The 118081-nt window shown below is 46.1% G+C and overlaps 2 protein-coding genes across 4 annotated transcripts; one reads left to right on the plus strand and one right to left on the minus strand.

Annotated features, from left to right (window-relative positions):
* Window positions 1-38060: 38060 nt before the first annotated feature.
* Window positions 38061-48638, plus strand: SMNDC1 (survival motor neuron domain containing 1). Of its 2 annotated transcripts, none has more exons than XM_086466500.1 (6): window positions 38061-38095; window positions 38810-38929; window positions 42724-42866; window positions 44720-44881; window positions 45956-46109; window positions 46874-48638. In XM_086466500.1, exons 2-6 carry the CDS (start codon window positions 38810-38812, stop codon window positions 47009-47011), a joined length of 717 nt encoding a protein of 238 aa, XP_086322626.1. In that variant the 5' UTR covers window positions 38061-38095; the 3' UTR covers window positions 47012-48638. The 2 variants fall into 2 exon arrangements, with proteins under 2 accessions (XP_086322626.1, XP_086322627.1); XM_086466501.1 differs by lacking the exon at window positions 38061-38095 and adding an exon at window positions 38472-38481.
* Window positions 48639-55620: 6982 nt separating this feature from the next.
* Window positions 55621-114644, minus strand: MXI1 (MAX interactor 1, dimerization protein). 2 transcript variants are annotated; one of them, XM_086466345.1, is made up of 6 exons: window positions 114461-114644; window positions 103495-103627; window positions 85797-85826; window positions 60644-60758; window positions 59258-59429; window positions 55621-57823 (listed from the first exon to the last, which is right to left on the minus strand). In XM_086466345.1, exons 1-6 carry the CDS (start codon window positions 114642-114644, stop codon window positions 57660-57662), a joined length of 798 nt encoding a protein of 265 aa, XP_086322471.1. In that variant the 3' UTR covers window positions 55621-57659. The 2 variants fall into 2 exon arrangements, with proteins under 2 accessions (XP_086322471.1, XP_009949280.2); XM_009950978.2 differs by lacking the exon at window positions 114461-114644 and adding an exon at window positions 104336-104491.
* Between the last annotated feature and the right edge of the window lie 3437 nt (window positions 114645-118081).

Below are 118081 nucleotides of genomic sequence, written 5' to 3' on the forward strand. Positions count from 1 at the left end.
CTATTAAAAAATAACTGCAGGTGACATTAAGATATGTTGCCATCATCCTTGCTTAAATAAGTAAGTTTCAAAGAAATAAGAAACTCTTCATGTTTATTTCTTTTGTTTTCTTTAGCTAGCTATAAAGAAAGTAGTCTGTGCACAGATAATAATCTCCCTATACACCAGGAAACTCTGTACTGGCTGGGTTACTCTGCTAAGACTCAGTTTACTGCTGATAATTAAAGCAGTATAATGTTTTGCATTGACTTGTGGTTAGTCTTGGCCCACGTAAATCTCTCTGGATTGCCTCAGGTGCTGGCTAAGCAAGGTAGTGACCATGTGTTAGCCAGGCATAAACTCAACTGTTTCTTCCCACCAAGACCCAGACCTATCACTCTTCCCAACACTTTCCAATTTGACATTATCTTTCTGCTTTGCTTACCACTGTCAGCTTAATATCCCTGTCCCTTCTGGCTCTCTTTAGCAATTACCGTTTCCTAGATTTCTCTTTTTCACAACATGAGTTTTGGATTATTTTCTTCCCAGATTTAGAAGTCTGCCCAAGACAAACCTCAATGTTGATTTCTGCCCAAGTTTTTAAACCTCCTAAATCAATTTGTATTGCCTTTTGTCAACATTGGTTGTCACAAAACCTCTCCTATCTTGCCAAGATCAGCTTTTAAGTATTTTGTTAATATTTTTTTTTGCTTGGGGCACAGGAGGAACATTTTAAATTTCCAGCTCAGCACCAGAAGAGCCCAGCACACAACTCAGGGTACAATGCATTGCACAGGAAATATGTTCCTTATAGACATTCCTAGATGACAGAGTGGAAGTTGCATGTGACAGACCAAACTCTGTTTTCTTAGTGATTCATAAAGGATTTGCATCTACAACAGACACCCAACATAACAATAATTACATGCCTAAACCCTTAGCAAACCACACCACTGAGAAAGACTTCCCAGGTGCATTTATCAGAAAAAGACTCATGTGATAGCTTCTTCTGCTGTTGTGCTTATATCTGACCTAGAGACACTGCTTTCAGACTAAAAGCAGAGTTTCAGTTTTCATGGTTCGTTTCACCATGGACTTATCACAGTCTTTTATGAGGGGAACATAGCAAGTGCTAACAAAGAGGGTATTTTCTGTAGATGTCCATGGGAACGAGAAAAAGACCCAGAGCATCCTAGGAAAAAACAACCCAAAACCACATGAATAAAGACTTGTTACTCCAGACACAATGGGGCAATAAAAAACCAACACTGTAGACTGTAAGCAGAGAAATTCATTGAGTACTTTGCCTTATTTAGGTTTCCCTATCTTCCTGCAGAGATAGCCCTGTTCTCTGAACAGCCAGTATACACAAGATTGCTTTAAACTGCGGCTATAACACAGCCACCTTAGATAAAATCTAAGGCTTTCTGGATGGACAGCAGTCAGTCAGGGGAACCCTTCTTAATGATTACAAGAATTTGAAAACATTAATTTCTTAAAATCATGAAGGTGACAAGTGGATTCAATTAATCCAGCCTGTGATCTTCTATTAGCTGTCCTTGGCCTACACCTGCCATCAAAATTTTCTGGGCAAGAATAGCCTCCGTGGAGCTGAGGCTGGGGCTTCTACATGCTCCCTTGGGATGCTGGTGTTGGAGTCCAACTGTCCCTGAACCTACTCTTGTCCAGCACCCTTTGTGCCCCAAGAAAATAATTTGAGGCTCAGCCCTAAACAATAGGCACATAAAACTCTATAGACGGGATGTGTTTTCAGTCTTTGCCACAATGCTAGTCAGTAGTGAGTATGCAGCAACAGATTCACATGTCCATCATGTCAGCTCCACTTAGCATCCTTTCACCATTTCTTTTTTGTCACACCACTGACTAACCTGGCAGAGACTAACACAGCATGAAGCAAGGTAACACGACTGGAGAGCCTGAGAAATATTACACCAATACACTGAAATTTGTACTACTAACTGCTTTCCCTCTCTTCTCTTTTGAGAAGAGCACAGGTGGGGATAAATGTGGTATTCAAAACCAGAAAGGGCCTTAAAAGCAAATCAGGCAAATCCCTCAGAAAACTGACCTTTATTTTGGAAAGTTTCCAGCAGTGCCATTAAGCTGAGAGGGAGGGGAAGAGAGGACTTCGGTCCTAACCAGGGCCTTTCCCACACTGACGGTGTAGGCATTGCCACTGTTCAGTGGAGAATCCCCTCAGATGACTCAATGAGACAGAAAACATGTATTAGTTACAACCTTCATTTTCTTCCCTTTATGCTAAACCTGAATCTGCTCTCTCCCCAGAAAAAGGTCAGAGCTGGGCCCTTCTCTTCCTTTTGTTTCTTCCCCTGATCCCTATTTCAAATATTGCTGTTAAAGTATGGTGGCCTAAAAAGTTCTCTTCATTTGTACCCATAAAGTCAACCACATTTCAGGGCACCAGAAGGAAAACGGTGCTGCTAGCCACAGCTTTCAACCCTTTCCCCTGACTCAGGTTATCCAGTACCATGACTCTCCATGTCTTTCTTGGCTCCTTGGCATCCTTGGGTGCTTTATACCCTGCAATGCAACCAAAGAACACTCATTATGATATATTTCTGGTTTAAGTTACTCCAGTTTTCTTAGTAGGCCTTTTGCTGAGGAACTGCTAATTCCTTCAACCTTACTGTTGTAACAATATCATCTTCCTGAAAGAAAGAAACAAAGGAAAGAAAGATGGAAAGGACAGAAAGAAAGAAAAAGAATACAAAACTTGCTTAGCATTACCACTAAGATGTGCTTCAAAACTACAGAAACGTTCTCAAACTCCTGCACCAAAACCTAGCTATGATTAACCAAAACAAAGCCATAGCATTATTAATGCAAATAAGGAGTAAAATTACAATCAAGTTTCCACCAATTCCACACTACTGCAGCTCTATTACATTGATATCTTAGTAAAGAAATCTTAGACTTCTACTAAAAATTATTTAATTTTTTCACTCTTATGAAATGTCCATACACTTAGAAATAATTAACACAAGTGTGATACTGCTACTTTTTTGCTTTCAGAGGAATGGGGTCTACAATGTCTGTTGGGACACAAAAAAATATCAGATTTTGCAACAAACTTTCTCATTTTTCTCTCTTTATGAAGTGATTTTCTAACGCAAGCTAACTTAACAATATCTTTATACCTCTTGATTTTCTGTTTAATTAAAGTTCTTGCATGTGCTTTTAACTCCCTGGCTTGCCCTGGATTTTACGCGTCTTTTTTGAGGTTTCATTTCAATCATACTTCAGACTCTTTCCACAATGTAAAAATACATCTTTTTTGGCGCTAGGATTTCAGAACATCTTCTGGTATTCATATTGTTCATCTACCTCTTTCAGCATTGACTCATCTCTGTGACGTCCACTATTATCTGTCCTGTCATTTCTAATTCATGCCTTACAGCATTATGATGCATTTTCCCTTCCACACTGATGGACAGATATGGTTTGAGAGAGAAGTGATAGAAAATAAAGGGCTTTCCTACTGATCTCATTGCAGCTGGGTTACTCCACAATGACACATTTTTCATCAGAACTCCCACCAAAACCAGAGGAAACCTCTGTTCCCCCAAAGTATCAGCCTTGATCATCATTTGTTACTTCGTTACATTCCCACTCAGTGCTGTTCTATGCGCATTTTTGTACTTGTGTAACTTTAGTGGTTAAAGGTGAGCCATTTCTCTATGAAACGTCTATAAAACACAAGCTGTAAAAAAGTGCTTATATGTCAGGAACACATCCTGCTGATGTAAGGACTTCTATCCCCATTTAACTGCACCCGTTACCAGCAGGCTGATACCATGCAGACATGCCCACACGTACATAGGTATGGCCATGCGGGCAGAGATGCTGCACATAGACCAGTCACAAACATATGACACGCACCACTTCTGGCCCTTGAGCCCTACTGCAGCAGGGTCGCTGGGGGTGGCTTTCACCCCTCAGAGCTGGAGGCTTTAGAGTGAATTGACCTAAGCAAAGAACACAACAAATAGCTACACTAAGATGTTTGACTGAACCTATGCTGGTCATTGTCCTTGGTAGTTTCATGGGTTTTGGCAGAAATACCCATGCTTGTGTGGCTGTTACCAGAAACCAGACTAACCCAATAGGTTCTGCCTTAAGGAACAGCAATGCAGTAACATATTTTTTTACATGAGATAGATAACAGGTGGTACTTAACAGACCTGAAATGAGTAGTGAGAGAGTAGGATGTGATAAAAAGGCATTATTTAGGGACACAGAAAAGAGACGAATCAAATCATTGACAACAGCAATCTGAGGGCAGATATCCTGCCCAGGAAACAACAAGAGGAAAGCAACATTTTACGTTGTCACCTACTGGTTGTCCTGCAATCGCCTTCTGGCCTCGTCTCACTGCCATCAGCAGTCAGCCATGCAGCTATTAGCACTGTTGCTAGCTCAGCACTCTGCCCCCTGATTTCCCGCTTCAGTGCAACAAGCGCCTCATGCTTTGATCATAACTCAGCAAGGAGGCATGTTGCTCCCACGCTTCTGACAGAGAGGTCTTTCACAGTTCCCCTGGATATCAATTCTGTGAATGATATCCTGGATATTACACCCACAGATATAATATTGGAAGAATTCCTGATAAAAATCAAGTAAAATCGTGGTGACCTACAAAGTAAGCCTGAAGGCATCACTCCCACTTCTCATTGGCCTACAACACTGGGAAGGTAAATTATTGCACACTAACGTCACGTTTGGGTCTTCCTGTGAACTACAGCCGTGGCAGCCTCCCAAAGCTAGGAACAACAGCAGAGAGGAAGACCGGCAACATACAGTCCACTTTCAGTGGGTGGCAGACCTCCACGAGAGCAGGTCTGTGACAGAGGGAATTTCTGACCTCCCATCTCGCACAACCCATGGTCGGCGAGCACCATCACACAGCCCGCTCTCTCCTCAGCTCAAGCTAAATTGAGGTTTCAGCCACACATTTGTGTTCTGCTCCGGGTCTGGGGAGCTGCTTGCTGTTTAGGAAATTTGAGGGCAAGGGAACCAGCAGCCTTTGGACACTGGTCAGCAATACTGATTCATACAACCAGACGACTGTCCTGGTCCAAGATGGACCATGTTTGGGAAAGGGAAAGCTGCAGGGAATCATCTCTGCTCAGCAGCAGGTGATGTAACGACTCTGGAATTGCAAGATGGGTAGAGAGCTCTGATATATTCTCTCTCTGTCACAAGAACAAGAACTGGGGATGGAGGATATTCATACAAACGTGGGAAAAAGCAGAACAGAGGGAGGAAGGAACAAGCAGACGGGGAGGAGGAGGTGCTGAAAACCGGCAGGGGAACAGCTCTTTCTGGGAGAGAGCAGAAAAGATTTTGCGTTGAGGAAAGCTGTCGCCAGTTATTTTTGTACAGATTTTAAAGTTCACCGAACCCAGCTCTGGAAACTGCATGTTGTGTTTTTGGCTGGCAATATCAACATACCATATGGAGAAGCCTCAGTTTGAGCTTTACAATATTGTTTGGATTTGATATTGACGTATTTTCATTATTGAACCTGCCTTGAATTGTATGTTCTTTTCTTTCGATGTATGATGGGTGAAACAAACCCATGAAACAAAGAAGCAAAACCTAAAAACAACAAAAGAAATGAACAGGGAAATTCCTGGATTTTGAATTAGACCTGAAATTAATTGACTTTACCATCCTATCTTTAACAGCATCTACCAGACACAGCAGAATCCAGACAAGAGGAAGAGGCAAGAAATACTATAGTACTGTAGATACCATGGATGCTGTTTCTCCATCTGTTTGTCCCATTATTATTGGACTGCTTCCCTGTTTTAGGGATTTGCTGAACTAGTGGGGTAAAAGGGGGAACAGTCTAAACATAGTCCTTACATTTACTGGTATAATAAGAAATGAAAAGCAACAGTTCCCACCTTTCACACTCTGAGAAGATCCCTAGCAGAAAATAATCTGGTACAAAATATTGGAATGGATGGAAGTATAGAGGTTGAAGGGAGGGAACTGTACAGGGAACAGAAGAACCAGAGGTCCCAGAGACACGGGTGCTGACACCACTTTCTAGTTTTTCTGCTTGTAAAGCTTTTCTCTTGTAATGTTTTATTCTTCTGCTGAAAAGCTGCTCTATGTACTTTGAAAAGCTCAGGACTTTTGTCACTCCAGACCACTGATCACAGCTGCCAAAGGCAAGACTGTCAGGTAATTAAATGCCATGCAGCCAACCTGCTAACCTGATCACAGCACTTGGTGTTGGAGCCTGGGGACCTGATCTAAGCTGAGGAGAACCACCACGGCCCTTCAGGTCAGCCCAGCTAATGCCTAAATGGAGCTGCTGAGGAAGCGCAGGAAAAGTCAGAGGCTAGGTGCAAGACTCCAGCCATGAGAATTACTGCTGAGAGAGGAAGGCAGCTTAATTTGCAGACCTGCCATGCTGTATGGACATCAGTTAATTACATGGACAGCTGTCCATGGGGAACATAAAAATCCTAAGAAGCATCCTCTGAGTTGCATGGAAGATACAGCAAGAATACAGGGGAAGTCTCAGAGAGGTCAGCTTCATGAGGACAACACCAGCATTTGGGGATCTGAACATGGTTTAGGCATTTTTTGTTTGTTTGTTTTTAATAATGTATTCAGATTGCAAACTGTTTAGAACTTGAATACTGTTGACCACATTCTTGTTGTGCTTACCAACTTGTGGTCTTGTCCTGGATAGGGTCTCTCATTGCTACTGTAATACAAAATCCAGCATCCAACAGTGCAAACATCCTGGTTTAGATTTGAACCTGAGAGCTATGCAGTGAAAGATGTATTTTGGAAACCTTTCGTCATCCAGCCACTGTCCTTAGCTGATACTTTTTGCTACAACCTGCATTTTAATAAACTATACTTTCCTCTGCTGATTACCATCAGCATCAAGAACTCAAGCAGTAGTAAAAATGTCCTCCTACACATCTCTTCCTCCTCCTTGCAAGCCCATGCCGCACCAAACTGCACATTTGCATTTTCAGAGATTGCTTGCCTGAAATGTAATTGAAGACATACAGATCATCTGTTTACAGTAACAAATTACAGTAATTTCAGTGAGGCTTTCATGACAATTTCACTCCTAACGTGGCTATTTTTATATGCAGTTAAAACACAAGAAAGATGCTTGTGACACGATCAGAAAGCTTGCAAAGACGTTAGATGAAGAAGAAATACTGTAGTAATCTTTGCTAGAGATCTAAGAAATGCTGTACTGAAAAGAGAGCCTCTTTTTCCTTCCTGGAACTCCAGATGAGGAAATTACAACTATGTGAGTGCAGCACTGCACTGTGTGATTTTACACCTCTGTAGCTGGTGTGGGTTGAGCTGTGCAAGGGAGAATCTTTCCTGCTCCAAAAGTTCTCTTGAGCACCTCTCTAGCAGCAACTCCTGCACTGCCTTCCTGTGGTATCTCTGTCTATTCCCTAGCTGTTCTACAGGCTACAGAGTATATCCACCTTCCAGGTGGCAGCAGGAGCCGTGCAACACAAGTTCACATGTCTGCTTGATCCACCTTGTGAGATTTTTCTACTACTGGTTATGGCCTCTGGTCTGCATTTATTACAGCCTGGTGACATGGGGTGCCCAGCACTCTGCCACAGAGCCAGAAACATGAGAACCTTTGTCACCGGTCTCCTGTCACCAAGACTGGCAGAAAACATGGTGTTAGTAAAGATTTAGAAAGAAGTGTGGGCAGCAAAAGCAGTTATTCCAGTGTGGTTGCAATCAGAGGCTCCCTGGGGAAACAGCTTGCTCATTACACTGGGCACTGGCAGAGAAACTTAGAAACCAGTGACCTATGGAGAACCAGGTCTCTAATCTCCCTGTACATAATCACTGGAGGGAAAAGCTCCATTGGATTCAATATTTTCAGGCTTTTCCTGTCCAAATGGGAAAAAGGAAAGGGAAAAGGTGTAGACTTATTTTTAATTTACACTAGAGGTCACAATTAAAAACTGAAACTACTCCTTGGGGAGGAGCAGGGTGGGGCAGAGCAGGGAGGGAAGAGAAACACTGCCCTTGATATCACTTAGACTTTGGTTGACATCACTGGAATTCCACTAGCCTGCCTACTTACTTGCTGCTCAGTTCCTAACACTCTACTGGTGCTCGTGAAAATTTTTTCCACGTCTGCTTGTGCTAGAGTTGGAGCAGTGGGAAAGAAAAAACCCGCCACTGAAAACTCCACAGTATCACTGTGCCCTCATTTCTACTTGTAAGAGCATTTGTGCAACACCAACCCAGCTCTGTCACCTCTTAATCTTTAAAGGTATTCACTACCACAAGCCCTGTTGAGGTAGGAAGCAGTCATATCATCCCCATCGCAGAGCAGACTGAACCCCCGAGGGATTAGACAATATGCCCAAAGACACCTGAGACAACTCAGGTCTGCCAAGCTGAGGTGCAGTGTTACACTATCTTCCAACTGGTTCAGCTGAATCTGTTCCTTTATATTTTCTCCCATGCTTTCAGAATATCCACCAATTTATTCTCAGTTTTAAAGGAAACTAAAAATTATTTGCTCAAAGAACAGTTTTTTAAATCAGAAGTCACAGCTGCATTAAATTTAAAAAATATTAAAAGTCATTCTGGAACCTAAATTCTCCTTGAATTTCATTAAATGCTCCCATAAATTCTCTACCATTTTATGGCTAGATATAACCTGGGTATGAGATGTGTTTAGGTCTACTAAGCAACTGTTGTCTGCAATGGCAACCTTACTTTTGGAGGAACACCAGGAATGCTAGTTAAGTTCAATCAATATGGTTATCCTCTCTGAAATCTATCTCTTTGCAAAACCCTCACCTGCTGGAGCCAATAGAAGTCAGCTTCAAAGGGGCCAAGACAATTTCATATGTGCATGAATGATCAGTGTCACATTCACTGCAATGACACTTTCCTCTCTGCACAGATATGAGAACGTAAGACTCTCTGCTGTCTTCAGTGAGCAAGTATAAAAGGGAAGAAACTGGCTGAAAGAGCTTCAAGATGTTAAAAATAGGCCACAGTTCAAGTCCAATTAACAGATTACTGCTGTTAGCAAAATTCTGTCTTTTCATCACGAGGAAGAATATGAAACAGTGTTGAAATCAGGTAGGTCAATAGGCTATCACAAGTATTACTCAACCACTCTAACCCCATCAAAGTAGCCCAGTTACTCTTACAAAGCTGCTGATCAAGCAGAGACAATGGGAAAACACAGTTGATCTTGAACACATGTGCTTAACTACCAATTAACTTAAGATGCTAAATGTACATATGAAGTAGTATTTTTGTAGCATGCAGCTATAATAAACTGCAAAAAATCTCAGTATAAAAAGTAGCCTGACAGGAGAGAAAAGCAGCATCTTGTAGGGAGAAGACAGTCCTGGAGGAAAGTTACTGAATTCTGACACCCATATCCAAAAAAATAGGACTTCACTCCTTTGACTCTTCAAGCAACAACAGTTTATGTGCCGATGAGAGCTAAACAGAAAATTTCTATCAAAAGCCTGGAATTGTCCCATTTATAAGGCAGATTAATTGACCCAGGAGAAATTCACACCAGCAAGAGCAAAAAGCAGCCTTGCAAAACTGACTTCATAATTTTCAGATTGATAGGTTTCAGTTATATTTTTTTAACTACTCTTCCCTATCTCTGACCTTCTGGCCAGAAACGAAATACGGATCTTCATGAGGAACAGCCAGGTCAACTCCCCCTGCATCTATCTGAACCCACGCAGCATGTGGGAGGAAGGATGGTTCCATGGTTAAGTCAACTGAGAGTCAGATTCTGTTCCTGGCTTCCCTTGTGACTGTGGGTGCCTAAAAATTATAAATCATTCCTCTGATAAAAGAGAGGCTGTAGAGGAATTTCATTCATCAGCATGTGCAAACACGCTCAGATACCAGAGCATTAGCATATGAAAAAGTCTCTATGTGCAAAACGTCTGTGTGTTTTGGAGGTTCAACTACTACTGCATTTGAGTTTAAGCCACAAAATTTATGCAATATCTCAGACATGCCTCATGCTCAGATATGCTGTTGCAAAGACAGGGTCAATGTGCACAACAGGATATGATGTGGATTGTGCAGTTCTGCCACAGTGAGTCCTAAAGTTTTCATTTGACCCTCATACAGAACTTTACTGTTAAAAATATATTCCTCAAGTGAAAAGAGAAACAAATGAAGGTACCAGCCTGGCAGACAAAGCATCACTGTCTACAGCCAACAATGTCCATTAAAAACACAGGAAGCAAGAGACTGTGAAGCATATATTGCTTCAGCTGTATTTTTACCCGTATTGCCTACAGGCATTTCAGTTTCCTATCTCTCACCTATTTATATTGTGTCTACAAGAGCTGGTGGCAACCTCTGCTACCTGTCACGCTGAAGTTGAAAGGAAATCAGAGATTCTTCTACAACAAATAAATAGAGATAGATAAGTCCTTAAAATGAGCCAGTACCTGACAGACAGAGCCAGAAAACTCTCCTTTCTCTACCTCTATTTCTGTAGTGCACCTCTAAAGACACAGCTCTGCTCCAGTCCACTGCAGAGTTCATTAGGAAGACGCTGCATGATGCATCAGATGTAGGTGTGTGTGGGAAGCAAAGTTCAGTTTCATAAAGCGTTTTGCAAATGCTTTTCTAAGCATGTGTATTATCATTTGCCTCAGCTGTTTAAACCCTTGCATTGAGCTCTGCTCACCAGAGTACTTCAAGCTACACAAGAAAAAATTAATTAAAGCTTCATAAATATTTCTGTAAAGAAAGCTAAGTGAATTCTATGCAAAAGGAACTGAAGTGACCAACATCTCTATGTGCTGAATTCCCTGGTTTACTTACAAAGCAGTCCGAGGGCAAACACAAAGCCAATTTTCCTCCTACACAATATACGTCACCTGATGAACCTTCTAGGAAAGGCAGGAAAGAATGCACCCATTCATTCATTATTTTCTGTCCTAAGACTACCAGCTAAAGTGATATAGCTGGGAAGGCAGAAGGAAAATAAAAATTCTGTGTGAGGCAGACCCCTGCCTATTACAGGCTCGATGAAGGCCACTAAGTTATTTTAAGTAACCTTTATAAGAACCAAAACAAACAAAAAACAAGACCTGGAGCCATTCAAAAGCAAGCTTCCTAATAGGAAAGGATACGCACCTACCTATCCTGCCCTTAGATGCTTCCTTCAAGAAGAGAGACAGAGAGCAGCACAAAGAAAACTTACATGGCTGCTAGAGCCATATGAACCCCTCCAGTAGCAGGAGTACTTCAACCTCCAGATACATTAGAAGGGAAGTGACATTTATAGCCCTATTGAAAACAGAAATAAAGAAAAGCAATGAAGAGATCAGTTGTTTCCCCTGCCTTCCTTCCTCTCTAACTCATATACCCTCCAGGAAGAAAGATTTGACTCTCCTTTGACTTTTCAGAGCAGCTGGTCTATCTCTAACAAATGAGATACCCAGAAGAGGAAGTTTAGGAGTGATTGAGCTGCTGAAGAGAGCCAGCTGACCTCAGGGCATCGCCTCCCCTCTATGGAGAAACCCAACCCTTCCTAAATGCCAAAGGTGAGGTATTTCCCCACAGCAATTCAGGGAAATCTCTGTTTTGAGGGACATATCTTGCTAATACTTCTTATCATTGCTCAAATCTCACTCTCTCTTTCATTTGAGGAATTCAGGAACAACAGCCCCTGCAGTCTTGACCACCACACCACTGACAACTGCTGTGAGCCTTACACACAATGGGCTATGATTTTAGGTGGAAATTTTAGAGTTGTTTCTAACAAGCAGTATTTTCGTACTGCTTTAGAGATTTGTAATTTGCTCAGTTATTTATGTTAGGTTTTTTCCAACCAGATTCATAAAAAACACTTTCACGTCAAGTGTTGCAATGAGTCAGGAGAACCCCACCATTCTGCGCAGCCAAGACTTTCAGAGTTAATAGAGAGAGTAATACTGATGACAGGCTATCTGCATCAGTGTTCCACATTAGCAGTAGTGCAAATTAAGAGCTACAAAAAATGCCAGGGCAAGCAGAGGGACATTGTGTTCATTAAGGGTTGCAGATGGTAGTTAAAACGCGTCAGCAAAATGCTGCGTACATCCCTTAAGCAGCTCAGTTCAAATAGCAAACACAAAACACTACAGGAATCACACATTCCTCAAGTCATTTCCAAAGCACTGGCCTCAGCCAAGACCAAAAGCTACTAATGAATGAGCAGATGGGTCTTTGAATGATGCTCCACACTCAGTGTCAAAGGTAACACAGGGTCTGCAGCAACACTTGTCCAGCAGACTGAATGACAAAGGGGGATGCTTTAATAATTATTGACAGCAGCTACTTTTTGAAGGAGCTTCTAAGTTTCTTGAAATTGTACCCAAAGCTTGTCCAGAGAAGTTGCTCTTTGAAATGCCTCATTGTGACGCTCCCAACCATACATCTTCCATCACTGTCCCTGCATCCAATTGGACAACTTGGACCTCATTGCATCAAGCCACTGAACTCTATACCCAGGTCCTATTAGGGATGAGCTTCATGCTGCTACAAACTGGCAGATACTCAGAAGCAAGATCTGAGCCCTGCTTCCTATTTCCAGTAGACCTCTGAAAAAGATAGCTTGAGGGAGTTAAGCAGTGGCAGTCTTTAGTTCAAGCATGTGCTGCCATAATATACCATGAAATTATCATCTAGCAATGACTTAATCTGTGGCCTGAAAAGTATCCCCTTCCCCAGGAGGGTGAAGCAATACTGTCCAATCAAAGGCTGTCACTCACAAACCAAGTGCAATTAGCCAGCGGCATGTTGCTGCTGATAATAACTATAATGAATCCCAAGCAGAGACACCTTCCCTGGGAGGCTGCTGTTTGGGCCTGAAGAACAGCTTCAGAATAAATAAACCAAAACCAGAAGCCATCACATTAGCTACTGATTTTTCACCTCCTACTCAAGCACTCCATAGAGATCCACCCTGTGCTCCGTCAAAAGCAAGCAATTACTCTCAATCAGAGATATCTGGCATGGAGGGAGTGACTTAGTGCATTCCTTGGGGTGGGTGGGTATTTTTATACTAATTCAGATAATGGAGCTACCTTGTCAAGTGGGAGAGGACTACTCATTTCCAAGACTACCTCCCAGCCCCCCTTCCACTCCATTCCTTGATTTTTAACATACTCCCACTGGTTTATGACTGGTGCATTACACATGAGCAGCTCCTGAGGTGACTGCTCCTGGGTAATAGGAGAGAATTGCTCACATTCCAAAGTTGGGTGAGTTGATTGTATTTATTTTCTTTTTTTTTTGTATTGCATATTACAACATGTATATTACACTGCACTGCAGCAAACCCATATTTTTTTCCTCCACCTCCCCTCAAATCACACAAAAAGATAACTGGGAATGCCAGGAAAAAATAAATCAGATGATGCCCTGTTGCAGAAAGATCTGGCTACAGCTTGTGCTCAGCTTTTCACAGCTGGTCTCAAAAGGTACTAGACTGGTGACCAGTTATCTCGGCCAAAACCAGGAAAAGAACTGATGTCTGACTTAAGACTGACATTTCCGACATCTCTGGCCAGGGCCTCCAAGCCGTATCCTCGGCTGACAGCTCATCTGGGCACATACTAGCTTCTCATTTTGCTAAGCCAGCATTTGTATTTCTGGTCCCTTTCACTTGTAGTCAGAGGATAAAGTGAGTCAAGAGAAAGCCTGTCCTGGCAAGCCGAGACCATTCCAGCCACATTCCAGACGTACCGTTGCTACAGGCAGCTTGTTCCGAAAGACAGCCAAGACCTAGAACTCCTCTATCCACTTCCAGCGACCTCAAACCTGTTACTCCCTGCTTAGGTCCATCAGACTGTGTGTAAAGTGATGTTGTACCTCTACTGTCCTGCAAGAATTTGATGCTGTTTGTAAAAAACTTTTTTGTTATAAAGAGTAGTGTCATACAAAGTAACTTACTTGCTGATAAGTTCTTTTTGTAACCTTGTTAGTACAATACAGGAAAAGAAATACAAGGAAAATACTTAACATTATTCCTAACACGGTACTCCCCTATTAAGCACATTAGGTCAATTATGCCCTGTTACCAGTTATGCCCTGTTATCACTGTCAGCCTCATAGCCCAGATGGCACACAAGTGCTTTCCCGGAAGATAATTTACTAGACCTATTTTTGCGTAGCCCAAAGGTTTCCCTTCCTTCCACTTTCGAGTGCACATCCTCCAGAACAGACTTAAAGAACTGTTTACCCCAGATCGTTGAATGACAGTATTGGTGAAATCTCTTTCTAGCTTTATCTGTGCTAGACAGCTGGCAGCCATGGATGTCTGTGGCATCTGGGTAGAGACATTTTGAGGGGCTGCTACTGGCAGTACACTGCAGCGTGAGAGCCTGCTGAGATGTAACAGGGTTGGGGCTTTCAGTACAGAATCTCTCTCTTGCAAAAAAGCACATCCCTTGCCAGCATAATGTTGCCTGCTGTACAGCAACTGCAAAACAGCAAATAAATTACAGCGGCACATCCAAATCTCTGTGTTAGCTACAGGAAAACCTTGTCAGCAAATTTCCCCTATGGGATACATAATATAGTCTTCAAATACATTATCACTAGTAGACAACAGCTGGAAGTCAAAAAAGAGCTATAAAGCCCTTTGAGATACGACAGTGGCACCTTACAAATGGGTATTGTTCAACACCTGTTATCATTTCTACCACTTTATTTTCTCCTCCATTATGAATCACGCTGGTTTCCCTGATATAATGCACACACGAAGCAGGTAAAGCAGCTAGCCAAAGAAAGCAAATTTTAGCTCTGTATAATTCCACAGTGAAGGTAATTCGTCACGTCCTCTTATCATTTAAAACAACGCAGAAGAAAGGAAGGACCTACCTACCACTGAAAGTTTATTTAGATTAAGATAGATGAGACTTAAAGACCACAGTGATCTTTGAACACTTTGGTTTTCAAACTTCATCCAGAAAAAAGGCAGGACTGCTGTGATTTACCTTCTTCAAAGAATTGCCTTCCAAGTTAAAGAAGCTAAACCAAAGGAGATACCATTTCTCTAAAATATTAAATTATTATTGAATATTAAAACATAAAATTATCATGAAATCCTCAGATTGTCAGAAAAAACACAACTCTACTATGAAATAGAGAGGAACAGTTATTTCTGAGTTAGCATGTCAGAACAAATATGCAAGAGCAGGAGAAGAGGGAAATACAATGGAGAAGGAGAAAAGCTTTTGAATTTGGTTATGCATAAGAAAACAAAAATTACTCACTTCTCTCAACCTAAACTATGTTGAGTTTTTCTTTGTTATATAAATTCAAGCTTCCAATCCAGAGTCAGATCTACGTTAGCATCACAACACTGAGTCACTCGGCTGACTGACGCAGACATACGAGTTCTCCAGCTGAAGAATTTAAGCCTTTCCCTATTAAAAACAGAAACAGAGCCCCCCTTTCTTTTTTCCTTTTTATTTATTTTTTTAAACATATTGCTCCTCTTAGGAATATCAATAGCTTTAAAATGGTGTAGTCTAAGTGTTGTAACACAGAAATTACATCCTTTTCTTGGACAATAACTAACCTGCAACCTGAAAACAAATGTTACCTTCTGTAATAGCCTGGTTCATTTAAAGTTTAAAACCTTTTTTACTGCTTTGTGTAACTTCCCATGAGTAAAGTAGAAGCCTATCCCATGAACCGTGGTCATGGGAAAAGCCACTGCTAAAGTACTATGATGCCCCACCACGGCACGTCAGTTTTAGCGTGAAAGATCAAGATATAATCCCTATTGCGCAAGTATTCCTGGAACTCTTGAAGCCTGAAAGCTAGTTAGCTGTGAAAGGCTAATGAATATTGAAGGTACGAACAAAAACAGTATTTTGTAACTCACTTCAAGAAGTTCTGACCACAGTAGTTGCCATAATGATGTCTCATGTTATTGCGTATTTCAAATGAAGAGGATTTAAATTAAAAAATGCAACCCAATTGCGTATCTCACCACTGATTAACCAGCAGCTTGTCTCTTAAGCCACTATTAATAAGCAAAGAGTAGCTCTTTGTCATCCTAGCAGATGAGAGCACTTGTCCATTAGAAAGTCACTTGCCCCAGACATCAGAGCTTATCAAAAGCAACATTTGACGTGCGCAAGCAGAGGAGTAAGAGAGGAACTCGGTGAGCGAGCAGCAGGCTGAACTAGTGCACAGAAGCGTGCTATACGCTGGACCAAATGTGCGTATCATACAGCGATTCGGCACAGCTAATGACATCTTTTCTTGCCAGGCATTAAGATCCCATTAACTGGTGAATCATTCTACCATCTGCAAAAAGCATGTCCTTCCTCCCCGCTCCCTCACTCAGGACAAGTAAAGGGGAAGCTTGAAAACAACTGTCAGCTCTTTTAGTTTGTCCTTACAGGCAGCGTCATTGTCTCCCTTGCAGATATCACTGGTGGTACCTCCAGTTCTCTCAACAACATTTTACTGCAGTGTAATACAATGCACAGAGACCAACAGGTTTCCAAGCTGCATATACACCAGCATTCAAAAGGACAACCAAAACTGACACCTTTGAAAACAGCTGCATAGAAAAATAGACGGTTTCATGTTCATTGCCATTAAGCAAAACAGCATTCATTTTAGAGACAGGATTGATAAAATGTAAAATATTACAGCAGAGCATTAAGCTGGGAGACTAACAAATAAAACTGAATCTAGCTACCTGCTAAGCCCCCAGTCATCTTGTGATTTCCAGAGATCACAGGAATCTTCTGGCACGCCAGATACAAAGGAGGGCAATTTTGTTTGCAGCTCAGTGCCTGCCACAAGTTTTACTCAGTGGTTTGGTGCTCTGATGCCATACAAAAACCTAGACAAGGAACTCATGTCACCTGTCTATCTCAAGCTGCCGGTTGATAACCACATGCCAAGAAATGCTTCTCCTCCTTGTTCCAAATCACTCATCAGCATGGCCAGATCCAGGACTGTTACAGTAGTAACTGGTTCAAAAGTCGCTGTGAATGTAGCTCCTCAAGAATTTCCTTAGTAGCAGTCCACATCCCACACCATTCCTACCAGAGCTGGCGCAGCTGTTTGGACACTCATGCTGGCAACCAGACTGGGTAACTGATCCAGATGCAAAAAAAAAAAAAAAGTACTTTTTGCTGTGCTAGCCTCATGGGGAACCTGCCATGAAAGCTGGTTAACATGACTTCAGCAACCTTGCTGTAAAAAGCAAAACCACAGCCAAACGACCTGTTTTAGTAAGGAAGCTGTTTGGGTTTTTTAAAAGCTAATTTTCAAAACAGTTAAAGCTGCAATGCAAACTCTGTGTTAAGCAGTATCTCCTCCCTCACCATGTCTGTTTTTTGGTTTTTTGGGGGTTTTTTTAAACACTCATCTGGCTCCCAGATTCCAGATTAAAATGAAAGTGTCACTAATGGTCTTGAAATCAGCTTAGGGGAACAAAAAAACCCCACACCAACAAACCAATTCAGACAGTCTGATTTCACAGGCATTTAAAAAGACTTTTTCAGACTTACAAACAACACACCACTGCCCCTCAGGTTACGTCTAAATCTCTAAAACCTAGGGCTGCTCCCTCCCCATGCCTGGTCAGGAGCAAGGCGGGATGGAGCCAGTCCAAACACCCTCCCACCCTAGTCTGTATTCACATTCAGGCTCCAATTTCTATCAAGATAAAGAAGACATGGAGGTTGGACTAGATGATCTTTAAAGGGCTCTTCCAACCCAAACTATTCTATGATTCTAAGAGAAGAGCACGACAGTGCTCAACACCCAGTTTTTCTAGTCATTTCCCTTAAGTCCCATATTTAAATAAACAAGAATTGAACACAAGAAGGGGAAGGCTGGGGCTGCAGTTGCACTAATTTCAAGGGCTTCACACTGAATTGAACATGGCGCTTGTAAAACTGTTGTTAGCTGCCTGGTGCACCTGAAGGATCATTTCTATCTCAAGAATGACTTTTGCTGACCTTGTGGTTTTAGGACTTACTTTGTTTTTCTGTATAGAGGCAGCAACTAACTTAGCAAATTGTAGATATTGTTTAGCTAACATGCAGGCTTACTCGTGCTTCGTTATGACACGCAGCATCTAATCTCTTTTTCACTTTACATTATAAATAATGCATCCGTAGGTTTTTTTGTTTTGGCTTTAAAGAGAGGATCATTAAGTGCTGTGCCAAGAAACCCGATTAAGACACTATTTTACCTTGTAATTTCTTCTAAATCAAACATTCAATTGTCAGCTTTAAGTAGATGAAAAATGAACTCTTTTTTAAATAACTTCTTAAAATCAGAGGTAAACGAATTCACCCCACAAGAAGAAAGTAATTAATACTAATTTGATATACATTCACTCACAAATAAATGCAGATTGTCACAGCCGTCTTAAGCAACGATTACAAATCAGTTATTCAGAAGTACTATCCCTTCCTTGATAAGAATTGTTTCATTTATTTTACCACCACCGAGTACAACAGCAGTGCACTGACAGTGTCCTGATGGTTCCGCAATGTCCCCAGCAGCTGGAAGTGGCAACTTTGCCTCTTCTGACAGAAAGCTCCTGAGAATGGGCAGTACTGGGCTATTGTGAGCTATGCTCTGAGAAAAATGACATACTAAAACTTTACCGAACCCTCCAGGAACCTGGGATTTCCTTTTTTCTTCCTATTTCCTTATTCTAAGATTCCACAAATCATCCATGAATAACTTATTCAGTGATTTAAGTTCCCTTTCTTGATCATCACTTCCGTATTTCAAGAAGAGTGCTGCTAGCAGCAGCTGCTCAGGCAACCTGGATGATGCCATTTATGCTCTCCGATGGGATGAGTACCTCAGCACCGCACTGTATGGCAGTCACCACTGAAAGAAGCCTCTGTGTCATTGGTGTGCCACGGACATCACCTCTTCGCAGGATTTCTCTTTCCTTCCCTGCTGTGTCCTCAATTACCTTCAGCTTGTATGCTCGCTCTTCTAGTTTCCAAACGCTGTCCTCACTGTGGCCATAACAGCAGCTGGAGGAACTGGGGGGGGAGTGGCCATCTCGTACTCTCTCTGCATGTCGGTGCTTCCCTCAGATCACTATTCTGTTAACGGCACAGAAGCTAAGCTAATGCCTCAGTAAGATTCATGGGACGTTAGAATTACAGAGGGGGAAAAGAATATGAGTAGCAAGAGGAAGTGTTAATATGACACATTTAAAGCAAGTCTTTCTGTCCTCTTGCATCAGGCAGGTGTTTTCACTTAAAAAGAAAAAAAACCTGAAAACCCCACATTTTTTTGTTAAAAAAACCCCTGTAAAAACCACCTCAAGGAGCAAACAAACAACTTTCTGTGCAAGTGTGGCAGCTCTCCCTCTGGGAAGATTCCTCTTTGTGATTTAGCCACCACTCAAACCTCCACATCCTCCCCACCCTTCAGCAGCTGTCAGTTCACACAGAGTTTTGTGATGTGATTGTCACCGATGTATCTCACGAGGCTTTATAATGCCACCTTAATTTTCGACTCTGACCAACTCTTTCCCCCTTATACTTCCCACAGGGCAAGAATTTGAAAGAAACAAAAGAGGAGTCAGTCACCTAATTCCACATTTGCAATGAGAGGCTGCAGCCCGAGCTGAATCAGAGCCTTCTGAAATTGAGTCATTTTGTCTAGTTTGCTCTAGTGTGATAAGCTAGATGGGATAGAAATTCTATATATTATTACACAGACTTATTTCAAAACATGGAGCTAAAATAAAAGCAGAGTCCAGGGAGGGCTAATCTGTGCCTGGCAGCCCACACTTTAATCACATGCCGATTACTTTGTTAGTCATCTCTTCATCAGTGCTCTCAACCCACTCCTGCTCCTCCTGCAGTAAACTTTAATTAACCAAAGAAATACTGGAGTTACTCACTGAGAACAGAGAAACAGAAAAATGGAGGAGCTAAATGCCTCTCATCATCGCTGACAGTGAATCAGTTTGGAGGTAAAGGAAAAGTCAACTCTTTAAATCAAAGCAGCAGGAATAACTGTCTGTGAGTGAACATTCTGAAACAACCAAAAAGGAAGATTTTTGTACCGTTGCACTTTCATGTTTCTTTCCCTGGCATATGTTTCGGGATAGCAGCTGGCCTTTTACAATAAATTAAACTGAGAAAAAAGCAAATAGAACAACACATGAGTCACCTGCGTGGAGAGTTCACTAAAATCACTACTCTTCATCTGCTGTGCATTATCCTTACTCTGATGGGACAATTGTTAGCTAAAAGCCAAAACCAAGCAAGTCACATAATAGCAATGTTTGTACTTTAGGCTGAGCCTTCAGTTCTTTCTAATTTTAGTGAGCCAACACCACCCCTACATGTCATGCTGATTACCACAACAGCAACATCATCTGTCATGCCACCAGCAAGTAAAATCTGAGGTGTTATGGTTTTGTTATGCTCTCGGGGACAATAATTAACCATTGATGGAAAGGAAACCACTACAGTAAAGGGTGATCCCTCTGTACAACTAGTTGAACAAGTTGTCATGTCTTGCCAAAGAGAATTCGCAGCAGGGCTAAGGTGTTACCCTCCCGGATCACCATCCTTGCACCAACACTAGCACTCTTCTCTGCCACATCAAGCCAGGCAGCATGAGATCTGGAAGGTGATTAAAGGAAAATAGGGCCTTCAACTGGGCACGTTTCCATATCGGTTCTGGAACACGAAGAACCTACTAGATCACTTCAGCTATTAGGTAAGTATCAGAGAAACAAACCAGTCTGGCAGGTCCCAGACTACTGGGTTTTACAACAGCAGCCAGTACTCTGAGTCACACAGAAGAGCTGCGGTTCGGACGAAAGCTGCCTATTAGCCTTGCACGCTCATAAGAGATTCTGCATAGCATCCTGCACCCAGAATGCACCTGGCACATTTGCATAATTTGCAGTATTAGAGTAGAAAGAGAATTATGAAAAGAATGACTGAGGCAATATTCAGCTCCAAATGGATGTGCTGCTACTACCCGGCCACAACAGGCTGCTGACAGAACGAGCTTCAGATAGATTTGTCACTTCCTTGGCCTCATTGCCCCTTCATTCTTCTCCTAACTTCTGTATTACTCCATTAATGCCCCTCCCACCTTCTCTTTCTTCCCACTTCTCACCACAATCTACATTTTGGCTATCCGCAGCACTCCGCCACTTCACCACTCTCTCCCTTTCCCCCACTCATGATATGACGCCTCTCTTTGTGCCAGCATCTCTGCTTTGGCCACAACAGACCAAGATCAACTACACCAGGATCCTGCTTTTGACAGCAACTACTGGCAAATACCTGAGAAAGACAGTAAGAATCAGCCTCTTTTTCCTCCACTTACGAGTGCTGCCTGATTCTTCTGCACCTCACCTTGCTCTCGGTCAGCACTTGTTCTCACGCCTGATCATGTGAGGATACAAAAGATCCTAATAACGAGGTTTGAGGGGAACAGGAGCAAAGATTTACAGGAGCTCTCCATCTGGACAGTGCTCGGTATAGAGCTGTCACTCAGTGCCACGTTCACATGCCAAGTCAGATCTATCATTAGAGAGATGCCTGCACGCATGGGCTATATTCACAGCTGAAGCAGGGCAAATCTCAAAGAATTCATCTCCATTTTTACACACTTTCTTTCATCTCAGGCAATGCTGTAGAAGCAGTGTCCCTGATCTGGCACTTCAAGATGCTATTGTTGCATCGCAAACTGCAAAACAAGCACCAAAGGTAATGCGGGATTGCTCCTCCCAAGCACACGGCAAGAGGCAGGAGATTCTTTCTTACCATTAAGGCTCCTGTTCCCCTTAAACGATTACAATTTTGCTGCAGCAAACTGCTATCTCCCTCCCCTGATCATAACCTCACAGCGGTAAGTACACTTAGCCGCCTCTGTGTTTCACAGTCTAGAAAAAGAGAGAAGGACTGTTGCGTTGGCACAGGAAGGACAGGCAGGAGCCGCGCACAAACCTGCTGACCTGGCACAGCATCCAGCTGTAATGCACAACTATTTCCCCATGCAACTCCGTGTTAGCATTTAATTGCAAACGCTGTCGAAAAGGCTAAGGGATTTGGAGGGAGGTTATGGGAAGCAGAGCATGATCTGGAATGCTGTTCTGCAGTCCAGAGAGCAGCCGGGGAAAGACAGCAGGGGCTGCCTGGATAAACGGGGAAGGCTGAGAGAAACGAGCACTGTGCAACAGCCTGTAAGCACAAATAAGACTGGATCACCACAGAAATTAAGTTTCATAGCTGCTCTCACGCTCACTGTAAAAGGTATATAAATCACATCAGCAATGAAAGAGTAATAAATCACGTATTATTGCATGAGTGGATTCAGGGGGAGCAAAGGGAAAATTCAGCATGGTTTTTGCAGAAGGGTGAAGTCCCTGACTACAAAGGGGTGGCTTTGGAGCTGAAGGATCCCATGTTTTCATGAGTGCTCACTTTGATTCTAACATGCATTTGTGCAAGTCACGTGATTCGATATGAGCATGTAAATCAAATGTGAATTGAATTCAAAACTGAACTTCAGGAAATCCACATAACAATGTAAAACAAGCAGAGTGTAAAGAACTTCTAATTTGTTGTCAACTGTGTCAAGTTCAGGCCCTCTTTTTGATGTAAGGTTTTCAACTCAGACATAGATATGTCTTATAGCTTGATTTATACCAAAAGGTCTCATCTCCTCTAGATTGCACGGAGGAGTTTCGAATAATTACTCAGATATTGAAAGAACAGACTTCTTTATGCCTTCTGTCATAGTGTCTCACAACTCCTAAGTCCAAAACACTGATAAATGTTGTATCCAGTATGCATGTAACGGCAGAAATTTATGCCTTATCTGTTCCCCTTCATATGCTCGTATGCTTCGATAAATGTTCTAAAATAATAATACAATCAGAGAGGTAGATCAGAGACAGAAGTTTCAAAAGCTCCAGCTCCTCCCTGTGCAAGAAGCTCTGCTAAGCACTAAGTTCTTTTGTTGGCTCCCCTTCATACTTGTCTGAAGCCCCACTAATTTCTGAAACTCCAATCTTTTGTTTAGCTAGCATGAGACTTCTTAATAAGGACTGTGGTTTTCTTCCTAAATCGAAGATAGCTTAAATCACTCTATGATCTCTACGTGGCAGAAAACTGCATCCAGATACTTGTACCTGCCAGCTGGTAGAGAAGCTCCTCTAACACTATGTGTAGTTTTAAAAAAATTGTCTTAACTAAGCTTCACAGTCCCTTTATTGCAAGTAAACTTCATGCTTCACTATGCCATCTTGCCCATCACAGTCCCCTTCCTTTTGGCTCAGTGGGACACTTGAGTCCCTTCTGACATACAGTTCCTACCAGGAGTCGTAACGTACCATGTCATCTAGCTGGAACCCTGCTTAGGTTATTAAAACCCAAAAATATATGCTTCTCAATAGCATTCTCTTGATTACCAAATTGATTTTTAGAAATTAACAATAATAATGCTAAAACACCCAGCAGCCTAATTATCAGCCGCTTTTCATTTATCCTCCCATTAAATTCACAGCTGCTTTGCAAAGTGACAGGCTGCTGTATGAAGATTGCCTTGTACGCTCTCACTCGAGCCCCTTCCATTTATTCCATAGAGAATGACGACACAAATAACTCAAATGCCTGCTTGGTATTTGGCAGATGCCATTCGCATATGACACACTATCCAAAAAGCAAACAGCAAGAATGACATGATGTTCTAAAGGAAGAAACAGCATTTTCTTCCTCTCTTACTAATAAAACAGTTAATTTTTAACAGCTGATTAGTATCTGCTAATCTCTTCACTATCCAGAGGAATTATACTTTGAGACAAATCTGCCAGCTTACCTGCCTTGTAACAAACCACAGCTGGAAAGTGGATAGCTGTGAATGTTGTTGAGGGGTGGGGGAAGAAGAACCGACAAGCAAGGTGTCTGCATGACTGGCAGACTCTAGATAGGACTCTGAGGTGTCAAAGCACTGTGTTTCAAAACACACCCAGCGGGGCTCCTTGGCAGGAACACCTCAAAAAGAAGAAAGACCCTGCAATTACATTTTGTTGGCTTCGAAACATGCTTAATTGACTGAACATGTGTCAACTTTATGCAATGAGATGTTTCAGCATCTTTAAAACGTATTTGCAGGTGTATTTCTAATTTGCCAGGGCATTCTCATGCCAAGCATGCAGGCACTTAACTGACAACACAAATCTACACCAACAACAAGTCTGCATCATCTCAGCTGAGAACTTTAGCAGTTTTGCTAGACAAAACTAGGCTGACTTCAGGCTGGACATTATAAACACAGAGACGTGTCACACCCATGCATTACATAGGAACAGCCTTGGTGTAACTCAATCTGCCAACACTTTAGCCCCTGAACTACCGCTGCCTGTAATGTGGTCCATCAAAACTGATGCAGTTTTTACACACACATTCCTGTCCACTAAGACACAAGCTGGCATTTACCTGCCTGTTTTAGGTTTAGCAAAAGGCTCCCACTGTAAAATTTCACCTACTACGCATTCCAGCTGGAATCATCCAGATGACCTAAGGATAAATATTCTAAATAATGAACAGATGCCCTGAGGCGTTTTGCTTTCCAGGATCAACTAATTACACTCTGCTCGATAGCTTAATTCACTGTCTTCAACAAAAGTGTGAAGCAAAACTGAGACATCTTCAAGTAATTACATTTTCAGAGCAACCAATTTTATCACTGTATAAAATGAAGTTATTTCTATCCATTCACACTACTCATAACTAAAGAACCAGGAAAAATACAGAACACGTGAAATACTGTTTTTAGGGTGGCCATCAAAGGCCAAACACAACCTTCAGACTCAGACGATGTTTATCTATTCCTGATTTAAAACAGCGAGAAAATTGGATATTTGGGCTATATTTGGTTTAAAAGTTCTTTTAGACTCCTCAAATCCAGGCACAGGATAGAGAACTAAACAGATGGGCTAAAATGTTGGACAGGCTCTATTTCTGAAGACATTGACTGTATTTAAAGAAGAATAGTTTGTAATGAAAGAACAAATATGAAGAAAATGTGCCGGACTCAATCAGGATATAAAGTAATACAGACAAAGAGTTTGGCAGTACCACTTGACTTGAGAGGTCACAATCCCACATTTTAGTGGTTTAAGAGTCATAAAAAAGCATCCTCATTTAGATCAGTGCCCCTGCACCAACAGCAACGCTCCCTGTACGTTCATCTGGAGCAGAGGTCGCTACATTTTGTGCACAAAGATCTTGGGACAGGCACAGTTTGTAAACCACAAAACAAACCCAAAGTACAAGACGCAGCCTTAAATACTAATTTGCAGTAAATGCCACAACTCGAGCTGAAGAGAGGGAGAAAAAATTTGCACTTGTTATTTTAGGGGTTGACTCAGCCAAAAAGCCAACAAAAACACCTGGAAAACGTGATTTTTCTTAAAATATTTTACTAACTCATTTTTTTCTTGTAAATGTTATTTTCAAAGTTTAAAAAAAAGGAAAGAATAAAATATGGAAAAGCATAATAAATCTAACAGCCTTGCAGAAATTTCCAATAGGATCTGCATGCCTTAGTTCATGTTTTAGAATAAATCAGATGTCAAGTTTGGATTCAGCCTAGAATTTTGTGGGCTTTTTTATTATGGGGAAACCAAACTATGAGTAATGTACTTATTTTAAGTTCTCTTACCAAGTCCATCAAAAAACCCTGTGTGTCTTACAGTCTCTTCTAACTACCCTCAGCCAACATATATAGCGTGCCGATGATATAAACCTGACGAATTACATCTGGTCATCACCATTTCGTCACCATGCAGCTCATAAACCACAAAGCAGACCAAAACCACATTTTTACAAAATAATTTGGAGTCAATCAGGTTTCAGAGTTTTAAGATTTTGAACTTTGAAACAGAGAAACAACCAGGAGGCAAACACATGAATTTAAGGCAAAGGGCTTGTTTACTACAAATGATGTTCCCTCTCTCTGTAAACATTTGGGTGGTTTATTTTTGAAGGGGTAAGGAACAGACGGTGAAATTAGATTCAATGATTCTGTTTGTTACAGAAAACAAGATGGTTTTATTTATTAGTTTATAACTGAGTGCTCTGGGACCTCTCCTGATAAATGCTTCACTAGCTGAGTCACAGTGTGCGCAGGATTAGTCACGGCTGTACAAGTGTCCCAAGGTTTCGTTTACAGCCGCAGATTTACCTGATATATTATTTCTGTAAGTTCAAACTCTCTGAAGTTGTGTGCTTCAGAAGCTTCTGGCTCCGTCATCTCCTCCGTGTCACTCCACCTGCACGGTTCGAACACGAGGGTCAGGCTGCGGTAGCACACGGGAAGGAAGGTGACGTCTGCCGTCCGTGTTAGGGAAGAGGAACGGAGGGCTCACAGCTTGTACCTCAGCATATGTTATGTGGGCCACAACACAGCAGAGCATGCGTCATGCTGACTTGATGCTATTTTAAGCAGGAACGGGTAACTAAATGACTTAGATGAGTGACCAAGCACCCTCCTTCCATTATAGGCTGCAGCAGAGAAGTCTGAGCGTCCGGCAGTTCTTCTGTGTGTGTTAGCTTCTGCCCTGTGGTATTCCCAGGGGGAGCAAGGACAAGAGGTAAGTAACTTTGCCCAGGGTTAAACTGCAAAGTCCTGGCAGAACAAAACCCCTACCAATACGTCAGGCATCCAGGTTTTAAGTCACCCTCTCCACGTAATCCCTAAAAATCCTCTGCCTGGAAGATTTGATCTAGCAAAGCCTGGCTCTTCCGTGAGAGGTGTCAATAACTGCCTACATTGGATCACCAAACACCAGGCACCTTATCTCAGTTACCTTTCCTCACAACCTTGAGCAAAGTCTGAAGACGGGTGCGTGCACGAGTTACCTGCACGTCCTCTGTTTTGAGAGGCTTGCACGAAGCAAAAGGAAGATCAAACCTGACCACACCAGCAACAGTCTGAAACCAGAATTGTGGGATTCCTAAATGGCTTCAACGCGTAGCCAGCCTTTGAAACCATAAAGCACCCAGATTTTCTGCACCTTACATACAGCTTTTACACCTACCTTAAACATGGCACTACTTACGCATGGACAGCCTTTCCACTGGTGCCCATATCCTTACGCTACCTGTGTGAATGAGCTGCTTTCTCAATGGGCCATTCCCTGCCCAAGGGACATCTCGGAGACTTGTCCCCAGCCAAGTGAACTACAGACAAACTTGAAGTTACCTCAAATGGAAGTCTATCTTAATAGTAAAACGTTAGAAAAGAGAAAATTGTAAAAATTATTTAAACTGCACTTGAAGGGTATGCCATCACAGGAACAGCCCCTAAACAAACTTAGAATCTCAGATAAATAATTTTTTACACAAAAGCAAATCACAGTGAAGCAGACAGTGAAGTCTAAATGATGGCGCTTAGCTGCTCTATGCTGGCTTACATGGTTTACAGCTTTGAAGACAAACACAGAGGCCAATTTGCCTAATGAAAACAAACAGCTTCCCAAGACTCTCCTGTTTCTTGTGAGATGAATATACATTTTATTCACTTCAGCATGTCTGTGTGGTATGCGCTATACATTGACTCAATTTTGCATTTCTTCCTGCAGCAGAACCCAAATTGTTAACTCTCATCTGTAGGTTAAACCACACCTAATTTCCTTCCTTCTATTATTCTATATTCTCCTTCCTCTCTTCCTGTTTCTGTGCCAAGGATACTGACATCTACTTATGACAAAGTTTTCCTTCTCACTTTCAACAATTTCTCCAATCAACAAATTGTAGAAGGTTCTTAACTGGTCTAATTAGACACATGGAGTCATTTAATATCATGTAAATGCGAATATACTATCTGAAAGCTTGACTAGCTCCAAAAAAGAAGTGAATCGATATCTACTGAACACTCTGGACTAAAATCATTTACATTATTAGTACAACTGATGATAGGACTTGTCCACAGAGACTCATTCAGTGATTTAGAGTTTCAAGAACAACAGCATTTCCCTGCTTAGATCTATACAGATGCTCCAAAGAAATCTAGAAAGATTATTTCCCAAGAGGTTTCAGTAAAAAAAAAAAAAAGGATTAACACAGCTGATCTAATACTTCAACCACTCTGTACCACAGTTCCTGACAACAGCTCCCTCAAGGTTAGCCTTAAAATTATATCACAGCCTAATTTGGCCTTGTTTTACATCAGTCTGAAATCACGTCCGTATTTTATTGAACTCTGATTCTGTTACTGGTTTTACATATTATCCAGATTAAATTTTTAAGATGGTTTCATGGTTTGAAAAGCATCATCATCTACTGGTAGGGAGTTTTTAGTGCAGCAGGAAATGGAATTAGGAAATATCTATTGACTTAATTGGAGATGCCACTAAAAGCTTTGTCAACTGCAAATAACCTGCCCTTCTGATTTCAGCAGTGATCCCGGGAGGAGAGTGTGGAGCAAACTATTCTGCGTGCACACAGCAACTCTGACGTGGAGAAGTCTGTGATATGGAATGGGCCTGCCTATATACCTCAGAGCTAGGGGTGCATTTACTGCCTTCAGACCCGCTAACATTATCAATTTGATCATAATTTGATATGATAATTGTGCTATGTTGTGCTTGCTCTCTAGCTCCAAAGGAAACAGCATCTCTGAAGGAAAAACATAATTCAACACCACAAACCCCTCTAGCTTCTCCACTGCTGCAAGGTATATTCAAATCCCCTAAGTGACTAAAAAAGGAGGAATGTACTATGAAAACTCATCTAGACATATGCAAATGGTATTTCCCATGCTCACTATTCTGATTTACCAGGCAGTGACCATCTTCATTCTATTACAATCAAAGGCAGGCAGAGAGCCCAAATGAATGCCCTAAACCTAGAAACACTAACACCGCGAGTGTTAGTGAAACAAGCCTGCTTAGAAATATCTCCAAAAAAAAGGGCAGAAGAAAGAAACCCAATGTTTGAGTTTTGCTACCATGTTTTCTCCCTGTGGCTTAAGATATCAGTATCATGACTCACTCTGGGGATTGAATTGCTCCCTGGGCGACACGACCTCCTCATACCAGCTTTGTTCCTCATACTAGTACAAATTGGTCATCCACGAACACTGAATGAAGAAACTTCCTTATTAGTCATACCTGGATCTACAAAACTAATACCAGAAAATGATGTTTAAACAAGCCCACTGCCACTTCAGGTATGCGGCCTTCCAACATTTCAAAGCTAAATAGTTTCATCAGGTGTGGGAGGGAGGATAGAAAAAGGAAAAAAAAAAGTTTGACACGTAAGACATCTGCTTTGTGGCTCCAGATAAAATCTATGGATCAGCACTGCTTGCAGCAGTTTGGATCCATATTTAGCTTTTCACGTTTATTTGCGTGACTGGCAAATTCCAAGGAGACTCTGAGACTGATGCTTAAAAAAAGCAAACATAAAACCCCACCAAGTCTTCAAACTCAGAAGGCTCAGCTCTCAGCTGCACTTCAGCTGATTAGCTGTCCACCATTATTTCTCTGTAAAACACTGTGACTTCCCATGTTCAATTAAAACTACACATCAAATCCTCCTGCCAAACACAGGAAGAACAAGTGTTCGTCTACACACGCTCTTGCCTGCACCTCCCCTGGAAAAGGTCAGTACATTAATGACCTGGTGTGAAACGGAAAACTCAGAGAAAAGCAGGCTGCGTCTCATTAATTAGTGTGATTATAGGCTCAGTTGCTTAATTCAAAAGATACTGCAACAGTAGCAAATAATACCCATTATAACAGTCACTGACGATAATCAGCATCTTGTTCCCACTGACATTGCTTTTTGTTTTAAGCTCTCTCCGCTGGTAACAGCACAGGGTCAAATCCTATCGAACAGCATATTTTACCCTCTTGCCAAATTACGTCAATAGGCTTGACCAAGATGGGGACAAACATCCCCATAATTTCAGGGGACCTAATCGGAATCCACCACCTATCCCTGAATTAATAAAGTACCGAGCCGAGTTGTAAATCCTTCTGCAGCACTAAAGCTCTGGAAAGACTTTGGATCTATAACCACACTGAGGAACTGAAACCTTCTCATAAAGCAAGCATAGCATGGGGAAGCAAAAGCCTCGTGGGAAAAAATCCAGTGTATGAAACAGCCCAACATATCAACTATACTTTTTTTCCCTTGTAAGTAAAGGATGTAGACAGCACTGCACTTAAGAAGAGTAAGATGAAATTGCTAAAAAGCTTGAAAGAAAAATTAAAAAAACCTAATCAAATAAAAACCTCCCATAGATTTCTAGCCATTACACAGCGAGTAAAAATTATCCCAGACCCCAAACATGGTGTTGACACCTCTGTGTGAACAAGAATCATGTAGTCAGGCTTCCAAATCTCCTGTATCTTCGTACGCTCTTGGTAACCCGTCATCTTGGTTTCCCTGTCACATTAAGATGGATACCACAATATTTTTTATATGAAATTTAGCATTTAAAGAAATATCAGCCACAATTTTTTCCTTCAAGTGACATATAAATAGAAACCTTGGTAAAGAGAGTTCTAAGTGCCTATCTGATATAATCTGCTTTTATTAGTAGCCTCTGCAAAACGCAACTTGCTGACCAAGGATCCAAACTGACTTCATCTGCAGAAGGTGCAAGGACGTCCAAGACAACTACCATAAGAGACATTTCAGTTTCATTTTCAGAGGAAACATCTGTAGAAGGACTTTCAGTTTCTCTAAGCATGCATCAGCTGTAGGACACGAGACAACACTCTGATTACCAGGAACAGGATGCTAAACCACACGAAAACAGTCTCGCTGCTTAAGTAGTGACTAACATGATGTAGAAGGGAACATCTAACAAGTTCGTTCACGCAACAGGATGGGTGGTTGCCGCCTCTCACCGCTACGTGCATACTCCAGAAATTCTCTCACTTCAGGAAAATGTGTCTGAAAGTCTGTCAGTAAAATGAAGGATGGAAAAGTTTGGAACAGAGATGTGCATATTTTGCATTTTATGCAAATTGTACATGGTGTTTACGTTGGTAAAGAAAGCACACTGGTGCATGTGAATTCTGCAGCTACTATAGCACAGTTAACGTTTTCGAAGGCTCCTGTACAGTGTTGTTTGCAAAAGCAACCTTATCACAGTTCAGCATTAAAAACGTTAACTGTGGGCAACTTCTGGGTTCACAGGATGGAGGCAGAACATGGCATGACACAGTCAGACTTCAATAGCTCTTGATACTGCTCTGATGCCAGACATTGACAACCTTGTTCTACATCAGCGGAACTCACAATTTGCCATGGACTCCTCAAATTCTATTTTAGAGAGAGAATTCTTCATTCTTCATTTTCTTGCTGGCTTTCATATGATATTCATCAGTACTGTGTCGCAGCATTTTTAAAGTATTCATTTCTACAACATAAGGTAGTTTTATTATCCCTTGTTCTATGGGACGGCAAAGAAATAGAGACACTGAGGTCCAAAGGTGTCCAAGTGACTAATTAAAGTTCTGATGTCATTAACTTCAGAATAGACAGCAAATAATCAGAACCCTCTTTATAAATAAGTAACACTGTCTCAAATTGCTGCTTCCTATTTTTGACTGCCACCAAAAAACTACTCACACAGCCTAAGTAACCCTCACTGGGAGTGGTAGCTGTCCCAAGCCAAGATGCTATGATTTTTCAAAACCTAGGAACGTATGACAGTTCCTAAAAGCAATCTAACCATGTCCCAGCGGCAGCAAAATTGCCTCCAGCTGAATCAGAGCTTCTTTGGTCAGCTTTCAGTGACAAGTCCCATGGGGCAATCAGCTCTACGTTTACACTTTGAGCTTCCTTTATTTCCATACACAGGTTGACCTCACTCACACTACGTAGATACTTCTACACAGGAGAGTAAATCCAGATCTTTATAGGGGTATTCAGCAGATCTCTTGCAAAGCTCTCTTCCACTTCTTTCAGCTCATTTTCCTTTAAAATTCAGCAAACAGAGATACAGGACCTATCAACAGCCTATTTTTAACTACACATCCTTGATTACTGTAAATCCTGTGTTCTGAACAGAGCACTTGGACCAGGAGCCCAGCTCCCGTGTGGGTGGCCCACCAAAGACAGACTGCCAGCACTGAGCTGCAGCTGCGGGACAGGGCAGAGCAGCTCACCAGCACAGAGCAGCCACCCAGCTGCTAACTGGCGGCCACAAACCCCAGCCAGTGCGCAGCATTCAGCTGGCAGGAACCCTGTACTGGGGAAAAGACATAGAGTCACCACGGCTGCACCCAACATCCCCTTCCCTCTCCTTTCACACCTCATTACAAGCGTCCCTCTCCCTGCGCACGCAATACCCTTCCTTCTGTCTACCCTCCCCACCACAGGACTCGGGTCTCCTCTCCCCCATACCAATCCCACAATCCAACACAGCAGTCCTCCTTGTTCCTCTCTTCCCAGGTCCCTCCCCATACACAAACACAAAATACCCCCACGCTCTTCCCATATTAACCTCGAGTTCCTGCTTCCCAAACCTCCCACACTGCTGGCTCGCTGCTTCAAGCGCCTATCCTAACCCTTCCAGGCTCCTCTGCCCACTGCAATGGCCCCTGCTCCCTACTTTCCAAACTCCCCTCATCTTCTCAACTTTCTCTCCGGACGTAAGGAGTCTCAGCAACAGGCTTCCCAGCACCCCGAGAAGAAGCAGCAGCAGCATCTCAAGCTGCCGCCTTCTGATGTCCCCAGACCTCCAGCACTGACATGCTCCCTGACGCAGATGGCAGAATGCCTCAGGAGAAAGAAGTCACACCTTGGCTTGGCATATTGCTCCCAGCTGAAGACTCACATTAAGCTGAAAATACCATCTGACAAGTGTGTGTTTTGTAGGCCTGATTAAGACCGATCAAATGGACCTGCTGCTTGTGCCAGTAAAATGAATGATCACACTGGCAGGTTGTCATTTCCCACGTAAGCCGGCGTTTTGTCAGCTCTCACAAGCCGTCAGTTGCAGCAGAATGGAAATCCAAGAACCTCAGACCCTTCTGAAGCGGATGACGTCCTAATGGACGCAAGCTTTTGGTCCATTCTTCCTAATTCTGACATTTTTGCCTTATGTCCATGCTGCCCCACCCTGCCTCTCATTCCTCATCCAGTTCTGATTCACTTTTCCTCCTCAGTTTTAGTCACCGTGCCTTTTTCACTGATGGGCACAATTACTGCAGTCATTCAGAGCACAGAACACGGTTGAGCTCCCAGTAGCACCACAATCTGCGTTGACCATCAGGGCTGTAGAGAGCTAATTAAGTTTGGAATTGTGCACATGCTCACCTGACTTCACTTCCACACAAACTTCTGTGTAAATTGGGTATTTCAAAACTTTACAATTAGGCCAAATTTCAGGAGAGTAGAACAGCAAAAAGTGGAGCCTTAAAAGAAGCAGAACTTCCCTAAGAAGTGTCAGGCCTGTGCTTTAAACAGAGGCATGTGAACCTCTCAACTGAATAGCTGTGTATTTTAATTACGTACCTGGCCAATCAGCATTTCTTTCTGTAACTTTGTAAGTGCAAAACTGCCAAAGCTTTCCAAAGTTCACCCAGAGCCAAACTGCCAGTGCAGGAAAAAAAAAAAAAATCAGCCTATAGCAACCAATTTTTGCAGAAGCAACAATAAAAAACCTGCCTCATAATGGGAAATATCACATAATTGCCTGTATAGATGAAGTTGAGAGCTCTGCCCATGATGATAAATGGTAAAAAAATAATTTAAAAACAAAGCCAAATTTGCTTAGGGGCACAAGTCAACTGAAAGAAAAAAAACCCCACATCTTCAGGAAAAAAATGCTCAAAACTGAACTATGATATTTTCTTAATGGTTTGATCCAAATGAATGTCCCAATGACTTTCAAGCCTGACACACTGCCCTACTAACAGGGCAACGCCTGCCAGGCAGGCAGCCTACCAGAAAAGCCTAAAAAAAATCCCATGTCTCCATTTTGGCCTAGACTTGGCTTGCAATTTCTGTCATAAGGACAGACTGTTTTGTTTGCAGAAGCCAATTGTTTGCTAGTGTCTAGGTCCCTGTGCTGTGCACAACCACCTATCTGCACAAAGTTGAAAATCAGGGACATTAAACCATTTGGACAGAATTGTCTTTATGGCATTAGTTGGTTGCTGAGCACTCCAATCTCTGACCCTCAGCTGATCCAGGATTTAACATTAAGGAATGCAGAATATTGCTGATTTAAGTGTCTTACTTAAATTGCACACATTTCAAAAGACTGGATAGTCCCAGCTATCTTCAAAAAACAACTTCAGATATACATTCTCATTAGCTCTAACTACAAAAATAATGCAGACGTAACTGTGGACTTACAAGAGTGTTTCCTGCGTTGCTGGTTAAACACGGCTGGCGATACACGCGTGCTGTGCAGCACCACTACCACCTCCTGGACGTGCCAAGCACAGCTGCAGGATGCGCCAGAGTCTCTTCCAATTGTAAATTAATTTGCCGTGAAGACAGGCAGCCCCTTCATGAGTGCGTCCTGGTTTGGCTGGGACAGAATCCCAGCCCAGCCATGCTGGCAGGCCATTAGCAGTTTCAGGTCAGCCAGGGCAGCTGACCTGGGTTAGCTGCAGGTGCAGCCCACACCATAATGTCATGGTCATTATAAAGGGGGAAGGTTTGCTGAGGAGAGGGAGCTCCTGTGGGGTTTCTGCTGGGGTTCCTTCTGCTTCTTCTCTGGCTTCTCCCAAGGACTGGTCTCCAGTTGATTGTGATGACTGGATATTCATGTCACTGAGTATAGCTCTGTGTGTATCTCTGTTGGTGGTGTTTCACTAAATCTGTTTCACTTCCATGTATGGGTGTGCTCTACTTCTTCCTGATTCCCCTCCCTGGCTGGAGAGGGGTTGTCAGGTGATGGAGAAACTGTTATAGCTTAGCCCTGGCTACAGGCTAAATGTAGACAGAGCCCCCAGCTATGCTGGTCACTAGAAGCCTCCCTTTCCCAACAAGCTGTGCCACTTGCTGCAGGCTATCACCACTACAGCTATGCTAACTGCTGCCCCACAGCACCAGCATGGTGACAAAGTCTCCAGATACAGCAGTTTTCCCTGGTTGTTCCCCAAGTACGGTCGTGTCCATCAGCTTCCCACTAGGAATCGCAGCTGAAAGCCTCGGTGCTAATGGCAACAGTTTGGCTTAGGTAAAAGCTGATGGAGTTGCCTTTTCTTTTGGTTTCCCTACCTTAGTAACAGAGTCTACAGCATTTGTGATGAAGTATCGTCTTAAATGTCCCACCTTCATTTGGCAGTAACCTACACTAGAACTCTGTGTATCCTGTATGACAAAATTGTCAACGGTTGGACTTGATCTTGGACGTCTATTCCAACCTAATGATTCTAGGATATACATTCCAGTAACGTAGTGTCAGTTGCTTCGCAATGATGATACTACTGCAGTAGAACTTTATAGCCTGTAAATCTATGTCTCAATTCTATGAATATATGGTAATACCGCACGACAATGTATAAGCATCTCATAGAAAGTAAGGATTTATGAAGAGATACAGTTCAGGCAGCTACTCTGCCACCTGTGGACGAGGTGAAAGTACTGAATGCGGTCAGAAGCATTTAGACATGGCACAAATACGCCTGAACTTGCTTTGGTCTCCTAACAAATACAGAAAGAACAAAACCTTGACAACAACTGGATACACTTTCTTAAACAGTGCTAATGAGCTACGACGCAGATGACCCTTCAAGCACGAACCATTTAATAAACTGTAAAACATATTGGGCAAAAGTTGTAATCTGTAAGACAGCAGGAAGACATCCTGCTTACGCTGTGTTTTTCCTCAATATAAAAGAGCTGCTTTATTCAAATAGAAAAAAAAATTAATCTCTTTTTGGGTGAAGACAATTCTGGTGTTAAGGATGCAGTTCATAATTTCCAATGTGTAAGAGTTAAAGATCAGTGGTTTCAAGATCTGGCTTGTCTTCCTATATGTAGCAGCATGTGTTTGAATGATGGTGTATGTTGAAATAGCCTCTACAAAGGCACTATCCTGAGCTGAAGAAACCAAGAGAAAAAAACTCCCACTCTTAAAAGTAATTGAACCTTTAGCTTTTAGCCAACTGGGTGTTGCAATGTTTTTATGTTTTGAGTGCTTTGTACTACTTCCCTTCCAAATTAGTTACACGTTGTAATCAAGTCACCTCCTGATCTTCCTTTACCAGCTAAACAGATCGGGCATCTTGGTCTTTCACCAAGCAAAGGGTGTTTTCTCCAGCCATTGAACAATGTCAGCTGCTCTTTTTAGAAGTCTGCAGACCCCATAAAACTCCAGACTCTAGAAACATATATACTGTTTCAGTATTAAGTCTCACCAAAACTTTTATAGAACACCTTCTTACGCTTGGTCCAGCTGATGCAACCACAGAAATGTTCTCGGTTTTGCTGCTGTTGCCTTTGGAGATACCTGGACCCTGCATGCCTCCTCAGTCCCTGTTGCTTCAGTCCTGCAGACTGGCCTTAGATTTCTTGTTCTGAGACATGAAGTCGAAATTGATCGTACTGATGTGCATTTTAACTCATAGATATGCTTACGAAGTCGTAAGAATTGCTCTGCATCAATACATTTTTATGTCTTTTCCACAGTTTTTGGCCTGTCCAGTCTTACCAGAAATTGTTTCCTGTATCTACTTCTAGATTATTAATAAAAATACTAAGAAGATGCTACTGTTACCTTCACTGTTACACTTGGCCTCATCAGTCAGTCTGTGAACAGCACCCAGTAATTTCTGCATTTTGATTCTCAAATCATACACCAAGATAGAGAGACGTGTTTTATCCTCGGTCAGGATATCCTCTGAGGACATCAAGTGTCACAGAACATGGCAGACATAAATCCCCTTAGTATGTAAACAAACTCAAGAGTCCAAGTGAAGTCATCTTCCTGCGAAGCCCTGCGTGCTGATGACCACAAGGGACACGATGTTTGCAGGAGACACTGATTCTCCTGGCAATACTAACAAACTTTTTCGGTGCCTGCTTCATTCGCCTGGCTCACAGGCTCGAGGCCAAATTAACTACTGGATTTCCACCAGGAAGTAATTTTTTTCTTCCTGTGACAGGCTTGAAGACGTCACTGAGCTTTTCCTCCCCCTCTCCTTTCCCGGTGTAGGAGCAAATACCGAAGCTTCCTCTCTCCTAACTTGTGTGGCACTAGGTTTTGCGCGGCTCTAACCACCACGTAAGCACCCAGCGAGCACCGTGTTTGACACTGCCGAGGACCAAGCCGCGGCGGAGAGCACCCCCCAGCTGCCAGCAGCCTCGGCTGCCCTGCGGTCCCCTACACCGGTCAGACGTCAGAAACCTGACGTCACTCCTCTGCGAACCAAGAGCGGCGCCTCGCCCCAAGGAGGACGAATCCGACGCCGCTCGCAGCTCCCGCGGGTGCCAGCGCTGCCAGGGCAGCCGCAGCAGCCAGGGGGCCGTTCCCGCACCGCCGAGCCGCAGCGGGGCGGGGGGGGGAGGGGAGGGCGCCGCAGCCGCCTGCCCGAGGCGGTGCTGCTGCCCCCTTCTCACCGGGACCGGTGAGGGGACACGGCAGCCGTCAGCGAAACCCCCAGGAGACCACCCGCAGCCTCCCGCCCGCCCGCCCGCCCCCGCCCCCGCCCCAGCGGACGACACGGGGCGCGGCCCCCACAGCGACCCAGGCCCCGGCCCCGCGGCTCCGACCCCAGCCCGGCTCCCGCGCGCCTGCGCGCTGCCGCCCCGCGCCGCTCTCGCGAGGCGGTAGGGGCGCCCTCCCCCTCCACGTGACCCGTGAGGCCGCGCGAGGTGGCCGGAGCGCTCGGCCGACCAGCGCCGCGCACCGGCGGCACGTGACCGGCGAGGAGCTCTCGCGAGGCGCCGGCGCGCGCTGGGCCTTTGCCCCGCCCCTCCCCCCCCTTCCCCGGCCTGCGGCGAAGGAGACGGAAGCGACCGCGGCCCGACGGGACCCGGAGCGGCGCCACCCCGCTCGCCCCCCGGCCCGGCCCGGGCCCCGCACGCCCGCCGAGGTGAGCAGCGGTGGCTGCTCGCCGCCCCCGCGCCTCTCCCTCCGGCGGCCTCGTCCTTCGCGCTTTGAGGGAGCCTGGGCCTAGGCCTAGGCCTCGGCTCAGGCCTGGGCCTGTCCGCCGGCGCGGGGCCTTCCCCGCGGGCCCTGCCTCCCTTGCTCGCCCTTCCGCCGCGCCCCGAGTCGCCCGCCTCGGTGCGACAAGGAGCGGGTGGCCCTGGGCTGGGCTCGCCGGCGGCGGCCTTGGTGCTGGGCGGTTGGCTGCCGGGAGCAGGCCGGGAGCGGGGCCGGTTCCCGGGTGCCGCGGAGGATTTCGCTGCTGTCAACGTGAAGACTGTGGCTTGTGGCAACCGGAGGGGAAATACTGTAGTGCGCGGTGGTCTTCTCACGGTGGGGGTAGTTTCGAGGTGGGCTAAAGGCCCCGCTGCTTGCCCGCTCTTAAGTTACGCGTTTTCCTTGTGCCCGCGCACAGACACGTGTTGGAGCTTGCTTGTTCAGAAACTGCTCGGGAGCAGTGGAGCAGTACTGGAATTAGAGTGGGCGGCTGTTTATAGTCAAATAGAGCGTTATTGAAACGCAGCGAGTTGTATTTTTACTGTTTCAGGAATAGCTTTTTGTGTTGTTTATCAGTTTCACTTCACTTGCACCACAAGGTGCGATTAAAAGGCAGCAGGCCTGTCATTTTGATGTGTTGTGTGTGTTTGTACGGTTTTTGCAGATGTCGGAAGACCTTGCTAAGCAGTTAGCTAGCTACAAAGCTCAGCTTCAGCAAGTTGAGGCTGCCTTGTCTGGGAATGCAGAAAATGAAGACTTACTAAAACTGAAGAAAGACTTACAGGTGAGAGCTTAAGGGTATGAGTAGCTGAAACTTTAGGGTCTTAAACAAATGTTTAATTTTTCCTAAATATTTACATTGCAGAGAAAATACGTCCTTGGCAGGTTTATTACTCTTTTTTTCACACAATTTGATACAATTATGTTAGGGATGGTTTGAAAAAAAAAAAAAACGAGTGTGGCCTATTTTAAACCTGTCTTGTAGATTAGTAAAAAAAGTGTACTAATTTATATAGCGTAAACTCTTCTGCTAAAAACTTCATAGTGATGAAAGATATGCCAGTGCTGTCTTTACTATAGCTTTTTTCTTTCTTTTTTTTAAAGCATTTTTTAGAAAGTCATTGTGTTTTGTTGCTTATATTATGCCAAAGCCTGAGGGTTGGGCTTAACAGTGTGCTCCTCTTCGTATTTTCCTGTTGTCAGACCATATGATCCAGAATCTGTTTATTCATTGCGCGCATTTGCAGCGACAGAAGCTTCAGCATGTAGTGCAGTATCCCTTGTTCAGCTGAACCTTGGCTGTGTTAAGGGTTTTGTGTAAGAAAGGAAGAGTTTTGTGCTCTTCATTTGCCACCTGCAGTTTTTAAACCCTTGACAGCATACCGCGTTCTTAGGAGCTAAAGACCATTTCCGGCCCTTAGGGTGGTGTTCGGTGGCGGGAAGACCACCAGCCTCATTTTAAGCTGATAAGCGGTCTTAGAGTCTTGTGCATCTAAAGACACGTTGGCATTAACCCCCCCAGCGGTACTGTTAAACCTTGTTGTGATATTCCAAGGTGCTGCTTCATTGCTATTGTGGATCGCTTCAGCCCTCAGACCTAAAAACAGGTGAAAGTACCCAGGCCGGGATTCGGTAACGGCTGTTCTGTGTGGGAACAGCAGCAACACAGGTGCTGCCTCAGCCAGGGTACGAGCAGCGCCTCCACTCAGCGATCTGTAGAATACCTTTTAAATCACAACGGCTTTGTGCCCACGGGGCACTTTGTAGATCATCGGGACGTCCTTCGTTGTACACTGTTAAAAGCATGTGTATATTCTTATATTTTTAAAATGCACAGCAAAACCCGTATGGGATGATACTTCCGATACCAACACGACCTTGGCTTTGATATGCAGAGATCATTGATGTGAAAGGACAACTTGCAAACTTTTTTATAAAAGCTTTCTGCACAGAATGGGGAAGATCTTTACACTCTCGTCCCCAAAAGGTTTGCTATCCACATGTTCCACCTTGAAAATGACGTAATGTTTTGCAGATGTAACGTCTGCCAGCCGGACAAGTGCGAAAATGGGTTTGGTGCTTCAGCGGCGCCACTAAACAGCTTTTGGGCTGTTCAGAGAGGTGGTTCCTGTGCAATTGTAACGGTGTTTTTCTGTTGTAAATAGTGATGCATTAGTGCGTTTCATGCACTTAGCTTATTCCTGAGTAACAAGATTAAAGTAAATATCAGAAGAAATTTGTATAAATACTTAGCTTGTCACTTGTCATGTCACTGAAGTGCTTCTAGGACAGTGTCCATCACCCAGGAACCAAACTTACCTTTTGTGTCGAGGAGAATTGGTGGCAGCTGTCACCTTCTGTAACTGGAGATGGCATCTGTGGGCATTGTGATCTCGAGTGTAGAGCTCTGCCTGGCTTTCTAAAGACCAGTTGCTCAGGACAAATCTTGGCAAACTCTAACTAGCACTCTGCGGGTCACACCTTTGTGACATGGGGATGTGGCAGCAAGCCATGTTGTTCAGCCCGTTTGGCTGTACCGAGCTGCTGTGGTAGTTAACTTGTGCTCAGAAATTTTCTTTGAATGAGCTATTCTGGTAAAGACTTAGAACTGTCTCATGGGTTGCAATAAAATTAATGTTTCCATCTTGTGTGCTTAGCACTGATACACGGACATCAGATGAAGATTTTCACCAAAAGTTTGCCGTTTATAGCCTGGTGTGTAAGTGACTTTATCAAATTGAAAGAACCCTTGGTAGACTTGTCTGAAACTCTTGACATCTGAGTTCTACAACAAGCCATCTATGAATGTGGCACAAATAACTCAACAGTTTCATGTTGCTTGTAGCCCGCGTAGCTGAAACACTCCCTCTCAGGTAGCTTGTGCCTGATGTATTTGACCTGCTGAGATAAGATGCCTACTGCGGACCACGGTGCCTCCTGGACTTGCAGGATACAGCTGTCCGTGTGTTGAGGAATAGTTTGGGATTTTGTGGCTGGGAGGGAAAACTAGGCCAATGCTTTATGTTCTGCGCGGCACCCTCAAATTGGGTAACTTGGTAATCAGGATCTGTTCTGGTTCAGCAGTAGTGTTAGGGAAAATGGAGACCAAAGTGGAAGTAGCTGTAAACACGTTTCCGTGCTTACTGTTGCGCTTAGGAACTAGCAGCTCCTCTAAAACAGAGAGCAGAACTTTTGTTAGGAAGGTGTTGGAAATTCAGACGTTAACAGCTGCCACAGAATCAAACTGTTAGGCCGTTCATGCCAGTTGTGTAGTTTGTCAGATAAAAACACCTGTGAGTTTATACTGCAGTCACTTCTCATTTGGGAACTGCTTATGATCCTTTAGGTTCTTTTACTGCTTTTTCCAAAGCTACTCTTCGTATGCCTGTAGCTGAACTAGGATGTGAAACTGGGGGGGAAGTTCAGGCTCCACTGAGCCTCAGTTGAACATTGTCACTCTCCTAACTAACAGTAAATGTTTAAATTAGGGGAGGGTTACAGATAAACAATGGTTCATGCTGAGATACTCAAAAAACTGAAGAATTTTTCTTCTTTAAGGACTGCAGAGTTGCTTTGCCTTATACAGAAAGTTTAAATGGCCTTTTAGGTGCTGGCTCCTCTGACTTAACACTGGTGGAAACCAGCGGGTCTTGATTGTGCAGAATAAGAATATAATATTGCCAGGAAGTTGGGGAGGGGCTTTCGCATGCTCCTGCCTGGGAATGAATAATGTTTAAAGGAACTGGAAAAATTTCTTACTTTATTTGTCTTGTTGGATTAGCAAGGGAAGGCCTGACTTGGAATTTTAAGGCCAGGGAATTTGGAGAAAAACAAACACTTGTATCGAAGAGACTTAAGGAAACAAATTTCTTCAGTATGCACCTGAACGGTTTCTGTAAGCGAGAGGGCTTTACAGAGTGGCAGTGGTGGAAGGTCCTCCTGCTCCCTGGCTCTGGGTGCTTCAGTTCAGCCAGTCCACATATGTTTCAGCAAACTGAAAAACGTTTCATCACTGAGATATGCTGCAATTATAGTCACAGTTGTGTGGTTTAGAAATTACTAAGTATAATATAGGGAGACAGTCCCAAAGGGGAAGGGATGGAAGAAACTGCCAGCCACAGAGAGCACAGAAGCTTTATGTCCTTTCAGGTTTTGTGTTCAGAGCACTGTCCTGCGGAGTACTTGCTCTGCCACATACTGTCAATAACCACCTTCACGTGCAGCCGTGTGTGCTGAGTCACAATGTTGATTTTTTTTTTAATTGAGATTGTCTAGCTGCGTCTTTGTGCCTACGCATGAACAATTAATCTAGAAAGACCTGCTATAAAAATAACAGGCTGCTCTTTGAAATTCTGAGGAGGGCACGGGCAGCTTCACTGCACTGCCCTGAGGGCCATACGTCTTTCTGTCTGTGTTGGCAATGAGTTCGTTTAGTTAAAGGGTTAAAAAACCAAACCGAGCTTAGGCCGCTTTGCATCAGCTGGGAGTTTAATACAGTAACTTCAAAAAAAACCAAACCAGTGTGCATGGTAACAGAGCTTAAAAAATTATTCTTTTTGGGGTTTTTGTCTTTTATAGGAAGTCATAGAATTAACCAAAGATCTCCTTTCAACACAACCTTCGGAAACTCTTGCAAGTTCTGACAGTTCTGCTTCTGCTCTGCCCAGTCACTCCTGGAAGGTTGGAGATAGGTGTATGGCGATATGGAGTGAGGATGGACAGTAAGTGTAGAAAACTTCTCTAACAGTTACATGAAATAGTTCAATGGTAAGAGACTTTTATTCAGTTTGAACTGCCCCTAGGGCGACTAAAAGCAACAAGAAATTAGGAAATAAATAAGATATTAGCTATTATTGTACTCTATTAAAGGTCAGTATTTTAGATAAAAAAACCAAAGCGATGTGGGGTCATTTTCTAGAAATGCCGTGTTTGTCGCTAACCTCGCAGAAGTGGGGTGGCTTTGGTAAATGGCCATTTGCTAGTGCAGTAAATGGCAGCCTGTCAGAGACTGACCTGTCAGCTGCCTTGCGGTAAAGGTGTCAGGATGTACAATTCCTAATTTGTCATTGCACTCATCTATATGTTATTGGTTGCTATCAAGAAAAATGCTTGCTGTATCTCAGTTTGTGCCTCCAATTGGAAATCAGTTTTTAACTGGAAATGCTGGTTTACTGTGTAACGTAACTATAGAATTAATCAGCTTTTTGGATTTACTCTCCATTACATTGGCCTGTGAAGTTCTGGGAACCCATACAGTCCATTCTGCCTTCATAATCTTTGAAATAAACATTCTAAAATTACTTTCCATACTGCAAAAATGTATAACTGCTGCAGTTCTTTTAAAGTCCTGTTTATGCAGGTCTCATATCCCAGTCATTACCACTTGGAGAGAAGCTCTGTTGTTCAACGGATGTGGTTCTGTTAACACTGTAGTAACCATGTCCAGATTTTGGTGTAGCGATTGATGTCTTGGGCAGAAAACAAACCTCAAAGTGAACTGTTTTTCTGTCACAGATTATTAATGAGTAAATTGATTTTGGCTGAGAACTTAAAAATGGAATCGTGCTGTCTTGGGTCACCATTGAGTCATTCTTCTTGCTCTGATCGCTGGGTTAGAGCTTGGGGAAGAATGTGCCAGAGTGTCCACTGACATGGATCTGTTGGACTTAAATGTATTGCTTTTATTGTTAACCCCCTGCTTTTGTCGCAACATTTAAGTGGCCAGTGTTTCACGAAGAGCTGGCCAGAGGGTAATACTTTTTACCTCATGCAGTTTGGGTTTCTATGTATTTTCATCTAGCTTAACTCAAGATGTTGTTGGTCCACTAAAATTGCACAAGAAATTTAGTAAATGTTAACTGGAATATTGTCTGTGAAACCTCTCGTTCCTCTGTTTGCTTTAGATTCATCCTTTTGCTCTGAATTGAAACTCGATTATTTTAAATATTTTTGAAACTGTCATCTATCTCTTTTTCCTCTTTCCCATTATGGGGTCTGTTTGGCCAAAATGTTTCATACACATAAATATGGACTGATTTCCGCTAAAATTTCAAAATTGTTATTTTAAATCAATAACAAAACTTTTAAATTTTGTGTCGAAGAGGCAATATTTTGAAAGCTTCAGCTTTTAATTCTTTTTCATATAGAGAAAACCGGAACCAAAGCTTTGCTTTTGTGAGCTGACATTTTCCAAAACTGCTCGGTGAATTCCCCGAGAGCTCTGTTCTGTGAATGCAGGGTTTTGTTGGGTCTTTTTTTTCCCCAATCACATGACCTGCCAGAACTAGAACCAGATCAGGATATCTGATTAGATTAGCCCCAGCATTAATCATTAGTCTTGATAACTGTGAGGCCATGGCTTCTTGATGCTAAAGGTCAAGTACAGCAGACTCCAGTCTTTGTGCTTGTGTCCCTTTGACCTTAAGAAAATGATCTCTTGCTTTGATTAGTGCATTGTCCCCAGAATTGAAGGCCAATATTTGCAAATTTTTTACTTAATGACTGACAGTGTAGGTGTTGAAGGGCTGAGTATTAAAGCTTTACTCACATGCTTACAGCCATGATATCTTTACAGGTGTTATGAAGCTGAGATTGAAGAAATAGATGAGGAGAATGGAACAGCTGCGGTCACGTTTGCGGGATATGGCAACGCTGAAGTGACGCCTCTGTTCAACCTCAAGCCTGTGGAAGAGGGAAGAAAAGCAAAGGAGGACAGTGGCAACAAACCCATGTCCAAGTAAGTAACACGCAGGCTGAAGGCTGCCTTTTTGTTTTTTCTTTTCCCACAGCTATAAAAAGTGGTTGATGAAGTAGAATCTCCCTTTTTCTGAAATGTTACATCTCTTTAATATCTTCCCGTGTTTGCTGAAAAAAGGATCTTAAATCAATTTGGCATATGACGTTTGGTAGATCACTGTGGCTGCATCGTGTGTGTTCTGTGTCCTGGCGAGATAACATGATACACTTTTTACTCAGATGATGCTGTCTCAAGATACCGAGTATGTAAGGGGTAGATTAAAAAAAGTTAGTACTTTTCACCAAGAGCAGAGGGCCGCCGGGTTCCAGCCCGGACCTCGCGCGGGCAGCTCTCAGAGCCGAGCTGGCTCACCGCACGTGTGCTCACCAGCACGCAGGACTTCTGCGTCCGCCCTGTCCCTGTGTCGGGAGACCTGTGCTGACCCCATCGCTGGGGACGTGCGCTTTATTCAGTGTCCTGCTGTGTCTAACATAGGGAGGTATTTTTAAGGGCTATAAATGGGGTCTTTTTGGGAGGGCAGGGGGAAAGGTGGTACAATTTCGGAGTTTATTATAGACAATGATCCCTTCCCCAAGAGATCATTCTGGGGGGTGCCGTGTTGTGGTGTGGATCAACTTGAATTTCCTCAGCTTTACTGAAGTAACTTGTCTTTGTTCTTTTCCTTCCATCCCTGGCCAGTACTTGGTAGCATGAGAGTCCTGCAGACCTCTAGAAACGTTTGGGCTTTTCACTTGAGTGGGCTATTTTAGTTTTCCAAACCCAAGATGTTTCTGAAGGGTGGAAGTGCTGACAGGTACACTTCCTGTTTCAGAAATGGTTGACAGGTCACTGCGTTACGGGGTGGTTGTGGTGGGGTTGTTCTTATGCCCAAATATATAAATAAGCAATATAATGCTGATGCATGGGAAGGCTTTTTTTTTTTTTTTCCTAGAAATGGAGAATATTTACTGTCATTTACTTATGGAAAACTCTTGTGCATGTCTGTCTGACAGGCGTTTTAGTTTCTTACAGGAAAAGGCACAAACATAAAATGTCTTTTTTCTTTCTCTCCAGAAAAGAGATGATAGCCCAGCAACGAGAGTATAAAAAGAAGAAAGCTTTGAAAAAAGCTCAGAGAATTAAAGAACTTGAACAGGAACGAGAGGACCAGAAAGTCAAGTGGCAACAGTTTAACAACAGAGCCTACTCTAAAAACAAGAAAGGCCAGGTCGGTCGGCTTTTGTCAGTACGGGAGCAACAACGGGGCACGGCCTTCTGGGCAGTACCGTGGGAGCGGGGAGGAAGGGGTTTTCAAAGGGGGTTCACCTTTGGGATTCTGAAGTGGGCGGTTTGGTGGTTTGTACGCTGGAAAGGCCTGGTTTTGTCCTGGATGGTTTTGGAGCAGTGCTCTTCTGCAGAGGCTGAGCTTGCCCTTGGCTTGGAGAGTTGGGCTCCCTCTCCGTTGCCAGGGGGTGTTTTGGAGCTGGGAACCTGGGGGCCTGGCTACGCCTCAAAGCCTGACTCCTGGCTGCGTTTATGACCTGGCAGACACAGCGCTAAGTAATTGCCCTGGAACAGCAAGCGTAGAGCAGCAAAAGGCAGCAAGGACCCTTGAAAGCCTTGTGTCATTTTTATCACGGCTTCACCCAGAGCTGCCAGACGGGGTGGTAAAACATCAGTCTTCCGTACGGACAGTTACTAGGGATCAGCTTGAGGGGTGAATTTTAGTCGTTATTGGCCTGACCCAAGGTCCCGAGTCCCACGGTCACATCCAGTACTTAGGTGCCAGGAAATCCCCAGCTCTGTTGTCTCACTTGCTGGTGACATGTCACGGAGGAGGTAGCCCTTAGAACGCATGCCTGTCTAGAGGTAAGAAGTTGAGGATTTCGAAACTCTTCAGAGGGTAATGTTTGCTTGTGGTTTTGTGTGTTGGTTTGGTTTTAAGAGCAAGTTAGTAATTATTCAGAAATGGCGTTTTCTGTTCATTTGCAGGTAAAGAGGAGTATTTTTGCTTCCCCTGAGAGTGTAACTGGCAAGGTTGGAGTCGGAACATGTGGAATTGCAGACAAACCTATGACACAGTATCAAGATACCTCTAAATATAATGTCAGGCATTTGATGCCTCAGTAACAGGGGGAAAAAGGTGGAACTTCATCTCTGCAGGGCTTTACACTTACCTTTTTATCATTATATTTTTCTAAAAGTAAATTATTTGTTGGCACATAGCGAGTAGTCCATTTTGTCACCATCACTTTGGCTTCAGCTGATACGAGCCTTAAATCTCCAGCTATTGATTTGACGCCCCTAGTCATTAAACTTTTTGTAGTTGCATTAAAATACATTCTGCAGGTAAAGGCTTTCATGAACTGCTGTTACCTGTTACTCTGAAAGCAGCAGTTATCTGCAGCTTTGGTCTCCAGTATCTTCCATTCATAGTGAAGTGTTTTTTTTCCCTTCAGAAAAGTGGTGGTGTAAAAATGGCACCGTCACAGCCTCCCTCGTTTCTGTTGTCACAGTGCTCTCTCAGCCACAAGCTCGGCACTACAGAGCTGCTGCAGCTTGGGGAGAGAGAGCTGGGCTCCATCCGTAGCTCGTACAGGTCACATGGAATTGCTAAGGAAGTTCTAAATTCCTCCCTTTCCAATCGACTGAGGATCGATGTGTACAGCTGTAAGTGAGGGCAGAACAGGGCCATAGGATCCTTACTGCTAATGATGATTCCTGTGCTAGAAACAATAAATCTGACTTTAATTCCAGTCTGAATTTCCTGTGCTAGGAGTTAAGCAGAGGACATGCTTTTTTTTCCTTTTTAAATACTCACCAGATTTTCATAGGAGGTTATTGAAATGTAACCAGCGAACCATAGGACAAGCTACCTGGACTCCAAAGTAGAGAACTGTACTTAAAAATACCCACCCCCCCCTCCCCCCAGACCAGACTGTGGTAGAACAGAACTGGTTGTGCTTTGGAAAGGAGCCATCGCCTCCCCTCTCGCAGGTTTAACAGCAGGGGCCCAGGCCTGGAGTACGCCCCAGCACCTTGTGTCGGGGCCGCCCCATCCAGGGGAGCAGAACTGGGTACGATGCCTCGAGCCCCCGTAGTTCGTCAGCTGTGAGTGAGCGAAGGTTCGGCGGGAGGTCGTGTCCTTCAGTCACCGACTGGCCCTCGCGTTCACTGTCACTTCAGCTGTATTACAGTGCTGCTGAGCCCCGCCAGTTTTATTCGCGAAACCCCGTGTAAAAGCTCTTGCTTTCTTGTATTTTATGTGATTTGCTTTCCTCTGTTACTTGTCCCTCACTTACGGTAGTGGTGCCAGCTCTGAACCCGTAATGTGTTTAAAGAAGTCAATGGGTAGCCCTGTATACAATGTAGATATTATTTTTGTAAAATCTAGGGCTGAGTTAATGGACAAGAGCACAGCAGCTTTCCCCCATTTAAACCCCAATTAAAGGGTGGTTCTTGTCCATTAACCCTGACCATTATTTCCCTGTATATTATGTTAATGTAGCTCATTTTGTAATTTGTTAACTAGATCAGGTCACGTCAGCAATTGTTGATGCACTGATTGGTGGAAATGTCCATCAGTTACCTGAGTCACAACTCAAGCTAAACTCTACAACTGGTAGTTTAGAATCCATACATAGAAAAAGGTTCTCCCTATAATGGGAGAAGGTGATTTTTATGAATACAAAGTGTGTTAATTTCAGTTTTGTATGTTTAACTTTTATTAAATAAAGTGTTTAAAATCTGCTGGATATATCTGACAAAGTGCCAAGTATATACATGGGGGGTGTGTGGGAGGGGAAGCGGCAAGTGTGGAATCCGCTGGACACAGTGTGCTACACAACAGTGAACCCAGTCCCTGCAAGGTGAAGCAGATTTCGCTTAATTCCTCCTCTTCACCTGTAGCAGGTGGGTAAAATTTTCTTTTGCATAGAAAAGCTCTTAATTTAAGATTAAAATAATCTTAGCCCCCTGCTAAGGGAATTTGTACCACAGCCTGCCCCCTACAGGGACAAGTCTCAGCGGTGACATTAAATAGGTGATAGTCCTGCAATGCTGCCAGCCAAGGGCTGAGGAAGGTCACCTGTGGTCTCACAGAGGGCTGTGACAAAGCTGTACTGTATCGCTCCCCCTGCCCAAAAGAGCATCTTGAAATTAGAACTGAAACACGCTGAAGTGGGCAGAACGGGAGGTTTAAGGAAGCCGGCTCTGCCTTTCCTTAACTCCACCTGTTCTTTTAAAGAACAAAAAAAATTCTCTGGAGCAAGAGACTTAATCCATAGCTGACGGGCACGACCTGTGCTCATCTGTTGCTGTAATAAATCCAATAAATGGTCTGTCGCAGGACTGTTTGTTCACTAGTCCCAAAGAGAACTTAAGGCCCAGTGAACGCACCAGGTGTGTGAGCCTCCCTCCTACCGGTCCAGCCCAGGTCACTTTTGCTGAGCCTTTCCAAAAATACCGTTTCCTTTGAGTAACTTGGTGTCACCCTTCATACAGCACGGGCTGCCCAACGCACCCAGCTGTAGCTCAGCTGTGGGCGCTGCCCAGACACGCTGGAAGGAAGCTTTGAGACGCTTTTCCTCAGCGCCTTAACCTGGGACAGGCAGTGACGCTGCTGCCCCGGGAACTGGGGGGAGCTGATCCACAGCAGAGAGAAGGTTTTGAAGGTAACTTGCATAAATAAAACCCCACCGACGCTGCTGTCTTGGCCACACGGCCCTTCCTGGTGGCACTTGATTATTTTTGATGATGCTGTTTCTATGTGTAGTTGGGCTTTGGAACACGGCCTTAGAAAAGTGGCCTTGAGAACTTCACATCAAGAAAAATAAATCATGAGTTAAGCAGTGCTGGTAACTACAGGAACAAAGTGTTCCTTATTTTACAAACACTGAAACGTGGCTGAAAGTGTTTGGCTAGTGTTGTTTTTTTTCTTAATGTATAACTTGTTTCCCAGTTTTATTAGCTGCTCTAAACATTCTAAACATGATAAATAATTTAAATTAATAAAAAACCCAAACAATAAAAATTTCTACCCAGTTTTTCAGAACTCGCACTCTGCATTGACTTCTGGGCCTCTCAGCAAGCAGAGTAAGTACCTACCCCAAAATCCTGCTAGACTGCAGACAGTTCTTTTAGGAATACTGAGATGACAGAGTTAGTGAAGTGTAAGAGTGCGAACCCACGAAGCTGGAGGCGTTATGGAGAAGAGAATACAGATTTGTTCCTTTCGGATAAGGATTCTGTACAAAATGACGGGTATGGGCGACACATTTCCTCTTAAAAGTAAGTTACTGCAGGAAATGGCTTATCTAGTACAGCCTCAATGCTGCACAAATGGTAATCTATTGGGGAAATCAAACCAGCACGAATCTGACTCTCAAATCTGGGATGCTCCAGTCAGTTTAAGTATTTAGAACAGTCTGAAGAGCAGCAACTTTAAATGTCCAGTCACAGCAATCCATTTCTCTTTCGCTTTCCCCTATGCCAGAGTGTTGTGTCACTTCTGCAGCTCCTTGGTCTCAAAGGTTTGTAAGTACAAAACAGGACTGTAACGCTCAAGACTGCAGTTCAACGCTGGAGATGTTTAGAAGGCAAAACCGACAGCAACCTTCTGTTCTTCCCACTGCTGCCCCGCTCGCCCACAGCTCCGTGGCGGTATTTTGTGACACAACCACCACCCGCACGCCGCACAGCAGCGACACTGAGCCTGCGACTGCGGAAGATGGCCCTGGGCCAGGCCCAAGAGAAGGATCGCCACCTTGCAGCTGGTGCTGCTCTTCGCGTCGCAAGTTGTCCCATCTGCACCCTAAAGTGCTTCACTTAGACTGCAAAATAAGGAGGGATCAGGCTTGCGCCAGGGCTGCGGTAAACATCCACGCCACCCAGCCAAGCTCGCGACCTGTCCGCATACGACCTGGTTAAGCAGCTTCACTGACAGGTCAAAACCCTGGCCCTGAGGTGAAGGCTCAGCCTCACCAGAGCACTCGCATCACTTCCTCTGGTGAAACAACTCCCTCTCTGAGCCGAACGCGCCTTGCAACGACTCCGTGGTCTGTACAGGGGTGCAAAGCTTCCCCAGGATGGATGCTGGCAGAAAATGTCTCGCTCTCACCTCGACTGAAGCGTGATGTTACTTCCCAAAGAGAAGTTCTTTGCGAGGAATACATGTGCTGCCAAGTTTTAACCCTTACATTTTTAGCAGACCTGCTGACCAGGTATTCCCTAGGGCGGTGAGTGCTGTTTTGTACAGTTGTTCGCCACGCCAGGAGAGGAAAGAGCTTTTGTATTTCTCCATCAAGTCTTCCAGGAGGAGATTCAAAACAATTCATTGTTCTGGGACAAGTATTTTTGAAAAGGGGCGGTTAAATGGAAAGAATTTCCTAGCCTTAGCTAAACTGAGCGCTAGCTAGAGCCCTGGTAGCCCAAGCCAAGTTAGGAACTAGGTCTGTGTACATTCTGACTAGCAACTACGATGTTACACCTACCATAAAATGCTTTAAATTTCTTCGATGGTTCCTCCTGCTTTGCGGCAACATCCCTTCAGACCAAAATTAACCCTCGCTGAAATGCAGCCCTGCCGCAACAGTCATGACCTCGATGAGACCTTACGGAAGGGGTGAGTTTGGCCCAAAGCTGACTGCACATGCACAGAATGGCTTTGTGGCTCACTAGCGTTTCTTTCAGTGGGGATCACGGGGCGGGGGGAAGAACAAATGAACGCTAAATCTGTCTTCTCTCAAACCACCCCTGTAACTGTCACCTCGTGGGGAGAGGCATGCTAGAGCTATCACTTGCTGGAAGGCAACAAGAAGTGCCGGTGTCCTCCAGGCCCATACACACCACAGTCAGACCTGTAGGACAAAACATCCCAGAGGACCTCACTGCAGAAAATCCCAACCCGGGAGCATCCCCTGAGGCACAATTAGCATTATTACTAGTGCTCAGGGCCCATTACTCATCATCCCTCTCTGCCTAATTTTTCTGAATCGCCACGTTTCCAGTACCTGAACGCCCTTCACAGCCTGACGAGCACTGGCCAGGGCCACCCTGCCTGCCCCAGGGAGGTACAGAAGCTGGTTTCCTCCCCTCGACCTGCTGAAGACCAACATCGGTCCTCTGCAGCGCTTTGTCTCCTCCAAGTAAGTGCTGTAGGAAAACGAAGCTCCAGCACACGACCATAGCACAGCAGACTGCAAGTCAAGACGTTGAATGACTTGTTAGAGGCCAAATTAACCAGCTCACCCCACCAGCTTGCTCTGGGCCTCATGGGGCTGATACAAACTAAGGGGCTGATTTTTTCCAGTGTGGTAAAAATAAGTTACAGTATTACTCGTAGCCCTTATGGAGCATGGTTAACGTCGAAGGTCTCGGAAGGCAAACGACGTCTCACACCTCTGACCTGCACCCGTCAGGCCAGCGGCGCAGCGCGACTCCACTGCTCAGCTCGGTACGAGCACACCCCCCTCACAGGGCTCACCTGCCCTTCCCACAGGCCGCTTGGCAATTCCTGGTCCTTGATATTGTTGAAGGGACCTCACCATGAGCATCCCTCCTTGTGAGACAGCTCTAGTTTTGGTCAAAGACCCCAAACAGAAACCCTAAATACCTCATAGTTAGTACCACAGCCACAGTACTAACACCCATAGACTCCTATTTCTGCTTCTGCCTAATGACCAAAGGGCTCAGTCCTCTTCTCAGGAGGAAACGAGCAGAGAAGCAGGGGTCAGTGCTGATGTATTATCCCCATTAAACAACCTGCCTCTCTGTAACGGGAAAGGAAAACATTGTGTGCCCAGACAACCACTCTCCTCTCCTGTGTTCATCCTCCCAAACATCACTCAGATCTTTTAGCTAATTCCAAGCACATTTGAAAGCGCATCAGTATTTTCTAGGTATTTTGTGCAAATAGGTGAACAGAGGAAGAAGGACGCACTCCTCTTCCCTGAGGGTCCCACAGGACAATTCAGAGCCTGCATCGCAGGTGCACAGGAGCTTCAGTCACCATCAGGTCACAGAATTCATCACTCATCAGACAACCTGTCCACAGGACAAAGCCCCAGGAAAAAACATCAGACTTTATTCTCTTATTTACGGACTTCTTTTTAATTATTATCACCTCCCCAACCTCAGAACGAAGTCCTGGTTTTTACCATTCTCTTCCAGGAACTGACCCCAGTTTCTCTTTCCAATGATGCACGATTGGTGCCAGAAAATATGCAAGAAGAAAAGCCCACAATCCTGGGGGAGGGAGGGGGAAGACTATGTCCATTTAGTGCACACAACGGATCCACTTCCACTGAAGCCACACGTTTCATCCACTTCAACAAGGCAACACTGAAACACAGACTACAAACGGGGAGCAGCAAGTGCAAGAGAACAAAGAGCAGAAAAGCAGGAGGCGGGAGCTGACAGACCAGAAATGGATGGCAGCAAACAAATGGAAAACACAACCAGAAAACCTGGGAAATGATAGTTCTGTACAGTTAACCCCATTTTGTATTGGCCTACAGATATCTTGAGGCAGACGGATTTGAGACCACCTTCGTCGCTGACATGCCTCTAATGGAACGGACATTAAAGTGACCTTCAAGTGACAACTCGCCACAGGATAACCATGACAAATGCAGCCAGACAGTCATCTCCACCTTGTCTGCAGACATGAGATGACATACTGTAATATGCTTGTGTCAAAAGAAGGAAAATGCTGGATGGTCTTTTTAATGGGTTTGTCCGCAGCAAAAGGACCCGCCAGAGATCTAATTTACAGAGGGAGGACTTGACAGAACAAGCTTACGAGGGAGCTGGGCGCGCGCAAGCATGTCTACTGTGTGGGCAAGTTGGCTAAGGAAAGTACATCCAATTCTGTTTTTACAGGAAAAGTCACTGTATTCTTGTAAAATTAAGCAGAGAACAGATTTAGGGCTGCTGCTACTCTACAAACACAAAAATAAAGCAGAAAAACAACAGCACCCATAAAGCAAAACATAAAAAAACCTCACGCAATTTTGCAAAGATGAAAGGCAAACGTGATTCCACGCCCAAATTACCATATGGCGAGGATAAGTGTGGTTCTGGGTGAAACTAGAGTTAATGTGGTGGGAAGAACCCAGGGCCACCAGGGAGAAGACCGGGAGTGAAGTGTTTCACTTCACTCTCTACTTGCAGAGGAGCAAAATGAGGCTGCAGAAGCAGCACAAATCCCATGTAGTTGTGCATTAAAAAATACCGGAGTTTGGAACCCAAACAGCAACGTGCTCTCAGTGTCTTTATCTTTTGGGGTGAATGAAAATAGATTTGTTTTTTTTCTTTAAGGACAAAACAGACAGTAAGATTCTATGAGTACTTTTCTGGGGAAAACCAGTAAATCTCACTTGCTCTGCTGGATCTCTTAAGAGCTCAGTAGTGTGAGGGACCATCTCAGCTTCCAAAGGATATGAGAGACTCGACCCTCAAGGGTTTGGGTCTGCACCTTTGGATACTCACTCTGTTTTACAAGATTTCAGGGTGGCTAGTAGAAACTTTCATGGTACTTTGAAAAGTGACATGACCTTGAAGCTAATCTGGCAGATGGGATTATTCTGGCTTGCTGTAACAGGGACAATTCAGGAGATTCCTGCATTTTTAAGCAGAAGTAACTATTACAATCATCTAACTGATGTCCTGCATAAACCATACAAATTGCTTGTACCATCATCCAAAAGTAACTTACAAGCAACCCCTCTGAGCACATCAGTCATCTTGGGCACATCATTTCAACACAACAGACCAGACCAATGAAGGGAGACGTGAGGCGTGGGACAGCCCGTTGGAGGTACAAGCACACAGAAAGCGCCAGAGCCCACAACGCAGTCATGAAGCGGTACAGGACGACCTCGACAAGCCAGAGGAACATTTCCATCGCATCAGAAACTATCCAGACCCGAGCTGAAATCTGCTGAGACCTGCCGCACAGAACCCCGCAGCACCACAGCAACCAACCACGCGTCTTCAGTTATTATAAAGGCTCTTAATCTTGTTTTATCCCTGGTTCTCTTCCTAGCTGAGCGGTCAGGCAGGCAGCTGGGGATGGATGCTCATTTGCTACATCTTCCCCATTGTATTTGCATGTTATATCAAGACCCTTTCGAGTCCACAATGCTAGAAAAGGTAAGAGGTACCAAACTGGCCCTGAAGCATATAAGCAAACAATTCAGACACGTTTATTCCAACCACAGACAGGCCACTGTTTCATACCAACTAGGACAGCAAAGCCATTCCCCACCCCTTGAACTTCAGTGTTTCTCAGCTGCGGTATTTCTTTCCCAAGTGGCCATTTAAAATAAACAGTAATAACAGGAAGGAGGAGGTGCTGGGACAGCTACAGAAAAAGGGTCCTAAATAAATAAATCCCACTGGTATTCAACTGCTCAGCACCAGGGCTGCCAGTGGCCCCACTTTCAAGGAGAATAATGAATAAATAAATAAGGCCTTGCTAGAGCTAAAGTTTCCCACTTTTCACCACTCAGAAGACTGTCCCAAACCTTGTGTCATCCAGAGATTATATGGTTCCCAAACATAAATCCAAGCAGCATTTCTTCTTTGAAAACCCTCAGGCCCCATTTGTTAACCTAGAGCTCGACTCAGTGCATGGCAGACTCCTGCTCCTGCCAAGTCACCTCGCAGAAGGAAGAACAGAGGTACTGAGCCACGGGATTACACACATACAAGTGAAAACAGATTCAACAGCAACCTGATCCGGACTTAGTAAGCAAATTCATTTAAAAAACCCAAAACAAACAGAAATCATTCATTACAGCCATGGAAAGATTATTTCTCTACTCAAGCACGTGTGTTGTGCCTCTTACAGGGCAGGGGATGACACATTTTGGAGGAAAGTGGGGAAAACATCAGAGTATTTAAACACAGGCAACTTATCATAATGCAAAAGTCTACAGCAGACTCGCTCGGGATCTTCTCACCGCAGGATCAAAGGGCACAAGAAGAACAAAGAGTCGGCTAAAGTGATACAAATGACCAAGATGGAAGAACACGACTCATTTCAGATACAGAAATGTTTAATGGCGTTAAAGTGCTACTTTAATGGGGACCATATGCTAACATTTAAACACAATTCCACTGCACTGCTAAATATGGTTGTCTTTATTTTTTTATTTTATTTTATCTCTTTTTGCCCAGCCCTACCTAAAACAATAAAATAAAATCTAAAGGACTGAAATTAACAACCCATTCAAATCAGCAATAAGTTATGAATTTTATAAAGCATTTTTTCCTCTTTTTTTTTTTTTCTTAGTAACGAGGGGGTAGTTAAATTACTTAAGGATATACAAAGTTTCAAACAATGCCATAGGCAAGGACTCTATTAAGGTTTTTTAAACTTGGAAAACAAAATAATCCTGGCCATTAAAAAGACAAAAATAAAAAAGCAAAGCCCTCAAAGTGCAGGTTAGAATGCTCGTCTCCGAGAAAATTAGAAAACATTCGCTATAATAGCTCTGAACAGCACCTGCACAGATAAGATGGCAAGGCCCTTGGGAACAGGACGTGCAGTCAAAACGTTACATTAACATGAGAGACGTGCTGAGCTTAACTAGGTTAACTACTGGACTGGAACTTCAAAAGTCAGCAAAGGGAATGATTCTAAAAAGAAAACCGAAGAAACCCCCACCAAACCTGGCCTCTTCCAGCTAGCACAGCCTTCATCCATTGTGTGCATGGCAAAAAGCAACTTTGCATTTCATTGGGTCAAGTGCTTCATCAAAACAGAGATCTTTTCATGGCATAAATTCATATAAAAGACATCTAAGGTTTCATATGGACAAGCTCTAAAAAGACACATCAGACTTGGGGTGTTTTCCCTCCCAACACATTTACAAATGTTTATCAAAAAATCTCTTCAAATAAAAAGGTCATAGTGGCTCAGTATCTGGGCATGACTTCCTGTCATATCACCTCTCATGTGTGCTGGTTTCTCTCTGTCCTCAGCTGGTTGTGTGCCTGCGTATGAGCACGCCTCTACCGGGAGATCTGCTGTCGGCGTCACAGCCCGAGGCATGACACAGCCCACGATGTGCTGGTAGATTACAAGTGTGTACCTCTTGCTTTAGCCACGTATCAGAGGTACTTGGCATTTTAAACATGTCCAACAGAAAGCTGAGCTGAATGGTGTTCTCCCCTGAACATCTCTCTTTGCTGCCCGTCTCTCTCTGGGCACAGAATGAGACCTTAATCACCATCGTCACTCTCATTCCTAGGCTACGTAAGCCTTCTTAGATTTCCTAGTACATTACGACAGCATTGGATTGTGATAAACTGTAGGACACGGTCCTTTTAGGACCACAAAAGCTCTTCAGAAGGGCCTAAACTAGGTTGTTCAACCTGAATGCAACGTAAGAAATTCTGACATTTCCCAGATCTCATGACGGAAAGAAAGGGATGAGTCTCTAGTATCCTCTTTCAAACAAATAAATTCAAAACAAAGTGTTTCATCACTAAGGTCTAGATCCAGGTCCCACAGAAACAAATGGATTTCACTGACTTCAAAGGGACTAGTGTTTGGTGTAACTTTTTGCCAGCAGGGGTTGGGATTGGTAACATGACCAAATGAACACACGTGGGTTTCTGTGGAGGCTTCCTTTACCCAAAAAGCTTTATATACAGGTCCCTCCAGGACTAGCTGTCAATATGTCATTTCTGAAAGAGGATACTGGCATCTAGGACCCAGTTTGATCACCCCAGTGAAATCATTCGCCCTGCACTGTTGTCTCACTTGGTTCTAGGAAGCAAACGAGAGCTTGACGCTGGCGCTGGAGTAACCCTCGTCACTCCCAATACTCTGCAAGCTGCTGTGATCATCAATGTCACTGATGCTGGTTGTGCTGATATTGTCCACTTCTCCATGGGAGAACTCTGTGCTTTCAACATCCACTTCAATCTCTTCTAAAAAGGAAAACGAGAGAAACACACACAGGTTAGCACCACAGACCTAACTGCTCCCTCCAAGGCAGCGACCTGCTGGGACTCCCCCAGTCAGGGATGAGGCAGCAGTCCGGCAGCAAGACTTTCAGTGCTCTCCCTGGAATGGGACGGGCTGTGGACACGGTTTATAAAAAGACTAGGTGCCAGCTTGGACTTTTTCTTAGGGACTTGGCAAAGGGGTTTGACTCCTCCAGCATGCAGGCCGCACGATCAGCATCGGTGGGCCACCCCACGCACTGAACTTGTTCCACTACCTCTTTGGAGCTCTACCACCCCAGTGTTGGAAACAAAAAGCAACATAAAACAGATGTCAAAACAGAGGGCAACAGAGAAAACGGAGCATGAAGTTACCCTGAAACGTGCTACTGGCCTGATATTACACTGCCAAAGCCGGGACCACTCGTATAGGGCATTACAATGCATTACCATGGGGAGCTGGGTTTACTCTCAGAGACGCTCAGTGGACTTTAGAGCATAAAGCTTAGTTTTAAGAAAGACTTAGAAAGCCGAGATCTAGTTAACCAGATATCTTGGTTCCCATACTGTTTAGGAATTTTCCAAACGGATGACTTCTTTTTTAAAAAAGCCACAGACTCACACCCAAACTATACAGCATCTTTGGGTCGTTCTGTCAGTAAATACCAAACCATCTATTGTGCCTACATCTCTCTCCACAGCAGAGATATTTTAAAAAAGAAAACTATTTGAATTCAGTTAGCCACTCAGGTCACCTCTGTCCAGTTTCAACAGAGGAGATGAACTCAATGGGAAGCTTGGGAAAACAAACAAACAAACAAAAAGAAACCCCACAAAAACAAAAAAAGTGTGTGTGTGTGTGTGTAGAATGACTCCGGGAATTTTAAGAGGCGATTTGCTTGGTTTTGTTTGCTTGGCTATACCACGGTACCTTGGTTACACCATGGCCCAAATACAGAACGAGAAGGTGGATGCTGCTTTTAACATCCGTTCCAGTCCCACTAATATCTTCTTAAGATTTTCCTCTTTGTGTTGCTGAGAGATTCAGCAGACCAGAGAGCACAGTGGATCTCTCAACTTTACCATCAGGTATTTAGCTACCATCTTGTGATCACTTTATTTTCCCTAATTAATGCTTCGGCATTTTAGAGAGCTTTTCAGAGAAACAAGTCACTTTCAATGCCACAGAAATCAGCTCAAGTTGACAATAACAACACTTTTTCCAGATTTAAATTGAACTCATGCAAAATACTAACCTCTTCATATATATACCCATGTTTGTGTGTGTATGTGTGTGAGCAAAATCAGCAGCCTAAATAGCAAAGACCATGAGAAGGGGGTAGCTGAGAGACACGTAATGGATGAATCTCGTGCCCTCACAGAGTCCTGGGGATTCAGTGCTAGTTCAGCAACACCCACCTCGCTCCGAGTCCGAGCGATCCGAGGAAATGGTAGATCCAATGCTGTCCATTCGTATTCGCTCTATCTCCTGAGGACCCTGTAGTTGTTCCAGTCTTCTCTTTAGGAATCTTTGTTCTCGTTCCAGATTCTCAAGCTGGTGTTGGCTTCTCCTCTCAGCCTCTTCAAGTTTCTGGCATGATCAAATATGACTCAATAATTAGCTTCATCCTTTTCTCCTTCCCTCCCACCTCCACTGCCAGCCACCTGCTTTGCTTAGACCTTCCCAGGTCCCAGAAGGATTTAAGCTGCAAAAGAGCCCTGAACCAAGCTGCCTGGCAGTCTCCAAGTACAACGCCATCTCCTCACATCTTTTCCACCTCTCAAGTCCTGATAAATCATACACATTAGTATAAAAAGTCTCTGAGGACAGAGCCTCTCCAGAGAAAACGATTTGAATTGTAGCAGTTTGTGGGTCATTCCACATGGGTTCAGGCACTTGCATTACCAAATCTGTCCACGACGGGGCCTCAATTCCCTTAACCAAACCAATTCAGGGTTTGTTATGATCCACTGTAACATAAAAACGTGCCCTGGGAGTTCTGTGTTCCTTGCTGCATGGTTTAGTAGGATTTCTCAGAAACAGTTTTCTATTCAGTAAGTGATTTACATAACCTACTACAGATTTCTTTGATCACAGCTGGGAAATCTACCAGGGCACTGTTCTTTGTTTCCTACGACAAGCACATTGCATAAGGAGGAGTCATTTCAGGCTAACTCTGTCCCTTCGGCAGTGCTTTTTCTCCTTCACCACCCATCCTCCCTCCCGCTATCCTGACCTGCGACAAAGTATTTCAGCCTCTTCCAGAAACTGACAATGCTGCATTTTCTGTTCGTGCTCCGCTTTGCCAAAAGCGAATCTCAGAGAGCGCTGGGCTAGCTGGCAGGTTCGCACATAAAAACCCAGCAAGCCAACCCTGTCTCTCACTCTTGTGGTTTGTGCTAACGCTTCAGCAGTGGAAACTCACTAGCACATCAGAAAAAATATAAGCTGCATTGCCCATCAAAATGCAGTCGCTCAACAGCAGGTATGGTTTTCATTAAAGAGATGCAGCTGCCAACAAATGATCACAATACAGAACAAGACCCCTGCTCTCCAAATCAATCATTTCCGTAGTTAACGGAGTTCATTATGGACTCTTCTAACAATGTGGCTTGTAGCAATGATAAATCATTAACCAAGGGAGCAAGGCTTGCTTGCCCCCCCTTTTTTTTTTAAAAAGAAAAAAAAAAAAAAAAAAAGGTTTTAGTCTCCTTCAACAGTTACCTCTAGGCAGCAAGAGGGAGCGATTGAATTGCACTTCCCAACAGCCCAGACGGAAAGCAGCTGGGAAAAGCAGCTCTTACCTTGATATGTGCTTTGGCTTTGTTGAGCAGCCCAAGCGTTGTGTGCCTGGTGCAGTCTGGTCCTAGCGGTATCAGAACTTTTAAGCGTTCTAGACACAGGCGGAGGTGAGCTCGGCTGCAAGGGGAGAAGAGGAGGGTCAGAGCTATGCTTTCAGAAGGAGAATGTCACTTCTTTCTCTACTTCCCTCCTACAGGGCAGTTTTCATGTTTCCCCCCCTTTCCACACATCACAAGATTCCCCACAGGTACCAGGACAGACTGCCACTGAACTATTTACACTGCAAACACCAGCTGCTCACCAATACTTGCATTACTGCTAACCTCTGACAGACACTGTTTATTTTCTTGCTGTCTGAACTGATAATCTGACTCATCTGGATGAACTTTGTGCAGGGGCAAGGCACAGAGGCAAATGGTACAAGTATCTTGTGGGTTTCCTCTCTCTCAGCTATTTGCAGTGCTTTGCTGAGAACTTCAGTGAAAGCAGTTTCAAATGACTGCTGCCCCCTGCACGCTTGTGCGCTGCTGGCTTGGGGACATTTGCTATAAACTGATCTAAGCACCGTCTTTTTGCAGAAAATTAAGATCAATGAGAAAAAATGGTCAGCCCAAAACAGCCAAACAATCCCTGCTGGCAGATAAAGGAGCTAGAGGGAGCTAGCTCCCAAGAACTGCTCTCTTACTCCCTCCTGGGCCCAGGTCTGAAATGCTGCTGGGGGTGCAAGGTCTGTGGGAACAAGAGGACCAAGACCTTCCCCTGGGCAGTCTTCTGACCCTGGCTCACATCTACAAGGATAGGCTCAAACATGACAGCGTTGCTGGTATGAGCCATTTTCTGCAGAACATGGCACCACATTCTGGGGAAGATGGTTCAGGCAGCCATGGCAGAGCACATCCTCAGGCTGCACAGGAAAACTGTTCCTGCTGTCTCCTCCTCTGTATCACGTATGCAGGAATGAAAGCAGATTTATGGAAAACTATCAAGTGTGGGTTGCCTTTTTCCCCTCCCTCTCTCTTTCCAGACATTAATGATTTATGTCCAAACTTGTCATCCCAATCAATAACACAATGACATCAGCTCCACCATTCACATGCAAGAAACACCGGTGCAAAAGAGTCCTGAAAGCCTATCCCAGCCCCTGCTCACGCACAAAGAAACCGAATCTTAGCCTGATCCATCTCAATGCAGGGGAAGAAAAAAAACAAACCAAAACCCACACCACCAAAAAAAGAGCATGGACAGTTAATTTCCATTTGTTTTTCAAATTCACTATTGCACCCAGTTTGAAAGGGGTGGGGGAGAGGAGTCTGTAATCAGGCAATTATGTCAGTGACAAGCAAGGATGATTAAGGGTGGAAGGGTCAGGGGTTTTGCTGATGAACTGTCAGTGCAGGGGAGTGTTCACCAGCGGTGCTGTAGCTGTGAGCTCCTCACTGTTTCTATTATAAATCTCTTTATGAAGGGTCCATCATTCTGACTCAGGAACAGCCACAGGGCTACATATGACCAGCAAGGGCCTTGAAGAACACGTGTTTTTCATTAAATATTAAGAACTGGAGGGGTGGGGAAAGGGAAATCATAATAAAATCAAAATGAAAAAAATAGTAGTAACATCAATCTCATCTCTTACTTCTCAGCTTGCTCTAGAGCAAACCCCACTGACATTAAATCCATATGGCTGACATGGGGGGATTTTTTTCTACCTGGAAGCCCATTTTCAACATAGAGTTTGATCAACAGGAGTTGTGTGCACCCACTACAGGTGTTTGGCCAATGTCCCATGAAGACCTGTAGGGCTAGCAATGAAAAAGCTGGTTCACACTGGCACCATAGTTCATATCATCCCACATGAGACTGGACACTGACTTCTTGCAGCTAGAGAAAGGAAGAGGAGGACGATCTTGTGGTTAAAGTCATTCTGGGTTTTGAATCTATTTTTGGCTATGCCATAGAGGCAAGTCACCAAGTTAAAAATGCAGCTTGAGTAGTGCTAAAGATGTGTGCACAGATCTAGGGGCTGAGGAGCAAGGCTGGCTCCACCTAACTACAAGTAGGGACTGCAGACTTCCTGCTGCCCTGCTGGGCAATGGCAGCTCCCAGCCCATGGTGAAAACTGAATTACTTGTGCAACAGACAACAAAAAGTGTGGGGAATCAACATCTAACCAGTGTCAAACATATCACAGTCCACTGCTGAATGCAGAGAGAAATGGACAACACACCTCCAGCCTGAGCTTTGGGCTGAGTCTCAGCACTGGAGGTTTTATCAGGAACCGGGGCAGCTGCTGCACCAGGAACTGCAATTCCTGGAACCAGCGATCAGCTTCGGGCAGGAGCGAGCACTGGCTGGATTGCTGAGACAATGGTTAAAAGGATGGCACTGATCTGCCACGTCAAAAGCTAGGTTATGTGCAGACTCGATGAGATGACTGTGTTAAGCACCTAAAAGCTATACACAAAGATCCAGCCAGGTGGTAAAACCCTGGACACGGAAACACCGCCTGTAGTGCCCCAGGACCACGGTGGATCGAAGAAGGTTATTGCGCCCTGCAGGCTCTGACAAGGGCAGGGGTAGGACAAAGCAGTCACAGGCTCTGTCCTCATGAAGACGCTGGAAAAGCTGGCAGAGTTGCTTCCCCAGCATGCATGGCCACAAAGGGGACATCGCCCCAGCTCTGGATCCCCACATTGGCTCTCAAAGCCCGGAAGATCAGCCCAGGCTCACCCCAACAGTTTCCAGAGAAGCCACTCCTGCCAGCAGCTCTGCTGGCTGGTCGCCAAAGGCCGTGGCCCACAGGGGGGGTGATGGCCTCTGCCAGCTCACCAGGCGTCAGGAGGGGACGCCCGCCTGTGACAGAGGGTGTGAGCACCAGCTGATAAGCTCACGACGGCACGTCGCACAGCTTGGGCAACAAGCACACTGCAGAGGCAGCTGGCGTTGGCTGAACTAGGCACGCTTGGAAGAAGTTTGACCAAAGCAATCACTTCTGTGCTGTTGTTGGATTTTCCCCTTACTTTGCCCTCAGAGCTGAGCCACACCGAGTTTTGATGCCACTGCAAACATAAGTGCATTTACATCCCCAACCACAGCCTAACCGAGGGAGAGGCGCAGGGCTCTACATCAGCATACAGCAGCTGTAGGGACAGCCTCGGTGCGCAGGCTGGTGCAGACCAGGACCAGCCAGGCCCTTCAGCCCCAGCAGTCACCTCCCGCTGCTGGGGACGACACTGGTGGAGCCGCTCGGGAGCTCCCTGGCCTGGCGCACTGGGACAGCGAAGAGCAACCGAGCCCGCAGACCGTCCTGGCACACGAGTGCGCTGCTTTGCTTCAGAGAGATCAAACCAAACAGCTTCCCCAGCTCTCTTCCCTTCACAGTGTTCAATACCTCCCCTTTTCATTTTTAAAATCTAACCCGGTTACAGTCCCTGATCTCTCTTAACTTCCAACAGCCTGAGTGGACCATGATGGGTTCTTAAACCACAGCGCACACGGGCAGGTCTGACACACTGATGGGTGGCTTCAGTAAAGACCCAGAAATGAAACTCCAGAGCTCAAAAGCACCACAGCAAACTTAGCTAAAAGACCATTTCAGAGAGAAAGCACTCACAAACCTATTAATCTTTCTTATCAAGTCCTGGAGCTGTACCTGGACAGTTGTAATCCCACAGGTCAGGCCACGATCCAAATGTCTTTTCCCCTTGTTTACCTGGACTTCGTTGCAACGTGGCTTCGACAACGCTGCAGGCTGTTGTATTCAATGAAAATACCAGCATTGTGCAGGCTCCAGACAGAGCCAGACGGCTTTCCATGTAAACCACTGGATTATGCCAATATTTGACGCATCTGCCAATATCTGGAAAAACAAGTCTAAATGCCCATATTGTTATATAACAGAGAAACAACTCGGGCTTGGCGCGAAGGGCTGCTGCCTCTCGCTGCCTTGATCCCAGGGAAGACAAGAAGATGACAGAAGGAGAATTTCAGTTTCAGCTGAGGCAAAACCTTTCAACGCTAGCTGCAGGGGAGATGTTGAGAAGCCGGAGCCCTTTTCTCTTGCCTAAACGGCCTTGGAAAAATTCAGGCTCTCACAGCAGCATCCTGAGCACATGGTAGGTGCTGGAGGATTTGAAAGGAGGGTGCTCTGCTCTCTCCCAAAAGATCAGCCCGGTGTCCCCCTCAGCCTGATGAGGGGGAAGACTCCCATTTGAGATTCCCAAGTGGGGCACCAGGGTGGCCAGAAAAGGAGGAAAGCACCCAAGAGGCTTTGGAAAACCAGAGCCTAACACACACCTCTGTCCCAAAGAGCTGAGGGCATCCTTTTATCCTGTTCCACCTGGCAACTCCGGCTAGGACAGAGCCCCTCTCCCGCTTCTGCTTCCTCCCCTTTGCAGGGCCAGGAGGAGCGTAGAAGCAAGTTCCTCTGGCATGTGGAGGGCAAATAGAGCGAGGATGCCCTCTCTCTCTGCCAGAAGCTGCTGTGGGAAAAGGCAAACAGCTCCTAAACAGACAGGCCAGGAGACTGAAGCAGAAGAGGGATGAGCAAACTCAGCAGCCCCATAGCCCTGCCAGCTGATCACAAGCTGTAGGTGGCTGCATGTAGGTGGAAGAAGGGGATGCTGGCCCCTGAAATGGCAGCCCCACTGCTGCCCACTGGGTACGTGCTGTTCTCCCCCCTTTCCCTGCGTGTCTGTGCAGGAGCTCCTGACTGTACCTGGATTATCTACTTCCACCCCTGCAGCTCCCCTCCAAGCCTGAGCCCCCAGGCTCTCTGTCCTGAGCCTCTATCAGACAGGAGCCTGGCCCTTGCTCCCTGCAGCCCCTCCCTGCACTTGGCTCTGCCTGGCTGCAGAGGGCTGTAATTTCACAGCCTGCTCTCCTCTCCAGCTCCCAATGACATCATCCACTCTGATTATATAAAGCACGGGGAGGAAGCCTTTATTTATGCGTGCTTTTTGCTCATAGCTTCAGCTGTCTCACTGTACGACATGCACCCAAATCCCACTGCAGGCAGTGGGCTCCCTTTTGCCTGGATCAAAACTGCAGTGCAGAAAAAGGTGTGGGTGCAAAAAAATTTCTCCATTTCCTTCCCTCAAGCCTCTGAGGATATTTTTGAGAGGTTTGGGTAGGAATCAACCTACCCCACCACTCTGCACCATGGCAAGTTGGGCACAAAACCACCAGCCTCTTCCTTGCCTGGGAAGTCCCCGGAGAGCTGAGGGACCTGTGATGGCAGCTCCAAGCCTTGTGTCTGCTGGTCATAAAGCAGCTACACACAGGGGCTAGAAACCAACATACCTTCAATGCCCAAGAAGCGCCCCCCAGCCCAGAGCTGGAAGGCCACCAGCAGTTTCCCTCCCTGGGCCCTGGTGGGCTCAGCCAAACCCCTGTGCATCCCCTGCAGAGTAGGCGACACCATCCACCCCCCACTCCGGTCCATCCTCCTCTTGCGAATGTTGCAGCAATGGCTGCAGGCATGACCGACAGGGAGCCATCCCTGAACACAAACATCCCTGGAGAGACTGTAGCTTCGTTGCTAGTACAGGTTTTGAGTTTGTGTTTTTGTTTGGATTTGTTTGGGTTTTTTTTTTTTTCTTCCAGCTTCCACCATGGGCAGAAGCAATGGAAACTGAGACAAGAAACTTTCTCTGCTGAGGAGTCAAACACTCGCGCACACTCGGCTCTGAAGCAGCAGGTTTACCAGATTCAGCACTATCCCCTAGTCAGACACTGCTGACAGACTTCGCTGAATCAAGGCCCGAACATCTGCAAAACACAGACACACTCACACACAGAGAGTCTCTTCCCCTCTTTAAAAGATCAAGCCTTCCTCCCAGCAGGAAATGACCAACTCGCCTCCAAGAGCATTTCAAAATGCTGAATTCTGATTTTTCTGTGTTGAAAGAAGGGAGCATCCGAGGGAAAAGAAAAGCATTTCCCAGATATTTTTGTACTATGCCTGCAGGTCTATAGGGCTTGAATTCAACAGTGGATTTAAGCATGTGCTCAACATTAGGAATATGCTCAAGTCTCACTGAGGCTAAATCAGACACTTGATCTCCAAGAGATGTTAAAAAAAACAGAACAAAACCAAACCAAAAGCACCAAAAGAACCAACAGAAAAAAGGACATTATCATCCTTCCCCTCTGCCCTCCTTCTCTTCCCTCTACACCTTTTCAAAGTCGCGTCTAATTTAACCCTGAAATTAGAAACCACCAACTTTGTTTGGATTTCAGAGCTAATAGATTGCTTAAAAAATTCAGGAGGGATCGCTGGTTAAAGAAAGCAATTCCTGGAGAAACACAAGTGACCCCACATCAATAATTCACTGGATGAGAATGATTTTGAGATAAAAGTAATGAGAAACACATGCAAAAACCACAGGGCAGGGAAAATGGGGGGAAATATGGTTTCCTTCTAAAAGCAATTCAAAGGTCAGAGGCGGCTTATCTTTAACAGCCATCATACAATTTGGGATTTTTCTCCTTACTCTAGTCTCTAACCCCCAGCCCAGCCCCCTCTGCAACGGTATCTGCCCCCTGCTTTACTGAAAGCTTGTCTTCCGCGAAGGAAGAGGTTTTGCCAAGCACCTGGATCAGGACTGGCGAGGCAGCCGGGCAGTGGAGCCGAGCCCGTGCTCTCTCTGCTGCAGAGCATTATGCAATTGCTGCGAGCCCTCCAGCCACGCGCAATAAAGCTGCGGCGGCGTCCAGCCAGCCTGCAATAAACACACTCGCACCCGCTCACCCCAATTCCACAGGACACCGGAGACGAGACACGTGTTTTGGAATGAAATCTGGCTCAGAAATATGCAGTTAAAAGTTAATATTCTCCACCTGAGCTGTGAAATCATTCAGAACAAGCCTTGCTTTCTGATTTTAAATCAGGTCGCTTCTCACGATTATTTGTTTTCCTGCATTTGCTCCCAGTTGAAGGAGATGCTGCTCATTTGCCTCTTTGTTTTCAGTCAATTTCTACCAATGGCTCCCTGGCATGTAGGAGTATTTGTATTCTAAATGCTAATAAAATGTACCATGAAAAAGTAACTGAGAAAAAAAGTGCCTTTAGATCTTTACATTTTTTTTAAACCTTTCTATCATTGAAAATAAACAAAGAAATGAGAATTCAGAACTGACGATAAAAAGACTTGACAATGTATTATAAATAGAAATTTAAAGGACCAAAAAAGTTCTATGGGCAACATTTTTAGCCTGATCTTAAACATACCAGATCTGTCTGCAAAAGTTAAAGATGAACATGCACCCAACTGTGTTCTCACACCCAACTGTGTTCTCAAATCAAGGGCAGATGAAAAACCAACCACAAATGAAGAGATCTACAATTAAACAACAGTAAAAACAATAATAGTAATAAAAGCAAAACACCAAGGCAATGCAGCTTTTCAAAGTCATACAAATCACTGCACCTCTGCCTGGTGACAAGCCACACAAGAAGGAGATAACGGGTGGCACTGTGCTCAGGCATCCCGATTCAAGCCCATAAGCAGCAGCGAAACACAAGCAGCACTGTCGTGATGCGCTCCGCAACAGCGGCATTTTGCCCAAAGGCCACCTCAGTCGCAAAACTAAGACAAGGTACAATGGGAAAGGAAGCATCTTACCAAACTTGAAATACTTGGAAAAATGGCCAGTTTTGCAGCACACAAACCCTTCTCCACATCTGCAACAGAAGCTGCAAGCCTTAAGGTAAGCATAAAGCACGGATTTTAACTTAAAATATACTGCCCACACTCTCTGTTGTAAACTTTGAAAGAGGCTGTCCTACAAACCCTGCCCTGACTGTCCCCGAGCCCGACGTGGCCTTCCAATGCAGAGCTAGCATATGGCCAAGTGCACCCCCAGAGGCACACAGAAATTGCTTCTGCCCCCAACTCTTCTAGGTGGGAAGACTCATCATTGATTCCAACTTTGAAAGAGCTTCAGGCTCTGAGCAAACAGAGGCTGCGAGACCAACAAACCTTGTGCCAAGTGGTCTGGTGCCACCACTGGTCCGTTCCAACGTGGGTCTTTCTAGCTTACTACTGCAGTCTGCAGGGAGACATGCTCTCCTCAGCTCTGTTGTCACACAATTGTCAAGATCTCCCCCTTTCCTGAGATCCTTCTAGGTATAAAACTGAGCATTATTGAGAGGGCTCTCCTAATTTCATTGTGATTTTGAAGGCAAATGAATTACTTCAAGGCTTTCCAAAATGAAAAAAGGGGAAGAGAGGGACGGAGGGAGGGGATATCAGGCAGTCTCCAATCCCTTGCTGAAATATGGGGGATCTGGCCGAAAGATTTGGCTTTAGGGACGGGTAACAGGCACTTTTAGCTATCTCTCCCAAAGGCTGATCAATCTGTCCACGCTGTGGAAACATTAAGTGTAAATCACGTTGGTCAGTGTGTGCAGGGGTTGGCCTACAAACACCTTAAGTGGACATGTGAGAGAGCTTCCACTTCCAGGATTCAAGGCCACAGCACTGCAGACACAGCTGGGAACAGGACACTTCTGGAAGACTTGGGGTCCTACTCTCATCTCCGAGAGCACTGCAAGGAGTAGGACTGCTCACATCTCACGCTGAGTCTGTTACCTTCCCTTTCACTCTGTCCTCTGACCAGCACTACAACGGCTCCAGCCTTTTGTTTGCTCTGCTCTGCTATCAGTAGCTGTCATCCTTCAGCCTGCTCAGGTTTTTGTTTCTGTCCTCTTCTCCAATGGTCTACTGGATTGGAAACTCTTTGGAACAAGAATACAGTTGCCAAATGCACTGACGTCTAAACAGAAATACTAAATCAAGCAGATCCCAAAAGATTAGACTAAAGCAACAGTGTGGTTCTGAAGCTGAAGTGATATATCTGGGGCTATTTTTGTTCACACAATAACTCTGGGCCTTTGGGTCCTATTTGTTGCATATCTTGAAGTTTTTCTGTTTGAACTAGAGAGCTAGAATACAGAAGATTCATTTAAATGAATAAAAAAAAAAAAAAAAAAGAGACCACCTGTAATCCCATGACTTCCAAAACTAGGATGCTTAAAGGAATAGCAAAAAAAAATTGAATACTGATGCTCACAGTAATAAAAATGATACCATTTGGAAGGTGCCTCTAGAATGAACTCACAGCTGTTCTGTAACTTGACTGCTCAGCCTTTCCTAACCCCTTTGATCTTCAGAGGCACCAATGAGACAGACTGCTTCAACTCAGCACAGAAAGATCAAATATAACAGCCTGTGCTTCACGATGAAAAGGTGATGAGAGCAGGATAGGTGGCCATCTGCCCAGCAGAGGAACGGAGTCAATTAGTGCCTGGTATTTTCTCTCGCCCCTTCATTTTCATCCAGATCTAGCACCGAGCTCTCAGTGCCCGTTCATCAGGTTCTCCTCCCTCCTCTCCCAGCTCCTCTATGGCTTTCTGCCTTTCTTTGAAAGCAATCTGGACAGTTGTCAAGAGATGTCAAATAGCAACAGATGCTCTGGAGCAGTGTCTATTATTATTATTTATCAAAGTTAATCTCCCACTAAAGTTATATATTGAGGATCTACTATTATTGATCTTGGCCATTAGCCATAACGTATTTTAATCCCTGGTGAATGTAATTAACTGAACTTTACTGTAGCACAACACACGATGTTACCAGCTAAACCCCTTTTAGGCTAAGCTGTGCTTACAACAGTATGCTAAACCCTATAGCCATGACAGGCCATAAATACTCTACATCACGTTCTCCTCCTGACCTAAAAACACAGCCTCGTTGCCGCCAGTATGGTCACATCCAGGTACCTCTTGCACAAGATCATTCGGCACCAACTTTTCAGTCACGCTCACTGCCAGCCATGCAGGTATCACAGTTTCGCTACCCTGGCAGTAAGATATGGTCACAATCCTGCACTTGGCTATCAGGGAACACGCAAAGCAAGCCGTAAACACCAACGTGCAACCTAGGCCAGTTAATTACACAGCCCTGACTAGCCTAGTCTAGTACAAACTCTGTCTTTGTTAAAAGGTGGTTAAAAATAGACCTGCTCTTTAAATAGCCAGCGGTGTCCTGTGCCGTCGTTCTCACTAATATCATTATAATCATCCTTCTAGGGATACGCAGTGTGCTCACAGCCGCAAAGTCTGGCGACGCTGCTCCAGCCAGCGCAGCGCCCTCCTCCACACCACCACCATGCCTGCAAAGCAGCTGTGCCGTTCAGCAGAAACCTGCCTCGCCCAAGAGGAGGCAGTAACCTGCTTTGCTGCGACCTACGGATTTTCAGCTTTACTGCTAGAATTAGGTCACCGCAAAGATAGCCAAGATTTTCCAAACTCACCAGCTATTCTTGATTATTCTGTTCAGAGGTTTCCTGGCTAAGCACCATGCCTTTGAAAAGAAATGAGGAGGTATTTCAGGATACTGCAAGGTTTCTGCAGTCGTGACAACAAGAAGCTCTCACCCCATAATCCATAACTGCCTCTAAGCCTGCCAGGCAACAAGAAGAGCTCTCCAGTTCGGATCTACTACCATCGAGTCCTTGCAGGCTCTCAAGGAGAAATCAAAGATGGTGCACAACAGAAAACAGATGAATTAGCAGGGACCTCCAGAGACCTTTGAAGGCCACCTGCCTGCACTGAGACTAGAGAACCTTAGATATTATAAGGCAGCTTCCCACCAGGCCGCTGGAGACTGCCCCTGGACTAGTCTCCTGGCTACATTGGAAAAGCTACCCAGGGTCCACAGGGTGTCACAGCAGTAAAGGCACAGACAGTACCTCAAATCAGAGCCTTTGTTTCTCCATAACAGTACTGAAGGAGACCCTGGACCTCAGTGCCTACTAAATATAGTCAGGCTTTAAACCAGTAACACCACTAAACAGTCAAAAGAAGCAACCACCTGCTGTGTAAGATGGACATGGTCCACCAATGGCAGAGTAAGGGATGTTACCAACTTGTTATTTGGGAAAATGTATTTCCTGTTTTCAAAACAACGAGCGGGGAATATGCTGATATCAAGAATATATTCTGATCTGGTACTATATGTTACTTTTGTCATTAATGTAATTTTAAAATGAAACAGACAAGCTATTGCTGCTAAAAGATATTTTTACTGTTCTTTAAGATAGGACAGAATTTTTCCACCCCATACATTTATTTTCTGAAGCTATATTCCAGTTTCTTCACCTTATAGAAGGAAATCATAATTCCTAATGAAAAAAATATTCTAAGAATGTGACCATTTGGAATACTTGTTTACACAAAATCTTTTATGCCAGAAGGAAAGCATGTGCTCTTCATCTAATACCTCTTCGCACTGTCAGAAATATTTAAGGAGTCATCAAACATCTACCGTACAGGTACAGAGGGCATACATCTGGAACAGAGGAAGCAGTGCATGTAATTTCACCTTGTAAAATTATTTTAAAATTTAACCTCAGACTTCCCAGGAAAAAGGAATCACCAGCCAAGGTCACTACCAGATGTATGTTTGGAAAAAAGCACTAGGAAGGAGAACTTAAGAGATCCTAGCACTATTTTTCCTATTGGATAAGGATTTTTGCACACAAAGAACAGTAATACTGTATTTCAAAAGTCCAGGAGTCAGCTAATGTTAAGGGACAAACAGTTGTAACTCAAGTTAACTACGTATGTTACTCAGCAGGGGAACCTGAACAGAGAAGCACAGCTCCCAGCGCTATGACAGCAGATGGGTCATGCCCTGATCTCTTATGTATGCAGGTACCAGGAAAGAAAAGTAGTTTTGAAAAAAGGTACCAGAGAGTGTGGAAACACACCTTGCTTCTGCTTAACTGGTTTGATGTGCTAATACAAACTCATTGTCAATACAGTTCTTCCAAAGAGGAGCAGGGTTTATCACCGAGAAAATTAAACCAATGTAACCTTCAGGGAAAAAAAACAGTGCCAACAAAACAACCCCCCTGCCTTGCCCTTTCACTTTAACTACCCTTGACACCTTCCTTGCGCTTTCTTTCCTCCGAGCACGCGTAAAGGCCAAGAGATGCAAAAATGCTCAGACCTCAAACAGGGAAAAAAGCATGAAGCTGGCCACTTGGAAACCATTTCCTTGAGCAGGAAGCAAGACAAAATGTGTTCATAAGACAAGAAAATTGCTTGACTTTTTTCAGCTCAGCTACAAAATACCTAGTGCTTCCAATAGGGCTCAAAAAACCATTATATTAAGCACAGGACATTCTACCTAGTGAACTCTTGATCAGCTGGAGAAGATCATTATGACCCCTGCCTGAGTCAGCAATGCCACAAACGGATACAATTTTAATTCCCCCAAACCAAGAACAGCTGTAGTTGAGTAAACTAACATTTATGGGAGGATTAGCTGTCTTACTCGCCCTGTATTCTCCCAGCAGGAAAACGGTTAGGATCCCACCTGGGAACAAATCAGGCACTGAAAGGGTCACGGTTTGTTTTGGAAAGAAAAATAATTAAAAAAAAAAAAAAAGAGGAGCTGGAACACCTAGTCCTCTGGTTTGGTGGTAATTGGTTTCCATTTGCTCAACTATGAGGACAATATTAAGAAAACAACCACTTGATCTTACAGAAATAGCTGCAGTGGCACTGCATTAATCACTATCACACCCCTCCTTCCCTGTTATTTTGCAGTGCTTATTGTCACACACTCGCGAATTTAGGCAAGATAAATTACTGCTTCATGGTCAGATATTTTCCATACAGTGTCCCATCCTGGGATCACTTCATTTCAAAAATCACTGGTGTTAAAAATAATAATAATTAAAAAACAACAATAAAAAAGATCATTTTCACTGCAAACCATTCACCTGAGGAGAGGCTGCAGTGGGTTTCATCATTATGAGAGCCAAATGGCAAACCAGAAGCACAGATTTCTTGACTCTCCTAGTGCTTTCCTTCTGCTAGCCAGGAGCTTGCAGAACTTGCATGCACTTTCAGGAAGGGCAGAGCAGCAACCAAATGGAGCCGACATTTCAACTCCCTCCACAAGCAGGAAAGGGTTATGCAGCAGGCAAGACCTTTAAGTGAGAGTCAGGAGACCTGTCCGAAGACAGCTTGCATGACCTCAGGTAAATCCCCTGAAGAACTGAAGCACGCACTGCTCATCCACAAAATGGAGCTAATCCTAATTCCCTCACGGAGTACTGCACAGCTAAATCCACTCTTGGTTTTCAGGTGCTCATGTAGCTCAGCAATGACACTGCTATGTGAAGTGCCTAGAGAGCAGGACACTTTGGGAAGCTAATTCACTCAGTTTTCTCTGCTAGTTAGCAATGCCCAGAGTACAAGATGGCCATATTTCTCAAAATGGATCAATAACCCTTCACTGCTCCTCCCACATATGCAACAAAAGCTATGTGAGGTCTCCTCTTTACCTCTGTCCCAAGAAACACCCAAGATGGAATTTCAGCAAAGTTCAAAGGAGTTTAGTCAGGATCATGAAGGATGTATTGTTGACTTTGCAAACAAGCAGTCATACAGCTTTTTATTTCTTTAAAACCTTTAGTTTCTGATGTCCTACCATTAATTCCGTGCATCCAAAAGACTACGATTTAGGCTGCACAGAAAAAAAATACACCAGAGTAGCTCAAACACCACATGATTTAAAAAAAAGCAAACATCTACATAGGATGGTTCCTCTTCTTTCTGTTTTTTAAATACATAGGTTACACTGGCTTATACACTGGTTTTATGTGGAGGATAGAAAACACTTAACTCTGGGTGCTGGGATTCGAGAATCACAGAATATCACCAGAATTGCAGTGGAGATTACAAGAGCTGGCAAGATTACTCATATTTTTCACTTAAAAGAACTGAAGTTTTAACAAACGCTCTTTGAAAAGAAAAAAAAAATAAAATAAAGCCTTTAAGAAACTCCTGCAGTTTGCTTTCCCTGGATGGCTGAGGGGAAGTGCAAGGCAGCACTGTCTGCACAGACCTGAGAGCCAGCTTGGAGGGCTTATGGAACCCCCCTACTTCTGTATAGCAGCTTTCCATTCTGACTACTGCTAACCATCGACAGTGTGCCCAACCCACAGACTAACCCCCTTCCCACTCTGCTCTTCTCACACCACGTGTATTTTTCTCAGAGATCACTAAGAAAAAAACCGCAACCCAAACTCCAAGAGACACTCATGACTCCAGAGGGACTTTGTATACTTCCCTGAAGCACATGGCACCAAATACAAGACTTTTCTTCTCCCCCTTTGCAATCTCTTCACTGAAATGCAACCCCATATGTGCTTTTTCCAGTGAACACCAAGCCTGTAAGCTGCTTTTCCAAGCCAAGAAAAGTTTAAAAGAGGTCACGCCACAGAGAACCGGCTCTGCGCATTTCCTAAGAGGGTCATATTACATAGACTATCCACCGGAGACAAAGTGTTCCCATCCGGTTTCCCACTTCTTTTGGCATCAAAGTTGCTTTTCTGGGTAGGTGAAGTGGCAAACACATGCATTGGGAAAATGGGAGATGAACATTTTTCTCCCCCTAATTGCTCATCTCAGCCAGAATTCCTCATCATACTTCTAGGGTCTAACAGTGATTCTTGCTATGAAAGTTGATAACTATCTTCAGCGTTTGGGACTCTCCACACACACACAGCGGCACTCAACTTTGGATGGCTTTTCTCCTCCCCTAGAACAATGCTGAAATCCTTTTCTTCTTAGTTAGGCATTACGAAAAACTTTCTAGCGGTAACAACAGTTAATCAGGGCAATAGGTTGCACTGCCTCCCTAGGCGATCCTGCTGTCAAAGCTTTTAAGGCCATACTAGATCGGCATCTGCCAGGAAAGGTTTAGATAGAGTTTATCCTGCTTTGGGGCGAGGGGACAGACCAAATGAGCGCTGCAGGCTCCTTTCAGCCCCATCTTTGACAGCGTCACAAAACACCACATAAGTCTGAAGAGCGCAATTTCTCACCCTCCTTTAGGAACAGGGCCCGAGCCAGCTGCAGGGGCAGCGTGCTGAGTCTCTGGAAAGCAAAGATGAATTTTGCCTCTCTGAGCTATGACCCTGATGACAGAGGAAAAGATTTGCTCCAGAGCGGCAGGAGGAGCTGCTGCATGCAGCTGGAAAAGGGCAGAAATGCCACGTGTGTGGGAGCAGGCAGGCAAAGTAAAAGGGAGGATCCTGAGGCATCTGCAAGGCACAGTTTCCACTAGCAGAATGGGACAGTGCCCTGCCGTGCAGCTTGGCGAGGAAAGGACAGGAGTATAGCAAACAGCAGGAGGGGTTGCAGGAAGAGGAACGCCCACCCCAAGGCACTGAAACCACTTACGCCCCAGCGAGCTTCTCTGTATGCAGTTATGCAGCTACAAACATGGAAAGAGCAGCCAGCTCTGAGGAGCGCCAGGATCCAGTCTATGAGAAACTCTGGAAAGACAGATCAAAGGGAAACAGCAAGCTGTATGCACAGCTGGGGCTGTTGTCCCCTGTTGAAAAGAGACGGGCACACAGATTTGAACTGCAAGCTTTTTGTGTGTGCTTGCACGTAACTCTGTGCATCTGTGCAAATGTGAGTCCTCGCCCCACATTCGGCCTCTTGACACTACCCAAGTGCAGCTAAAGAATGGGATTTTCCAAGCTGTATGGAAGATTCCCATACAGCTGGGCAAAATCTAACTGGGCAACCCACAACTCAACCCACCCCAGGAACAAGGCCAAACAGGTGGGAATGAAAGACACAGGAGATACAAAGCAACCTCTTTTTAGCCTCTGAGTTCTACAATAAACGTGATACCCCACTCTCCCTTTCAGAACAACTCATTTGAAGAATTTCACTGAGTTTCCAGAAGGAGCAGAACACTTTCTATCTAAGGGCTGGATTTTGGCCATGTGGAATTACAGTGAATTACCCAGAGTGCTCAACAGGTTGTGTCTTTAAGTAGCGCTAGAAAGTCCCTCGTGGGAGGAAAATGTGGAGGACACATCGCCCAGAACTTCCTGGGAGAGTCAGAGCAGTCCCTGCTGCACAATCCATCTCTGAGTGGGAAGAGCAGAGGAACATATTGCGGTAGCAGACGGAAATGCTGGCAGCTGCCTGCTCTTAGGTCCTGAGATACTCCTGGCTGACCAGGCTTTTCAAGGCTAGGGACAGCCACAGTGAGCTCCTCAGGGCTGACCTCACCTCTGAACACTCCTGTTCTATTCCTTTTCTCTTCTGGGCTGCTCATGGGGAGATCTACCCATACACAGATAAACAGCAAAATCCAGTCTGGCATCAACTTCCTTTTCCTTTCTGCATATCCCCTCTCACGGGTGTATGGCTTTGCCAGCCTTCACCCTCATAGAAGGGTCCTTGCCCTTTCTCTGCAAAGAAATACACTCACTTATTCACATGAAGAGCAGCACCTATCAAACACCCTCCTTTCGTTGTTGCATTACTCACTGTCCTGGACAGTAAGCCATTTGGTACAGGAACCCTTGGCACTGCTCTCCACATGACTAGGCATACCTACAGCACTGTAGAGACAACTAGGGAGGAGCAACAATTGCCCAAGTGAAGGAGCAAGTATTCATTTGAGAGTCATTAAGAGCTGTGCTTCTAAATGATTCAGATGCTTTTAGATATTCCACCCTAGCTCAGCAACCAGTCAACTCAGAGATAACAGGCTGCACTTGACTTCATAAGCATGACTAAGTTTTGTGCAGCTGTTTACTACCTACCACGACAAAAACCACACCCTTATATGAACTGTTATCAGCCTGGACCATGTGTGAACTCACTGATACCACTCACAGAGTCTATTTCTATGAAAGCAACACTGCATTTCAAGCTCATGTCCTGTTTCCACTGGCGGTTTCAGTGCGTAAGCTTTTTTGTATCAATTTCTGCTATGCCTCCTGCTTTCCATCAGCCCCTCCTGGGCAGAAACCCTTGTACAGGCAGTTACAAGATCACTGTGTAACTGCTACATCCCCTTTCCTGCCTCGCTTTCTGAGAGCTGAACATGCTTATTTGCAAAATCTCCCATTCATGGCAATCCGTTCTTCATCTTGAATCTCAAAGTACTCTATTTAAACTCCTAGGCAAAAAAATAAGAGCAAAAAGCATCCATCCTTTGCAAAAGCTTTTCATTTTTCCCTAAATAAGTCATGTTGCTTTATGAATGCACTCTCAAAGGTAAATAATTAACAGGCAAGAGGGACAGAAAATCTTATTACACAGCTAATGCGAAGTGATGCCCAGGCAGCAGTGTACACATACATAAAGGATACCTTCAAAAGGCAGCCCTTAATTCTTTTATAAATGGAACACTGGGCAGAAGACCTGACTCATCCCATTGCTCTGGGATCCAGGGATTCCTCTGTGTTCCTCCAGACTCGGACAAATCCAAACCCTATGTATGCCTGCATCTGACAGACTCAAGTGCCACCTCTGAAAAAAACGGGATACTCCGATTTTGCAAAGGCACATAAGGATTTACCAAAGAGCAAACACAAAGAGCACTAGGCAGAGATGATCTGTATTTCTACAGAAACTCAAACTCTCATGGCACACAGAAAGGGAGGCAGGTAGATGACACTGTCTACTGCTATGTTCTGCCACGGCCCTGGCTTAGCCCTCTCCACGTTACCTGATGTTTCATGGGAGGAGAATTCCTGACCCTTGGTTGCACATTGCCCATTTAATTGTTTTATGGTTGTCACATGCACTGTTTGGGAGGAAACCTGCTTGGTCTGTTTGCCCACAGCTATGCAAACTGCTCCGGTGAGCAGCACCATTTGCAGCCACACAACAACCACAGCAACTGCAAGATGAAGCCCTTTGCGTTCATTTCCCAGACAAGGCTATGACACTTGCACTACCCACCACAGCTCCCAAAACAACGGGCTAGACCACACTGCACCAAGCCCTCCCAGCCACCCACAGCAGCAAAGTACCTTCACTTTGTGCCCCTCTTCCCTTTTCAGACGGGAGAAGGTGTGAGGGCAGCAAGACAGCATCATGCAGCACCTCCTGGCCCTGGGCAACACTGACTGGGAGGACACTGAGGGGGACACAAGGAGTGAACACAAAGTTTTGAAGGAAGCAGAGAGGGGACAGGGGAAACTTTTGTGAAGGAGAGGAAAAGCAAGCAACTGGCTGAAGATGTGGATCAATGAAGCCAAGGAGTAAGTTGATGCAAACTTGTTCCCACATGCCCACTAGTCCAGGCACTGGATCCATGTGTGTTTCTACTCCTCATGTTAAATGGTGGCGTTTGACTCTTCTCACCCCCGTGGCCCATCATAAGGTTATAGGTTCTCAAAGTTGTGATAGTTTGGTAAAAAAATGGGTCACATACAGGAAGAAGAATGAGAAAGTTTCTTGCCTACATTTCCTATCCCATGCCAAATGTCCTTCAGTTATCACAAGTCTGCATGGGCTATATTGCTATAGTACCCTCGACACATGTACCAGATACAGATACAGATCAGCACACACAACTCCAGCTTCTGCCGCAGGAGTACAAAGTCCTGAAATTCTGAAACTTACAGTTAACAGGTAGTCTGTCTCAAAAATTATATTCCTATTACTTCACCTTCTCCAAGGCAGCAATTCCCCAAGTAGCTTTTAGCTAGTAATGCTTTCAGGCCCATGAGCCATGTTAGTGACTTGAACAAGAAAAGTTGTTGCATCAGAATTTCTGGCTCTCAGCACTTCAAACAGCACCCCAGGAAAGAAAAGAAAAAAAAAATTAAAAAAGGAAAAAATAAAATAAGGCCTGCAAAGTCTCCAGAGATGCTTTTGGGAGAGATACGACAAGTACAGAGCCCTGACATGACTGAAAAACTGAGCCAGGAAAGCTGAATGCTTGCTTGACTTCCCACCTGGGGCCAGATTCTTTCCTGGTCCAAGCTCACCGATTACAGAGGGGATTTGCCCAGTCTTTAATTTTTTCAGGACAGCCATAAACATACAGAACTGGAAGGGGTCTGGCCTGAAAGAAAACTGCAGCAACACACCCAAGTAGAAATTTGAGGATGCAAGTTTGGGAAGGGACTCAAGAACCAAAGCCGGCAATGATGCACTCCAAATCAGATACCAACTAAGTACACAGGACTGCTTTCATTGCAGGTCCACAGCAGCTACCTGACCCCCTCCTGGTTCCCTGAAAGCAGTAAGTAACCAGTAACACACCATTTGATACCTCTTCTGTTCACTACTCTGAAAATCTTAAGTATGGGATGCTGAATGCAAGAACTCTGTGAGTAAGTGGCAAGACCCGACTGCAGAGCATGTTTTTTCCTAAGATGGGGGTTTCCTCTATAGTCTCCCTTTTGGGAGGCAAGACGATGAAAGGATTCTCAGCATCAGACCATTATGGCAAGGCCAAGCACCCTGCACTGACAGTTCTTTGTACACTATGGGAGGAAAATACATCAGAAAAGTGTCCCTAAAACACATCTTAGTTGTGAAGGGCTTTGTGGTAAATATCTGTTTCTGAAAGCTGGCTTATAACAGTGACTTTATTGTGCAACATGTTTGAAACAAAAACATTTTGCTTTGCGACAGTTTATCCAAAATAGTAGTATTGTTCTTTTTCTTCTTCTCCAACTGCTGTTGGATTCATAAGGGAGGTGCAGAGATCTGGGGGCAGAAAGACAGGCAGGCATGCATTCATTCTTCACTGCATCACTTCGAATTAAAAAAAAAAAAAAATCATCTTGAAACTAGAAATTCCAATATGAGCAGTACTAAAGGACTTCCAACAAAATGAGGATCATTTTGTTTCCTTTGAATCTTGGCACGGAGACTAACTGTCCCTTTTCAGCAGCTTTACTCAGAGTTCAAAATGTTCTGCTGCCCAGCCAATGTGAAACAAAGCCTTTGCAGACTTCTGGTTGTAAGTGAATCGAAACGCTGCTTCTGCACAAGACAACATTTCACATGAACAAGTGTGGTGGTCAGCCAAAAGGACCGATCCCACTTCTACAGCATCTGACTGGTGAGTTCCCGGAGCAATGCAAAGAAATAACTGCAATACAGCAAAAGGCAGACTGACATGAAATGACAACGACTGAGCTAGAACGGATCCAGAAAGAACATGTCTCCGCTAGCCTTACCAGACTTCACTCTCTCCAGGCTAAACAGGCACAGCAGTGTAATAAGTTATCCAGATCTCCTAAACCAGAGGAACATGCTTCAGCTCTGCTGAAAATTGTTAGTTCCAGCTGAAAATGGAGGCATCTATCACCCAAACGACAGTCGAAGACAGCTAGCTACCTCCAGCTCTCGTTCCATACTGGCCACGGAGACAGGAGAGTTTAGCTACAGCTCCCACAAGGAGCAAGTTGGATCAGTGCATGCTCTGACCTTTGGATGTGTCAAGGAAAGATGCATGCTCAGCTGCGTTGGACATGGTTTGACTGCTGCAGGGAACATCCCAGGTTCCAAGTTTTATTAATGAGGAAAACAATATGTACTGTCAACGTTTGCTACATGAAGTTAACAAGAAAACAAAGCCCACTCCAGAGAACAAATGAAATTTACTGGATTAGTTTCTTGTTCCAGCTCTCCTGATAAATAGCACTAAACTCAACACCACATTGATTAGTTGGTTCAAGACAAACTCTGATCAGATTGCCTTGGCAAGTGTACATAGCACTACAAAAGCACAATCACCCATGTCTATTCTGGGTAGCAAGGATTCACTATGCTTTCATTTCCCTTCCCTCTATCTTTCCCAGCCTAGACAGCACGTCTGCACTATTTAAATGCCCTATGTTACAAGCTTTCCCCTCCTTCTTTTGCATTTTGCTAACGGACACACTCATGCCCCTGTTCTAAAGAAACAGAAGGAAACTGTGCAATTGCTGTGGAGCCTCAGAAGGCCCCATTTCAGTGCAAGCTGACCCAGGTCATGGTTTTCTCCTAAACGTACAGTAGGGTTTTTCCTTGATCTCATCCACTACCTCAAATATGCAACCTAGCATAGCAGTCAGCTCTGCGTGAGAAACCATTTTGGAGAAACACTGCAATAAACTGTCGCTCACGTTAAAGAGAGAATGGGTGGGGAGTCACAGAAGATAAGATGAGGGAACCTGGCAAGAGTCAGAAAGGCTAAAACCACAGTACTCGATCATTGCTACGTGTTTGTGTCATCTTCACTTTGTTTCTGATCATCTCAAAAGGTATCAGAGAGAATGGATCTTATACCACCTCACTCTGTGCCTTCGCACTAAACACAATTCTTCAGCAATTTGTTCTAGAAGTTTTGTCTCTCAGACTTTGTCCTTTTTCATTTTAAATGAGCTATTTTTGCAGAGCTGCAAATTCTGTGAGATCTCCAGAAAATTCTAATTTCAGTGATGCTCCCAAGCTCTCTTTCCCTCCTCAGATCTATCTTTTGTTTGAACTATGTTATTGTTACTATAAGAAAAATCTGCCCTAATAACTCGTTCCCCACCCAATTACCCAGCTTTGTTTTCCTTCCCTCTGCCGTATCACAACGCAATCATCACCAAAACCAAATAGATCAATCTGGGATATAGAGAAAAACTTTTTTTTTTTTAAAAAAAAAAAAGTCTGATCAATAGCTCTAAAAACATCTTTCTTGTTCTATCAGGAGATCTAACTTTCTGACAGACATCACCACCACCATGTTGGTCTACCAGAACTGCCACTTCACAGAGCAGCAGCAAAGTCATCTCAGCGCCACGTACCTTCTCTTAATACCACACTGACCACATCCTTCCAAAACTCACATGTGTCTAAAATGTTCACAGACAACAGTTAATTCTGTTATCTGTATAACACACACCATTTAACTTAAACCTGATTTTTATTTATTATAATTTCTGGAGAAAATATTACACTAGCAAAGCTCATCTTTCAGTCACTTGCTTTATCATGTTTTGTTTTAGAAAACAATGAGGTGTTGCTTACGAATCAGTTTTTTGGTAGGCCTGTTAAAGGACTAAAAAGCATTGTTTTAGTTACGCCTTGCAGCCGATGAGAAGCAGAATACTGGTTTCTTGTTTAAATGCAAGCTATGACTCATCCTGGGCAGAGATAAACTGAAACACATACCCATTAAAAAACACAAACAATTTTCCAACATGAGGATTAATGATGGATAATAACTATAAATTAACTTTAATCTTTTATAAATCAAACAAAGCCCCTTATATAAATGTCACTGCAATCTTTTCAGATTAAAAAAAAAAACCCAACAAATCAAAGCAGAAAGAGAAGTCACTTAAATATTACAGCTAATATTTGGTACCAAACCAAACAGCTCCTCAGCAGAACCACTGGAGTATTAATGAAATATTTCAAGACTAAGAAAAGGAGTGGAGCTTAAAACATCGCTTTAATTTTTCTAATATATTTTTAGTTACTTTTCAACATCAAAGGGGTACAAGATTCTTAATCCTGATACATTGAAACATCATCAGCTCTGCAATACTAAGTCCATGTAATCACATATTCAAGAAGCAGGAGAGTGGTTTGTTTTTCTACTGTTCTCTTGGTACTGCTTGAAAGAAACTCTGTGTAATTGTTGAATGGGTTAAAACAAATTTAACTGAACATAAGAAGGCTGCTGTTCACAGACAAGAAGGGAAAAACCAGAGTCAGAGACCTAATAGTGGACAATTTTGAAAATTACAGTGTGTGTCAATAATGGAGATAACAGTGAGATTCAAAAGGAATAATCTCAAATAATAGGGAAAATGAGCACCTGCCAGCCACAAAGCCATTAGTATCAGGGCTTTTATCTTTGCAACAGTTAAGTCTGGAGACACTGACAAACTTAACAACACAGCAAATAAAACATGGTGAAATTCTAACCGGGACACAACCCCCTTCACTCAGAAAACACTGCTGCAGAGTTTGAAAATAAATGCTTCCAGTATGAAGCTCACTGTCCAAATTGCTGGTAACAAACACTGCAAACCCAGCACAGGGTCTAGCTGGGTTTGCAGATGTGCATAGCTGATCAAGCCACAGCACCTGCATTAAGGGACAGACAGACAGTCCCAAACCAGAAGCAGTGGGGCCCCCACCAAAGATCCCAGACACAGGAGTTTCCCTCTGCAGACCACCCAGTGCAATCAAATGTGTGCCCTTCCCAGAAGGATGAAAACCAAGGGCCTGTAAAACCACGTCTGAGACACAGACCTGGAATACAGAGGCTCAGAATGGAAAGACCTTGCTGAGAAGGCTGATGGTTAGGAGTCTTCAACCTGGAGCAGGTGGGGACTAGGGAGTCTAACTGAGACAGAGGGAGAAGAGGAGAGAGATACTACACCAACTGAGAATGGGAAGACAAATTCTGTAGGAAGCGAACAGCTTGTCAACATTCAGAAAAAGGTGGCATAAGGGGAAGCACGGGTAATAATACTCCTCTCACGAGTGCTGGGCAGTAGTAAATCCTCATGATATCCCCACCCCAGGTAGCATAACTGTCCTCAGCTAAAGACAGGGAATCCAGGCAGAAACTTCCTCAACTCACACAGATAGCTGGTATCTGCCATATAGATCCTAAACCCATTAAGACTTGTGAGTCCTTAGCTGCACAGCAAGTATGTAATGCTGGCTGCTGAGATCTCACAGAGAGTCTGAAGCTTCGCTGCCTGCCCCACAAGCCTGAGGGTAGAAAAAGATGGTCACATATCCATGCAAACTTGGGCAATGAGAGAGGATCAGATTAGTAAAGTGAAAAATGGAGACAGCTCTGCTCTAAAGCTGTACTGAGGGCAAGCAGCATTTGCAGGAACAATTAGATATGCAAATAAGCACACTGAAAATTAGTGACGGTTTACTGTTGTCATGGAGAATAAAGCCCCCTCCGTTCTGGGTCAGACCCAAGCACTGCATTTTCGGTCCCTCACTGGTAAATAAACAAACTGTAGAGGGCACTGGAAAACCCAGAAGCCACACCTCTCAACACAGCTCAACCTGGGACTGGAAAGGTTGAGTCTTGGGGGGGACGGACAGGAAAGCAACATAACCCAAATAAAAAACCACCCTGCATCACCCCAGACGGGCAGGGGTGTCTGACAACTCTGCAGACCCTCAAAGCTACCAGGAGGCAGAAGCACAGCCTGGAAGAAGACACCCACACTATGCAAAGGGGAAGCTGCTTCCCAGCACTGCTGCTGCCAGGGAAGGCACATGTGGGGGAAACTGAGGGCAACATGAGGTACTCAGCTACAATTCCCTTGAAGCTATATAGGAAGATCTTGTCTGAATGGAAATACACATGCGGCTTGAAGCCTCTGTGCATCTTTGGCCATCCCTATAGGCCTCCCACCCCTTGTTACATGATGGATGCTAAGAGGGAAGAGGAGGCAATCAACCTACTTAGACTCAGCTTTCCCACCCTGAGGGTTCTTCATAGGAGCAGCTGGCCAGAGCACTGCCTTTGTTCCAGCAGCCACAAAAAACACAGACACACACCCCCCTCAGCCCCCCTAAAATCCCACAGAAGAGCCAAGATAAGTTTATAATGGAAACCCTGACACAACCTTAACTATAGCATCCTGAATGGAAGGCGATAATCTGATCTGTGTGTGAACTAGCTCCCCTTGTCTCAATGGTATTTATCTTACTTTAACTCCTGTTACAAAAGGGTTGAGTCACATAGCAGAGCCAGCCAAGTAACAAAACTGCAAGGCTTGCTAAAACTTCAGATTCAAGGATACACAGGCACAATCCTAAAGCAGGTTAGAAGAGAGAGTCTCCACAGGAGCGCTGGTAGCCAGACCTCCGAGACTCTGCACAACGGTATTTTCTTCTGCGACGCAGAGATTATCCCAGCCCAGCGGAGGGGTGGGAAGGAGAGGGTGCAGAGCACAGGGCTCTGCCCTCCGGTTCGCAGTAACACGTATTACCCAGGGCCCGGGGAAACCTGATCCCGTAGCAACCTCATGTATGGAAAGTGCCCCAATCAGATTTCACTGTGTCAGAAGAAGAGCGGTATTTACTCTGCATACAGATTAGTCACAAAAGTGGGTCACTTCTTGCCTTTTCAGAGAGAGCAAAAAAAAAAAAAAACCAACCACCAAAACCAAGGCTTCTTTTCAGATCTTTTTGTGTCTGCCCCCGAACTTTTAGAACTACGTGATGCAGTGTGGTCATTCACAGCTAAGCTGATCAAACGGCACCTGCATGTGTAAGGTTAAAGCATATTACACTCACTAGGCTTGCATTTCTTAGAATTCAGCTCATTAGCTACTTACCGGTTCTTTTCTAGTTCGTTGTGCGTAGACCTGGAAGATAAACAAAAATTTGGATTAGCCACCTTTGACCTCTCAGCACCAAAGTTCAATTGCTGCAAGCTGTACAGATCCCCAAGAGCACATCACAGTGTAAAGCCAACCAACTACATACATTGAAACCTACAGCTACAACCTCAGGCTCCCTGCCGACAAGAGATTCCTCCCCTCCAGTATTTACCTGCTACATGCAAAGCTGGTACTCTTATTGGTGCTACAGAAAATGTTCTCTAGAGACTTAAATGCACACAAAATCCCAAAGAGAGGCAATGATTAGAACAGGGGACCAGAGTCTGCCATTTCCAGACTACTTCTGGCTCTGCCACCTCAGCACAGGACTGCAGTCATGTTTCTTTGTGCTTTAGTTTCTCCATTCACCCTGTAAGAATATCGGTGTCATCTGCTAACACAGGAGCTCATGGAGTATTAATTTATGCATATCAAATATACACGGGAACCTTCCAGCAGAATCGGCTCTGTAAGGACAACCCCTGAAGCCCTTCAGCAGTCACATGCTAGATTTAGCAAACTTAGTAGAACTCCAGATACGTCCAGCATTTGGGCATGAAATGGGATGGCCAGTACTGCCATGTTTGCAAACATCAGCGGCACTGAGCAGCACTTTTAAGACGCCTGGAAATCCCTTGGAGATTGAGGCAGCACTGCCACAGCACTAGCTTGCAGCGAAGCAAGTGACCCATGAAGTGGCACTGTGACCACTTGACAAAGGACGGGGCTTTGTCTTTATACCTGCCTGCCATGCCAAGCACACTGCCAGCACTCCCTAATTTAGAGCTCGCAGCTTGAAAATGAGACCAACTAGAAACAAAAGGGAAACGGCAACTTAATTCTCCTTGCCTCTGTGATGACAGCACGAGTGGCAAAAAAACCTTAAATCCTTTCAGGATTTCTAATCTAACAATTTTATTAGTAACCCAGGTGAGGCTGGTGAGGATTATTTAAAAAGGATAGCCATTTATCCAACATTTCTCTTTAACAGAAGGTCACCTTAAAATAAGAGTAAAAGAAGCCCAAGAGCTTAATAAAAAGGATCTATTTTCTGTAATTTGGCATCACATTTCTTCCGGAGCTCTGAGAAGATTATCCTCTATCCCCCATCTGGAGAATCCCACAGAGAATTCTACAATTAGGGAACTGAATGGAGGATGTGCTCCGAGGGAAACCCTGTCATAATTAAATGCTTCTCCAAAAAAAGGGAGGAGGAGCACATAACAGGTGTTAGAACCTCACTGAAGATGACGAATAAACTGCGGATGTCTGTGAAAAACAATGTAAATGAGTTTTAGCTAACCGTGGCCGAGAGCTGCGGGTGGCCAGAGGAAAAACAAAACATTACCGTGTGTCTGTGCAAGGTACCCTGCGAAGCAGGATATGGGATACCCTAAAGGCAAGGCACGCTATAGCCAGACTCCTAAAGTTGAGCAAACTCCCAAAGCAAATCCTTCCCTCCTGAAAAGCAAGGATCCCTTAAGTCTGCTTCCCAGGAATCAGAGACACGAATGTAATATTTAGTCCAGAAAATCTCCCAAACCAAACCCACATCCCCCGCAGAATCTAAACCAGCAAAATCCATTTGTACAGGCAACTTGGATGCAAATTAACCCACCAGGGCTGAGCGGAGGCCCTTTAAAACCACTGCCCGCACGTTCTTTGGGACATGCTTATTGTTCTTATTTACTTGTATGTTCCTGCAGGGGACTCTGCACTCTTCTTGGCTATGACATTAGCAGTTATAAAGCCAGAGATATGCAATGGCTTGAATTCCTATATTATACCGAGCCAATTATCAAGGCCAGCATTGAAAGAACAAAGTTTGGCCCACTGCTGTGAACAAAATTAAAACAGCAGGTTCTCCCTACTCCTCTCACACAGGAGACTCTTTATTACCTATCTGCCTTCTGATGAACAAGACAACTGAGAGGGGTCACAGGCTTTTCACCAAGTCAGGAAATTTATGCTGTGACTTTTAACCATATCGGTGGGAAGGAAAAAAAAACCAAACCCCAACCCCCCCACACTTTCCCACTGAAGCTGAATGCAAAGGAAAGAATCTCAGCAATACTGAATGAATCCTATGGGGATGTTACTTCGCTTACCTGCCTATGCTTTGCTTAGTCTTACTGGGGACATTTGGAAAAGTTTTCATTTTTCCTTTCATGTTAATGTAGGAGAAAAATGCCAGGACCGCTCTCCACTACCACCATTCACTAACTCTTATTTTCTTTGCCAGTTTCTGTTCGCTTGCACAACAGATACAGGAAAAAACCCCTCTCTCTTCTCTGTTCATAATTCATTTCATTTTCTGTAGCTCCTGATCTAGAGATTAACTTTCTCCCCTCGTCTTTGTGCTGCACATGTTACTAAGATTTATTTGGAGTTAAACAAGGACAGTGCTGTCAGTGAAGTGGAAAAAAGTACAGGAACCTCTATTGATACTACATTCACAAAAAGAAAATGTTTTAAACAGGTACAGAAACAAGTGTAACTGGACCTCTTTAACCGAGCTAGTCTTATCATCAACTGAGAACCTAGAGAGTATCACCAGATGGAATTCAAAGCTCCATCCTTGTATGCCATTGCCAGCTTTTTGATGGGTGCAGGACGAACACCACAGCTGTAAACTACTGCAGCACTCAGGGAATGTTCCAGCGTCTCTTGTAACACTCTGCATTTACAACAGCAAGGAACTGGTACATTCAGTGTGATGTTGCTTTGCTGCTAGTCACAGCCTGTGTAATGCAGTGAAATAAGGACACCACTGTTGAGCACGGACCACAAATCAGAGGAGCTTACATCCCCCCTGTCAGGAAGGCACGGCAAGCAGGACCTTGCCCCCACCTGCAAAGCTGAAACCACAGCCACGCCGGTACGGACACGTTCAGAGAGGAAAACAAAAGCCAAAGCACACGTACCAGCACTGCTCAAAACCTCAGCTGCAATTTAAAAGCAGCTCAAGCACAACTCGTCTGCAGGGCTCTCAGTTAAAAGTCAGGTTTCTATAGCAGTCAGTTCTTAACAATAAATTCAACAGACCCAAACTGATAACTACTCCTAAAAACTGAAGGAATGTTATATAAGGAGTAGGATCCTGCTGACTACATTTTTGAAAACAGCTTGGGAAAAGATCAAGAGTTTTAGAAGCTTAACATAAAGGAGCCAAAGGAGCCAAGCAAACAACACACACACAGCAGAGCAGTCCCCATCAAGATTTTAAACAACAAAAAGCTGAAAGAGGAAAAACTGAAGTTTATCCCTCTTTACCCCGGATACCTGAAACTGCGTACAAAATAGAAAGAAACAGGGAAGCAGCAGCAGCAATTGTCAGTCACTCTAATTTAAGGTCAGATGCAACAACCTCTTTGCACCACTTACTGTGATTCTGCCTGCAACCTTGCTATCCAACACTGTAACATGTTGCTGCAACGTTAAGCTGCACTGAATTCTCCCAGTAAATGAGACAGTGTAAATAATTTGTCACTTTATCCCATTTTCTTTAAATAAAATCTCTCCTACCATGGCAGAGGCAGCCAAACTTTCCCTGAGCACAGGTAAGCCAACAAAACAAACTGCGTCAGGGAGGAACAAGCTCTAAAGAGCACCGAATTCATCTGTCATTGGGTTTTTTACTGTAATTAAAATCACAAAGCTGCCACATGACATTAAACACTGCTGACCTTTCTGGTTTACACATTTAATATTGATAAATAGCCCAACGAATGCATTTGCAGCGTATCTGCATTTTGGTTTGACTTCTTAGGGAGGTAACTATTTTCTACTGGGAAAACGCAGCAATCAAGAGTCCTTGTCCTACACGACACACAGATGGCATTTAGACCAAATGACCCCGTCATCCCCTTGTACCTGGTCACCCTCCTGTCTGCAGCTGGTACCATCTCCTGGCTCCAGAGGAGCCCAGGACTCCAAGAGCTCCATCTCCATCACAACAGAGATACTGATGGCTCAGGAGATGCTGCTGGCTTTAAGTACTGCCAAGTAAAGGGGGCAAGGGGAGTAAAAATTACCTCATCCAACACATGTCCTTAATGCCAACACAGAGCCAGTGTTTCTCATCTAAATTCACTCACTCCACTCTGCTTTAACAAAAGATTAGCCAGGGAAGAAACACTCCATCAGCTTGTGCAAACTAAGGCACAATTACCTGAATCATGTTTAGCAAAACAGCAAGAACATCTATCCACAGACCAGGCCAACCGCTTTCTGTCTTACTTCACTCATGTTCAGCCACCTCTGCTGCTTATGCATCATCACACCATATACAATCTCATTCTTCTTCATTTTACAGTCCTTTCCTGCCTTCTGGCTCTGTTGACACCCATTCATTTGGCCATCAAATTCCCCTGCAGGAAATGCCTACTTCCATTCCCCAAGCCAAGGTCAACCAATCCTTCTGGAACCAGTGAGCTACATTACTGCTCTCTCTTTTCTGGAAGTTCTTCTTCAGAAATTACTCTATTGGAAACAGCCAAATGGCAAAACAAATGAAAAGGAAGGGTGATAAACTGCATTTTTCAATTTTAAATCCACCTGAGTCTACAAAACAAAACTTACTGGCTGAAGAACCCCAGTGTTGTGCCAGGGTTTCAAGTAGCAGTGGATCAACACCATAAGTAGTCTATGAAACCAATGGGACAAGCCATAGTCTGGCAAGCCTATGGAGAAGCTCCACCAGTAGCAAAATGTGAGGCTTTCAGCCCAACGGTAAGACAAACAATAGCCACACAAGAGTCAAATCTTGCTGCCCAGATGGAGATGCTCAAGGGCTGAGTTTCCAAGGGATTTGTGAACCCACCTCGCTTCTGGGAGGCCCAAGAGCCTGGCTCTCGGAAGGCTGCACAGGAGCCTTGGGAACACCGCATCTTATGGCACTCAGTGCTGCCAAAAGCTCCTACAGTGAGGAGCGGGATGCAGCTGAACAGGAGATGGCATGGCTGAAGTTGAAGTCCTGCTGATGTCCTTATGCCCTTTGCAAGTACCAGCCTCAAGTCTAACACGAGCCTCACCTCAGCCTTGCCTATCAGCAAAACCACCAAAACATTTCCTTCCAAGCAATACTAGAGACAAAAGTTATCTTAGTCATTACTATCCCATGATCCCCCTACACTCTCTGGCCTCAAGGTCCAGAATAAATGCTTCTCCATGAGGAGCTGAAGTGAGGAGACAGAACAGACTGTTTCACCTTCTCACTGACATCAATGGAGATGCACAGATTAACCTGGCCCTAAACTCTGGCTAGTTTCTCTGCCACTCTCAGATGGACATGGTATCAGATTCCTCCCAAGGCTCCGATCAAAGTAGTTTTCCCAGGATCAAGCCAGATCCTTTCCAAAGTTCACATTCTCCACCTCCAACAGAGAAGGGGACATAGCTGTACTGGCATCTGTTCATGTCTGGTCATCTTTGGAAAAGAAGACATGGCCCCACAGTCCGTTTTCAGCCCAATGAGGGGAAAAGAGCTCCTTTGTGCCGTTCACAACTGCAGAAAGACACCTGCCCCTGGGTTTCTACACAGTATCCTAAAAGCCTCCTGCAACGCTCAGTCAAAAACCACTTTAAAAGGTACACTTCCCACATCCCTCGATGAACTAAATGTCTTCAAAGCCACCTACAGTATTTACACAGCCCCTCTCAGTTTGGCACCTGCCCCTTATAATCATTATTTCTGTTTGCAACACCTCAGAAACAAACTCTTCCTTAACACTTTTTATGCAGGGGGCACAACACCAACACACAGAAATTCTAAATGATTTTCCCAAGTTCACACAAGAAGCCTGTGGCAGAGCAGGGAACTTAATCTGGAGTTCCCTGAACCCCAGGATAAGGCTTGCATCAGTGGGTTGCTGTTCTCAGACATCCCAGAGAGACATCTAACAAGGATATTTGTGCTGTCTGATTCTTGGGTCAAAGACAAAAAAAATTTAATTGTAAGCTGAAAGTGGGAAAAAAAACCCCCAACCAGCAACAACCCAAACCTAAACCAGTCCTCATGTCTTGCCAACTGCCTGCCAAGTGAGCCAACCCTACTCTCAGACACCACTGCACAAGGTGTCAGAGAAAAAAAAAAAAATCTAAAATTGAAGCTAAGAGCAAAGTAATACTGGTTTACTGATAAAACATATCCGACAGACACATTAGGTATAACCCTCAGGTGGGGAAGGAACTGCAGCCGCAGTCCCAAACAAAGCACACTGTTCTGCTGGTGGACGTTCTGCTTTTTCAGCACAAGGGAGGAAAGAGCAGGAAGACAGCTCCTCCTTGCCAAGCATCGTGAGTCTCTCCCAGTCCCAGAACTGGGCTCCCCAAAACCAAAGCAATGCTCTGTTAAGCAGCACAAAGTGGCAGTCTGCAGGTGAAGGGTTTTCCAAGACAGGCCACAGAACAGCAAGAATGTTGTTTTGCATTCAGTGCCACAGTCTGGGACCAGCAAAAAAGCCCCCACCTGGCTTCCCCTGCCACTGTACAGGCTGGGAGCAAGCATGCTGGTGTGGGCATTCTCCTGTGCCACCTCAGAGCCCACGTGCAGAGGCTGGACCTAGCCCCAAGTGCTGTCCCACCTCATACACTCCCTCACGCAGGGCCCTGCACAGCCAAGAGGAATTGGGTTTGCTGAACAAGCAGCTATTCAATATTTTGTTTTCTCCTCATTGTTCAAGGCATGGCCTCAAGCCAAGCCCTGCTCTGAATACAGAACCGGTGGTTTCCTTACAGGCTTTTCAACAGGCTCACCGAGAGCAGTGGCTAGGCAGTTCACAAGCACGTTTATTGTCAAGCATCCTCGCTTTCCAAATCAGAAGCTAAGAAATAGGGAAATTGGAGTTGCAGCTTCTCGTCCCTCCAAGCGCCTCTCTGAAGACCACCATCCCCCAAGGGCCTGGTTTTCTGGGCCACTTTACACGTTCAAAGCACAACTCCTGCTGATGCCCCTTACGGCTGTGCCTCATCAGCACTTCTGCAGCTCAGTTCCCAGGCTCGTACCTTGGAAAAAAATCACAATATAAGGCATAGACTATTTGAGGGTCTCCTATGACAAGCCAGGCTGAAAGGGACTTGCTTAATGTACACAGGGCTGCTGACAGGGGCCAGGAGTGAAGTGAGTTCTCCAACGTGCTATTCACTGCTCCATCCATCTGCCTTCCATGCCAAGTGAGCAAAGGTCCCTCGGAAACCAACTCCTTCCTTCCTAGACCACAGTTAACCACATCAGAAGGGGCTCATGCACACAGATCAGGCACAAAGGCTGATGTATGTTCATTTTGGGAGCCATCTTAGCCATTTCAGTAGAGAAACCCTAGCCCACCTCCCTTGCCCATGCAGCAGCTGACATCTTCTACAAAGATTTAGAACTTGGCCAAATTCAGGTAGATTCTCACAGGTCATGAAAAAAGTATATTCTTTGCCTTCACTAAGGCAAGATACCAGTCTATGAACCATGATGCAAGGGAGTGTGAGCTTCTTGCAGACAGATTCTTGATTTACTTTTTTTTTTTTTTAAATACATTGACAAAACCATGTTTTTCAGGACCTGGTGAGGAAAAATGTTACGTGGCTTTACCACAGCACCTCCAAGCTCCCCCACAGAGAAAAGCATGGCACAGAATAAGGACAGCAAAATACAGACATTTCCTCACACTAATGTCAGGCATGAGCTGACCCCCAGGTCTCTCCCAAGTGCTACTTCGGAAGGACAACCTCCCTACAAGTTCATCATAAACAGATCATTCAAAGCAAAATGAATTATTTACGTAGACTGAGGCACAGACTTCATCTATCCCCTGCTAACACCTTAATATCTCTGCTAATGAACTTTTCTCTGTTGAATATCCAAGTGTATTACAGAGCAGGGTAAGGCCTGACTGCAGAAAGCTATATGCGGTCCCTGCCCCGCTGACTTCCAGCAGGCTCAGGGACTCAGTCCCTTCCAAGGCCACCCCTGAACCAGTATCATAGCTGCTACTATTCGCACAGCAGAGAGATCACAGGGACTGACAGAAAAGAGAATAATGGCACAGGAGGCAATTTTCAAATCTACCTAGAAAACCTGGGATCTTAAGTCTCATCTTCCTTCAACAGCCACAAGCTCCAAAACACCAATTCTGCTTCCTGAAAACAGGATTAGAAAAGTGTGTGCATTACCCCAACGTACAGATGGTGGGAACCACGTAATGTACAGATGGTAGGACCCATGTAGGTCATCTGACATGCCCAGATCTTGCAGCCTTTCGGCAGCACACTCAGGAAACAATCCAAGGGCCCAGCATGCCAGCCCTTTGCCCTATACCATGCTTCTTCCCACACATAACATTACCCTTTCAAGGAAGATGGTCATATCCAGAAATAGCAATGTCATCTGCAGAGCAGCAGTCTGTTTGGGGAACATGTACTTCTCTGCAACACGCATCTTCTGACCTAAAGAAACTGCCTTCAGATGCACTGGGGAAAATGAGGCTTTTGAAGTAAACACCACCTGACCGAAATGCACTTTGTTTGAAAAGAAACTGATGGCATTTGTATGGCTGTAGGCCAGGCCAGACTTTCTTCACTCGTATTTAGACTTGTTAGTTATCTCTCATGTTACAACTATATTGCTGCAATGCTGTGCCTGGGGATGAACAGAGGGAAAATATACCTGAAAATACATCAACATCACTGTTAGCTACACGTCATATTAGGGAAATCGAGGCATAAAGACTTACACAGGCCACAACAATATCAGGAAGAGATGTCCTGATGTCTGGGGTTACATGCTGTCAACAGGGACATACTCATCTAGCATCTGGGAGATCCATGAAACAGGAATGTTAAGAAAACGAGAAAAGCTCAGATTTCTTCTGTTCTTACAGTTCTGGCTCACAAGCAGGAGCAACTAACATGAAGGCAGTGAGGTGGCAACCTCCCACTGCTCCCAGATGGCCAAGCTACTTGTGAAACAGTTCATGAACTGCTGCAGTTTGTAGCCTAACTGTTAAAGGCGAACAAGGAATGGTGCCATGTTACCTTACCATATCTGTACATCGCTTTACGGCTGCCCAAGCACCTCAGCAACATCGACTGGAGTAAGAGTCTCAACAGCAAACCCAATGTCACCTGTCCCTTCCCATAACTTCTCCCTTCTTGATGGTGTAACAGATGAAAGAGATAAAGAGTTCAGAAAATAATCAACTTACTTATGCAGAGGAATGTTAATCAAAACTGAGGCAAAAGAATTACACTCAGACCACATGCCTGCTTGTCACAGAGCAAGCAGCAAAGTATAAAGAGGTCTAATGGGTTTGTATGGCAAGGTTTTGGTAGCAGGGGGTGGACACAGAGCTGGCTTCTGGGAGAATCTGCTAGAAGTTTCCCCTATGGTCAACACAGCCAATGCCAGCCAGCTCCAAGACGGACCCACCACTGGCCAAGGGCAAGCCCATCAGTGACAGTGGTAGTGCCTCTGGTATTTAAGAAGCGGGAAAAAACCCCAAAACTGTGCAACTGCAGCTGAAGAGAGGAGTGAGAATATGTGAGAGAAACAACTCTGCAGACACCAAGAGCAGTGAAGAAGGAGGGGGAGGAGGTGCTTCAGGTGCCAGAGCAGAGATTCCCCTGCAGCCTGTGGTGAAAACCATGGTGAGGCAGGCTGACCCCCTGCAGCCCATGGAGGTCCGTGGTGGAGCAGATATCTGCCTACACCCCGTGAAGGGCCCCACGCTGGAGCAGGTGGATGCCCAAAGGAGGCTGTGACCCTGTAGGAAGCCCACGCTGGAGCAGGCTCCTGCCAGGACCTGTGGAGACAGAGGAGCCCACACTGGAGCAGGTTTGCTGGCAGGGCTTGTGACCCTGTGGGGGAGCCATGTTGGAGCAGCCTGTTCCCGAAGGACAGCACCCGTGGGAGGGACCCCACGCTGGAGCAGTTCATGAAGAACTGTAGCCCGTGGGAAGGACTCACATTGGAGAAGTTCGAGGAGGACTGTCTGCTGTGGGAGGGACCCAATGCTGGAGCAGGGGAAGAGGGTGAGGAATCCTGCCCCTGAGGAGGAAGGAGCAGCAGAGAATGTGTGATGAACTGACCAAAACCCCTATTCCCCATCCCCTGCACCGCTCTGGGGGAGGAGGGAGAGAAATTGGGAATAAAGTTAAGCCCAAGAAGAAGGGAGGGGTGGGGGGAAGGTGTTTTTAAGATTTCGTTTTGTTCCTCATTACCCTTCTCTGATTTGATTGGTAATAAATGAAGTTACTCCCAAGTTGAGTCTGTTTTGCCCATGACTGTAATTACTGGCTGATCTCCCTGTCCTTACCTCAACCCACAAGCCTTTTGTTACATTTTCTCTCCCCTGCCCAGCTGAGGAGGTGGAGTGATAGAGCAGTTTTGGTGGGCACCTGGCATCCAGCCAGGGTCAATCCACCACAAGAGGTAATTAAAATAAAGTTGGAAATCACCTAGGCTACTTCAAACTGGATTCATAAAGCAACAGAACTGAAGTGAAATCACTTTCATATCAGAGAACGGAAGTACAATAGGGAGCACAGAAAGGAGACATGGGAATATATCCAGCAGGATGGAAAAAGCAGGCCTGTTCCCTCTGAGCTGATCAACAAGGCAGTGTCTCATAGAGAAGAGATCCAAGCAAAGGCCAGCCAAGTGCACAGCCCCAGAGACCCACAGCCTCTGATCAAGAGAGCCCAAAATAGTCAACAAAAACAAATCCTATCTTTGTTGGTTCAAAGGGGGTAGGGAGTAGGAGCCAACACTCTCAAGAGGAGAACAAACAGAAGCCAGTCTTTGAATTTGGGCAGAAGTTTGTCAGGAGGGATCAGGAGATGATGAACAGCAGGAACTCCAACAAGCAAGACAATCAACTCAGCAGCATGACATGGACTGCTCTGTTTGGGTCAGAAAGAGAAATGGATTTGAAAGCTCAACTAGGAGCAAGAACGGAAAAAGTCAGTCTTACCCACGAACAGGGGAGCAGATGGAAACAACACTACAGGTGACAATCAATTCACTGTCAAGCAAAGGATCAGGTCAGGTTAAACAAAAGCATGAAGGATAAATCCCTGCATATGTATTACACAGAGAACAAACGTGGTGAGAGGGGGGAAAAAAAAAAAAGAAAAAAGAAAAACAAGAAAACCACCTGACAAACAAGGAATACTACTTAAACCAGGGAACTGACTGTACACTGAATATAATGGGAAGAGAGAAAGAGGGAATTCCAGGGACACATGACCAGGTTTGGCCCAAATATCCTCTCTACCATCCCAGGACACCAAATCTCTCTAAGAGCTGAGGCTAACAACCTTCACATTTCAAAAGACCCTAAGCACCAAAATCTGAAGTTTCTTGTCACTGCACCAGCACTGCTATCAGTTACTGCAAATCAGCCCACGGCAGTAGAGTGCCTGGGCAGAGTGCTGCAACATGAACAGCATGAGCCCTGGCTGGCAGTCCCACTGCTGCAAAACAGCACGCTCCTGTAGAGGTTTCCCCCAAATCTGGGAGGACAAAGGGATCATGAGCCTTCAGCCACAGACAGCAACAATTCATGGCAGACAGATGCTGCAGCAGTGAATTATAGCTAAGTTGCACATAACAACAACTGGGCCTGCTTCTAGTTTACACAAAGGCTTCTAGTTTACACATCTCAGACAGAGACTACAAATTAAATTTTACACCTACTGAAGGTATCGAAGTACAAATTCAGCCCAGAATAATGCGTTTCTGCATAGACCTCCTGCCACACAGCCTTCCCTATGCGTGGCTATATTACTAATACAAAAAGGAAAGCACGCACTGGAGCTCTGCGGGATCTTCCCACTTGGAGGGCTATAAAATAAACAGGGTGACAAAGGGGAACACAGTGGGTTCCCCCATGGAAACTGCTACATCAGCCTTAGCACTTTCGGGGGCCTCATTCCTCATGAGGGAGTGGGGTTTATGCTTCTCATGCCATTTGCTGGGTTCACCCTCACTTTCTGTGTTTTGCCTGGTAACCTGCCAGTTGTATTGCAAAGCTGAGCATCACTGAGAAGACACTGCACACAAAACCTCGCCTACATGGGGTATATACTTTTTTTTTTGGCCAAATTGTTGGCAAGATCTCAGCTTCTGATGTAGATCAGCAGAGACAAGGAAAGGCATAACTTAGTGCCAGCAGGTTCAGAAACTCCAGCATCACTATGACTTGCTTGCCTACACTTGCAGCCTGCATTGGGGCAAATTCCATCAAACAGCCAGATGGGATGTGCTGAGGCCGAACTGAGCTATTTGAGTACAGCCCTACCTGCAAACCTGCTCTGATCAGCTGGACTCCAGTACAAACCTACAGAAGACAGTGGGATTTTAACAACGGGTGATTCTGCCTCTTGTGCATGGACCAGCAATCCATTTTCCCCAGTCTAACACTCAAACTGTCATTATGCTTTCTCAAAAAGACGTCATGCTCACACTTACCAGCCAATATTGCTGGCCAGTCCCTCTCCTTAACTCTAACAGAGGAGCAATCCTTAACAGTTCAGCCTTGTCCAGTTTTCCTTTCTTGAAAAATTAACTAGCATATTCACGTATACTCCCTACTGGAAAGCAAGATCCCATCTCCAACTATTTCTAGACAAAATTTCAACAGCAGCATGAAGATTCCAGATAGTAATCACACTGTTTGTACATTACCAAAATGTGGCATAAATCAAAACACAGCACAGCAAATCTCATCCATTCTCTGTTTTATACATGCGGATTTGTACTCTATGAAGCAAAGCCAAGTCCTGAGCCAGGAACAGAGCTCCCTGGCACTACACGGCTTGAGACGGAAAGCAGTCTCTATCCCCAGCATATTACACAAGGGCCAGATTCTAACCCACCTACACACAGCAAGTAAAAACTCAACTCCCACTAGCTGTGGAGTAAGGTGTGATCCAGTGAGAGTGCAAGTGGCCAAAAAAAAAAAAAAAAAAGTCCACAAGCAAATAAACAAAGTATCATCTAGAAACAAATAACAACTGATAGAACTAGGAAGCAGCAAAGCTGTCAAAAAAAAAAGCCTGAGAGACCAGCTCTCTGGGACATGAAGAAAGGGGCAGGGGCTTTGTGCAGAAAAGTAGACCAACACAGGCTGACACAGCTATTTGCTCTTTCAGGAATTTCTTACACAAGATAGGCACACCACTCAGCCCCCTGTGGCTCCTTTCCCCCAATAAAATCAGAATTACAGCACTGTCCTAACTCCAGAGGCTGTAGGAAGGACTGAAAATTGCCGGGTACTCAGTCACCAGCACAATCAGGGGGGCAGTGAACCTCCTGTGACAGAAAAGACAGAATATATTTAAAACTGTGCTTAAGCAAGTGTTCCCCAACCCCCCTACTCCTCCCCTGCACAGCAAGTACAGCTGCACAGCACTGCTGTTCTGGTAAATCAGGCTTTCTTGCACACCAGACAGCCAGGGCTGACTTGCAGCTACACATGCCACATCCTTTCAGCTTCTGTGCCTGTGAACCTGTGGCACATGAAGCCACTACTCGGGGCACATGAGGTACCTAACGCACACCTACCTGCCCTCATCCTTGCTCAGGGAGCAAATTAAGCCTAAAGCCAAGAGTACCGAAGGGTTTCAATAGTACAGCCCCCACCCCTACCTTCAAAACATAGCTTCAAAGGTTAGGAGAGCGGAGGGCCACAGAGAAGATTCAGCACTAGATCAAGTGATGGGATTTAGAAGTGTGGGGAAAAAGTTTCACATGGGGCAGAGGAGAGCGCAACAACAGAGAAAATGAGGAGCTGCATCACTAGAACATCTGGAAGGGCAAAGAAACCCAGACGCCCAGATTTTCAAGACACTGTGTCCAAAACGCCTTACCATACCCATTACAGCTGCCGATTCCAAGCTCTGCAGGCAACCTGCTACCGGACTGTAGATGTCTGAAAGGCCCTTGGGAAGAAGCCTCAGACACAAGGGAAGATAATGGGAAGAGAGGAAAATGAAAGGAAAAGGAAACTGGACAGAGATCAAACCCTCCCCCATGGAATTAAGCAATAGATTCTTTGAGTGCCCTTAACAACATGGGCCTCTTGGGAGAGCTGAGGGCTCCCAGCACTGCTGGGAGGGTGCTTGGCATTTCCCCAGGATCAGACCAAAAAAGAACAGCTCTTTCTACATGCCTCAGAGTCTAAATAAAAACAAAACACAAATGACAATCTAATATTGTAACGTAATTTCAGATTCCATTATAAATTTTAACTTCATTAAACTGATTGTATTATGGGGGGGGGGGGAATCATCTAGCATCCCTGCTGTTTATTTTATTTCCTGCTGACATGATGATTTAAATTGATTAAAAAGTCTTCTCAATTATTTTCCAAAATGTATAAAGATCAAACCAGTCTAATCCTAACTACCTATAATGAACCTTTCAAACCTACTGCATGTGTAGCGTCTGTAAGATCAGTTCCCACTGATGTCGAATGCAACTTTATGTACCCACAGAACTGTACTCCCAGCACGTACTTCACTTCTCTATCGAGTTTTTAGAACTCAGCTTCTGTCCCACAAACATCTTCAGAAGGAAGGAACATTAAATAATTGATACTGTATGTTACAATAAATCTCTGCTAATTTTTCATCCCAGTCCAAAAACCAGAATATACTTTTGTCAAAAGCAAATTAAAAACAACAAAAAAAAATTGATATGGGTTGACTAATTGATTTGCTTGGTGTTTTGCTTTTAGCTATGTGTTAAATGGGATTTTTTTTTTTAAGTTTCCCTTGTTTATTATGAACTCTGGGCACAACGACTGTGATTCTCCACGTGTTTTTGCAGGTGGGTAATTTTCAGTACCTAAATATCCCTGACTAAAGCAAGACTGCATATTTTTAAATGTATTCAGGTTTTAACTCAGAGCATGCAACACTAGGTCTTTAAAACACCCATGCGAAACACTACACAGACATACAGGTGATGTCCTGAGGACTGCAGAGGGGAACCCCTCTGCAGCAACCTGCATGCTGTGGGTTGCACAACTGAGACAAACAAAGGAAGAGAGAACCTGAGCCAGAACATCCTTCTTTAAAAATGCATCACGTAAATTAGAAATAATGAAGCAACGTTTTCCCTCTTATCTGCACATCCCTGTTTGTGGTAGAATAAAATTATTTTGCTGGGACTGTGAGACCATCTTAGTTCTATAAGAATGAGATTTGCTCCAGCATTGCCATCCAGAGCTGAGCTGCCTATTCCTCAGAACTTTCTGGGTGTTTGTCCCATGACAGCCCAGAGCCTGTTGGGAAGAAATAGCTGTTAAGTCTGGGCTGCCAATGCTGAAGGGAAATACTTGGATTTAAACGATGAATTAAAGAGCACCTAGGCTCTGTAAATACCCCATGCCACATAATCATGGATTATTTGGTTCAACAAAGACCAGCAACAATGCACACGTGTCAATTTCTAAAAGTGTATACATAAATAAAAAAAAGAAGAAAACTGTGCTTTGCCAAGGTTACTCAAGAGACATTTTTATGGGAGGCTTTTAAATTACAAGATCCACACAGGATCTAAATGTGTGATTTCTCTGCACTAATTAAATATTTTGAGACAAAAGCAATCTAATAAAATCTCTTGTCCACACACGAAATGTAAGTTTTCCCCCTCATCAAGGGCTTGATATTTAATTCAAAGTCCATTCAAACTCCACTAGACAGAACTTACTGAATCGTCCCTTTGATTTTAACAGGAAGGGATACAGAGCCTTCCTTAAACAAGGATGATGCTATACTCAGCGTCACACAAAACACACTGCAGTGAATTCGGAGGCACCCTGAACTTCACAGTTGTCACTTCCCGGCACTGCAGCCATCTGGAAGGCCTGCCATCTCCCACAGCAAGTGCAAGCTGCTACGACTTGTGGTAAAAGAAACTTCCAATTCCAACTGTGTGAGTAAGGTCTGAGCTCCCCAAAAGACCTGCTCTGGTCTCTGCCTGGAGCCGACCTGATGCTGGTCACTCCCTGAGGCCGAACCTAGGACGGGAGGCAACAAACTGGGTAACACTCTCACTCTAAAGATTCAGTTTGGCTTCAGTATTCCTTGTATAATGAATGTTTTAAATAAGACTAGAAAGTATCTTTTCTGCTTCTCTGTTGCCTCCCCCCCACCAAGATATTCAGCCTGTCACACTAAATGGCCCACTGGGCTGGTCTCAGCGCAGGAAGGTGCCCGTGAGAGCTGTGCCTGGGGGCTCTGTACTGGCAGGGCACACTGAGCAGCCAAGCCCCAGGGACCAGGAGTGCTCTGCATCCCTCTCTAGCTTACAGGCTGCTGGATTCAGTGCTAAGGAGCTCCTGAGGGGGATGTGCTTCCAGCCCTCCTCTGGAGAAGGGCAGGTTGCCATGACAAAGGCCTTTGAGAGAAAGAGATGTGGGATGGAAAAATAGTATGTGAGAAACCTAGAGGGGAAAAATACAGATCTCATTTCAGCATTTGTCATCATTTCCCAACACAAAGTCACTGGGATTTGGGACTTCGCTTCACGGGAAACAGTAAAGGGCTACAACAGCCCTGAAATCAGGAGAGGCTGGATGAAGGAGGGTGGCAAATACAAACATGCAGCATACAAAGAGCTCAGGATATGCTGATGCTGATGAAGAAAACTTCCCCACAGCAAGGTGTCCTAACATCACTTCAAACAACCTTTATTATCAAATGCTGGGGAAGCAGAAACCCTGCAAGCAAAGGCACCTTTCCCCTAGGCCTTTACGGGTCCTTCCCAACGGCCTTAAGAAAGCTTTAATCACCTGAGCCACCTGCCACCATCTTATGGATTGCACAGGCCTTGCCGCAGTAAAAGCGAGCTTGCAATTGCCTTTATCTTTCTAAAGTTTCTCCATCCCAGAAGGTCTCAACAAAGTCTGACAATACTACAGAAGGGAGTGAAAGAAAACAAAAAAAAAATAGGCATGAGAGGGGAGAGGCAGATCATACCACAGCACCAAGCGATAGGCTTAATCCTGTTGTCTTTTCTAGACTTAAGAAACCAAGGAATATGGCATTGTATAAGAGAAGTGTCAAAAACGTGGAGTTCTACAATTACAAAGCAATCAGAAAGCTGGGAAATCCCACTGCCCTGAAAGGCAGAGTGAAAGACAGCTTTGTTTTCCTGAACTGAATTTTTAACATGTACGTAGCAGGCAGTCGTCTCCCTCTCTCCCATTTGTTGTAGGGGATCCATTTCAAAACATCATTTCCTTGCTTCAAATCATGCCTGTCACCATAATCCCAAAGCACCCAGGCTGCACGCACGCTGTCCCTTAAAAGCAGTGACTTCTGGGTTGGAAAGACATCAGCTGTGCATAATGGGAATAGCTACTGCCTACCTCCACCCTAAACCCTATGAACAGATCTCCCTATTCCCCTTCCCTCTGCAGCATCTGAGCCTTGGCACAGAGTCAGCTGGCAGTGCCACTTCAGATACAGCTCCTCTGTGTGCCCTCTGCTCTCAGTGCTATGGATCCAGAAGGGATGCTGTACTTGTGTGTCCCAGCTCCGAATTCCCCTGTGCTTGGGCTCTTCCCATTTTCCCTGCAGGGTCAGTTTCTCTGCCTCCAGCTTCCTTCTCCTGGCCAGCCCTGCACCCCACACCTTCCTGCCCGCATCGTACCTGTTGGCAATACTTGCATTGCTGCCACTGCCGCTGTGTTTCCTTGCCCGGCTCAGCCTCCGTGTGGGCTTTGGGTCTTGTAGTCCAGGACTTGGAACTGAGGGGAAGGTCGAGGCATAGCCATGTTCGCACTCTGCACGAGAATCAACAGGCAGCGCGTTAAAAAAAAAAAAAAAAAGGGTCATTAAAAAAAAAAAAAAAGAAAAAAAAAAAAGAAGTCAGCAGGCAGGCCTCGCCACTAACCCGTCAGCCTAGCTGGGGAGGCCCTTAACCACAACAGCTCTGGGAAATGACTGATGATGTATTCAGAGGGAAGTGGACTGGGAGGTGGAGAAAAGAGAGGAAGGGGAGTGTAAAGGCTCTGCCAACCTTGGAGGAAGGACAACACCACTCAAACACCTGAAAATATCAAAAGAAAACATGACAGCCCAGAGAGCACCTCGCTTCTCTCCTCCTGTCCAAGCAACCTGCACCAGGCAAACCAGGCATATTTCACGGTGATATCGAGGTCTCTGCAAAGCCAGAGCCACCCACCACCATCCTTCCTGCCTGGTGGGGAACTTTCACACCAGTCCCCGCTTTTCCTTCCAAAAGTCGCATTCGCCTCAATCTCCCCCTCCCTGCAAACACCTTCCACCTCAGCCACCACCTCCAAGAGGACTTGTCAGCCCTGTCCCTCATCAAACCCCTCACTGTTGGGGATTCACCACCAGCCCACCAGCAACCACTCTCCCTGATCCCCTTCTCCAGGCTGACTCTCACCCCTCCGCGGGGATCCCTGACCCAACCCCGCTCCCCCCACGGAGGGCTGTTATCCCAGCACCCCTCCTCCCCCCATTACCTCTCTCCCTTCGCTCCAGATACTCGGCCGCCTCCAGCAGCCGCTGGATGTTGATCATCTGGACCTGCTCCATGGCCCCCAGGCCGGCAGCCGGGGCACTCCGCAGCCCCTGGCCCCCCTCTGCCCCCACGCTCCCAGCTCCCCCGCTGGAAACGGGGGCGGCTGCGGGGGGGAGGAGCGAGGGATCGCCGTCTCTCCCCAGTCTCTAGGCCTCCTCACACCGACAGCCCTCCCGTCCCTGGGGGGGGGGGGGGGGGGGGGGGGGGGGGGGGGCGGCTCTCCTGGGAGGGCGAGGGGTGGGCGCACGGAGGTGGCAGGGGAACACGCGAGGAAATGCCGGAGGAAGGACCGGGATCCTCCCCCCGGGGGAGGCAGCGAGGCGAGAGCTGTTCCTGACCCAGACCCGGCCGAGCGCTGCCCCCACCCGCAACCCCCGCTCCGGCCCGGCCCGCAGCGCCCCCACCCCCACCCCTCCTCCCCGCCCCTGCCGGTCCCGGCCCGGATTTACCCCCACTTCGGGCCCTGCCAGGATCCAACCCCCTCGGCCCCCGCCTGGGCTCGCCCCCCGCCCGGACCGGCCCCTCAGCCCCGCGGCGGGACCGGCCCCTCAGACCGCCCCGCCCCGCCCCGCGCGCCCGCCGCCCCCGCCGCCTCGCACCACTTTGTTTACCTCTGCCCGCCGCGCGCGGGAGAGGGAGGGGCGCCGCGCGCCGCCGCGGGGCTCCCTGGGAAATGTAGTTCCCCGCCGAGCACCGGGGGACGGAGGGCACCGGGGGACGGAGGGCACCGGGGCCCGCACCGCCCGGCCGCGGCAATGGCTGTGTGCCCCCACCCCTGAGGTGACGGCTCCGAGCCCTGAGGTGATGGCTCCGTGCCCACCCGCGCCCTGAGGTGACGGTGCCCAGGCCCTGAGGTGATGGCTCCGTGCCCACCTGGGCCCTGAGGTGATGGTGGTCAGGCCCTCAGGTGCCAATGGTTTGCCACGTCCCTCCTCACCCGCTGCTGGCTCACAGCCCCTGGTGCATCAGCGGCACAAACCCAGTGGTGCTCGCTGTCCATACGCCCAGCTGTAAATGGTGGGGCAGTGAGCTGGCATGGCTTCCCCCTCCCTGGGCCACCACAGGCTGGGGCAGTCACCCATGGGCAGCAACCGCTGCCACACCACAGCATCCTGCAGGCCAGAGCTTGACGCTCCACCAACAAGCTAGGGGTGAGACAGACATTGGCTAGGAGGTAGGAGGGACTGCAGCCACTTCATCCCTCTCCTCGCAAATGCTAGGGCTTTCTGCACGTTGAAGTGCCAGGACTGGGGCGAGAATAAAGCAAAGAAGAGGCTACAAAAGAAAAAGCTGCAGCCACAGGGTCGGAGCTTTCCACATCTCACGTGTGGAGGCACAACTAAAGACAAAGTGTTAGTCTCTGGGAAGTCACACCTGAACCGATACAGTGTTTCTGATGGGAGACGGAGGTGCAAGACCCATTTTTTAATGGGAACACAGACCTCTGAGATCACAGAAGAAGTCACAAAGAGCAATCTCACTATGTACCATTTTGTATATCCGAAGCAGCACGTAAGAAGTAACAACGTGACCATCTCAACATTTTAATGAATAATGTCACACCTACACCTCACAGTCCCATCTCTACTCTTCTCAGCACCATGATAATGTATTTATGTCCTGATTTTCACACAGGCACAAACCCTCATGATCACTTCTGTGACTGAATTCTGCCAACTACTTTCACGTTTGATGGAATGGAGCTTAAAAAATGGTTAGCATTCAATTGTATGACACCAGTCTCTAAAATATTTGATCTACGCTCGTAAAGGGAACAATCAGAGAACATTCAAAATCCCAATCAGAACATCCAGAGTAAAAATCTGAATCTCCAACTGATACTGACTTAGAAACCCTCCAAAGATTGTTTTGTAGTTCTCATTGGGCTTATGTTTCGTGGGTTTGAACCCTTAGGCTGTGACTGGTTACATCTGCAAGCATTCCTCCAGCAGAATGGGTGCTGGAAAAGTACTTTGAAAAAAAGCAGGAAAGCCAAGATTCTCAATTAATGGCTTGTGACTGGTAGCAAGAACTTTAGGCAGAGCACAAAATATCAGGAGACTCACGATGAAGTTGCAAGAGCTGGCAGCGCTCAACTTGAGAAGGACTGAAAAAAAGTGGATTCAGGGTAGCTAACTTTTCTTTAAACACATTTTGCTGATTCACCATTTCTGAGCTTTCCTCAGAAAACTGCAGGCTTGCAGCTGATGGAGGTAAAAATAATACCACTATTCAGTTCTTAAAGAGTCCTTTTCATCTCTGAATCTCAATGGGTTGATTTGTTTTGTTTCTCTTAAGATAGGACAGTTGAAGAATAAAGGAAGCCGGGACACCTTCAGGGACATACCTCCCTCACTCTGCACTGTGGAACAGCAAGCCCCTGCCCTCACGCAGGCAGGACAGCCTCCACTCACGTACCTACACCGAGCCAGACCACAGCACTTGTAAAAATTGGCTTTTGTCAGGGGGAGAACTCAGGGAAGAAGTATTCTCTCTCTCTCCACCTCTTTTTTCTACAATGGAAACTGCTGATAGAGCAGATGGTTAAAAGCACGTGGAAAGTTTCAAATTTGAGCAGTCTCAGGGAGTACTTCTATGATCTTGGATTACTCACAAAGGGAAAAGGACACAGGTGCACTCAGCACTCCGCAACAGCGGGGTTAATGCAAGAGCACTTCTGGGCTCTGACTGTGCTTCCTCTACCCTGCTTCCAAAACCAGGGAGCCATTCGCCCCTCGGGATTAGCAATATTAAACATTAAAAAACCCAAACAACCCACAACCCCCCCAAAACACCCACGATGAAGCCCCAAAATCATTGCAAGCCAGGTTCCTGTGACCACCCGCCACCACTAGTTTTTCTGATGGCACATTTGGAGGTACGTGGTGCCACTTTAGAGATTAAATAGGGAAAGCCATGGCTGGAAAATGAAGGGGTAGTCTAGGAACATATCAAAGGGTCGGCCTCCTGAAGCTAGTTCAAGATACAAAATAAGAGAGTACGAAGGAGGGGGATGCTGATACACATGGTGAATTAAATCAGCACTGGAATGAAGTAACAGCAGGATCAGTTCTATGCAAAATGATGTAGGATCAGCTCTTCCCTTCACACATCAGTTCAGCCTCCAAGTCTTTGTTTCTGAAGTAAACAATGTACAATTACAAAAAAAAATTCTGTGTGAAACAAAGACAAATTTGAGAATAAACTGCGGGCCACCTTCCCAAAGAAGGAGCCCTGAAGAGGCAGGCAAGCCAACCGTGGAGCCACAGCAGATCTGCAAAATCTTTCAGTTGCCATCCCAAGTGCTCGTGTGGGCAGGTCAGCCTGCAAAATGCCTGAGTTGTATGTGACAGCAACAAAAGTGGGTGGAAAGGCCCGATGCTATTCAACTGCTGACCAAAAACCCCCCAAAGTCACATTTTAAATGCGGTTGAGCAATCCACAGGCAACGCTGGGGAGGGGCAAAGGGAGCAGTATTTTAGGGGAGAATGAGATCATTTAATTTAGTGGCTCCGAATGATCTGTAAGTACAGTTTTCTGATTATAAGTGCTTGCTGCTTGGCATCCCTTCTGGCAGCTGTGATTCACTTTCATTGTGTGTTCTGCTGCTTCGCCCTTTAGAAAGGGGCTTTTTACATTTTATTAAATGGCACTTCGGCAGCCCTCCATTTCCAGCCTTAATAATGGATTTGTTAATCTCCCTGATAGCCTTTCCCTCCTCCTTAGCAACAATTTAAATATCCAAGAAGAAATCTGCAGTGCAGAAATCAATTAATATTTACATCTGAAACGCTGCTGTACTATTTTAATCAAGTAGAACAGATGTGGTCTGTTTTCTACCAACATCACCATCACTTGCATTAAACTAGCATCTTCCATTAGGGAAATCTTCTAAGAGCTTTCCAGAAAGTAATGTTTTAAGCTTCTCAAACCTGAAATAACTTTAGCTCTTTTCTTTCCATTCTGCAGGAAGGGAAACTGAGGTGTAAGCAGCATAATCGCTTGCATGAAGACACACCCTAAGCTAGAGGTAGAACAGGAACACAGCTCACAAATCAAGATGCCCAACCCTCTGCTTTGAACACGAGGCATAGAAATTACAATGCTCTGCAACGTCAAAATTATTTGCAGTAAGGGCAATCCCTTTGGCTAAACTGCCTGGTTTTCCACCCCTTCTTTGGCTTTTTCTAAAACCCTCCTATCCCAGCTCTGCAGTCTCTGGGAGGAACATAAAGATGGCAACAGTTCCAAGAGCTTCCTTTGCCCACCTTCACACAAACCCTGCAAATTCTTAGTACCGCTTTCAAAGCCCTGAAACCTAACACCCCTGCACCAAGGCACGAACGGAGATCCCCCAGCAGGAACCATTCTCGGCTGCTCTCAAATTAGTGGAAACGTTCATGCATACCCCAAATTTCTGGGGACAGCAGATCCATGAAACTCCTCAGTTTTTCTAGCCAGGGGAACAAGGGCTCTAGCATACCTGAATGTCCCACCTACCAGCTCACGCCGTAACAACCGGGTCTCTATTCTTGTACTCAAGACTGTAACAGCTCAGCATCGGAGGACTTGAGCAGCGGGCTGGAGAATGTCCCAAGTCCCACCTACTCAACACTCTTCCAATGCTTGCAATACCTTCAGTAAGGGACCTAAACCGCCTATAGAACGTGGCCTCATTTCTCAGCCGGGAGCCTCATTCTTTCGCAAGGCATCAGATAATCCCTTTCAGCACTCCCACTGGTGCCTGGAACCCATCCACTGGTGAGGACAGACGCTTCTCAGAGCCAAACCACCTGGATATCCAAGAGTTTGCACAGGAATAAAGCCCATGCTGTGTACCTCACCCTAATTCAAAGACCAAGCTCTGCCAATCAATAAAGCAAAAGCCACAGGTGCACTGGCTCCTCGGACTACTTGCTCCTTTCCTGTGGGAGACGTGTTGCTCTGTTTCCAGACCTGCGCTGTGCCCCAGTTTATTCTGAGTCAGTGACTTATTCTGTGACTTTGGTCAAGTCACTTGACTGAGAGAGAGGCCCTCCTGCGAGAAAAAAACCACACCATATACAGGATGGGGTCCCTCAGCTAAACAAGAAGGTGGCAGGATTCTGCAGCCAACAGCAGAAGGTGCTGCTCCGCCAGCTCTCAGGATGCTCTGCTGACAAAGGATGCGATCGGTTCTCAGCAGTGCTGCTGGCACAGTCCCACAGTTTTACCTCTGCCCTATCATTTCTCCTGCTGTGGCTTCCTCCTGAATTTTATGCCGAGGTCCAAACAGCGTGAGTCAAAATAACCCAACCTGGAAGTGGCTAACGCGTGAATCACTGTGGCCAGGTCACGAACCAGGAGGAATGAAAAGGGTTTATTGTGAGCTGGATGAAAAATATATAAATAAAGGAGCTCTGTACTGCTCCATATATCACATCACTGTAAGATCCAAGACCATCTATACTGACCTTGAGCCACGTGCTCAGCTCTCATTGATTCAACGGGAGCTCTGCGCGCAGACTGAAGGCAGTCTCAGCTCCTGCTGCCCTCTGCTAATTACAGGTTTCTGATACTTTTTTACTCTGGCTTGTCAAAAAAAAGACCCCAAACAGCACATAAACAACGGGAGGAGCCGCATGATGAAAATACAGTTGACTCACCCCCAAGGCTCAGTTTTCCTCTCCTGACTTCAGAGCGGATTATTCAGAGCAAAGGACAAACCTAGGGTCACCCATTTGTTATTCCTGGTCAGAAGGTCCATAAACATAGCCAGCGCTTGGAGAAGATCTAGCTGTCTTCTGTGAGGGGCCACAGTCCACTGTCCCAGGCGTGCCCCCCTCTGCTAGAGTTGTGCCTATGGACACCCTGTACAGCGGCTCGCTTGCCTTCTCGCTTTTAGAAGAGGTCTATGGCAGCGCACACCTGTATCTGTAGGAGATCAGTACACATTACACACCACGTCTCTTACAGGGAAGTCATCACATCCGAAGAATTCATCACATGTTTATGCAACTCCTACTGACAAAAGCGTGAGTCCACACACGCAAAGGGGATGTTTGGCACATACTAAACCTCAGCTGAGTTTACTCCGTGTCCCTCTAAAAACATCTTCCCAACTCCAGCATTTCGGCTGCTACAGACTTCCAGCCATGCTTATCCATGAAGTGGCATTTGCAGAGGTTACAGATACACCAACAGAGCTGCCCTCAGCACAACTTTCATTTCTGAAAACAGCCGCTGTAATTTTTTTCATGTGACGTTTCTATTCCTTAGATACCAAGCTTAAATTTCCAGAAACAGGTCATTTGGAAACCTGTACGTGTCAGTTAGCAAGGTGTGTTGGGATTGGGTTTTGTGGTCTCGCCATGAGAACTGCAGCAAGCAGGCAGGCAGCACTGTTACTCATTTCCAGAGGCTCAACTGGAAAAAAATTCAGTTATATTTTAGTAGCTAAAATACTCCAGTTTACCCAAGCAGTCTGATAACAGGACTCTAAGTCTTCCTCGTCACCCTACTGTAATACAGATCATTTTTATTCCAATTTTTTTAAAGGTGGGTGAATATTACAAGGGTGGTTTCACTGCTGGTGCTGAAAGGGCACTCCTGAAGCACGGCCTCCCCCTGCCTTAGCCCTGACGGTACATCCTACTCTGCTCTGTGGCTCTCAGCCCTGCGGTTCTGCTTCCACACCATCCAGCCAACCCACGGCCCCTCTGCTATTAGTCACAACCACAACGATAGGATGTGGGACCTATAAACATTTAAAAAAAAAAAAAAAAAATCTCCTTATTTCTCCCTGGGCACCAAGCATGTAGGAAACTCCTTCCTTAACTGAAAGTCCTGCTCCACCACCCACCTCGCACCACTGACCTGCAGGCACAGGTGGGAAACTGGGGTGTTTGGGGGGCTGAAAGAGGCCTCGTAGCTGCTCCTCTACCACCATAAGGTGTGACATGCACACTGTGGGATATCCGAGAGTTCGGATCCAGGGTTGCCTGGAGAGAGGGGGGGTTGCCTCTGCCTCTCAGGGGGCATCTCTACCAAACAGCAACCACTCCTGGTTGGGACAGTGTTTTCAAAGGGTGAATAACCTGGTACAGCCACCAACGGCTTGGAAGAACAAATGAGGACACTGAAACTGCATAAAACTACTACAAAAACCACAAAAACCACTTGAGCTCACCCGGCCACAACAGCCCTTCCCTAAAGGCCTGCCTTTAGCTCCTGAAGCGCTTCAGCTTCCTCACAGCTGCGATGCTGATCCCAGGCAGCATCCCGGCGCTTCACCCAGCCCCGTCCCCACCGCTCGTCCTGGCCAGGAGGAGACAAACACCCACCTGCTACCTCTGTTTTTTCAAGACCGCGTTTCCCTGGGGCAGGGCACTGGCATTCCCCTACGTGTACAGCAGCCAGCACAACAGGGCTGTGACTCAGGCACCTCCCTGACGGGAGGAACACCAAAACAGCTCCTTACAGCCCTGCGTAACACCGCGGGCCAACGACCCGGGCATCCTGCAGGAAGCAGGCGAGCACCCGGTGTGCCTGTGACCCAGTTGGGCCGCAGTCACCGTCACCAAACTTTTTCGAGCTGGTCTCCTCTGTTACTGCTAATTGCCAGCCGGAGTGACGAGGAGCGACCAGCCATTACCAACATCCCTGCCACGCCGCCAGCACGGGCTGCACTGAGCAATCACCCTGCGCTGGCAGACGAAAGGGCACAGTACCCTCCTGGTGCAACAACCTGAGCTCCACACAGAAATCTCTTCCCAGCAAGACTATGGACATGTATACAGGGCATAACCCTCCTGCTTCTGCAGCTATTCCTTAGTTTAGACAGGGCCCGTAACGCTCAGAGACTGTTCTCCAATCCCAGCAGCATTTTTCTTTGTTTGGCAGCAACATGTAAAAGCTGCCTGGTTTACGACGGTCACGCTCTGAACAGCACGTTCAATAGTTGAGCCTTTGGTTAAACGGGACTTTTCAACCTAAAATGTCCCGGTTGCAAATTAAAATATTGAAAGGTTTTGCAGAATTGTCTCACAAAAGTGAGGATTTTCAGTACTGTGAACAGGATGATTGTTAGTGAAAGCTTCAGTGAAAACAAGTGCTCGGGAATGGAGCTGTTTGGATGCAAACGCCTCCTTTCAAAATTTAGCGATAAAAAAAATCCACTATCCTCCTGCCCTGCTCACTTTCCAGCTCCAAACAAGGAACCGCATAAAATGCTGCATTTTTAAATGGAGCGTGTAAAAGATCAGACACTGCCCACCTCAACGGCGAGAAAAATCCTACTCCCTCCCCCCCGAAAAAAAAAACAAACGATTTTGACAGTTCCCCTTCAAGACAGGAGCGCTCTCAAAGAAAAAAACAAAACCAAACGAGCGGCGTCACACTTGATTTCCAGAGCGGCGGTGCTGCTGCTTTCCCGTGCAAACCCGGGTTTTGCTGGTAACTCCTGTCATTTCCCCGCTCGCAGCCGCCGGCCGCGGTGCTGCTCCGCTCCTCAGAACCACGGCTTTGCGGGTTCATTACGAAACAACGATTAGCACGTGAGGAGAAAAAAAAAAAAAAAACAAACCCCAAACACCCCGATATTAAATCAACTTTTGAAAACAGACGAGCAGCCCGGATTTGTTCTGGGCGAGCGGAGAACAAGGGCCCATCACCGCCTCGGCTTCAGCGGCACGGCGGCTTCTCCGCAGCGGGAGCCCTTTCCCTGCGTGCGCGCAGCTGCTCCCGCAGAACAAGGGCACCCTGTATGGTCACCGGCGTGGGACCTAGAGCTGCCATAGGGGCCGAGGGGCAAGGAGAGGGTGGCGGGCGGTGGAGACGAGCGGTGAGGGGCTCCCTGACCCCTTTGTAAAGTTAAACAGGAAAGAAAAGGCAGCACACGCTCCATGAGGAGGAGGGAAAAAGAAAACTGGGGGGGGGGGGGGGGGAAGGAATAAAAGAGAAAAAAATAAAATAAAATAAAATAAAATAAAATAAAATAAAATAAAATAAAATAAAATAAAACAAAACAAAATAAATCGAAAAGAAATTCCGATGAAGGCCAAAAGAAAGAGGAACCCGAGGAGAACAGGGGCAAAGCGCCGCGGGGAGAGCGGAGCGGGGGCTCCCGGCGGCGTTTGGATGTGACACCCCCGGGGAAACAGCGGCGCCCGGACCTCCGGGCTCGCACCGCCCCCCACCCCCACCCCCCCCGGCGGACCCGGCCCCCCCCCGCAGCTCCGCTCCGCGCCCGCTCCGCGCCCCGCTCGGCAACGCGTGACGTCACACGGGGGACCCCGGCGCCACGCATTGGCGGAGCGGGACGCGTGGCTCCGCCCCTCGGGAGGCCGCCGCCAATGAGCGCGGCGGGCTGCCTCCATGTGCGAACCATGTGGCCGCGGGGGCGGGGCGCCGGCGGGCGCGGGGTCGCGGGTGTCCGCTCCGCGCGTGGGGCTCCGCGGGCGCGCACCGCCGCGGGGGGCACGGCGGCCCCTTTGTTCCCCACGCCGTTGTTCCCTACGGTGTCGCCGTCCCACCGCCGCCCCCGCCCCGCTCGGCAGACCGCTCCGCCAGGGCAAAGGCGCAGGCTACGCGCACTCTGCGCGCCCGCGGAGCGGGAGGCCGGCGGCGCGGCCGGCCGCCGCCCCGCACCGGGCGCTCGCCCTGCCCTGCCCTCCCCGCCGGCTACCTGGCGAGCGCTGCCGCTTGCCTACGTGACTCTGCCCATGCCCCGGCGGGGGGAGCGGGGACGTGTCACCGCCTCCTCCCCCGCCGCTCCGCCACCGGCTCCGCGCGCGGCCCGCCGCCCCCCCCCCGCCGCTGCCTTCCCCGAGAACCCACGATGCGTCCCCCTTCCCCCGCGCCGTCCCGCTCCGCTCTCCATCCCAAACTTTCCCCCCGGTCGCGACGGGGGGGGGTGTCCTACGCGTGCCTCCCCTGCGGGGGGTGCAGGCCGGCGCCCTTTGTCACTGTGCCCCCGGCCCCTGCAGCCAGCCAAAAGTTTGGGTTATTATTTTTTATCCCCTCCACCGTCCCCCCCACCCCCGCCGGCCACGCACCCGCGCGGTCGCGGCCACCAGCCCGCACTTACTTTTATTCTCCTTCTCGATCCGCTCCAGGTAGCTGGCGGCCTCCAGCAGCACCTGCACGTTGTAGAGGAAGGTGTCCATGCCCGCCGCGGGGCTCGTGTTGCAGATCTCCCCAAGGGGGCACCGGGCCCCGCCGGCCGCCCCCTCGCCCCGCGGCTCCCTCCGCGGCCGGCCGCGCTTCCCCATGCCCCGCCGCGCCGCCGCCTCCCTCTGCGGCGCCGCGTCCGCGCCCGTCCCTCTGTCCGTCTGCCGGCGAGCCCGGCGCCCGCCGCGGTCCTAGCGCTGCCGCCGCCCGCCCCGCCGCTCTGTCGCCCCACGGGCCGCCGCCGTCCCGCCCCCCCCCCCCCCCCCTCCCCGCGCCCCGGCGGGGCGGCCCGGCCCGGCCGCGCCTGCGGAGTGAGAGCGCCGGCGGCTGCGCGGCGCCGGGGGGGCGGCGGGGATGGGGCGGGCTTGGCCCCGGGGGGCAGGGGGGGACCAGCGGGTCGCTCCCCAGCAGCCTCGTGGTGTGTTGCACCCCCTCAGCGGCACACGACCCCCTGGAAACGGGGGTGGGTGGTCTTCGGTGGTGGCACCGCGCCCCCGGGGACAGCGTGGCGCTGGGGGTCCCGCCGCACCCGCACCCCGGACACAGAGGCACAGCCAGACCCGGCGTGCCCCTTGTCACCCCGTGTCACCTCCCGCCGTTGCCCGAGGGTCCTTCCCTGCTCGGGGACCCGCGGTGACGGGATGGCTGGGGGGTCTCTGCGATGCCCAGCCCTGGGGGCGATGGGGGCCAGCACCGCAGGCGCAGCCCCTAACTCCATCGGACCCCCCCCCCCGGCACCAAGCACCAGCTGTTTAATATCAAATTACTCCTCCTTTTTTGAGCAGCGCCTTCCAGAAAGCTGCCTCTGGGTTCAGACTCCAAAAGCAAATCATAAATTTATTTTTTTCCGAAGCAAATCGGAGGTGGAGAGCAGGCAGGGGTGCACCAGCCTCCCCCCGCCCCGTGCCTGTCCCTGCAGACCCGGGGTCAGGGCCCGGCACACCGTGGCGGGAGCGTATCCTTATTTCCCCCTTGGCTTGCAGCCGGGCAGGTGCCTGTGCCCCGGGGAGAGAGCGCAGGACCTGACCCGGACTGAGGAGGAGGAGGAGGAGGAGGGGGGCGAGTCTTTGCGCTTCCAGGAGCCATCTGCGATCTCCGGTCCATGAGTTTTGAGGGGGCAGCAGGAGGGGACCCGGCTGGCACTGGGCTGGCAGCAGGTGCCCTCCGACACCCCCCTGGCTCCGCTTCCACCCGCGGCGGCAACGCCCGAGCCGCGGTGCTGCGCCGGCAGCGCGAAACCCCGCTGCTGCCCGGCCGGTCGGGTTGGGCCGGATCCGCCGAGGAGCCCTGCGGGAGCGGCCGGCGCGAAGCGTCGCCCCAGAGGTGTGCTGGGGCGCGGGGACCTGCTCGTGTCCACCTGCCGTGTGGCTCCGCGGGCCTCGCCGGGCTCGCCGGCCTCACAGGGGCCAGCGCTGGCTGGAGGTAAGGGGGGAAGAGAGGTCACGGTGGCATTTAAAAGATGCCCTATTAGTAAGTGTTAATTGGTACCTGGAGCCCGCAGCGTCACGGGGACCTGAATCATCTGAGAGGGGGCGATGCCCCAGACAGCAGCACATGCAATGAAGTCCCTCCGGCTCCCAATTGCTGGGAAGGCTATTTTTGGGAAGCATGGCTGCAGGATTTCGTCGGTCACACGCCCTTCCCAGGGCACACGCCGGAGTCGGGCCAGCTCAGCCCGGCCTCTCCCGTGGCTGCGTGTCACCTCGGCGCAGCAGCACCCCATGGCCGGCTCCAGCAGCACCCCATGGCCAACTCGTTCTTCCCAGGCTGCTGCTGCATCAGAGGTGCTGCGGCTTGTCCGGTCACCGCCTCTGGCAGAGTGTCCCCACTACCACCCGAAATGTGCTGATGGATGGCACAGGATGGACCAGCAGTGCCTGGAGATGGAAAGAAAGTCCCTGGGAAATTAGAAAGCAGGGTGGGGGCTCGAAGCATCAGCTGGATTTAGACGTGGCCTGGAGAAGAGTGGGGAAGGCGGAGGTGAGAGTCTGGTGTGCCGAGAGCAGAGCGGGATGGCACGCTGCTGCAGGGCTGGGGTGTGCTCAGCACCCGCATACATCTGGCCAACTGCAAGAGCAGGATTTTGGCTGGAAGAGCAGGGGCTGAGCAGAGCAGGGGGTGGAGGTAGGAGCCAGGCTGAGACATAAAGTACATCCAGGCAAGCAAAGAACTCAAAATGTACTTGGCTTTTATTAACTCCACCAACTAGCTGTGACACGATTCCCGCTTTACAAGTGTGCACCAGCAAACACCCCCATTAAAACGTCACCCAGAAAGTCTCTGGCGTTGTAACTGCACGGGGACCGAGCCGGGGATGTGACTCTGCTCTAACAGCCCTGGTTTCATCCGCTGGAAACCCGGGCGCAAGCGCCTGCCCAGCTCAGCACAGCGCTGCAGGCATCCTTCCGCCGGCTCACCAGCGGGGAGAAGGCTTGCCGTGACCTTAGCTTAAAGTACGAGGAGTCGTTACTGAAAACACATCAAAGGCAACAGAGGCAGCCAGCGTTAGATTGCTTCAAAATCACATGATTTAAAAATCTCTCGGCCCCTCTCCCAGAAGAAGATGAGGATGTGTATCGTCATCTGGAGTTCGTACTGCAGATCCCGTGCCTAATGGCAGCATCCTCTGTTACCTACTGCATTTCTTGGTCCTCCTTGTGCACCTGCACAACCCTTCTGGGATTTTTTGAATGCTTTGTGTGAATCGGTGCTGATTCAGCCGCTGGTAGCAGGTACTGCTTTCCCCACTGTGACACCCCCAGGTCTGAAGCCAGAACAATCATCATTTTGATTCTCTTCCCTTCTAGCTTAGTTCCAGGATATTTTTTTTCTTTAAAGTTATTTCCACAGAGAAAAGCAGTCTGAATTATAAGTCTCCCCAAACAGCTCATCCTGGAAGGGTTTGGGGCCAGCTCTGCCGAGGCTGGCCAGGCTGCAGGATGCCCCAGATGCCCCTCAAGAACGCTGGTGGGTCTGGCCGAGCTTTGAGCCCCAGCTACCAGCTCCAGAACCCCTGTCTGAGGGGGACTGTGCCCTGGACCCTTTGATGCTCTGTTTCTTCTCACACTTTTTCTCTGGGTGTGCATCCTTGGCTGCCAGCAGTAGGGCACTGAATTGGCCTGGCTGTCCCCGTGCTTTGCTACAACAGTCCCAAATCACAGCTCCCATCTGAATCCTGGGAGCCCGTGTGTGGCTGGGCCTTTGCTAAAGTGTTGGAGGCTGCACCTGGACACCTCCGTCCGGTCCTTGTCCCATGAGGTTTGTACTTGGAGACAGGCAAGGGCAAGGCACGGCTCAGGCTCTCACCCGTCAGTGATGCCAGGAGGTGCAGGAACACTTGCCTGTCCTGTCTGCTCCCGGGACAGAGGAGGGTCATGGCATTTCCATTTCCAAAGGAATGGTCCAAGGGCAGGATTTCCAAAGGAGATGGGCAGCAGATGTAGGGTTTCTAGGGGATATGAGCTGCAAAAAACGGGGTGGGCAGGAGAAAGCACGCAGACAGATAGGAGAGGCAACACAGAAGGAACAGTAAGGGAAG

This window comes from Leptosomus discolor, chromosome 6, assembly GCF_034619465.1.
Source record: "Leptosomus discolor isolate bLepDis1 chromosome 6, bLepDis1.hap2, whole genome shotgun sequence".
Classification (NCBI taxonomy): domain Eukaryota; kingdom Metazoa; phylum Chordata; class Aves; order Leptosomiformes; family Leptosomidae; genus Leptosomus; species Leptosomus discolor.

Coding starts and splice junctions, on each gene's coding strand:
- SMNDC1 (XM_086466500.1), top strand. CDS start 38,810: ATGTCGGAAGACCTTGCTAAGCAGTTAGCTAGCTACAAAGCTCAGCTT. Junction 42,867..44,719: donor ATATGGAGTGAGGATGGACA/GTAAGTGTAGAA, acceptor ATATCTTTACAG/GTGTTATGAAGCTGAGATTG. Junction 46,110..46,873: donor CTAAAAACAAGAAAGGCCAG/GTCGGTCGGCTT, acceptor GTTCATTTGCAG/GTAAAGAGGAGTATTTTTGC.
- MXI1 (XM_086466345.1), bottom strand. CDS start 114,644: ATGGGGAAGCGCGGCCGGCCGCGGAGGGAGCCGCGGGGCGAGGGGGCG. Junction 59,430..60,643: donor AAGCCAAAGCACATATCAAG/GTAAGAGCTGCT, acceptor TGATCATGCCAG/AAACTTGAAGAGGCTGAGAG. Junction 57,824..59,257: donor TCGCTCGGACTCGGAGCGAG/GTGGGTGTTGCT, acceptor TTTCCTTTTTAG/AAGAGATTGAAGTGGATGTT.